At 38.2% G+C, this 144,179-nt stretch overlaps 1 protein-coding gene across 1 annotated transcript; it reads right to left on the bottom strand.

Annotated features, from left to right (window-relative positions):
• Positions 1–70,045: 70,045 nt before the first annotated feature.
• Positions 70,046–136,118, bottom strand: AGTPBP1 (ATP/GTP binding carboxypeptidase 1). The gene is made up of 27 exons (XM_066568805.1): positions 136,009–136,118; positions 127,411–127,541; positions 126,304–126,374; positions 119,043–119,173; positions 118,470–118,537; positions 117,984–118,047; positions 117,472–117,618; positions 117,085–117,216; positions 115,128–115,221; positions 113,467–113,504; positions 111,736–111,944; positions 111,155–111,332; positions 109,639–109,736; positions 108,510–108,626; positions 107,200–107,912; positions 103,695–103,778; positions 103,350–103,436; positions 103,115–103,263; positions 101,599–101,686; positions 100,745–100,889; positions 97,906–98,059; positions 96,956–97,136; positions 95,464–95,593; positions 94,975–95,106; positions 93,146–93,322; positions 87,790–87,950; positions 70,046–73,578 (listed from the first exon to the last, which is right to left on the bottom strand). The coding sequence occupies exons 3-27, from the start codon at positions 126,333–126,335 to the stop codon at positions 73,425–73,427; spliced, it is 3,663 nt and encodes a 1,220-aa protein (XP_066424902.1). The 5' UTR covers positions 126,336–126,374; positions 127,411–127,541; positions 136,009–136,118; the 3' UTR covers positions 70,046–73,424.
• Between the last annotated feature and the right edge of the window lie 8,061 nt (positions 136,119–144,179).

Raw genomic sequence — 144,179 nt, 5'->3', positions numbered from 1 at the left:
CTCTTTAATTAATGAGTCACAATTCACAATAAATCTGAGATCTGCCATTAAAGGACCTTGGGAATAATTTTCTTTTTTTTGTGTTGTCTGAAAGGTATCGATCCATGGAGATGTGGGAAGAATGAAGATGCTGCAGATAAGTCCATAATGGCTCAGAGTTTGGAGAAATTATAAATAGCAGGAAAGATATTGCTAAAGATACTGCAAATGGTACTGGGAAACAAGTCCACCATCTAAAGAAAAATGAAGAATTTATATCCAACAATTAAAAATCTAAGTTTGTATTAATGGCCAAAACCTGTATACTGGGAAATTTGGAATATGTTTTAGATAACCTCACAGCAATCTCTTTTTATCAAGATTTGGTATTTGTTTAAAAGGCTTCATTCCACCTTTACCCATTAGGCATAATTAGGCATAATGAAGGAATGACTGAATGAAATTTTAGGATAATTAGAAAAGGTCTGATCAGGGAACAATTAGTCCCTTCTAACTCCAAAAATTGATGATATTACATAAATTAAATACTCTGCATAAAAAGCTTGATTGTTTCAAAACAGTGTATTTAGTTAAGAAAGTCTGTTACAGGAGTCACACAGTAATTACATCTTTTTGGAGTGTCCAGCTGTGAGGCAAACAAAATTACTGCAAGTAGATTCTCCTACAAAAGCAAACAAACCCACCAAACTTAGGTCCAAAACATAGTGAGAGAGGTAATGAAGACAGTTTTACCAAAAAAGCTCGGTAAACATACTTCAAAAAAACCATACTGACTACAGATATCATTTTATTCTGCAGAAGAAAAACAACCAAAGATTAGGCCTTATTCTGCAAGCTTGAATCAATCAATTTGATTTCAAATGCCATTAAATCTTTTAGTATTAAATATGTTCCATTTTAACATTAAGAAATCATAATATTTCAACATTTTTCAAGATTCTACTCTCTCCCAGTTATCTTCAATTGAAAGAATGTAACCAAATACTACAGAAAAAGCCACTGCTTCCCTGCAGTCAAATCAAATTGTGCTTTGTGGCAGCAGAAAATAAACAAATTGCCATTTATTTACTGCAGAGCCTATTTGAAATTGATTGGCCAACCAAGTTGTCACTCTTCTTTCAATCAACAGTAACTCCTTGAATCATATGGTTTGCCTAAATGGCAAAGCAGAAGCTTTTGAAGTGGCTAAGTAGAGCTGAAAAGGTGTCATCCATTGCTTGCTCAGCCATTTTAGACCTTTGATCACCAAGAGGCAATGAATTCAAGATGAGGGTCACCTACATGTCCCAAGTGCACTGTCTCAAAACTTTCCCCCTGTCTCCAGCAGGGCTAGAGGCAGCAGAGTCCATTCCTTCAGGCAGTGCAGGCAGCATCATTTCTTTATACAGAGCATACCATGTCTCCTTGACAAGTCAGTATGTTGCAACACACAGGCCCTACAGTCTTGTTTCTGACGGTTCCCAAAAAGTGACTGAGATAATCATAAGGAAGACAGAGCATTACATAGAATTACAAAATACTTTTATCAATGTATTTTTCTAAGAGAATGGTCTATCCTTTGGAAAAAAACTATAAACAAATGATAAAAAATGTAACCACAAAAAAAACCCCAACAGAGCAGCCAAGCCATCTGCCTGTAAAGAGGTTGGGAAGAGAAAAGGAGTTTGTTTCCATCTTCTTCCATTATACTAGCAATAAGAAAGTTCTTGTTTATCAGATGAAGATTCTTAATTTTATCCTTTCACCAAAGCATTATAGCGCAGCAAGGTTGTAGAAAAAGCAGATATTGTTGCTTTTAGTTAACCTGAAGTCAGGGAAATCATCATTGCAGCTTGGAGGATGGTAAAAGAGTGACATTAATTTGCATTGGAATACAGTTTTATAGTCGCTATCAACCACCGGAGTGAATTGAGGTCTTTGATCTTGGTTCCTCTTCTAATTGAGAGAGTTGACCAGGAAATCAGTTCTGTTGTGCTCCCTGAAAATCAGAGAGAACATGGCTTGACAATTCAGCCAAAGGCATAATGGGCACACTACTCTAGTGGACTTCGCTGAATGTGGAGATAGGTTCTGGCAAAAACGACTCCTGATTTAGGCCCCTAATTTGGTGCCCAACACCAGCTATAAGTAATCTTGACCTTACATCCTGAATCATGCATATTCTGTACTTAATTTTGTTTAGGGACTCCTATATCTCACCCAGGATGGACTCAATTAACTCGTGTCTTAGTTTCTAAAGCCATAAAATGTTGTCCTATAATTCTGTAAGTTCAGAAAATACCAGAGAAAAGAGAGTTACAGATGGATATGCTAAATTATTACAGGTGGAGGGCTAAATAAATGTTTCATTTTTAATTAATTATTGCATTTCTTATTTTGCAAAGTCTTTTTCTGTTTAAATCACACTATTGCTTCTTTTCTTACACCAAGCTCACTTAAATTAGAAATAGTTTGTTGCCATAGCAATGTTTTTGTCTTTGTAGTTCCGTTATTTCAGGTTCATTGCAAGCTACACTGCATAGCAGGAATTCAGACATGGAAAAATGTTTCAAATCATCTCCATCATTTGGACACCATACAGCTGGTGTTTAAACTGTGTATCAGAGTTCATAGTTCATTCAAGATGTTATCCAGTGTGATCAGAAGTGATTAGAATTGCAACAAATTTAATAAAGTGTTAAATAATACAGTTGAATATTTTTGTCACTACCCAAGCTGATTTTCAATTTTCCAGTTTTCCCTTTCAGCACAGATAAACAGTCTGCCCTAAAGAAATCCTACCCCACTTCAGTGTATTTATAGAAAACTAGTATGCTAAAAATGAGCTATATAACTCTCCATCAGCTTACAGGATTTCTGTGACTGCTATCAGATATTGTTCTTTGTTATCACCTCTGGTCTGCTCACTTGACTCATGCCACTGGAAGGCCGAGTGAAGGTCTGGGCAAAACTTTTACATCTGGTTCAAATACGGGGTTTTTTTCATGTTTGCAAGAGGCAACTAGTATATAAATAAAAAGGCCAGAACAGTCTTAAACCTCCATTATAGAGAACAAAAAGGTGGAAATCAAATGAACTAATATATAAACAATAATAGGTGGGAGTAGCAATGACAGTAGTTATACTGCTTGCAGTCATTGTCCATTCTACAATGAGCAGTAGGAGTTTTTTCTAATTAAATGCATTTTCTCCACTTTTGTATTCCTACCCAAAGACACTTCGGGTGTTATGTAAATAACATAATGTTATTTACTGTGCAGTAAGAAGCATGAAACATAACATGATTGTCATTGCAGGAGCCAAAATCCACTAAGAGCTTTCTCCTCAGGGGAACAGGAGAGTGCCTCACACAACAGACAGGCTGATTTGTTTTTCAGTCCTCAGAAGCTCAACTACCCCCTTCTTGTTTCTACTTTCTGTTCAAAAAGTACCTATTGAAACACAGTGTCAAACACACCAGCAAGGCTATTTCTACCAGAACAGGATGTCTGCATCTGAATCATAAATCACAAACAAAAACACAGTCTGGGGGCCTTGCAACATTTACCTCAGTTACTATTTTTCTCCCTTGGCTTCAGAAATTGAGAAATCTCTAATAATAACCTTACAAACAGCTTGGGCTTTAGAATGTCAGGGAGCTTGGCTGGCATAACACCGAGAAGACATTAGCTTTGTGAGTAGTGTGCTACTCAGCTCATAGAGGGCACTTAAATCTCCCTGTTCTTTCTGTCACACCATGTTTTGAGCTACTTTGTTTAAAATAACAGTTTACTGTAACTCTCAAATACCATAATTCACATACATCGAAACACTGTTTTCCCTGTCACTTTTGTCTCCATATTTAACACAAAATCTGTAGGTAGGAAAGGAATTACAGATGTTTGACACAGTGGGCTCAGGCTGCTTAGCATGAAGAGAAGGACACAGTTCCCAGGGCTTAACTCTCCTAAGAAAGTCCAAAAGACGTCACTGGATAATTTGCAAGAATTCACCTGATGTGGTCAAAATATGGTTTTCTGATTGTTTAGTGCTCCCATGTTAAAATATTGTCTCTTCTAAAAAGGAAGAAATCTTTGAATAAAATCTGAAAAATAAGTGCAGTGGCAGTACTCTGGAAGAACATCATTATCATCACAGCTGAGCAACAGCCCCCAGTTCTGTATCAACACTGAAATCAAAGGATTCCATGCTGGCACAAACATCAAGTACTGCAATATCAGCTGAGGCTTTGCAGGCAATGATTGTAAAAACCTAATTTTTCCTATGAATTTCACCTTGAAGGGGAACTGAGACCCACACTTTAGTGTGAGTGCTTTGTAGGACCTTCATCTTTCCCACTCATGGTTAACTGGTTACTTTGGAGGGTTCATCTCAACCTACTATTTTCTTCCTGTCACCATCATGTTCATCATGAAAACACACCCTTTTCTCCTAAAACTTAAGTCTAAAATTCCTTTTTTTATGTGAAGAAGATACTGAAAGATGATGACTTCTGAGTGTGAATAAAACAGCTAAGTTTTGGAAACCCATCAAATTCAAGCACATGCTTGAACTGTGCCTCCTTTCCTTGTATGCATGCTGCCTGACTACAAGGCACAGGTCCTGGCAGAAGCACACTTCCCAAGGGAAACAAAGACATTAAAAACAAAATATTCCCACAGACCACCCATCAATATTTAAATCTTGCTTGAAGAGTGATTTTCAGAAAAAGATTAATTGTGCAGATTATTACCATCCTCTTAGCGAAAACATTGAATCACAAAAATCAATGGTGTATGTGTAACATACTCCCACTCTGTGTTAAGATAAATGTTTTTTGCAACACATACTCATTTTCCCTCCTGTTGGCTCATGGTGAAAGATGTTGACTGGTCAAGTTCTACCCTCAGAAATGTGTATACTTACAGAAATCATACACAAGCATGTAAGAATACAATTTGACTTAAAGGTGAAAAATTGTAATTGCTTAAAGCTCTTCTGAACTGTGGCAGGAGGAGGGACAAAACTGCTTTCTGTTTATCAAAACAAGGAATAAGGATGAATGACTTTGCAGGTAGTTGAACAATGCAAAACCATCTGATGTTCAAGTATGGTGTATGTGTAGGAAGAGGTGCAGGAGCAGGTATAAACTTGCGCTTGATTATACCTAGGAAACAAAAGTGGAAAAGTTGATGAAAGATTACATAGTGAACCAGGCTCTTAAACAAGTATTTTGTCAGGAGAAATATTACATTCTTTCTAATGCAAAAAAAATTCTGTGGATCTCCTTTCCTAATTTTCCTGAAGTCCAGGAGAATGAGGGCAGATTGCTGCTGTTATGTTCTTTGGGACAGAACTTACAAAAGGGCAGCAAAAACACAACTGAAAGAATTTTCAAATGCCACTGAGACACGTGCATGGTAAACTTGTACTGACTGGTGTGCGTATACTTGACAAATCCTGCTAAGCCACGTGCTTGCAAGGCAATTCAAGGTGCTCTCACAGCACCTTGGGGCATGCAGCAGCACCTGGCAGCATCTCATTCCACTGTGCATGGAAAAAGGCTTTCTCCTGTGTTGCTCCCAGAACCATCCACATGACAGCACCTTAATATACCCTGGAGGAACCTCAAAATCTCATCTTATAGCTCATCTGGCTACCTGGGTTATCCCTGGCTTGGTGGCTAATTGTTGCTCCCTGGTAAAGAGATATATTCTCCAAATACTTTTGGAGCCTCAGCTAAAGCAAAAAGGCCTATTACTTCTTTTCTTACTTTGTTTCTCCAATTCTCTGACATATTTTTATAATTTGGCTGTCCTGCTGTGCTGTCCATGGATACTGTCCAGCTAGATATTGTACTACTGTACAACAATTGATTTCCATCCTTCCATACGCATCTATTCAGGGCCCAATTTAAGTCATGACACAATAGATAGAAGGTGGATGTAATGAGGAGATGAGAAGAGCAGAACATTCTGGCAAGCCAACACAGCTAAGCACAATAAAGCACAGTGGTTACCCCATACTGACCATTTGCTTAGTTCTGTCATGTCTTTTATAGGGGTCACAATGAAGAGGAGTCTTAAGGAGGGGCCTTGGCAGAATGTAGCATGGGGTGGGGTTGTCTTTGAAGGATCATGCTCCGTGCATGAAGTGCCTGGGGTAAAGCCTAGGGTGGTGTCTGCTGATGCTTATGTTAGTGTTCTGCTACTTGGTTGCTTAGTGTGAATGGCAGTCAAATGTGTCTTTGCATATTTTTTTTCAACATCTAGAAAATTTCACATGTATGAGTCTTTATTAAGGATTGTTTATCTTTGGTTTTCCCTGCAGAGAACACCTAGGTAAATAAATGCACACAGACACACACAAATGTGCAGATGTACATCCCCTTCAAACAATAGCAAAGACAACAGTATATGCAGAGTTAAAGCAGCACAAAAGTCAATATGTGCCTCGGTGAAGTCCACATAGGCTTATTCCCTTGAAAACACATACTTAAGTAGCCACAAGCAGCTGTTGAAAAACAAGGATTTCGAAGAAATCAAATTGTCTTCAAGCACGTTGTCCTTTTATTCAACTAGATAATCTTTTCAAGGCTCTTCAGCCTCACTAGAAACCTGCTGTTGTGCTCTACTGTACAGGACATACTTGTTTCACTTCTAGTGGGAGATGACTCAGATTTTAAGTGCCTGCTTGTAGGTTGTACAAAAAAAAATGCCTGATGTCTAATGATTTAATATTAAGCAGTATTTTCAAGATGAATGCTGGAAACTGGAGAAATCCCTCTTTGGTATTTATGTGGTTTAAAGACTAAGTGAACCGCATATTTCTCTTTAGTAAATCTGTGGTCAACTTGATAATTTTAATATGGCAGCTAAGGTGGTTGGAGAGGAAGTGGTGTATTGAAAAACCATCAGCCTAAATACGTATCAAACCACAGAAAGTCCCCAAAGATTACTTCCAAAGTCCCCACAGACCACTTTTTCTGGCCATGGAGGTATTTTTTTGGGTTGTTGTTTCTTTTTCTTTCTCTTTTTTTTGTAACAAGTCTCCCTTAAATGATAAATAGTAAGTGAACAGCCAGCTGGTTCCCACAGAAAAGAAAGTGACTGACACAGCAGCTGCCATCCTGCTTTCTCTCACTGCCCTTGTCAGAGCTTCAAAGTTCCTCTTTTATGTGGTACATTAACAGCACTGTTATGACTACAAGGCCTCAAATCCTCACAAGGAACTCTGCTGAGGAGAGATTTGAATGTGCTTTTTCAATGGAGTCATCAGCCAGTTTTCATCAGAGCCATAGAGAGTGTTCCTGTGTCAGAAATTCATGATGTGACCTGCAGGGCATGCTTTTCTGCTACTAATATGCACTTTCCAAAGTCTTAGCTGGTCACAGCTGAGAGTGTTTTCAGACCTCCCTGCACAGCACCCCTGCATGACACATCGTGAGAAACCTCTGTGCAATTCAGAAAATCTGGTCCAAGTTTTGCAGAAAAGTTCTTCTGGAAGCTGGAAAAAAACAGTATTGGTTGATGTTGCTTTCACTGACATTGCATTTGGGGATTGTTTTCTTAATAAAATCAATTTGAATGTTAAGGATTTGGGCACAGTTTCCACTAGTTTTCCTGGAAATTCTATACTGAAAATCCATGCATTGAAGAAAATACAGGGATTTCTAATTATTTTATTCAGGCAGCTCCTGCATGACTGACATCAACAGAATATTTACTACTAGCTGGGATGAGGTTCTAAAGTAGAAACTTACATTTTCTAAGTATAAATTAATGTGATTTTCCCCATACCGTGTTCTTATAGACGTTGTTTATTTGGGTTTTCCCCCAAGCTTTCTTTCTTTCTGACTTCTCCAAAAATATCATCATCACACTTGTGATCATTGCAGCCTTTTAAGAGGCAGGATTCTATGAAGGAAAGAGACCTAGGAGAAGAAGCACAGAAGACTTATGCAATCCCTAAAGCTGTCTCTGCTGGCACTTAGAGTTGGTGCAAGAAGCAAGTAAGCAGTTGCAGAGTATGCAAAATTTCCTTACGGATGTGCAAGGAGTGGGAGCATGGCTTCATTTCTGGATTCACTCTGTAAATGTAACTCACAAGTGGGACTGAAGATCAGAAAGGGCTGCAGTGTGGAGGATTAGGATTTCCCCTGAGAGTTCCACAGAGAGGAGTGCCAAGAGCCTTCCTTACGTAACAATAATAACTTACTTATACTTACCTCCCCAGAGTGTTCTGAGGCTTAATTAGTTAATGTTTGTAAAGTGCTTTGCAGATGCGAAGAGTAATATATGTACCAAGTCTTATTAGCTGGCAGAAGACCTACATGTGTGAAGTCCTTACAGCCTATTAAGACTAAATTATTCAGCAAGTTCCCTAAAAATATGAAACAAGGGACAAAGAGCTTTCCCTCAAAAACACTAGAAACCCACTTCCACACCTTCCCCATGTTCCACGCCCCAGGACCATGGAATAAATATTGCCTTTGTTCCCTTGCCACTACACCCCAGGACAAGGTCCATGAGAGCCCTGGACCAAAGTGACATGAACAGAGTTGCCTCTGCGCCACTGGGTTAAAGACAAATTTTTCATTTGTGACATGGGTTACAATTTGAACTGTAGACCTTTTGTGACTGTCTTCTTCTGAGTGAGATGCATGGGACACCTGCTTCCAAGAGGGCCTGGAGCTGATTTTCCTAGGAAGCCCAGAGTTTGCTACCCCAGACAACTGCAATTGCCAAAATGGAGCAATAAACTGCAATATGAATTACAGAATAATTGCTGTGCTTTAATAGTAATACATAGGTGGGATACTATTTACATGACTGACAAGCTGAAAATCTTCACTCAACAAAGAAAACCAAATAAAGCAACAGAAATGTTCCAGATATGGTTCTCCAAACACAATAGGGACAAGAGATCATGTGATATATCACTGTTTAGCTGTTTAATTTCTGGCACAATGAGAATTGCTTGCACAATTCTTGGCTACAATTAATTAATTTTTTTTTATTCCTGCATTTTCCTGTCTTTCTTTTTTCCACATGCATACCAACTTTCCTGTTCAATTTTCAAGTTGACCATGTCCAGTAGTATTTCATAATACCTTTAGACGAAAACAGAAGTGTATTTTCTGGCATCAGAAAAATGCAGTGATTTAAAGATAGCTAAGAGAGTATTTTTCCTATCTTGTAGTCATCACGAACAATGTGTGTGTCATTCAGTGCTCCTGTTGCAGTTCAGCTCAATCCTGAGGTTACACTCAGAGGTACCCAAACTTTCCTGGTTCGCACTTGTGCCACAGACACTCTAGTTGGCTTCAGACTCTCTCCTTCCTCGCATCCCTTGGGAAGAGAATATACTAGTTCTGTCTCTCTCTAGGCATGGAAAATACCAACATAAACCTCACCTGCTGTTGCAAGTCCTTCAACATGGAAGGTAGAAAAGTGTATACGGCCTGACTGTCGATGAATAACACTGCTGCGTATCGGGCACCTAACTCAGCCAGGTGCCCACAAACTATACATAAATAAAATAAAGGCAAGTTTTAGGATGTTTACCCAAAACTGTGCTTAGTAATTCAATGTTTCTAGTATCACATACATAGAAAAAAAGTACTTATCTTGTACTCCTGCAGACTTAATAGCAAAAATCTGCTTGAATTTTTTAAATAGTTGACTGATGACTGAAGAAACTATGCAATAATCATAAACTGGAACCAAAATCTGAAGGAATTTCAGAGACAAGTGTATTACAAAGTAGATATGCAATGATTAAGATTTTATTTGCCATGGCTGACAAAAAATAAAAAGAGCAACAGGTTCCAAGAGCACAGTATTTTTCTCCTGTCAACAAAGACTAGGAGAGAGGTGTTGTGATCTTACCACAGGATCTGCATTAGCAATACATTCAGAAGTACTTACAAGAGACACAGAAAACAGCATGTGTAAGGTATTTATTAGGTGGACTTTCTTCCTCAAACAGCTGTACACACTTCTGTCAAAAACCTATTGCTTGAAAACCACAATCTGAAAAGCTGCCACATTTCCCTTCAAGCACAAAGTTGTTTCTTGTGGTTTTCTCCATTCCATCTCACCACAGATCAGCTGATGAAGGCTCGTCTTGTAACTAAAATAAATACAACCAACATAAACACATTTTCCATGACACACTAAGATCATCTGTTATTACCAGGCCATGTGGTAACAAACCCTTTTATGATGCATTTATTCAAGGTTTGTCATTCCCAAACTGTGGGGAATACTTAATTTGTTTTCTAAGCTGTACTTTGTGTGACTAAATAATTAATCGCATTGATATTCTATCAATACATCTTTCTTTAATGGTTAAACATATGTTAATAATTCAAATATCTAGGGGTGATCTCTTTGCACTCCTGTGATTTTCAAAAACCCCAGTGCTCTTTGAAGGCGCTCTATCATTATCATATGCGGCACAAGTTAAAAGCCTTTTGCTCTTTCTTTTCTTCTCTTTTTTTTTTCCTCTTTCACTAGTCGGTATCTTGCAAGGAGGGGTCCTTTGGACAAACTGGGGTTGGTCTTAGGTGGAACAGGAAAGTTCAAGTGTTTGGAATTGCTGATTCAGGTACAATACTTGAACACAGATTAACTATATTGAGTGGGAAGAAGGGTGTTACACAGCACAGTCCTTTTTGTACTCATCTGACAAAGATTTTAAATTGTAATTAAATTCATCAACAGAGTCTGAAAACCTCTGGATGTTTTCCTAATTCACAGGTTATGTAATTATAAGTTATTAGAGTCTAGCAGTCTAATGCTGTCAAATCCCAAAAGAATCTAACTGCCCTAAAATACAGCCTCTCTTGAAAAATTTTAGCATGTGCTGCCTACAGTGACAGCAGTGATGTTTCCAGGCAAACTGGAAATGTATTTAAAGGAGCCAAGAAACAGCAAATACAGAAGTCTCCTCTTATGTCCTGAAAGGCATTCATGGGCAAACACTTCCCTATATTCCATATATAGGGAAAAGGTGCCTTACTGTCAAGTTTCCTACATTTTAAGGTGAAGAATAGAGCTAACTTCCCAAAAGTTACAGTGGAATCTTATAGCAGAGACCATAAACTCCAACAGATAGTCTCTTCATTCCTGTCTACTGTTTTAACATGAAAACACAGTTCCTTGTCAAAGCTAAGCTGACATACAGTAAGAATTTCTAATCACCCAGTGAATCTTCATGTGTGCTTTTGCAGTGGTTTCCTCTCAAATGGGATGTCAAAAATCTTGCTGGTTCATTGTACTGGTTTTGGTCCAGATAGCTGTGAGGGAGCAGAGCCTGGAGCTGTCTGGGTGTGGCTATGATGACATTCCTTAGCATTTACCTTATTGCTAGGAGCTGGGGAAAGGGACTTTCTTTCACATCTGAGAACAAAGGGTGTTCGTCTTCCAGCAGAGCAAGACTGGCAGATGGCGTGGCAAGGTGACATTAGTTCTGACCAGAGGGATCAGTTTGGGTGGTGCAGCTGCTGTTGGCTTGAGCTCTCCACCTTTTTTTTCCTTTATTATTAATATTATTGCTGTACTGTTTGTTTTATCTTATTGCAGTTTCCTGTAAATCATTCTTGTCTCAGGCTGTGGTTTTTGCTTTTGTGTCTCCAGTTCTCCTCTCTGACCATCTTCAGGTGAAAGTGGGAGAAGGGGAAGCCAGTGAGCAGTAAAGTGGTTTTGGAGTCTCAGTGTGGCAGGAGAAGGCACCAAATTGGGGAACAGCATTACTAAGCCATGACACTCAGGGCTTCTGATTCACACAGAATGGAAAATAAAGCAGGTTTCTTAGGTAAACAAAGTTTGGAAACTAATTATGGGAATTACGGGAGACTTTTCTTGGCCAGCAAAATTGCGAAGTGTTCCTACCTTTTTCTCTCTTGCAAACTTGTGTGTAAAACAAAAGCAGAGACTGGCTTAGAATGGACACAGCATGTGGAGTGGATACTGGAACAGACTTAGTTATCTTTGTGTGTGAGGAATTATAGTAAATAAATAAATACTTATAGAGGTGAGTGGGAAGTATATTTTTAAATAACACCACTCATGATGTCAGAATCAGTCCTACTAGACATACAGTAAGAACACAGGGTGTTTTTCCTCTGGAATCACCTCTTCCTAAAAGTATGGGGAGTGGAATAATCTACAAAGTAATATAGGAACTTTTTGTGAATTACTTTTGTCTTCAGCTCTGTCTGGAAAAAGAAAAATGCAACTGTTTGTAAAGAGCGCATACCAATTTAGCCCATGTAGGCTACTACGTAGCATCCATATACTGGTACACACTACTGTACCTTCAATTTCATGACAACACTGAGAAAAATAGGTAGCTTTTCCAAATCCAAATTAAAACATTCATGTTTAAGAAAGCTATAAAACTGACATTTTATCCTTATGCTACAGGTACCTGGTCTTATAACCAAGTACTTTCCCCCAGAATGGCTGGGCCTTAAGCCATGCTTGAACACCAAGAGTCCTGTTGCAGGTCATCCCACAGGAAAAAAAACAGCAGAGGCATTCCCACTGAAGAGGTCCTGGCAAGTAGCACAATGGTTACCTGTTGGAACTTCCCCTGTGCAAACCAAGAAAAGGCTTTGAAAAACCAGCACAGTATCAGGATAAGATTTGCTTGACAGCGCCAGATTCATCACAACAGCAATTCAGGACAAACAAATACACACACACACACGCACACACACACACACACACACACACAGAGGCAAAGCCCATGTGTTTTTCTGACATTTCCTCAAAGCGGCACACATCTGCAAGTCTGTTAAATCATGACCCTGTGCTCAAATGTCAGTCAGCCCATCACTTCTTTGCAACAGAAATCATCCCAGGATTTACAGAGCTTAGTTCTTCTGAAACAACTGAAGTCTGTGTCAGAGAGAGAGGGAAACCTTTTCTGAGAGCGCAGTGTGGGCAAGCATTTCAACAGCGTACTCTGTGAAGTACTCCTGGTTTTCAGTCCCAAGCGAAAGTCTTATATCTCTAAATCCACACATGCTGGAAGAATGTATTCCAAAACAAAGGATAATTCAAAGTTCAGTTTTGAATGTTTATTGTTTTATCTATGCCTGCTTTTAATATTTATACCTATCTCCATGGCAAAACAAAACCATTTTTCTTTTTTAAATGTTATACAAGGAAACAAAGCCATATGTAGCATCCATGGAGGTCAATGCAAAAACAAAACCAGACCCTTTGCGTGCAAAAGTCTGGCCCAAAGGCACAAGCAATCCCAAAGTGTTGTTGAGGTTAGAAAAGATTTATGTCTATGAGGATGGCAGGGGTCCTTGAAGAGTAAGGGACAGTGCTAACAATCCTTCAATGAACTTTCACATAGTAATGACCAAGAATAATAACTCTTCAACTGCTGTTTTAAGTTGTTTATGGCTTTGTAAAGCCCCTCAGAACAGCTGGCCACAGATTTAGAATTATATCTCCATGGACAGAACAAACTCTACCCTTTTTGTTGAACATTACGGTCAGCCTGCTCCTTAAATATCATTCAATACAGGCATCAAATATAAGTAATCTACCATAATCTTCAGCTATACAAATACATACCCCAACGACTATAACCAACAGCTGTCAACTTGCAACTAATTTAAAACCATACCTCACAAAGTCACTAGGAGCTATATTTCCTAACTAGCCATGATCACAATCCTTTACATAGCTACTGCATCATTAAAATAAGCATATTTTTCTCCTTTGTGTTTACTCTTTTTCATTGTTAATAATCTACATATTTAGGAACATGGTTTTATTCCCTGATCATTACTTCTATGGGGACACTGCTGTTGCTCTGACTTGCTGATGAACCATCTGAGGCACTGAAACATGAATTAGCCAGCTGGAAACCGTGCAAGGTAGTGAAAGAGCCAAAATTTTAACTAAGCATTTCCAGACCCGATGCTCTGAGCTCTTTAGATGCCCCAAGTCCTTTTTTGCAGGAATCTTGTTGGAAGAACCTGGTTGGATGAATCAACAGAGCTAAAATAGGAACAATCTGATCCTTAATTTAATATGGGGGTGGAGTTTTGTTTGTTTGTGTGTTTGTTTGGTTTGGGGTTGTGGGTTGTTGTGGTTTTTTTTTTCCTTACTGTGTGATCTCTGACTTGCCCAGGATCAAAAGTACTATCACACCATGACAACCACAGGAAAACACTTTTCTTCCCAGCTCTAAGCCAGTTTGTGGTAGCATCCTTTCTCCAGAGGTTGAGGTGGCTTTCTACCTTGGCTCAGAATGTTTTGGGTCCTTACAGTGTCCCTTCCCCTCCTATTGTGGCTGCACTGACAGAAGCCATCCAGAGCATAACTGGTGCCTGTTCTCAGACCTGGTTGTCCCTGCACTGTCTGGCCAATGATGGTGGCTCTCCTGCATGGTAAGCCTCTTTCCAATTTGTAGAACATACAGCAAATATCTTCTCATGGCTTGGCAACCTTGTGTAGATGAATGGGAATTTTGCAAAAGAAGAGGACACAGCTAAGCTCCATTCCTTGAAGTGCCAAGGAAACTCTCACTGCTTATCAAACAGTCTACGTGTTGGGTTCTGCTATAGAAAACATCAATTAGTTCTGGCTTTGTCCTTTGACAATATAATAAATATTTGATAGTCATAAGCTGCATAATGCCAGGCAAGTTTCTAGGGAGGAGACACGATCAAATCAGCTGTGCACATACCTCACATCTTTGCAGTGGCATGGAGTCAGCACCAATCACTTGGGCCTGTTTGAGAAAAGAATTTGGCAGCTTGGATGTAGCTCATGGCCAACCAGCAGTTGAACTGAAAAAAATCAGTGCTGGGTTGGCACAGATCTGAAACTTCTGTGTGATATATCCATTCCACATGCAAAAGGTCAGGCTTCCCCATTAGATTGCAGAACCTCAGCAGATTCTGGATGTTTTTCCATTTTCAATTTTCTATGCACACAACAGAAGCAAGAACTGTGGTGTCTCTACCCTGCGATGAAAAAAATTACATAATGAAGAAAAATTTCCTCTTCTGGCAACTAATAAAGAATTAAAGCCAATAGGAAGGATTTTTTAATGAACTCTGACAGTGGCTAATATTTTCCACTGTAACAGTTTCCTAGTGATAATGAGATCACACAGGCATTTTGTATTTTGGGGTACAGTGCTGGTATTTTCTGAGGTTACTGTTCTGATTTTTGTGATGGTAGATAAAACGTTTAAGGAAAAAAAAATGTGTTGAATCAACATATGGAAGTAAACCTTGTGTTTCAAATTGTTATCTCAGCATTTCAGGATGATAAAATATAAAAATGCCATTACTTCAAAACATGTCTTTTCGGTGCAATTTCCACATAGGCTTTTCAAAAACCATATATTCTGAAACATCCTGCTCCATAAAAGAGGAGAGAAAATGGCTAAACAAATGCATTTGGACATGTTTTTATTAAAATAACTATTGAAATAGACCAGTCTTTGTGGCAAGAAAATCCCTCCTCTAAAGAACTACAAAGCATTATATTTCATAACAAATAACAATCATCAGGGATTTCAGTTCTTGCCCTGCCCATGTTCCAGGAAATATTTTCTTCACAGTGCATAGAAAAAGTAATTTGTTCCATGAAGACTCACTTTCCTGGTCATCATTCAAATAATCTAAGTGACTTATCAAAGAAAAATCTGCTTATTTTAGAGCTAGGCATGATATAATTGGGATTGTGGTGTTGCTTTACAAGCCTGCTTTGTGGTTTACTGCTTTGCTCTGTCTGAAATGTATTCATCTGAAGCACAGTTCAAAGTTAGTCAAGCAGTTCTTCCAGTAAATATATTTGCAAAATGTGTGGGGTGTTTTTTATTTTTTTTGAAATGCAAAGTCCTGTTAATATTTAAGAATTTGCAGACATCATACCCTCCTACCAAAGCTGACTTTTATTAATAGTACAAAATCTACAATGCTGCTTATTCATCCTGTGCAAGAAAATGGAATCCATTACAGATATTGTAGGACATGTTGTGAAACTCACTAGTCTTGGCCCTCCAGAATTATTCTCTTCTTGGCAGGATTACTCCAGCACCACAAAACAGACAGACCTTCAGTAAACCATGACCCATTACAGGGTTGGGTGGGAAAGTGGAAATTTATTGCTATTGAGGATGTTGTTCAACTTGAAAAGCTAGAGGTCTAATGGGAGGGCTTCTTAAGCATGTCTTACTTACCAGACCAGCAGTATGAATGCCAGATTACCTTTTTTTTAAATGTACATGGATGGGACCAAGGTAGCACTGCAACAATTCTCAAAGTAGATCTAGCACAAACCTGGTCCTGTTTGGAAAGGCTCTGGAAGGTTTCTGCAAATTCATCACTAGCTGCTAACAAACATAAAGAAGTTCTTATGGCACTGAATGCTGCCTTTTATCTTGAGTCTACCATTTTGCAATACAGCACAGCTGAGAATAAAGCAAAAGCCCTGGAACAGAGAAGCTACTTTTCTTTTGAAAACAATGTCCATCTTGCCATGACAGTTGTGCTTTTTCTTTCTATCATTTTGCTTTGTTGCTTTTACTGTAAACCTGGGACTTGCTGAGAAACAATTGTCAAGGTTTGCTTGAAGATCAGGATTCCTGTAGAACCCAATGCAACAAAAATTATGGTCCTACCTGCTGGGGGACAGTGTTTGGTTTTCTGGACAATAGAATGTAACATATTTGTTTCACTTTTCAGACCAAGAGATATTAATTGGTATACTTGCACATGGTGTATGTATTTCCCATAGTAAGGTCTGATCCCTGCTCATTGTACAGAGACCTTTCTGAATTACAGCTAAGGGGTATGTACATTTCTACCAGTAGTTTGGTATACTTTCATTTTTGCTGCCTTGTGCTCAGAAGGCCTTTGAGTAGGAAATCCACAGTGAAAAGTCAGCATCCAAGCAAAGAACAGTTTTGCCTGTTTATGCTTCCCATCAGAATCCTGGGAAGGGCACTTCTGAACAGCCCTCCTTTACCTACCCAGTGAATCTCGGGCTTGCTGACGCTTTCCTGCTACTGCTCTTGTCATCCAGTACTTGCTGAATGCCACAGATGGGGTTTTGTTGGCTGTTTTGGGGAAAGGAACAGGTGAGAGTGAGAAATACCTGGCTGGAAGTCCTTGCAAAGGAAAGATGAACCCTTCCTTTGTCCTTGCTGAAATGCATATGCAGTTCATGCCAGCTAAGGCCTATAGAAACCATTTAAATCATGGAGACAGACTGACTTCCACCTGCTGAAGATCCCAGCCTGTATCCTGTTGGTACATTTTGGCATGGCCTTAGCCTCACAACTTTTTTTTGTGCAGATGGAGATACTTCATAGAGAATCTCTAAAGGATCAATTGAAAGAGAAAGACTGAGTTACATAAAGGTATATTCCTACTTGTATTATGCAATGATCTGACTCAAAGACATTAACAGTAAATTCTTGTGTCATCTATGAGAAGTTCTTGTAGAAAAATTATTCTGTCATTAGAGTCATGGGCCTTCTTCCTTTTTTTTTTTCTTTTCAGCAAATTATCTCAAAAATTAATGTTTTGAGTGGCCAGACTTCTCAGCAGATTCACATGGGACATGCAGAGGATTTTCAGCTGAAAAAAAATGACACAATAGTTTGTGAATACTTAAGGTACCTCTTTGAGGGAAAAAAAGAATAGACACATTCCCAAATGCATTTTTAGGCACACAAAACATAAAGGAACTGTTCCACCTTCACCTGCCAGGACAAAGTTGTCAGTGAAGCCCAGGCTTAAACCCTTCTCTCACCTGTGCTCTTTCGCTTCCAGCACAGCTCTGCTCACCCTTGACTGATTATTTTCCCTTTGTCATGGACAAAATCTTTCAACCGAGGAGGAAGAAAACATACCAAGGATTTGTACAAAGACCTCTAGACACCCTGGAAGCTGGACATTGCACATCACACTACCCTATTAACTGAGATGTACTATTAATGCTGATGAGTATTGCTAGAGCAATACCACAACTTCAATACTTCCATGAACTCTCAAACAATAGCGTCATTTCATTAGCTCACTGAACCAGTGGAACTGAAAGGGACTTCATGCAGCTTCCTTCTTCATCGTCTGCCCACATGCCTGTTAATGCTATGATTCTGAAGAATTGTCTGTGCCAAAGTCATGTTGGACAGAAATTGCACTCTGACATTTTTCCAGCATCTCAGAGATGGATACTCAACAATCAGAACATCTATGTCTTTGCTGTTCTGAACCTTAGAAAATTTTGTCTCTGACTTTGTTCTTGTTATGGAGTGGGGTTCTTTTCTCTTTCCTGTAAACTTTCATCTTTCTAGGGGCTATTATCTTTCACTATATATGGGACTAACAATTTTCAGTTCAGCCTCTCCAGGATTCATAACTATAACATGGGAGTGCATTGACACTGGCCAGATGCCAGGCACCCAGCAAAGCCACTCTCTTACTTCCCTACAGAGCTGGACTGGGGATTAATTAAAAAAATAACTAAGGGTTCATGAGTTGAGGTAAGGACTGGGAGAGATCATGCATCAAATGCCATCGGGGGCAAAACATGCCCAACTTAGAGATGCAAAGTGAATTTATTGCTGACAAAATCAGAGCAGTACAATGAAAGTAAAATAAGCTCTTAAAACCACCTTCCTCCTCCACCCCCCCACCCCCCCCACCCCCGGCCTCCTTCCCAGCTGTATCTCCTACTGCAGCAGCACAGGGAGACAGGGAATGGGGTTATGGCCAGTTCATCACCCAAGGCTTTTCCCACTGCTCAGGAAGAGGAGTCACTCCCCTGCTGCACCATGGGGTCCATCCCATAGGAGACAGTTCTCCATGAACTTCTCCAACATGGGTCCATCTCGTGAGCAGCAGCTCTCAGTGACCTGCTGCCATGAGAGTCCCTCCCATGGACACACAGTCCTCCCAAAACTGCTGCAGCCTGGGTCACTCTTCCACAGGATGCAGTCCTCAAAGGACAGGCTGCTCCAGCATGGGAACAGGGCCCCTCTCTCCACAGGTCTTTCACAGGCTCACAACCTTCTCTAGGCATACATCTGCTCCAGCATGCAGGTGGATCTCTGCATTCCCATGGACCTCCATGGACCTCCATGGGCTGCAGTGCTCAGGGCTGCTTCACCATGGTCTGCACCATGGTCTGCGGGGGAACCTCAGCTCCTGCACCTGGCACACTTCCTGCCCCTCCTTCTCCACTGACCCTGGTGTCTGCAAGGTTGTTTCTCTCACATGTTCTCACCCTATCCTTCTTTGGCCACAATTACATCTGCACAATAACTTTTTTTTCTTTCTTCTTAAATCTGTTATCACAGAGGCACTGTTTCTAATTGGCCCAGCCTTGGTCAGCAGAACATGTCTTTGGAGCTAACAGGGATTGGATCTGCCCCATTGGACATGGAGGAAGCTTCAGCAGCTTCTCACAGAAGCCCTGTAGTCCCTCTGCTACCAAAACCGGGCCATGCATACCTAGTTCAAACATTTTGATGGATCAGACACCGTCTTTGCAAATGTGATTTTGATATGAAGATTACACATGTACAGGAGAGTTCTAGCCACATGGCTTTAGGCAATTGTGAAGAGAAAGCCTTTTTACAATATGCAGAAGCCCTGTTATGAAATATATGATATCATTTCACTTTTGTGGAAAAATTAATTTAGAAAAATGCAAATTTAAAATTCAATTATATAACACCTGTATCCCATTCCATTCTAAGTACTGATGAAAGAGCTGACCTGTTGTTTCCTGAGATGAAAATCATATGTGCTACTTTGGGAAAACAGATTTTATGGTCAAGCTCAAACAAAATGTTTGCACTCTTGTTTTAGGACAAAACCCAGTATCCCGTAATCTCTCTGATCACTGCAGGTTTGGGACATTATTGTTCAGCACCTCAATCAGAAAAACACAGGGCCCTTCTTATCATATTCAGACATATTAACATCTCTGAAAACTCTTTAAGTTTTAAAAAGACCAGGAAAAAGTAATTTCAATTATGAAAGCTAAAATCATTTTAGTCCTTATTTACAAATTTCTAAAATATTCTTCAAAGAAAAAACTTAACTAAATCTGTTTTTCCAGAGGAACATTCACAATGATGGGCTACATTCTTATTTTTTCTCTGTCATGGCATACTATTCTTAAATTTAGAGGAGAACCACTCTGAATGACTCCTGAAAGAGAGATTCATATATTTTAAACAGACTTTCTATACACAAGCAACACTGAAACACTATCTTTACCTCCATAAAGATTTGACTTCATTATACCAAATGCTAATGACTGTCTCACTAGGCAATCTTACACTTTGAGCTCATTTCCTAAAAAGTGTTTTGATTTCCTAGTAGTGTAGCAGGCACCAGAAAAAGATATGCACTGTATTTTTCCTGTGTTTATTATTTTCTCTTCCTACAGGAGCTTTCTTTTTGCCTCATTACATTTTTCCCATTGCAAGTTTTGGTCAGAGTCCAGGGGATTGCGGTCAGGTTCTGCAGGGATTTTTTTCCTGGTTCTTTCTCTCCATGCATATTTCATGTGCCCATTACTTTAGGTGCCATAAACACAAATTAAAACCAGCATCATTTCTGTCAGAAAGGGCCATATTTCTCTACTCATTCATTATTTATATTGGTTCCTTAAGTGGTATTCTTGCTTGTTTGTTCCTAATAGAGGATACAAATTATTTCACAGCCTTTGTTCATTACTGAAATTAGGCTGATCAGGAGCTCTACTGAACTTTAAAAGCAAAGAGGCTCATCTCTGCTGATAGATAAATCCATGAACAATGTTTGCTGCTGAACAATCTGCCCCAGGCAGCCACAGAAACCACATTAGCCTCACCTTTCACTGTGTGTCATGGTAGAGATGATTCCTGTGCTTTGGGCCCATTTGACCATCAAGTATTTAACCTTTGCACCTAGAATGGTCTATGAACTTACATGGTGCATAACCAGCCTCTGAACTGGAGTAAATACAGAGGTCTGCTGTACAGAGGTCACTGTGTCTGGTCTAGCGAACTTCACCTTCTTCTCAGGGACAAGTTCATTTAAAAATCCATATGATTTCCTTCTCCTGCTGCTTTGATAAGGACATCTCCAGATTCTCTGTAATTTGTTCAAAGCTTTGTATTTCATCCTGTATGGTCAGATCTGGTTCACCTTTTCTTTTTTTGATGCCAGCGATATTACTTTCTGATTATGCAATTCTTTCCACCACAGTGCATTACCAACCAATGTACCTTGAGGGAACAGCTGCAGAGTCTCAGACATTTCATTTTGTTATGCAAAAATGGGTCTGTAAAGCTGAAGCAGAGAACACTCCACTAATCTTGACTACTGGTCATCTAAGGCTTGCAAAAATCATGACACTAAACTGCCTTGTATTTTCCTGGGCAAATGGAGGGAGTTTGCTTCCTGTAATCAAAGCCTCTGCTCTTCACATTTTTGATCTGTTCCACACAAAGAGGAAAACCACACAATTCCCTTAAAAAGAAGAGAAATAAGCTTCTCTGCATGTCACGTGAATGAAGACTGAAGCACTGAGAAGCACATCTAATCCTATGAAATTCAGAATAAAATTGTGAGACTTGACCACACCACATTAATTCTACTTTATTTGATCAGAGTGGTCAGTAGGTCTGTGTCATCACGTGCTGCAAGATCATCAGTTAGCCCACCCTAAAGAGGTTCTAGAGGACTCTCATCTGTTACCAGCAGAGTCAGTCAGGACACTAAATAAATTCCCATTACACAGGCAGAGGGCATTTGAAAGCCATTTTATTTCCCCCTCAACACCTGTGGTGCTATGGATATCTTGTTGAAGGAGAGGCAACAGATCACATCTAGTACAATCCTCATAATTTTGTGAATCCCAGAAGGACCAGAGCTTCATTTGAGAGCAATCTGTGGTTTCTGGTACTGTCACTGACAGCTAACCTTGCAATTAACCTGTCTTTGAGCACCAGTTCTGCTGTCCTCTTGGAGAACTGAAGGACAGTGGGTGTCCAAATGCCTTGGCAGTGGGTGTTTGCTGTAGGCTAGTTGGTTTCCTTACTTTCAACATGTGCCAGCTGAGAGTGGGGAAGGTACAGCACTTCCCTTACAGCCTGCTTGGGAAGAAGGAAGGAGAAAGGAAAGGAAAGAAGTAAAACAAAAGAGAAAGAAAGGGGAAGAAGAGAGCAAAAAATAGGGCCAGTCCATGAAGGTCAGTGCTTTCCCAGGCAAAAATTAAATACCAAATATGCCCCTAAGACCTAACAACTGTTTTCCTTCTGCCCTATCTTTACTCTTAAGGGACTCTTGATAACAGAGATAACTATTCCTACAATATTTACAAACATTTTCACCCATTTCCAGAAATTTCTTTCCTCCCTTTCTTTTTAGGGAGTCCTTTAGACAGCAAAGAAAGCTCTAAAGCAGGAGAGCTCTATCAGAGTAAAGGAATAGTATTTAAAATTAATTAATAAAACAATATTAGGCAGGTTATGAGCCCTGGGTTGTGGCGAAACCTCACTCTCTCTCCATGTCTTCTGCAGGCAGCAGCACAGCATGGGCATCAGGGTTGCTGACAGGGCAGGAGAGCACTGCCACCAAGTGCAAATCCGGGTCCTCCACATCCTCCTGCCCGGAAAATGTTTTTTAAAAGCCCCTGTTCACACCCTCTCTTCAGCCCTTCACCTTAATAAAACTGTTACAAGTCCTGCAGCTGGTCATATTAGTTTTTTTTATTTTGCAGGCTGTAATTAGTCCATCATTTCATTTTTAGTCTGTGAACTATTATCTTAGCCTGTTCTTTCACACCTTCTTTTTAATCATCAGTTTTTTTAAGTAACTCTGTATCAAAAAACTGTTAATACCATTGACCTTTTAAAGAGCTGGTTATATTAACTGTGTGATGGCAGGGCAGGGAGCAATCTGGGAAGTGCAGAATTAAGAAATCTCCCAGCTGCACTGAGAAGAGATGGTAGAACTTGGCTTCAAGTCTTAGAAGACAAGATTAGGTCCTTCCTACATGGGGAATACAGCTTCAAGATTTAGAAAACAAAATTAGGTCCTGGCTATGTGGGGATGCTGGGGAAAGGTAAGCTGAGCTAATTTAAGGTGTAGATTTAAATTGGACCAGGCAAACCACATTATATTGCAAAGAGAATTAAAAGAAACAGAATTAAGGCCTATTCTAATTTTTTTATAGTTACCTGAGCGAGGTAATGCAATTTTACCAATACATTTAAAATAAATTTTTTTTAACTTTACTGCAAGTCCTGTCCAGGCACAGACTAGCCCCAGATCACAACGCAAGTGTAAACAGAAGTGGCTGGAAAACTGTATATTCCCTCCTGTCATGCTCTCTGGCACTGGTTTTCTGAAATGAATTTCATTCTTCTCCCCATCAGTATCAGAGAAAGCAGCCTGGCTCCTGCTTCCACTCTCTGAATGCTAGGCAAAAATGCAATGATTCTGTCTCTGGTTCAGCCACCTGCAGAATGGGGAGGCTACTTTTCTTTAGAAAGGGTAAATGATGAGGAAAACATTTATAAAATACTCCTGTTTGTTTGGCACTAAAAAATACAATAATAAACAGAAAAAAAACCCATGCTCAATTGTCTAAGTAAGGACAGATGGGCCAGTTCTTTTACTTTCCTTTCCTCCTTATACAATTAATAACAATATAAATGTTTGTGCTTAGCATTTAAATACTTGTACTACCAATGAAATTTAGCAAAATTCCCTATAAATATAAGCAATGGAAACTTTCAGCTTCAGAAACTTGTTTTCAGAATCAGGCAATATTTAGGAACTTCAGCTCAACTCTGCTCCATCACAGTCTTCAAAACCAGCCTGTCCCTTGCTCCATCCTCTGGACGCCAGTAAAATTTTTCACAATTGCCATGAACAATACATTTAGCAAGGCTAATAAGCAGCTCCTTCCTGGCTCAGTCTCACGTCACAGTTAAAGGTTAAGGAAATGTCCTTTACCTAAATGGTTTAGGGCAAATTTGGGAGAAAACCTCCAAAAGGAGCCCCTCCAGAAAGCAAACCCACACAGCCCCTCCCTCCAAGTGGTCAGAGGGATTCCTCAGAGAGAAGTGGAAAGAACCTGTTTATTTAACAGGCCAAGCACTCCCCAGCACACAAAATGAACAATACCGGATGACAAAACTCTTTCACTGCTGTGAAGAGACTACAAATTCAGAAAGTCTCTCCAGTGAGTGGTCGCTCTGTTATCAGTCCCTCCAGTGCTGGGAAAGGCTGCAGAGTGGGCCCCAGCACGCTGCAAAGTGCAAGCTCGGTGTTTCCCCGGATCCCAGTCTGGAGCAGGTTTGAATGGTTACAAGAAGAGGGAAAGGAAAACAGTCCAGGGAAAGCTTGGACTGCCTCAGCTAGCTAAACTAACTAACTAAAAAGCAAAAGGAGCGCAGTGTTCTGTTGTCTGTGCCCAGACAACGACAGTGTGCAAGCAAACTGTGGAGTGATCCAGTCCTTGATAACAAATTCTGTCCTGCTTCTTCTCCCTGCCTTCGCCCTCAGCCAGTCTTGAAGGCACAGAATATAATACCCAGCTTAAACCGAACACACAACTGGGGAAACAAGCATCATAACGTCACCCTAGGACAGGAAATAAAATTCAGGAAATGTTAAGGGCTGTCACTAAATAATGCATTTTATTCCCAACTTCATAACAGTAGAGTGGACTCTACTATTGATGCCCTATCATCTCTTCCTTGATGATTGGCTGTCATACTACTACTTACTCTTAATAACTATATTCCTGCTAGCATTCTTCATCATTTACATATCATACATCAATGAAAATAAAAGTTCTGAAAAATCTTTCTCTGCTTCTTCCTTCTATTTTCCTGCCCAGCCTTGGGGAAAATTAAATGTAGGCTGGAAAAAACACTGAGAACACTGAGAGCCAGCTGACAAATCCCTTGCTTATTGAGAAACAAGTGACCTGGACAAGTGGTAACACATCAAAATGGGCAAGGCAGGAAGTTTCTCAGAGTCTTGCTCTGACATGGCCACATGTGACTGCTATGCTTGAGCTTTGCTGAGCATCTGTACCTCACTCAGAGCATGTAAACCCTGGCACCAGCCTGTTGTGGAGACCCTGCTAGCATTAATCATAACCAAGTTCTGTCTTGTGTGCTTCATGGGAAGAACCAAGGCCAGGCAGGAGCAATGCTGCTTGGGCTGAGGAGGCATGGTGGAGAAAGTTGGTTTGGGTCTTTAGATGCCCTATCCTGGGGAGAGACTGGAAAGGTAAATAGTCTACATGTTATTTTCAGAGCAAAACACATGCACCCAAGGCACATGCTTTCAGGTCAAGTCATCCAAAGGGCTTTCAAATCCAGCCAGGATCTTCAAGCTGCAAATAAGAACAGGAAGAGATGGACAGTGACTGACCTTAAATCACTTTCAGAATAAACCTTGGCTGGATTTTGACACTAAGCCTTTCAGTGCTGTGAAGTGAAGGAGCCCAGCCAGGCAGACAAATGAAGACATGGCATTCTCAAGCAGGTGGCAAAACACAACAATGCAATGGGAAAGTGGGTGTAAAGGACCCCTCCCAAATGTGAGGTCAAAGGCTGGGCAGTCCTTCCAGGACAATACTTCCAGACATCAGCTTTTGGGACGGAAAATACAGTGAAGAACATTGTGCAGCTGCAGGGAGTACTTTTTTAAGTACAAAATTAATGAAGTCAGGGAAAAGATCTTGATTAAATCTATTTTTTAATATATTCTGAGGATGAAAAATAATGCAGTAGTAAAGCAAAGATAAAGAAAAAGCCAGGTAATACAGGACATTTACATTAGGTGGGATAAGCCCTTGCAAATGTGCAGCAGGGATTAATTGCGCTATGGCAGACATGGTCTAGATGACTTACTGTAACAGTTCTGGAGGTAGCTAACAGCCAGAATAAGTCATCTTGAAAATGCAGCAAGGAAGCTTAGTGCTGCAAAGATTCACAGCAGAAATGGCACAGTTCTTCTGCATGATAATAAGGAAAAGCATAAAGGGGTGAATTAAGGACAGAGGGTTGGTTTTGCATTTTAATTTCATGATTTTGTCAGGTTATATTATAACTTAAACATTCCTAAGAGGTATGGCAATTTTGTTGACTGTAAAATTTGGATCTGTTTTATTTTTGCTTTTCCTTTTCTCCTAAGTAGGAGGGGGAAATATCTTGTGACAGATTATTAAATCTTAAGTGGCTGATGCAGCTTGGCAATAAGCCCTTTTACAGGGATGAATGCTGGAAATAAGTCTGTTTAGTGTGTGCACTACATGGTTATATCACAATTTTTTTTCAGGTAATCACCTTCTAAACAATACCTCAGCCTTTATATAAGAATGACTTTTTTACCCTAGAGACTCAAAAAGCTCTCAGGGAAATGTATATTTAGACATCTCCAAAAAGTGACTTATTTACCTTGTTCAATACACTAAATCTGGAGATTAGATGATTCACCTGACAGACATCAGGGCCTCCCCAGGAACTGTTTTGTTCTGATAAGCAAATGTGCATTTCATGCCTGCTTAACAGAGAAAAATAACTGTATTTGCACAATATCTTGTAATGACTCTAAAGAGGTGTTTAAACATCACTAGCATTTTCAACCCCCTACACAAAAAGCAAACAAACACAAAGACAGTCAATATTGTCCCTATGCAGTGGGATATTCAGCTATGCTGGGGCTTTGATTCAGGGTTGGTGAACATTTACATCTCTGAGACATCTGCTGTCTTCAGACAGGCAGTCATTTTGTCTTTAGTCTGGAGCAGGCAGTGGAGAGTCTACAAAGAAAATGTGCTTCTTAAAAATGTAATTGAGTCCTCTCTCACTTAGGGTATTCTGACTGAGAGCACATGGCAGCTATTCATGTAAAGGAAAGCAACATTTCTACAAAAAAGAGTTGTTTATATAGGAAGAATACTATTCCAGACTGTCTTTTCAAGGTGGCTTGAAAAAATAATGTGAAATGCAATAACTAAAAAGAAACGAAAAATCAATGTCTTTGTTTAGCATGGGAGGCTAGATCAATCCTACAGCAAGAGCTTATATTTTTCCCAGATGGTTTTGTTTCCCCACAGGCAAACTCAGAATTGATTTTTTTTTCCAGTCCTCTAGAATTTAAGAAAAGGGAAAGGGAAAGGGAGAATATAAGAATTCAGACAAGCCACCTAGATTCTCTTTGTTTCTCTTCATGTGCAAAGGGACAGTATCAAGAACAGTTTCCCAGCTGATGACTGTTCAATACCATTTAAATTATTAAGATCTACTCTAGCCAGCAGCAAGGTGACAGTCAGTGGTTTGGGCATCTCCAGAAGAAGGGTCAGGAGTTCCAGAGAATCTGACTGGATTAACTCAGAGCCTAGTTTTAGAGATATATGAGATACTTTGGTGAGTAGCAACAGGGTGACAATTTGCATAAGAGACTGACAATAATATTGATACTGTCACTTTCTGGAAATGGCAAACCATTTTTAGAATTCTAAGTGAAAACTATTCAATTTTTATTGAGCACATTATGAGATATTCAGTGCAGAGGCTGGAAACTCTAAAAGCTGCAGGAAAATCAGAGGAGTACAAAGAGACAGGATCAAACCCAAAAAGCTAAGTAAAGATGCAAAGGATACTTTGCTATCAAATTTTCAACTGAACAAGTCTTCTCCTTTGGGACTGCAGAAGGGAGAATTTCACACATTGGGTAAACAGAGGCACTGGTATGGGAAAAGACAGATTTTCAAACTGCGTTGAAATACAATGAAAAGAGGATAAAATAAAATCTTATGGTTTCCTTGGCTTTATGACTACAATAGGTACAAGCTTTTCTCTGCAAGAGGTACTCTGAATTATTCTGCTCATACAGGCTTAAATGTCCTTCCACTACAGTGCACCTTCTCTCTTCCTTTTTTTCCTCTGCTTCAATCTCAGTAAAGACCACCAACTTATGACAGTGTCAATGTCCCCTTTCAGACTTCTCAGTGCTGAGGGTTCCAGTTTTGCCACCATAGTTATAATGGATATCCAAACACCAAATGTGGAGAAGAAAATTCCCTACATTGAATTATGTTTTTCAGTCATCCAATCATAGTATTTGCTCTTATAAAATATAATGCTTTTCATTCAAAGACCTCTGAGCTTCTAATTGATTATTTAATTAAGTCACAAAATGTTCCTGTGATCTAGGAAAGTATTGAAAGGAGTGAGTAAACTAGTATAGATGAGTAAAGTCATTAGTCAAGATGACTAACAGATGAGAAATGTACTAATAAAGAGTAATTGCGGTAAAAGAAAATTAGCTAGAAACAGGTTAGAAGAGCGATTTTTAGAGAATAGTTCTGAACACCTACACTCTTTCATATCCAGCAGAAGCTGTGATAGTTCAGAAGTGTCTAAAAACCAGACTAGGTCTGATTTACCTAGGTACATTGACATGGACAGAAGAGACACTTTTGAAACAAAAGTGTGTATGTGGCACCGGAGCACAGTGCTGAACATACCTCTTGAACAACAGGCTGAACTGAGTCCTCCTTCACCTACATGGACCACCACAGAAAATGGGCTTAGCCTGGGAGCCCCTACAGACCACACACTACTCACCACCCATCTCCAATGTCAGTCGTCATTTTAGATGATACTGGCCCAGAAGTCTGCCCTGTGTAGATCTCACTGTTTCTTCCCTCCAATGGTTGATATGTGATCCCCTTCCTGCATAGATATCTTTACCATAACTGCATGACCAAGACAACCCGGGTTTTATTCAGTCATCCATGTTCAGTTTCCCTGCACTCTGTGGCTCACCAGCACCTTCTCCAGAAGTAACAGGAGAGAGGAGCAGAGAGACAGTATCATTTATTTCCCCTGTTGAGTAGTGAGGGTATCAAAGGGCTGATGGATGTGGAGTAATGCTTAGGTAAGATTGACAACTATTTCCTCCTGCTTCATACACATAACCAGCACCCACCTGTTTTCCTCCCACCCAGAGATATTTTTGAAAGCTTCTTCTAGCAAATTTCTGCACCAAAATTAAACCCATATAGCAGTCAGCCTTATTGCCGTGTTCCCACGTCAGCTGTGTGTCATGACAACAGATGATAGAAATGCTGCTATTCAGGCTTCAGGGTACGTGTTTCTCTTTTTTCTTTTTTTTTTTTTTCTTTTCTTTTCTTTTCTTTTCTTTTCTTTTCTTTTCTTTTCTTTTCTTTTCTTTTCTTTTCTTTTCTTTTCTTTTCTTTTCTTTTCTTTTCTTTTCTTTTCTTTTCTTTTCTTTTTCTTTTTTTTTTCTTTTAATAGCTTTAAAAAGAGCTCTGAACAAAAGTGCTTGCTCCGTGATGCAGCGCTGAGCTAAAGCACACAGGGCAGGTATACCTGCCCACATGCCAACAGGCAAAAATAAGTAGAGTGGGTGAGGTTTCCTGTGGCGCTGTGGGGGCTGAGGGAGAAACACTTCGAGGAGAAAAGAAGATGACAAAATAAGGGAAAATGGAGAGGGAGAAGCAGAAGTGCTTCCCTTCCCTGCACCCCTCCCCTGTGGGCCTTCAGCAGTGGGGCAGCTCCGTGCACCACACATGGATGTCTCCGTACTGCTCCATGTTCTAAAACTAGTCAAACCTCCCTGCTCTGGGGTGCTCCTTGGCAGACTCCAGCCTAATCCACCACAAAGGGCCCTGTTTGTCTCACTCTGGTCTGGTGTGAAGGAAGGGAGTTTTGAATTTCCAGGCAAGAAAATCTTGCTCTGCAAACATCCTCTGAGTTATTTCATGGGAGTAAAGCACTAACAAATAAAAGCCTCCTCACACAAAACATTCCCACAAGACATAATTTCTCCCAGGTCAGACATGCAGACACTCCTTTCTACTCAAGAACTCAAAATTTGTATGTATATATGGCCTTGGTTTTGGTTGTGAGCTTTTTGTTTGGTTTTGGTTTGGTCTTGGTTTTTTATGTACAGCTAGATCCTGAAGGAAGAAAAAGAAATGAACCTAGTAAAATCACAGTCCCAGTTACTTTAGGATCAGGCTATGCAAGGGCAGTCAGAATCTTGGAGTCAGAGAGGAGGGCTCTCCAGCTGGAACTGCTGTTGTTCACAGCTCATACTTGAGTAATCGTCACATTTGTTTCTGCTTCACAGCATCATAAAAGACAGCAAGCAATCCCTGAGCCAAGCAAGAATTTAAATACATCTTTGAGGCCTTTCCCATTTAGAAAATCGCTTGTGTCTGTGTTTGATACTCAGGGCTGCTCCTGAATATAAATGCTTCCCTGAATCAGGGCTACACAAGTATCAGAAGCTTAGATCAAGGAGCTGATCTGTCCAAATCAGACATTAGAGGCATGATGAAATGCTGCAGATCTTCCCTTTAATGAAACTTAGTTTATGAAAACCCTTTAATAAAGCTGCAGTGAGTATATTTACATTCCCAAAAGAGAAGAGCTCTCTCTCAAAACAAAAAAAAATTACCACAATTAATAATATACTGATATTCTTCATAATGCCAGTAGATTGCAAGTTTTTGTTGAGCTGTTCATCATTTTGAATTTCCATGCATCTCTTTATTCCACAATCACATCTACACCCTCTTGGGCACTTTAGGGACTAAAATTGATTGCTGCATATTAAAAATAGCAAATGAATCTCATTATTTCTTTTGTACCTCCCCAGTTTATTCAGCATACAAAAGACAAAATCAATAGCATCCTGCCTGAGGAATAGGGTTATTTTTGTATTTTTTTAATACTGCTGCAGATTTTTGGCTTTACTCTTGAAACTGTGATGCGTTGCACGAATTTATTTTCACTCTTTGAGCTTTCAGATCATCTGCATTTTGCTGTGCTAATCCCGGATGTTTAATATCAAGGAAAATAGTATTTATATCCCATTCATCTCTTTCTCCAGCATCTCCTGTGTATCTGCATGTTCATTTTCCATTGCCAACAGTCTGAATATTCAGAAATATTCAGAAATTTGCTTCTCAGTGGTGCAGATCCAAGTAAGCATTTACACTTAAACTTATGTACAATTTAAGATAAATTTGGGCTTGAGGAGCTGAAGTGCACCCTTGAGCTGAGAGATATAATAGGATAAAGAAGGGAGGGGATGTTCCTATGGGGTCTAACTTTTGGGGAGAGCTGGGACTTGTATATCTGGGCAGAACTCTGGAATTGGTCTGCTTCTTGTTTTAGAAAAGAAATGTGATATTTCCTTTCTGTCCATATTTCAGCACTTCCACAGTTGCCCACTGTTTCCAAATAGATGTAAGTGGAAGAAAATTATTCAGGAAATGGTATCTTTAACACCTAAGGATGCATGTAATCCAGATGATCTTTATATGTCTAGATAATTTTTTTCCATCCACTTTGTATATTTTTTTCAGATGAAAACAAAGGAAGTTCACTGTTTCAACCATGCTAAGTCCTTTTTAATGTAATCTCCCTCCTGATTTATTAACAGATGGACTTCCTACCAATAGTTGTCTTTCCCCAGCACACTGATAAAAGGCTTTCTATTTGTTCTCATGTATCTGAGAGAGGCAATCCACTTTGCCCTAACTGTCCTCTTTTCTCTGAAACATCAGCTGCAGAATTACCCTATACACATGGATTCCTGTACTGCCCCAAACCATTCACTGGTTCAGGGTATTTGATTTTATTATTCTTGATCCTGAAACACAAGACTCAAGACTTTCCATTTTATGACAAAATTATTTCTAGTGTAACTTTTTGGATATGTTTTACTAATCTCTTTAGTTTTAAGGCAGAATGGAAAACACAAAAAAATACACGTTTTCCTTCTTTCACTATTTCTTCTGGGACTTTTCCCTGAAATGTGAACAGGCTTTTCTAGTAAAGCAAAGCAGATGTTTTGCAACAATTTTCACAACTGTAAGTCCCTGACAAGCTATATATCATAGATATGTCCTCTGCAGCAACCATTATATGAGTATCTTTACATATAACGAATCGTAATAAAATTAATGTGAATATGTATCCCAGTAAACTAATCTTCTTCCTATTTGGAAAAAATTAACTTCTCTTTGTATTTTCATATATATATTTCTCCCCTCGGTAAACTGATTTCAAGGGAATCATATACATACTTACAGTGATGTGAATTTGTGATAGAATTTGCAAATATTTTAGTTTTATTTCTTTGATTTCTGCCTAATTTATGTCTGACTCAGGTGTGACATGATGTGTCTAAACTCTGAGTAAATGCTTACAAATTTGGAAAAAAATTGAGGTCTGATATGAACTTATATTAAATTTATCTTGAGTGCACTTCAGATGCACTAACTGATTGCATTTCAACCAATGTACCCAAAGAGGAGTCATCCTTGAAAGATATCTTGACTTTTTTCCTTTAGAAACTACAATCATTATCAGCTTGCTTCTGTTTCCTTTTTCCTTTCACTGAGGCAATGTTTGTTCTCTCTAAAAAATGGAACCAAACAATGCTATTATGTGAGTCATCAGAAAAGAGCAGCAGCAGTCGTACATGGTTGTTGATGGTGATCAGTTTGAATTGCTTACTGCCCCCCTGCCAGTCTCCTGGAAACTTTGGCATTTGGAGGATAACTGGGATTTACTTGTTTGGGTAACTTGGTGCCTTGCTGCTCATAAGACCATAAGCAAAACCAGTTTTACTTGAGAACTAGGTTTGCATTCCCAGAACATTGCAAGTCTAGTGCTGCAGACTCTCCTTAGCTGACTGCAAAACATCAAATGCTAGTAACGAAAAGTGGAGATGGCTGCCTTCTAAGTAAAATAGAGGATACATCCCTAGGTAGTCCAGAATACACCTAATTTTGCTAGATGTCAAGAGATGTCATGCTGCCACATAAAAATGTTTCCTATTGTCCTTAAATTGATCATTCAATCCACTTGCCATCAAACAGTAAAAGTAGCCTTTCTGCTTTCATCTCACTATGAAAGGGAAAAAAGAACTGATATATGTGGCAGTCATTATTACATCCCATGGCTTTTTTTATGAAGAATAGCATACTATCAGAGCAGCAGTAGGCAAAGAGAACAAGAAAAGAAAATTCAATCTATTTCAGATTTTACTGTACAAAAATGTCTTGTTTCTCTGCAACATTTCTAATACTGCCATCTGAGTTAGAACCTCACATCCTTGTGCAGTTGGACATCTGACAATAGTTGAAATAAAAAGACTTCACACACATCATCAACATGTACATAAAAAATTACAAGGCCTAAACAATTCCAAACAATGCAAGAAAATTACTTAAATTAAAAAGGACTGAGAAACATGTTCTCCTTCTTGAATCAAATGTCAGCACAAAAGAAATTCAGCAGACCTCTACAGCTTACGCTACAGAAAAATTGTCATTCACGGATGCGTTCTGCAGATTCCACTAGTCAGCAATAAAGATTTATTTGTTCTGTATTAAAGCAGAGAGAAGGGGCAATCACAGAACTGAAGAACCACTTTCAGGTTCCCAAACGGAAATTAAACACAGCAGTAGAGGCAAATTAATATTTAAGACATCTAACAAGTCGTAACAGAGCAATTGGCTGAGCCCGTTACCGGCCGGGCGCAGCCGGCACCGCCGCTGTGGCGGGGCTGGCCGGGAGCGGGACCCGCGGCCGCGGGCGGCGGAGCCCGGGACGCCGCGCGGCCGCGCCCCGCCACAGGCGGCGGCGGAGCGCCCTCTGACGGCGAGCGGCGGCGCGGCGAGGGCTGCGGCGAGGCTGCGGCACGGGCTGAGGGCCCTGCTGCTGAGGGACACTCCCCTGTGCTGAGAGACACTCCTCTGTGCTGAGGGACACTCCTCTGTGCTGAGGGACACTCCTCTGTGCTGAGGGAAGCTCCCCTGTACTGAGGGACACTTTGTGCTGAGGGACACTCCCCTATGCTGAGGAACACTGCCCTGCTCCTCTCTGCCTCCCCACCCCCGCCGGCAGGAGACCCCTCGAGGCCTGTTCCTGCCCCAGCCTTCTCCAAGCCGTGCTTGTTTATCCTCTCGTACAGGGAGGGAGGGTGGGAAAGTGCCACTGAACGGGAAGATTTAGCAGCATGCTGTGGTCTCCCAGGGATTTTTGGCAGGTTCTCATTTCCTCAGGGAGCCAAGAACATTTTGTCTCTGCATCTCACATACTTCTCTCTTGCCTTCAATGCTGTGCGGTCTCGGTGGGCAGCGCTGCCTGGAGACATCTCAGAGGGGCTGGCGTCTTCTACAGAGCTTGGGTCACAACCCAAGCGAGTGTAAGGACAAAAGTCCAGGGCATGAGGGTATAGGCAGCAGGGATGGATAAGGGTGACTCCCAATGTTCAAGACTTTGGCCCAGGTCAGCCTCTAGGCCTTATGAAAGAGACTTAAGAGACATACTTGGCAATTCCTCTACAGTAAGAGACAAAAGTTTCAGTGCAGAATTATCAAGCATAGGGTAGAAGGCCTGGCCAGATGTTTTAGGAGAAATTTGTAACTCTGGCAGTCAAAACAATACCTTCTGGGTCAATAAAGAGAAACGAAGTGACCTTCACCAACTGGCACAGGCCAACACCCCTTATCAATGCAGGCACCTACAGAGGCCAGAGGTTGCCTCCATGGCCAGCCAGGGCTCAGGAATGCTTCACACTATTTGTCAACTTCTTTCTGCCAGCAGACATAAGCCTTTCATCCATCCTAGTAATGCACCATCATCATTGCTGGAAATCCCAAGCCTGTTGTGGCACCTCTGCCACATCAAGCTGTATTCTCAGTCCTTAACACACATCTCCTGGAGACAAAGCAAGCATCCTCAATGGGTTCACCCACACCAAGAGGAGAGACCAAGGAGGTGAGATGTGAGACCAGATCTATATCTCACTGTATCAGCTGGATTCAGCATTCTTATCTGCAGGGGCCAGCAAGGGGAAAGGGGAAGAGAGGTTGGTGCCATGCACACCTTCCCGTGCTCATCCACAACCCACAGCTCCCGCTCTCTAGGAGTGGTCACACTCTGGTGGCCACCAGCAGTCTAGGAAAAACAACTTTCACCCCATTTTATGGGTAAAAATGGAAGAGCCTGGAGAACAAAGGCTATTATTAATTCCCATCTGTTGAAAGGAGGCTGCAGCTGTTTTGAGAGGTTTTCCTGCAAGCTATGCAGATCTGCTCAGAATCTTAATGGTTGTTTACCAACCAAAGCATGCCATTGAAAGAGCAAGATGTTTCCAAGTAAACATGGTGTGAATACCATTTCAGCCTAGAAATAAATATCTTTTTTCTTGCAAATATTTTTCTAGGTGAGAAAAGATGGTTTTGTATTTGATTCTTTCACTTTTCAGCTATTCATTTTTTGACTCGTCCTTTGCAATCTAAGAAGCATACAGGAGAAGAGATACCTTGAAATATGCAATGCAATTTTACACACACAAAAAAAACCTTGTTGACCCCAAACATTCAGTGTGGTCACTGTAGGTAGCCCCACAAAACCCTGGTGTGCAGTTAAAGTGGTATGTGCTAGTAAAACTGGTATCTGTCCAAAGAACCTGGCAAGCCCTGAAGAAAAACACTGCATACAAAAGATGAAAAAAGGAAAAGGCTTTGTTATATTCTGGCAAGTGAAAATACATGTGACAGGCTTTTTACCTTATATTTTCTGCCATGATCATATTTTCAAGGGGATTGTTATTGCTGAGAAATTAACATGCCTTTAGCCAGAATCTCTAATGTGTGTTATTTATATCAGAAATTAAATCCCTGCAACCATGCCTGTGTTTTATGGATGGGTATAACTAAAAGGCCTGCTTCTGTGGTATTAATACATGCAGTTTCTCTGTGACATGTATCATGTACATAGCAGAAAGAAGCACTGCAGAAATGCCTCAGATAGATACAAAAAAATCCAAAGCTTTTTTGCTATAGTGCACTAGAAATCCAAGCTCTTTTTATTTATTCCAGTAGTCTTTGAACTGCCTGACTTGAAGAAGGTATTTACAGCTGAAATGACAGTCCCTGAACACAGCCTAGCATTCCTGATATCACTGCTGTAATTGGGGGATGGGAAAGATCCACTATCACCCACCATTTAACCAAAAAAGTTATGACTATCCTGCATTTAAAAAATACCATGCATGAGAAACTGGAAGGACAAGAGAGTTAAGTGACATAGTAAATGGTCACCAGGAAATGACCAGGAAATTAATATAACAAAGAGGCAGTGCTAAGGGGAGAGTTGGACAGCCTGCTGCTATTTCATCAGGTCATGCAACTGAAAATATTAGTGAGAAAACTAAACGATTTATCTTTCACTAAGACAGAAGTGAAAAGCGATCTGGGCAGTCTGACCTTCTAATCTGAGTTAAGTCAACACATAAACAATAAAAATGGACTAATATTTCAAGGTATTTTGTTTTAATGACTGTGAGGGTTCAAGTTACCATGGGGTGTTTTCCTGTAATATGATAGAATCCCACTAAATGGTCATTATTTGACTTCTGGTAATGGAGACATGAAAGCTCTCTGTGTGTCCTATGGTTCTGTTACAGGGGTCCAAAGGCTATTGAGATGAGTTTCACCCATATTGTTTTGAATTTATTTTCTCTTAATAAATGGTAACCCACAGTTTTATATAATGGCAGTCCAAAATGGATTTCTGCTTTGTGATAGCTAATTCATGGCAACTAGCTTCTAAGACAGTATGTGAAAGTGAACAGCTGTGAACTGATAAATATTAGGAATTATTAAATACACTTTTTTTACAAATGTAGCACTTGCCCATCCCTTACAAATATTTTTTCTGTTTTGAAGTTCAGTCTTCAGCAGAGCGCAAACAATTACTGAAATAAGTGTTATAAAAGAAACACAAACAGATGGGAAAACAGGGAAGTGATAAACACAATAAAATAAGTGGCATGATCTAAATTCACCAGAGATATCAACTGAGTAAGCCAAGATTAAGAAATCACCTCTCACTGCCCAGTGCTTTCCTTATTAAGAGTGTTGATGCCTCTGCCTTGGTCTGAAAGAAAGATGCCATTTAAGGAAAGCAGGAACCTCCCTTGGAATGAAAAATTTGACCCACTTTCCTCCAAATTATTATAGCTTTGAAATTAAGGGGCTTTCAGGCAAAGATATGGGGAAAGAAATACCAGTTCTTTGTTAGTGTGTGTCTACTAGTGTGTGTACTAGTGTGTGTCTGTATAACCAGGCAAGCAAACAGCGGCACTGCTGGCACAACCAGTGAGAGCAGAAATCCCAGGGAAGTCTCTTCCCGCTCTCGGAGCGCTTTGGTGCGGTTCCGGTGGTGGCCGGCAGGGGGCGCTGCTGGCTCCCGGCGGGCCGGGCGGGTGCGGTGATTCCCCCACGCCTGCAGGGGGCGCTGTGCGCGGCCCGGACAAGGCTCCCTCATGCTGTCATGGTGGCCGGGCTGGCAGAAACGGGGCCCAGCAGGAACCTCGGAGCAGCTGCTGGAACGCCAGCATGGGCTCACCTGGGGCAGCAAGCAACAGGCAGCAGACACTCTGCAGCTGTAGCTGGAACCGCGTGGTGTCCCGGCAGGCAGGAGATGCAAAGCTACAGTCTGGCAAAAAGCCAGAGCTGTGGCAGAGGAACGACGTGGTTGGACGGTGGCAGCCCGGCTCCCAAACACAGCCAGGAGAGGGTCCCTTGGAGGGGGAAGGGGCTCAGGGTCCCAGGGTTTTCCCTGAGGCACCTGAGCAGATGATGAAAGTTCTTTTTTTAGTGAGGTGGTCTATTAATAAGGTCCCAGTGTAATGGCAGCTCTTACAAGAAGAGCTCCACTCATGGTAGAAGAAAGCAGGAGATGGAACCTCACAGTGGTGCTGAATTCTCCCCAGAGCAAATGCAGGCTGTCTCCCCCTCTGAAGCTGACAGGGAAGAGAGCTAGGAGCTGTACCCAACCCCTTCCTCCAGCCCAAACCTCCAGGTATCTCTGCTGCTCCAAGAGAAACCCCTCAGAAGAGAGAAGTGCAGCCAGGTGCCCTCCTGTGCTTGGCAGCTTCTTTTGTCTCTCCTAAATACCAGTCATTATTGTTTCTTAGTCACAGATGGGACAAAATTCCATGACAGAAAGAAACAAAAGGAAAAATCCTAAATCCCAACATCCTCCCATCTTTTAGAAATGTTAAATAGGATTTGGGGTTATGATCCAGCCACTCCCAATCTTTTTTAATGCATGCTGGCATCAATGGATATGATCTCAACAAATCTAGGCACTTTGATTTACTATGGCATAATATCAAGAAAGCACATTACCTGAAAATAACCTGACTTAATATACCCTTGATTTTACCAATGCACTGTCCGCATGTATCTATAGGTAGACAGATAAATCACAGAATCATACTGTTGTTTATGTTGGAATGGACCTCCAGAGATCACCAAGTCCAACACTTCTACAGTTAGCAGGGACATTTTCAACTAGATCAGGTTGGTCAGGGGTCTGACCTTGAATATTGCCAGGCATGGAGTATCTACTAGCTCTCTGGATAACCTGTGCCAGTGTTTCATCATCCTCATTGTAAAAACTTATATCTAACTGTGAGAAACTACCCCTCACTTTTTCAAATTTTAAGGTTTATTAAACCTTAACAAAAATACAACAAAAGTACTAAATAAGGAAAAATTACAGCGCTGGGAGACCCCCCACTGCCCTATGGCTGTCAGCCACATGGCTCCTCTTCAAGATGGATGCTTCACCTTTTATATCTGTAGCCCCTCCTAGAGCTTTGTCAGTCAACTCCTTCCTTGCTGTCCACTGGTGGAAGTTACTTTCTTACATACATTGTGATTGGAGGTCAGGTGTTACCATAGTAACAAGCCAACCTTCCCAAATGCCTGGATTACCAAGACCACCCCGTGATAACAATACTGGGGGGGAACACATTGCAGTAACATAACTATACATTTATAAAACTTCTCTTAACATACATATAATGTTCACGCCTTATTTGTGAGAGTCAACCATCTCATTACTCATCAATAACATAACGTAAATTGACCCTCTTTCAGTTTAAAACTATCACCCCTTGTCCTATCACAACAGATTCTGCTAAAAATTTCATCCCCATATTACTTGTAGACCTCTTTCAGTTATTGACAGGCTGCAACAATGTCTCCCTGGAGTTGTCTCTTCCCCTGGCTGAACAACCCAAGCTCTCTCAGTCTGTCTTCACAGGAGAGGTGCTCCAGCCCTCAATCCTCTTGGTAGCTCTGCAATGGAGCAGTTCCAATAGGTTCATGTCTTTCCTGTGCTGAGGACCCCAGAGCTGGAAAAGCACTCAGGATGGGTCTCATCACAGTGGATCAGAAAGACTGAAAGCTCAGCTTGCTGGCCACTCCTCTTTTGATGCAGCCCAGGACATTCTTGGATTTCTAGGCTGAAGGTGCACATTATCAGGTCATGACCAGATTTTCACTCACCAGCACGCCCATGTCCTTTTTTGCAGAGCTCCTCTCAAGGACTTCTTCTCCCAGTCTGTATTTATGTCTGATGTTGCTCCAACCCAGGTGTAGCACCTTACACTTGGCCCTGATAAATCTCAAAAGAGTCTTGTGGGCTCACCTTTTGAGCTTGGCCAAGTCCCTCTGGATGGCATCCTGTCCCCAGGAATGTCAACTGCACCACTCTGTTTGATGTCATCTGCAAATTTGCTAAGAGTGCACTTGATCCCTTTGCCTATGTCATTAATGAAGATGTTAAACATTTTCCCAGTACAAACCCCTGAGGGACCCCACTTTATCACTGATCTCCATCCATTGAGTCACTGACCTCTAGATGCAACCATCCAACCAATTCTTCATTCACTGAATAGGCTACCCATCAAATCCATACCTCCTCAATTTAAGGAGAAGGGTATTATGAAAACTATGTCAAAGGCCATACAGAAATCCAGATTGATGATGTTCTTGGCTTTTCCCTTGCCCACTGATGTAGTCACTCCATAATAGGTTTGTTCTCCACAAGGAAGTTTCCCTTTCAGTTTCCCACAGCCAGTGCACTGCACCCCAGTGCAGAAGTGTTAGATTTCTAGTGCTGTGGGAATGGGCAGGTAGCAAGTGAGCCACTAATCTATGTTATCCCACTGCACGAGGTCCTCTTTCTTACACAAAACTTGCCCAGAAAAGGATAGTTTTCTAAAATGTGTGAATCACAGGAACAGTAGAAAATGTCCTTATTTCAGGATGCAAGAGCTCATTGTCGGACTGTTGCAATGCCCTGGGAAATACCTTCTCTCACACTGTTTCTGCATCTGCCTTCTCTACCTCAAAAAGCTTAGCACTCACTGAATTCCTTCATCCTTATACCTCAAAACCATGCCATCTAATCTGTGCATGCCATGTAAAACACAGCTCATGTACCTTGTCACTGCTGCCACCTGGAACAAAACAATACACAGTGCTAGTGACAGCTATAGGGCTTGGACACACAGCATGGGTCATGACATGGAGAACCAGGGAGTCCCAGCAAGTGCTCTGGCAGTTTCACATGGGGAGCAAAGATACCAGCTGAGATGTAGGAGACTAGCATCCTTTGGATATGAAGAGAAATTCTCATGTCAACTCAAGGAATTTTATACTCAAGGAGGATTATGGCTCTTCACTGCTACAGCAAACACAAACAAAGGAAGAGCCTCTTTACAAAATGAGCTATGCTAAAGTGCTGCCAGGGGTTGGCAGCAGGGAATTCAAGGGTGGTTTCCATGAGGAGAGCTCAGGGACTGTCCCATGCCCAACATGGATTGTTCCAGTCAATGCTCAAATGGCACCCCCACTGGACAGAGGTGAGCAGTCCATCAGTCAACTAGTAGTGCCTTTGGAAAAATATATGTAAGAAGGGGTGAAAAACATCTCGTACTAGTTTTGAGAGAGGAGAGTGATAAATATGTGACAGCAACAGCCCGGCAGACACCAAGGTCAGTGCAGAAGGAGAGGGAGGAAGTGGTCCAGATGGTAGAGCAGGATCAAGACCATGGAGAAGCAGATGTCAACTCATCAGAGCAAATATTTACTCCTTGCCTGAACCATCAGAAAAATATGTTGGTGTTTAGATACAGGGCGGGTGAAACACCTGTTTTCTTTGTTCAGGGAAGTCCTTGGACATCTTCCAACTGTCTTTGAGAAATATCTTGCAAAAGTGGCAGCTTGGAAAGATTCTAAGTTGGCTAAACCTGAAATGTTTTGTACTAACCTCTAGATTTGTTTTTACAAAGAATCATCTAAAATAATTTCCTACTTTTTCCTATGTAGAGTAATTTCTCACCCAGATTAATTTCCTACTTCTTTTGTCATAGCAGGAATCCAGGACCATATTACATTGAAAGAATGTGGATTTTATGTTATACAGTGATGAATGTCAAATGCTTCTGTTTTTCTACTGCTCATCTGAACATCAAGATAGACCACTTAAGTGGTCAGCATAAATTTGATTTTAGAGTAAATAGGCCTTTTCTTCTAAAAACACTAGAAAGTGTCCTTAGTGGGAGCAGTTTATATCCATTTTTTTTAAAGAAAGCTGCACTGAAATTACTACTGCAGTTGTCTCAGTAAGTTGTCTCAGCACTACATAATCAGCATCAGGCAGTGTGACACAATTAGTTCAGACACTAGCCCTCTGTTTCCAGTGTATTCTGCAAGCCCACAGTGTATTCAGTGTACATGCTGCTGTAGAAATGCAGAAGTCCTGCTAATGCCAAGAATATTTACCTCATCCTGTTTTTATTTGGACACTTACTCACACTCTCAGACACTTGTGCAGATGCTTATGGGGTAGATGTGTTGTATCATTGACCACATGAGTTGTGGCTTACTAGATTCTCCCAGAGATCCTTATGGGCCAGATTGCATTTCTCATGAAGTCTGCAGTCAGACAGCAGTGGGCTGTTAGCTGAGGGAAGGACAACGCTGCATCAGGAGAGCTGAACAGAGCAATATTCCCTAGCAGCAGCTTGCCACAGTAGGGGGATTCATCCTAATTTACTTAATAGGACCAGAAATATTTGGGGCTGTTTGAACAAAACAAAATACTTCAAAGACAATTGGGCTGACGTTATGTGAAATATTAATATGTCGTATCTGAGATAAATGGCAAACTTCATGATGCAATGTAATTTTTTAGAAACAACACTTCATATTGTAAAACCATTTAAAAATCCTGACTAGCTTTTTTGGGTAGAAGAATCTGTCCTTTTCTTGCTCTTGACTATATTTCAAATGCTATAAACATCAACTTTTACTGGAAAGATAACATCACGTTAAAATTCTAATTAAAGCAAACAAGAGCTGAGAGTGCTTAGCATAGGCCTTTTTATTCAAGATTAGCCAAGTCATCAATTTAAAACAGGAACAAGCCAAATAAATATGACAAAGTAGAAATGAAAAATTGTCTTTCAGATACATTGTGCTATTTATTCAAAACAGACCAAGCAGAACACCTGGCTCCTTAATATAGAACAGTAGTTGGGTCAGCTCCATTAAGGGAAATTGATTTCAGCAGAGATGATCTTGGAAAAAAAAGTAATTTCCAAAAGAAAGTCATATGGAATCACTTGTCATTCCCTGCTCTTCCTTTTCAAATCTGCTTCAGGGAAAATTTTTCAGGAGCATTCAAACATAGTTTTAAACATGTCTTTCTTGTGTCTACTTCCAACAGAATTCTTCATGCTCTACTTCTGATTAAAGGATCTGTTCCCATCAGATTTATACAAACACCACATTTTATGGCTTCTGGATTCCAGTTCTTATTCCTTCAGCTACTGTTGGTTTCCTGGTTATTCTTCATCTACTGTAAAAGAAATTACCACTTCACATGAATCACTTATTTAATGCCCAAATTCAGCTAAAAAAATTACAACAGAAGAAATGAAAAATGGAGATCCCAAAGTTATTTGATTTTATTATTAATTAGTTATTTGGTTTTAGTCATGGAGTCTGATTCTGTGAGACAGTTAAGAACCTTTCCTCATTCATTAATGTTCACACCAGTGCTGAATTCAGTTTCAGTTTCAGTGGCTGGTAAAGAGTCCAGCATCTTGTGAGGTCAAATATTTTCTTGGTCACATAGGCAGAAAGGAATTTGGGTAGGAAACCAAAACTGCAAGTTGGGTGGTAAAACTTCTGCTTTGACAGAAGACAAAATTTCCAGCTAAGGAAAACATAATCGGACTGATCTCTGTCATGACATTTCAAGAAATCCAAGTTCAACATCTTAGAATTTCTTGCGTGTTGAATAGTCACCTTAAATGAGTCATTATTCTGTAAACATTATTCTTTCTCCATGTTTTTTCTGCCTTGCCTTCTTCTCTGTCTTGCTTCTGTGTATCATATGCTTCTTAGGAAGGACAAATCTAATTCCCTTTCTCAGAAAGTTTCAGAGAATCACAAGATGGTTAAAGTTGGAAAGAACCGCTGGAGGTCCAGCCTTGATACTCAAACAGGGCTATCTACAGCAGGTTTCCAGGTCCATATACAGAGAGCTTCTGAAGATCTCCAAGGAGGAAGATTCTACCACCTTTCTGGGAAACATATTACAGTGAGAAGTCAGTGTATATCCAAATTTTAGGAATGCTTTTTAAGCTTCCTAAGTAAGCTTATAGAAGATTTATACATTGCCTAGCACAAAGAGCCATCTCCTTGTCTGGTGGACAAATGATGGCTACCTAAAATAAATAACAAGAAGAGCACTAGGGTTTGCAGTCATGGCAGTGTTTGGGATCTAGAAACAAGTAACATCAGTATAAGATTATGCATATAATTGTATTGTCACACAGGAGGATTTATTGTGTTTATCTGCTTAACAGTATTTGAACCACTTCAGTTGCTCTTCAACAGCTGGTCAGCAGTTGGATGGAGGGTTCAGTGCATACCTAATGAAGAAGGGCTTGAGAAACACTATGCTAACACTGTGCAAGAAAACATATACATTACTGATATGAGATGGCGCATACTAAGTTTTACTGCTGTAAAACATACAGATTGTGTGTTGCCTGAGACATATCCATTCTACCTTCAAATTTGGCAGAAAATTAAGGTGGTTTTTGGCCAGGCTGAGGTCAGCAGGAATATAACTCTTCTATTGGAAGTCTGGCAGCTAGGGCTTTGCTCCAACCATCAGTGGAAAAGTCACTTTTCCTTTCTAAGCTTGCTTCCTTCACACAGTTGTCTATTTGGATTGCAGTTTGCAATCCAAACATGGAGCTAGGTTTGCATCACAGTTCAGGTGGTAGCTTTCAATAATAGTTTTGGCTGCAGTCTTTTCCTTCTAATTCAAAGAAGGTTTTTGCATTAAACTATTCACAAAGAGCAAAGTTTTTCTAAAGCTGAGACTTTTAGTTTTGGAGAATTACAGAATGGGTAAGGGAAGGGAAGGGACCAGAGTATGTCATCTGGTCCAACCTCCCTACTAAAGCCAGGGTCATATGAGACATGGCACAAAATTGTGTCCACACAAATCTTGAATTTCTCCAGTGAAGGAAACTTCCCAAACTCTCTGGACAATCTGTTCCAGTGCTCCATCCCTCACATAGTAAAGTTCTTCCTTGTATTCAGGTGGAACTTCCTGCGCATCAGTTTCTGCCTATTCCTCATGTCCTATTGCTCAGCACCACAAAGAAGAGCCTGGCTCCATCCTCTTGACACCCTCCCTTCAGATACTTCCAGATATTGATGAAGTCTTCTTTCAGCCATCTCTGCTCAAGGCTCAACAAGCCCAGCTCTCTCAGCCTTTCCTTACAAGAAAGTTATTCCAGTCTTTCAATCATCTTTGTCCACTGAACTCTTTTCAGGAGCTTTGTCTCACTCTTGTACTGAGGAGCCCAGAACTGGACACAGCACTCCAGATGTGCCTCACCTGGGCTGAGTAGAGGGGCAGGATCACCCCCCTCACCCTGCTGGCACTACTCTTCCCAATGCACCCCATTGTGTCCTGGTGACCTTTCTTGGTCACCAGGACACACTGCTGGCTCATGGACATCTTGCTGTCCACCAGGACCCCAAGGTCCTTCTCCACAGAGCTGCTTTCCAGCAGATCAGCCTCAGCCTGTGCTGGTGCCTGGGGTTATTCCTCCCCAGTTCTGGACCCTGCATTTGCCTTTACCAAATTTCAGAAGGTTCCTCACTGCCCATCTCTCCGCCCTGTCAAGGCCCTTCTGAAGGGCTGCACAGCACTCTGGGGTATTAGCCACTGCTCCCAGCTTTGCATATGAGTGGCCTGCTGGGGAAGCATCTGTCTCTTTGTCCAAATCACTGATGAAAAAGTTAAACAACATGGAGCCCAGTACTGACCCCTGGGAACATCACTAGTGACAGGCCTCCAACCAGACTCTGTCTCACTCATCACAACCTTCTGGAATCTGCTGCTCAGCCCATTCTCAGTCCATCTCTTTGTCCAGTCATTTAACTCACACTTCATGAGTTTGTCTATGAGAATGTTGTGAGAGACACCATCTAAAGCACTGCTGAAGTCAAAGTAAATAATATCTACTGGTCTCTCTTCAGCCATACTGGTTTCATTATATAAAACAATCAGGTTGTTCTAGCATATTTTATCTTTAGTGAATCCATGCTGGCTACTCCTTCTTGCGATCTTTTTTGTGTTCTATGTTTTGCCTCAACAAAAACAATCAATAGACAAATAAATATTCTTCAATCCCTACTTTTTGTGTAGTGGGAAGAAAACCTGATATAAATTTAAAGATTGCATTCATTTAGCCAGTGTGGGGTTAACTTGCTGTGGACAGCCCCTCTCCAGCTGTCAATAATATCTAAGTATCCGTATCTTTTCCTCTGTGTATATGCCACTGAACAGCTGCAAAAAACACAAGTGTCATGTTAAATGCCAATAATTTAATCAGTTTGTATGCCCATAATGGCTAGAATTAGTATGATTAGAAGCATTATTGCAGGCAGTGGAAAACTTTTGCTGTGCAGTGGTTTTTTGCCACTAACAAAACTCCTGAAAACTAGTGTTGAAAGAACATTTGTGTGTTGACTTTTTTGGGCCTTGTTTTTTGGAGATTTTGGGTCGGATTGTTGTTTTTTTTGGATTGGGTGGCTTTTGTTGGTTTTTTTTCCCTGCATATTATCTTGATCCTAAGCTGCTGAATATGAAATAAATTCAATAGATCATATAAAATTATGCCCTATAAATACTTGGGAGGTAGGATATCTACTGGAGAAGCACATTGGCAAAAGTGAAGTTCTCAATTCCGGAACTTTGCCCATGAGTGATGAATTCTGAACTAAAATGTGGCCTTCTGACACCATTTACTAAGAAACTCTGTAATTCTGTCCAAATTGTTTCCAAGACAACCATATTTACCACACTGTGTCAAATAAACATGCCTCAAATACACATTCAATACTTAAGAAACTCTCACCTTTTGTTAAACCAGTATAAATCCACTGAATAAGTCAATCAGTGAAGCTACTTACTTACTCATTTTACTCATATATCAGATTATCCATATGCTACCCATTGTTAGTATATATATCCCATGAGTGTTTTTAACTGTATTGTTATAAAGCTAAAAGAAAAATTTTGAAAAATGAACCTTTCTCCTACTGCAATATATTTTATATATATTGCCTTCCAACTACATTGCCAGTGCACATATGCAAAAAAAAAAAAAAAAAAAGAAAAAGAAAGTAGAATATTTTATATCCTTGGAGCTCTATTTTGCAGTCATAGAAAAGCTATAGAAGGCAGAAAATGTTTTAAGAAGGAAACAACACTGGAGTCTACATTTTTATTTCAGAAAAATGTTGGCAACATACTCAGCAGAGTTCTCTGGAAACATTTAACTCTGCCCAGCATAAGCACCAAAAAGAAAGGTACCTTTTAATATTTTGTTTTGGCTTATTTGTTCTTTATTTGAAAACTGTCCTGACACAAAATGGATAATCATCAAAAGAACTGATGGCAGGTATCAATCCAGATAGATAGGTTCAAATTAAGGAGGCATAATTTATGTTGACATTTTGCAGGATGAGTGCATAGACAGGGAAAAACCACAAAGACACAGCTTTTAGAGTGTCCAGCTAATCTGTTTATATTAGTACTAATGTAATAATTTTCTCTGTACTTCTCTAACCAGAGAAGCATTTCCTATTAAATATGTTGAAACTAGCACAAGATGTACCTTCTTTCAAGTTTGATTTACTAAGTCCAAATCTACTGTACTGCTCAGAATACACAGTTTTCCATATAAATTTAGGGTGGAGGGGGTGGGGTTGGTTTCGGCCTTTTAAATCAGTGCTGAGGAAGAAGATCATCACTGGTTTAACCTATGAGAGCACCTTAGTATGCAGCATAGCAATGCTGAATTTTAACCCAAACTGGGGGCTATATTCTATGAGATACAGGCATACTTGTCCATATGACTTCAGGAGTTGTGTTTGCATGCAAAGGCAGGTTTTGACTTTTAGACATTTTTTGTTTTCATTTTAAGTCTAAATCGGATAATGTGGTTTGAAGGGAGAGAAAGTATTACATCACCTTTATGCTAAAATGAGACATTTGTTGTAAATCATAGGTAGAGAGTGAACTCTCTGTCATTAAGTAATCAGTAATTAGCTAGTAATTGAATAACCAATTAAAGATCCAAACCTTGCAGTAAACCTACAAACACCTTCTTACCCTTATTCAGGTAATTTTAATATAAGTGACCTTGTCTTTATGTTTTGGTAAAGGTCAGGGGCAAAGTTAAAATAGCAGCAAGAGGCTTTGTGGAACCATTGGCAGAAGTTTTAGCTTTGTGTATTTTTAATAAGGAGACTAATCAGCCATCCAGATGAGAACAAAGCATACAAACTTCTGCTGGAAAATTGGCAAATCATGATTGAAAACATTGCTACAGTCAGAACTACTAAAATTATGACTTTCAAATGTTCATTTTTGCTAAATCTCAGCAATCTTTCATTGAAACTATCAGTAGTGCTTATTATATTCATTAAGTCCTTTCTTAGAATCAGAAATTCAGCCTTTGGCCTCCTGTGGCTTTGGTACTACCAGATGTTCACATAAAAACCTCAGGACTCATTCCCTCATTTTTGTTTGTTTAGGGCTCTTCCTCCTTCCTCTCATCTCACATTTCAGCACAGAGTAGCTGAATTTTTTTTTCCTCAACCAGTTCATAAACAATTCAACCTCAGGCAAAACCCACGCACACAGCTTTGCTTAAGACTGGTAGAAGAAGGACAAAGCTAGGAGTGAGTCATGCCAGAAACATGTGGATGACTGGCGGGAGGGCTCTGAATAGGGTTATAGATCAAGCTTCCCTAGTGCTTTTCCACTGTAGATCTCATAGAAGTTCACAGATGTTAAAAACAATTATTCATGCTGAAGAACTTGACACACATCAAATGTACATTAGATGTCTTTCCCAAGACCTCATAGTAAGCTTTACAAAGAGTTGAAGTCAGGCCATGTGATTTCCAGTGCCAGGCATTTTTCTCCAGTATGTCATAGCCCTTCAAAACACTGTTGGTTATTGTTTTTGAGCAGGATAAATTTTGTGTATCAAGGACCGAGACTTCCAATTCTCCTGAAATCAGGCTCGGAAATCCATGCAATGCCATGCTTAAATAAATAGCAACATTTGTGAATACTCTAGAGCAAGCAAATGTCACCACGGACATCATCTTCCCACTCTCTCTGCCTGGATCTGTTCTGTTGCCCCTAAGAATTACATGCAGCCAAGGTCTGTGACAGCAGTCCTCAAAAAGTGCTCTTTGTGTATAGTAAGAGAGACACAGTGAGGATGAGATAGTACAGAGCCCTTTACAGGTGTTCTTCCTATTGGCAGCTCCTTCCACACCAGCAGTTTACCCAGGCATTGCATCCTGCAGATTGTCATTTTCATGACCTTGTTACCCTGAAAAAAGGAAAAAAAAAAGAAAAAGTGTCTTTTCATGTTTTCTTTCTTAGTACTGGGTCCAGGCTCTCCCCTGTGTTAAAGGAAAAGTTATAATAATAAGGTCTTGCAGGGCAGACATGGAAGATGCAAACAAAACATGAAGCAGTTTTTTGTTTATAAAGCAGGTTTTCCTGAAGGGCTTGAAAGTCCTTGTTATATACAAAGAAGGAAAATTTATTGGTTAAAACTATTAACATAAAAAAGATTCATTTCCTGCACAGCTTTTCACACTTATCTAAAGCAGATACTGCTTTCCGTAGCAACATCTTCTGAAATAAAAGTGAGAAGAACTCACTCCTTCCTGTTTTCAACAATATTGTAATATCTTGGCTGCTCTGTAAACATCATTTATTCATGTCAGGAAAAGAAAAAGAGGAAAAGACATCTTTTTGTCAGCCACTAAGGTATCAATCAAAGTGAGAGTATCACATTTGTGTATATATCACTAATAAAAATCAGACATATCTAGCCACATGTTTTATCTAAAGGTTTGGACATAGAGAGGTTAACACCATTCTACTACTCCAGTAACTTTTACAAGGGAAAAATCTGAAATGCAAAGATACCCATTTCACTCTTCCTTGCAGAAGTCAGAGGAAGTGCCTCAATATGCTGGAAGTGTCATGTTTTTCCATCCTCATGAGACTTGACAAACTGTATTTTGGATCTTTGTCAGATGTTTTGATCTACTTTTTTGTGTTCATCTTTGAGGAAAAAGACAAAGAAGGTGAGGTAAGTGGTAAGGCCTAGATTAGTTAGCTCTCTGTGCATAAATATGTCTCAGTAGTAGGAGAAACTTCAGACAGAGAAGGAGCAGGGGGAAATGGAAGCATTAACTCAGAAATTAGAGATCTAGTGGATCTTTATTCAATGCAAAAAAATAAATTAAATATTGTAATATAAGAGTAACTTTTCTGTGCTACACAAGTGTAATTTTAGCTTCAGAAGTGCTGAGCAGAGAGCTCTTGTTCCCCTTGGTCAGCTGAAGACACTCATGTTATTAAGAAAGAGTGTCAGGAAACGGGTGTTATTGTGAGAGGAAACCTGTTTCAACTCCCATGATTGCAGTTTAGCACAGCTGCACCCCAAGAGAACAATAGCAAGATTTATTTCTTTTATAAGTCTCAATTTTACAAAGAATAAAACAGTCCTGTTAAAGAAAGCTGTGAGCACAAGAACTGTCTGGGAGGATGTAAACACAAACGAGAGAGAGGAAGAGAGAGCACAAGAGAGCAGGGATGTTCATGTACTGACAAAAAGGAAAATAAACATCTTTTTGTCTAATATTTAACTGATTTATTTTGAGTACTTAAAGAAGAATACTAATGATAAAAACCCCAATATTCTAAGTAAAAAACAAAAATTAGTAAGAAGTAAGGCTTGTTTTACACTTGTGTTATAAGCACCACTACCTGCATGCAAAGCACAAAAACTAGGCACCCAGGCAGACAGCCCACCTGTGTTTGGGCATCTCACAGTCCATCTGCAAAACCAGGTCCCAGGGGGTGATTTTCTTGCCTTCCAGTGGCCTGCCGCTTCTGCCTTACATCTTATATTTTTGTTTTGCTCTTGCCATGGTACGAGCAAATTGGATTTATAAGCAACACTTATGTTTCACTGTCTATATGCACGTGAGGCAGGTGCATGTGCATTGGCGCCTCATCTCACCCCAGAGGCACAGACATACACTCAGATCTGCAGTCAAGGATGTGAAAGGGGGGGATAAGGAATGCTGGGATATGTTTTGTGTCTTGCCAGTCACGACCTGGGAAACGATCAGCAATTCTCTTTGTCCCTTCTGCCTTTTGTGGAAAACCTTCTGTATTGTATAAAGGCTTTCCAAATAGATGGACTTTCTGTTACTGCAGGTGTCTTCCCAAAATGGGCCTCCTTCCTGTTTGTGACTGCTGGTGCTGCAGGGCTGGTTGTGAAGGCCTGTTGTTCCCTACCACTGACCCAGCACTCGGACCCCTGCCACTCATCAACATTCTGTCTTTGCAGCCAGCCCAGAGAGATTCCCATGCCTGGGGAGAAGATCAGCCAACAGGAAATCACATTCAATGCAGTAACCATGTTAAGTCTGCAAGAAGCGTCCTACCCCCCGTTTGCTGTTTTGCAGTTGAGACAAGCAAGTCTGCTTCTCAGCTGAGAAAACAGAGCAGCTATTCTTGTGATTATGAAGAATAAAAGTTGAGGAAACAGACACAATAAAAGAAAATGCCCAGCCATCAGAAAAAACACTAAGCAGACAACATATCCTACCAAGAGAGATCATCTCTGCATTTATTTTACTAATGAATAACTAAAGCTGATATATGTATACTTAAATGTGAAATACTGCTCCCATTGGTCTGAGAAGTTATTGTTTGGGTGTGGAGGAGACTACAAGTAGGTTATTTTGTGAGAAATACATAAAAAGAACTGCTCAGATGCATTCCCAAATTCTGCATTAGAAGCCAAAATTCATTCCAGTTGCTTTTATTTGGTGAATCTTTTTTTCAAAAGGGCATGGCCTTCCCCACTGACCCTGATCTATGTATTACAGTGTTCTCTGATGGTGATTTTGACATTTCAGTTCAGAAACATCAGCATTCAAAAATGGGAGAAGTTATACATTTTAGTTATAACAGAGTACTTAGTCAGGAAGTATTTTGTTTTCTGATCTGCTGTGGATAGAAATCCCTCTGACAAATCCTTCAGTTCTCCTGTGTTTCTGTTTCCTTGTCCCTGTATACAGAGGATCAGCTATTTTTAAATTGCTGTGAGACATAAGATATATTTTTTTGTGTACAGAGCCACGAATACTGGTTTTTGAAATGCCATCACCTATCTCCCTCTGTTGTTAGAGAAAAATATATTGTGATCTGAAGGACATAAATATCTGTCTGCTATTGTTTGGATGCAAAGTCAGAAGTATTATAACTCAATGTTATTTTTTATATGAGGTATCTGAACAGAAATTCATATTTCAGAAGGAAGGTAGAGCATGGGAAAACATGTGGTAGTCATGCCATACCACCTAAGACTTCCTCCTATTTCTCCTTCTACTCCTACATGTATATTGAAAATAGAATGAAACAACAGGAGCAAAAAAACCCAAGAGGATCACATTAAATAAGTCAGTACACAATTAAAATCAAGAAAGCTTCCAACTGATTTCAACAATTTTTAAATTTAAATTTTTAAATTAAAATTAATTAAATTTAAATTTAATTTTTAAATTTAATAATTTTAAGATAATTGCTTTGCTCTACAAGCCAAAAGATAAAATCACAGTTAAAAATTTCAGAACCCGTTTTATCTTCTTAAGCAAAGAAGTGATTGATCATGCATTTATTACAAAAACTAATCTTACTGTTAAAGCAATTTTGAAAAGAGAATAATCTGACTTATTTTTACCTTATTTTCATTGTCAACTTTTCCTTTTAGATAGGCAGGTTATATTCCAATTTATGTCACTACTCACAGACATCCAGCAATGTGCTGAAGCCCATGTTTCCAAATGCAGAAAAACATGTAACATAATTTAAATTTATTGTCTCTATATTTGTCTGTCACTGATTTTCAGAGAGTGAAAAGAAGAGATTATCACAGTGTTGATTTTGTTTCTATAAACATCTGTTCTCAGATGCTAGGCCTCTGATGTTTTAATGTATGCAGTAATAAGGCACTTGCCCCAAAAAGCAGGAAATTGTTAAAAATCTTTGGGAAAATGATATGTCTCTAACTTGCCCCTAACAATACTATCATGAAATATTACAGAATGAACTTGTATCTGTCATCATTCAAAGAGATATCAATTTAAGTTAAATTATGAAGGGGTCTGGCTCCAGAATTTCAACCTTGTCGGTGCTCAGGAATCCTGTAGCAAACACAGTATCCAGATTTTCTTGTTTGGAGCAGATGTTTTCTATTCCTTTGCATATAGGGGCACCAATAAATATGAAGAAATTTTTTAGACTGTCTCTAATAGCAACACTTATATGAGCTAAGTATTCATTACTAACCCTTACTATTAAATGTTCACATCTGTTTTAAGACATCATTGCGAGAATCACACACTTACCCAGTGAAAGCGGTCGGCTCTGCTATCCCCATAAGAACATGCTTCTCGTTTTCCTGGGACATGACTGTCCCTCAGACTTTAAGTGAAAGACAAGAGGGAGACTTTTCCTCCACTCCAGTCAAGCCACATGTAGCCAAGCAGAATTTCCCTTCCATGTAGCTCTTATGAAGCAATTATCAAGGACATGCACTATCTCTTTCTCCCAAAGAACATGTCAGAGAGGGCGTCAGGAGCAATACCTCTAGCTGCTTCTCAGTCAGAAAGACGACAGCTTTAGGTGGAAAAATATGGGGTATTTTCTACAAGGGAATGGTCTCTCTCCTGAGAAAGACACTTCTTCAGCTACCAGGCATTCATAGTTTTTACTAAGTGAGAAACCTCCCACCACTTATTCTGTAGAATTTGCAAAACCAAAATGAAATTCAGACTTTAAACAACCAAAAGGGTCAAAAACTTCTTTAAAATAGCAAAATTCAGAGCAGAAAGCCAGAAGTTGATACAGAACTCTCTTACCAGCAGATGTCAGACCTCTGCTGTTTCCAGAGCACTCAGAGGAACACCTTTTTTCCCTCATCTCCAGTCTTTCCAATCTAGATATCTAGGTATTTTCCAATCTAGAAATCACCTCTAAAAGAAAAAGGAAGGAGCAGAGAAGGAAATTTCTTACACACTACACACACTGCAACCAGAAACCTACTTTCCCTTTCCAGTAGTTCCCATTTTGCCTCACTCCCCTTAGTTTATAACTACCACCATAACTTTAAATATTTTGCTAATTTACAAATTTAGAATCTGAAATTGCCCTATCTTCTCCTTCTGTGATTGCTGTTACCATGTCCAAGAACAGGATTGCTGGTAGGAACAACCACAACTTGGCTGCCAGCAGCCAGCCTTTGGAGGGATCAATAAACATCAGGTGGGAAGGACTACTTCAGTTCTCTGCAGTCAGAGGGAAAAACAGACCTGGTACCATATGAGCCATCATCCTCCTACATGCTGGAAGAAATAATCTGAGGGGTTGCCAGTTATAATTTTTTTTTCCAACAGAAATGTTGCCTGATATTTTAATATTTGGTGTCCTTTCTATATTAAGCATGCAAAATCAGTTGTTTTATTAACTAGTTATTAAAAAGTTCAGTGATAGACACCCCTTACCCACAACACAGAGTAGAAAAGACATTAGGAAAAAGACACTCAGCTTGCCATGGTGCAATTTTGACAGTGAGGCATGCAGAGGACAAGTATCCTACTTGCAGAGAAGGGCCAAGTACTATACCAGGAGAAGCTGTGGTGGGAAAAGGAGAAAGTGAAAGATAGATGATGATGCAGAAGAGGGAGGGAAGGAGGGAAATCATGATCCTTGCTCGGCAGAAAATCCCAGAGGGCCAAACCAATAGAAACTAGTATTTTCTGAGGAGTAATCTGATCTGTCTTGTTCAGCTGGCTCTCTGTGGGAATCAACATGGTATAAAAAACATGTCCTCTAAAATACAGGTTTCCTGCTGATCCCACACAAGGAACACTATGGTCAAGAGAAACATATTCTGATTTCATCTAGGGGGAAATCTCTTAGGAACTATTTCCAGTCAGCTCAGCTGTGTTGCTCCACACATCATAAGTGACTCAGAGTCATAATAGCTTAAACAAATAAGCAAGTAACAGTTGAGAAGAGAAATCAAAGGCACAAGGCAGTAATGAAAGTCATGTTTCAAATTGCTTTTCATACAAATCATGAGAAGCTAAATCAATCAGTCTATAAAAAAGGGATGAAACTTTGTTCTCCATGTCTTGGATTGCCTTTTGTATGATTTGCTAATTTAGCTTCTTTTGTTTTTCTTTGCCTTTAAAGTAGTTTTCTATAAGCAGAAAGCAAAGAAAACATCTTGATTTTGCAAGATATTTTCATTTGAAGGCAAATGAACTAGTGGCATTTTGCAGTAAGTTTTTTAATTATATTTTCTTTTTAGGACCTTTCTCTTTAACTCAGCAGTGATGCACTGCTTTCTTTCGCAAAGGTTCTATTTCTCTCTGTGGGTGGTTTTGAGATTACAGTGGCCTAAGAAACCCTTTCTTCAAAGAATCATTTGGCAAGAAACATGAAAGTACATTTTTTCCATGTACTATTTTCCATGTCTTTTTGAATTTGGGGTGCAAGTAAACAAAGAAAACGTCAATTTCTCCTAAAGCAGGTACAGCTTGTTCATCTGGCCTTCTAGAAACATCAAGTCTTGGCAAATCAACAGGTTAAAAAAGCAAGCACAGCTTCCTTGCATTCCTTCTTCCAACAGGTACACAGGGATTTTTACTCCAGTATCGCTAGCAGGAATACAAAAACCAGTTTTTTGGTATATGAAATACTTTTTTGATATATGAAAATTTTGATAGATATGAAATACTGTCATATTTCTCCTAGAAAATTAGCCACACAATTAGCATAGAAAATTAAATAGGACATTCTCATGCATAGCACTAGAGAAATACAGCTTGAGGTATTAGTTTGCAAATAACAACTTTTTCAAAAAACCTAAAAATATACAAGTTGTATTAGGGAATTTGGGTCCAATTATGCCCCATTAATCAATACAAACTACAGGATGTATGGATAAGGATGTAGGATTCACTTTGATGGACAGTTTTCAGTGAAAACTGATTTATCGTCAATATTTCTATTCATGGCTGGAACAACTTAAATAATGGGGTTTTTGACAGAAGAAAAGAGTCAAACATTTGGAAAACTATAGTGCATCTTGTTCAGGACAAAAACAAAAGTAATTTTATCTCCATTGTGGAGAAAAGCACTCACAGAATCCACTACAAACTACTCACTCACCTCTAGGTTAATAAAGGGTGGAGTTAAGTGTTGCAGCCATAGGTTCAGATATATTACAGTTAATCAGTCCAAGAAGTTTATTGCATGTTTTGTGAAGGTGAGTTCATTGAGTACACTCAATGCTGCAAACTTCATTAAAGCTCCAATTTCTGAATAAAATAATTTTGCCTGGCAACAAGATCTTTAAAATGCTTTTTTTTCTTGAATGTCTGTTTTAGATCCAGATCCCAGGCTTTTCCCTTAAGGCATCTGAAACCAGGCTGCAACTCGTCTTCCAAACACATAGCCCATAAACAAGAGGGATCATGCACAGGTTTCTGTGGCAGACACAAGGATCCCATTCTCCTTCTGCCATGTGAAGATAACACCCACACTGCACTCAGAGTGCAGTGGATGATAAACAGGAGGATAAACTAAGTGCTTAAGAACATGCAACTTCCAGCGGAGATGGAGATGAGAACTAATTACCTTGTTTAATTCCCAGTCATAATCCTAGGGATTAATTTGTGGCTGTTTTATGTGAGATATACAGACAACTGTAACATTGTATCTATGATTTCTTCTCCATGTTGCCCAGGAGTGGGATGGAGTACTACAAGAGGACTGCATTACTGCTGAACCTCCAAGGACCACAACATAAAGAATTAAGCTTATTGAACTGTTTTTGTAATAAACCCTTGATGTCAGTTATACAAGGCATTCTACAGTTTTTACCTTTCAGTCAGAAATTTTCCAAGCTAACCTTTTGAGTAGTACAACATACTTAGAAAGTTTGTTGGAGGACATGAATTCAAAAAATCCTCCTACATGCTTTAGAACAAAAGGGAAGTAGAAAGCTATGCATTTTCCTCAATGCAATAGTCATAGATTCATTTTGCAACACTTCTGACTGAGAAGGTTAAAAAAAAAATAAACGAAAACCAAAATAGTTTAAATGGGCAAAAGTCAACATTTAGCAGGGAAGAAGTTAAATAAATTGCACCAAGTTTGGGTGAACATTAGTTTAGTTTATGGAAAAAACAAACCCTCAAACTTCCACTGGAACCTCATATTTCAGACATGGGATGTTTCTCTGCCTCTGCTAACAATTTTTTGTGAGAGCAAGGCAGAGCAGCTCCCAAACCTTTCAGCTTCCTACACCATCCAAGTTGACCCCAGGGGTACTTCACTAACTCTCCCTCAATTTCCTGGGGGTCACAGCACCTTCTTGGAAGACTCATGGACTTTGTTTTTCTTTCCTACAGACAGCCCTGTTATGGCAGTGCTGCTGTGCACTCCCTTAGCTGCAGGTGCCAGGGTATTGCTGTTTGTCTGGTGGATTTTGTTACTGCAGCCCTTCAAACTGGCCTTTGACTTGAGACCACCAGTTTGCTTCCCAGAAGGGGATTACAAACAAGTCAGTGTGTCATATCAGTTTATTATATATAATTTGTGGAAAGAGCCAGCTGTCCAAATCAATGAACTATGTAAAAAGGGTTTAGTCCATTAACAAATCCTTGAACTACCCATACAGCTTCTTCTGGTGTGCTGGAGCTTGTGGAAAGGTGACACAGCTCACACAGCAATGTGACATTGTTGATTTGTAATGAAGGATGTTGTAATGCTTCCCTGCACTGATACAGCTCACTTGCATAGGAAAAACTGTAACTGTTCTATGGCAATTTCCTTGGCCTAAAAAGCTGCTCTGTATTACAGTGGAGAAGACTGAGTAGAAAATCAACATAAATTAATTAGCAATTAAATAAAATAATTAGTAAAATAAAATCTGGACCAAATCTTCTCTTCAAACCACACCTGAACCAAAATTCTTCTTTTAGCTGATATAGATTTACATTGTACCCCACAAGCTGCTACTCCTCATGTGCAAATCCAGCTATTCAGAGAAGATCAGACATTTACCAACTGTGTTTCTCCACCCTGAAGATATCAATTATTAAAACAACAACATTTTACAGTATGGACACCACAGTCAGTTCTCATGAAGAAAGGGAAAGAATTTCCATTAACCTGTTGAACAAGTCAACAATGGGATCATTTAGTTTTAGCCTTACTTTAATTTTTTTTTCCATATTTTTAGCATCTCATTTTGATTATCACAAAAATTTTTACATGAGTTATTTTCGGCATTTACTGTTAAATTTGTAACATTTGCTGCCAATTAGAAAATCTGGTTCCTGTACACTGTCACCAAAGTCCATTTTCTGCTGTTCAAGGTATCTGTCCTGTGAAGGAATGAACTGCATTTCAATCCATGGCTGGAAACACATAGATAAAGGAACATAAGTATCCTACAAACACTGTGTTAATATGATAACATGACTACTTTTATGTGAGATGCAAACATCTGTGATTTTAATTTTTTCTACTTTATTTATAAAATTCTTCAAAGATATTATTTGTGGCCATATCTCATCAAATCAAATTAGCATGTTAGTATGTTAGTCTAGGCCTGTGAGCCATCCCAGTGAGTTAAAATGCTGCTTCTTGTGAATATGCTTGAAGAACAGAATAATAGGAGCCTGCAGAGAAACTGGATATCTATAAAATTTGTGAAGTCAAAAAGATGTACTGCTTGACATATCTTAAGATACTTCTCAGCTACTTTTTAAAGCGGAGTACTTGCACAGAAGGATGGTTTTTGTTCATTGATTTAGTAAAACAGACAAAATAATATCTGAAGAATATGATGAAGAAAGTCACACAGCTGCAGTTAAAGGGATGTCAGCTTCTCTTTGCAGTTATAACCTAATTTTCTTTCTGCTTTCTCTTGTATATACAGTTGTAAGTCTTAAAACTAGATTAATTTCTATTCCTAAGTAAATACATGCTCCACTACTTGCTTCTATTTATTTAAAATAGGCAGTGATGAATGCATGACATTAACTAAAAGGAGAGAAAAATGGAGGGATGTCTAACAGAAAAGGTTATATGACAAGAGCTCATGATTTTGTGCTGGTGAGTGTGTCAGGTAGATTGATAGCTAGCTGCACCTGGGATATCAAACTTCCAAATTTGTTTTATTGGCGGATGCCCTTTTTATTGTCTCCTCTCACACCTGTGCATGTCCAAACTCACCTACACAAAAGATGCTGAAGACATTTTTCAAGCTTTCTTTGTTGCCAAGATCGAGAGTCCTGAGGCAGAGCAAGGTTAATATTGGCATTTGAAGCCAAGAATTATCAACACTACTGATTCTTTGGTTTGGAGAACAGTGTCAGAATCATATCCACAGCAAAAGATCAAGGCTGCAGACTCCTGACTTGCCTTTGTGAACATGGGGAGAGGGAACAGCTTCTATTGGTCTCTGAAGAGGTGGTTAATCATCACATATATGTGAACCATAGGCACTTTTTTCCCAAGCATTTGAGAGAATGTTTAGCTTTCATTTGCTGTAAAATAAACAAAGTAGTTCAAGGGATAAATTTTGACTCACAGGCTATAGCTATCATCACACAAATTTTAACCTGCCCCTCAGTCTTGCAGTTTTTTCAGTTGGATTTGCATAGCTAAGAAGAGTGAATCATTGGGTTCAGTTAATGAGCTGACAGAGAAACATCAAAAAGGGATAGTGATTTGCCTGAATGTCAGATGGTAATGAACACTGTAATTGCAGAGCCAGTTTTAGTCAGAATGGATTCTTTATTGATATGTACTGCACCTATGTACTTAAATCCTGCAAGTGGTTGGGTGCAAAAGCCAGTCTCTGCTTCAAAACTACTTTATGAGTGTCTCCTTCCTGGCATCAGGATGTAGTTTGGTGATGTAGTTTGTTCTGGAATCCCCTATCCCAAGGCTGTATTCAAGTAGTTGCTAAGTGAGGGACAAAGTCTTTTCATCCACTCACATTATACTGCAGACAATTACAATGTAGTCTGCAAATGAATGAGATTTTTCTCTTTTTCATTTTTCATCAAAATGCATTACAGCTGCAATGTCTCAGCCTGCATCTGTGACTTTCCTATATTTAGGCACCAGTCAGTCAGAAGGAGAAACAGTGTTAAAGAGATTATTAAACACATGCTGCCAGAATTATAAGAAAGTGAAGACAGAGAAGTTAATGAAAAGATACATGACCTCAGTGTTCCAAACTATATTTACTGCTTACAAATGTTTGTGAAATAGAGGAAATAAGATTCCATAGACCTACAAAAGCTGTGGGAACCTTGATAATCTTTTTAAAATGAAAAATACTTTCAGCAAGTCCTGAAAAAAATATTTTTTTAGTGATTGAAGCAAAATGAAGCAATTCTCTATTTGCAGTACATTGCAAGTAACTGATGCTGGTTTCCTTGCTGTAAGGAGTTGTTTCATGAATTGTTACTGAGGTGGTACAATGCCTGTTAATTCATATTAAAATAAGTTTTGCTTCCATGACAAAGCTTAATGTAACACAGTAGGGTTACAGGATATTGCTAAGGCCCAGGGCATCTTCTGCTATGCAATATGATCATCTTCAAACCCCTGAATTTTCTTCTTCTTTCTCTATTATCAAGCATTTGGAAAAGGGCTTATTTCTCGGTTAGTAGACCTGGCAGTTTACTACATTAACCAAAATCTTTCAACAGTGCCCTTTCTGGTCAATTATAGACACTGAAATATTTATAATCTGCCTTTGTAACTGATCATGGTATTGTTCAGGCATTAGCTGAGCACAGGTTTCACTGTGCTTTTCTCCCCATCGCAATGCTAAGTCCAGCTGTTGTCCTGAATCAAGTACTAAAGGAACATGTATATTTTTAAAAAAAAAGCACTTAAGTAATATTTAACACACAGGTTGTTACTTAGCAAGTAATATATAACACATAGTAATATTTAACAGGTTAGCTGTTACATTTCCTTGTATTTCATCTGTAGTGTAGTATGACAGAATTCTGTCATGCTTCTCTTCTCCTGCAATTGCAATAAAATCTGCAGTTAAAAAATTGGAAGAGATTGTATAAACTCTGATTATAAGACTTCAAAATTAAAGACTACAGCAATGATACAAAATAGAATCAGTAATTATTAAAAATTACTTCTTTAAGTGTTTATGCCATAATTCATAGATTTCAAAGAAATAAGCATATCTCATGTCACAGGACAGAATGGATTATACAGCCTGTTTTTCAGCCAAGTCTAGCCTGAATTTTTAACTCTCACAACATGCAATCACATCGTGATACTCTTTCTTACAAAGTTATTATAAGAGGAATAATTTGTAAGAACAGCTCAAAGCAAAGACAAAATATTTTTCATATGCTTAATCTAATTCCAAGATAAAATTGCTCCAGTAAACTATATTCTCCCCAACAGATTAAAATTCTAGGTCTTATCAAGGAGTTTGAAATTATATCTATTTTCCTGCCAGCTCCTTAGCACCAAGAGCTAAGCACAACAGACCTTGAAGCAAGCAGGTGTGCAATCTCTTAGTTCAGCTCATGGTTTTGAAACATAAGCACAAAACTGAAATAGAAGCTTGTTCTTTTTTGAGGACAGCAGTGTCTGCTAGACTACTACAGAAACAAATTTAAAAGTTCAGACCTTGCCCCTTCTAGGGGAAGTTTCTTGTGGCAAATCAGAATCATCAGTGGGGTTATGCTCCCAAACCATAGCATCATTCTTGACTTCTCTCAGATGAAGTTCAGTTAATTTGTTTAATGAGAATCATCAAGAATTCTCATTAAACAAATTTTAAAAAGAATGAAAGAAACAGAAAAAGTAACAGAAAAAGAAACATAGAGCTAAACATCATGAGAACTTTAAATCTTATCCCTCTTCCCCTATAGTACTAAGCCAAATGAGAACAGAGCAAACAAAGAGAGAACAAAGTTTAAAAATATTTGTTCCAGGCCTAGAATATGCCTCAATCTGCTTCTCTCTTCTCCCCATACTTCTCTACAATAAGGTCTCAAAACTCAGTACTTTTGTAAAGGTGTGCATGTGTCAGGGAATATTGTCTTCTCATATTACACAAGCATAAAGGACAGAGAAGGCACACTGATCCCTCCAGACAGGTAATTTTTTGTGTCAGAATGCTGAAGCAGGTTGCGTGAGAGTGAATATGAATTCTTCCTGAGCCTGAAGAGCATGGTATGAACTTGTGAGATCCGCAGAGTGAGGCTGTTCTCATGCATTGTGGAGTCTCCAGAAAGATCCTGTGCCTTGTGAACTCTCCTTCAGTTCCTCTGTGCAGCCCCAGAGTGGTTGTGCCTGGCCTGCCCTTGCAGCTTTCTGCCTGCCCACAGAGACTCACATGATTCTGCTCTCCCACCCATTCCAGCTGCACACCTGGGGCCATCTGGGACCATCTCTGACCTTGGCGTGGGAATCTTGCTATCTCCAAAGTTCCTATTCTGTCCCAGCCCCTAGAATATGGTTCCCCGATACTTCTCTTTCTCTCCACACATCCAGTTTGCTGTGCATTGGACCTGTCTGTGGGCAGACAGCATTTGCCTGCTGTGCTGTGCCCCTGCACATCACAGCCCACAGCTGGTGTGCCCTCTCCCAGGAGGGATGGCCTGGTGCAGAGTGTGTCTTCAAGGTCTGCAGAGGAGAGAAAGGCTGTGAAAACAAGCTCAGTGTGTGACTGCCATCTTTCAACCAAGGCAATCTCCATTCTTTTTTTCTTTTTTTCTTTTTTTCTTTTTTTCTTTTTTTCTTTTTTTCTTTTTTATAAAAGGAAAACTTAATGAAATATCCTAAAGGAGGGAATTTGATCAAGTGAACATCTACTCTCTGAAACACAGGCTGGTAGTTTCACAAATTCCATTATTTCAATTCTCACATTGTATATTAGGTTGTTGGTATTATCATTGCATGTTTTGAGTAGGAAAAGGCCTTAAAGATGATATAATTCCAAGCCCCCCACCATGGGGAGGTTCACCTCCCACTACAACAGCTTGCACAAAGCTGCATCCAGCCTAGCCTTGAACAATTCAAGGGATGGGGATGCTCTCTGAGCATCCTGTTCCAGTGCCTCACCACCATCACAGTAAAGATTTTCTTCCTATCATCTATTCTAAATCTTCCTTTTTTAGTTTAATGCCCATATTAAAATCCATTAGGTCTTGGAACACAGCATAAGTAAAGCAAGAGCAACTTTTTAAAACAGAATTTTTAATGTCTGGCCAGGACCTAAACTTAGGGCAAACAGTTTATTCTGTTTCCACTCAGAACACATTTAACAGGATGTTGAACCCCATGCAAAACCGAGGAAAGTTGAAGACAGCAATTATTGTGACTTTTTCTTATAAAGCTACTAATGAATCCAGTCTTTTATTTAAGCTTTTTTTTTTTTTTCTGAATCACCAAAATGCTGCATTTCATAATCGTATATATTCTGTAATTCTCTGGTAATTTTTAGCAATTACTATAGGGAAAAACTAAATGGCAGATAGGAATTTTCTTTTGCATGTTTACATCAAAAACATCTCAAAATTAATTCTTTCTTTGGTCCACTTCTAGGCTAATGAGGAGGACATGAATGATATCTTTTTTTAATCTCTTTGTAGCATTAAAGAGAGTTACTTTCATAATTTCAATTATGATCCCAAACATCACAGACTTTGCAATCCTCCTTCTGCTTTTTGGAACTTTGTTTCTCCCAAGGTCTGTAGAATGAAAAAGCAATTATCCCTTTTTGCCTTAACATAAAGAGCAAACAAAAGCATGAATAACAGACCTTTTAAAAAACTTAAAACCAATTTATATCCTGAAGAATGGAGGATCTAACAATGGAGATAAGTCTGTTTTTTTCAAGTTACTATTTCTCATTCTGCTAGAAACATGATTTCTTTGCATTCTTTCCTATCAAAATAAGTACTTAAGATGAAAAAAAAAAAGATAAGATAAAATAGATAAAATAGATGAATAAGATTAAAAAAAGAAGTTTGAATTCTTGTATGAGGATATCTTACAGAATTTTGAGCTTTCTTATTATGTAAATAAATTAATAGTATTACAGTTACCTTGTAAAAATATCTGTGTATGCTCTACATATGTTAGTACAGAGATTAAAAAGCTCTTGTCAGATTTTTTCTTCTATTTTCAACACATATAACTTGATGAAATAACTTGAAGATAGTGAGACTTAAACAGTATTTACTGGTCCCTGGAGTGTGGTGAAAGATCTAGCTGTGTGCTCCATAAAAAATTGCATTAGTGTAAAGCTGCATTTAACAACTTGAAAGTTGCCTGTACTCTCTGCAGGCCTCATATTCTTATAAAGTGTGATGCAATCTTTAGGTATAAACTTTTTTTCCCTTAAATCTGTGCCTTGTTCACTGCATGAAAGAGACTCTGTACACTGAATGAGTGTATTTGGTATGCTGTTTTGTACTCTTGTTCAGTGCCTTAACTTCACGCTATTCAAGTTATTCTGAAACCAGAATCCTCCAGGTCTCTTAGAAACTTTTTTTTTTTTTTAATACAGTGATGTTTATCACTGTATTTTTAATTACCAAGGTCAAAGTAATGGAGGGCTTCTGTCCTGCCTTTCCTTTGTTTAGATTGTTAATCTTTACCTGTTAATGTCGATCTCACAATAATAGTGACATCATTAGCAGTCCTAACAGGCATCGTGGGTTTTCACTGGCTTGTGTCTGTAACCCTTTCTGCCTAAAAATACAAGAGGATTGTGGCCCCATATAATCTCAGACACAGCAAAAAGAGAATATTTAATAGGACAGAAAGACTGTAGCACAGGACTTTCACTGAGATAAAACTGCCACAGCGCTTCATTTAACTGAAGATATTAAACAATACTGAAAACAGGAACATCTGCATACACAGACTAAATATGTCAATTAATGAAGAGAAACAAAACAAGCTTATTTTGCTGCAGGGTTTTAAACAATCTGTTTCTGCTAGGGGCAGTAATGTTGTGGCTAGATTAAGCAGCTCCTCATATCTTTCTTAGATCTGTCAACAATTGCTAAGTGAAGTTACAAACTCTTTCCCTGTTTCAATAGCACAGGTCCTATACCTTTCCCAGGCTGTGAGAATAGAAATATATTAACATGGAAATTGTGTCAGTATAAAGAAACACACCGGATATTTTTGCTATCATATAGATACCTCTGGTATCACCTCATTTATGGGTTAATTGCTGACTGTTCAATACAACAGAGTAAATTAAAACAAACCAGAGAAAGAAGGTTAAGTATTATTTGATGATTCCTGCTGACATTTCATGGTCAATACTTGTTGAAAGACACCTCCTTCTCCACTCCATTAGGCCAAGGCTTGCCTCATCATTAAAGACACCCTTTCAAAAGGAGAGCCGCCAGGGAAACACAACATAAATATGATCTTTAGTTGCCACTCAGTGCTGCTTGGAAAGTCTACTGTCCACAAAAATGGCTTTCTCCTCCAGCATTTCCACAGCACTGGTGGGCATCCTTCTGCTGTCTATTTTATTATAACATATTTACTGGCAGCCAGGTGTATGGCAAAAATAATGATATTTCAGATGCATAAACAGGAACTCTGTATAAAAATAAGACACAGATTCTCCTCAGAACAGTCTTGCATCTTTGAAACATACTACACTCCACAGAAAGCCACGTGGGCTGCTTTTTCAGTTTTATAATTCCTAAGGGGATTGTTTTAATAACTGGCATCATGTGGGCATGTGACTATTTTACATATATAATACTATCAGGCAATGCATTCTAAGTATACTGCTAGTCATCATAGCTTTTATTATAGCAATCAATACTTTGTATCCTTAAAGGATGTAATATAAATGCCCATCCCATCTTACAAACCTCGGTCTGCAAAGTGCATTGACCTACATTGTGAAAGAAGATTTCAAGGATGTCACTAAAAAGAAGAAAACAGAACAAGCTAGGTTTCGTGCTGTACATGGCTGTAGCCTTGAAGTGCTAAACGGTCTTTTGCAGGAAACAGTATTGTACTACTTCTTCTTCCTGCATACCAGGAAATTTCTTTATTCCAATCAAGACAATACCAAAATTTAATTAGCTTAAAAATTCTGAGTAACTGAATTTAGAAACAGAGTTTTAGTGATCGCAGAAATTATACTGAATTTGTTTTACCTGAACTGTGTCATGTCACCATCTCCCTTTTGTTTTTATGCATTAAAAATAAGTACATATAAGCTTCTGAAACCCCATTTCCATATCTTTACTTTGCCATACCATAACCTCTTCTCTTCCTCCTTTGGAATAATTTACATCCTTAGAACTTAGAGACATATAAAACCTTTCAGCTGGGAATGAGAAAATGTCTTCTCAAATTTCCTGAGAGTTAATAAGTCTCCAGCAGACACATTTGGCTTGAATGTCTCTTCTTGCAAACCCCAGAGCTCCATCAACACATAAGGCTTCCCACACATAAAGCTGGGATCTCAGACACATTCTTTCCACCCTCAAATTGGAAAATACTTCTAAAATTTTGTTGCTGGACTCCAATTATGTTATTCCATTTGTATGAGCACCTGCTAAGGGTGAACATAAATCCTTGGGACATGGATCACTAAATTTCACAAGGATGATGTTGTAGTTAGATCCTGGTTTCAAATACCTGAAAGGAGGTTGTAGTCAGGTGGGGGTCAACGTCTTTTCATAAGTAACAAGTGACAAGACAAGAGGAGATGACCTCAAGTTGCACCAGGGGAGTTTTTAGATAGGATACTCAGAAAGATTTTTTCACTGAGAGCATTATCGAGTATTGGAACGGTCTGCCCAGGAAGGTGCTTGAGTCATTGTCCTGGGAGCAATTTAAAAAGTGTTCATATGTGGTGCAGGACACGGTCTAGTTGTGGACTTGGCTCTGTTCGGTTAATGGCTAGACTCAAAGATCTTAGATATCTTTTACCAGTGAAACAATACTATGATTCTGCGTTTTTACTCACTGCCTATCATGGACAAAAGGCACCTGGGATGTTGTGATCTGCTGTTCAAAGTCCAAGTCTGCTGATCGCTCCACAGAGGCTCTGGTCCTACATGCAGGGTGGGCTTCCATGCAATGTTCAGCCCGACAGAGCAACACCTCCCACCCACTGGCACACATTGGCACCAATGGCCCAGCCAGTGACTCCTATCCAGCTGCTCCCTGGTCTTCCCTAAGATTTCTATGCTGGTATTTTCTTTCTTGAATCCTTGCTTGGTGAACGATCCCATCTTTGACAACCCTACTCATACCTCCAGCATTACCTTTCATACTGCTTTGGGGATGTTCCCACAGCTGTGCCAGGTCAGCAAGCAGTGTCCCATCAGGGCCTCCTGCTATGGCGTGGTGGGAAGCTCATCCAAAGATTGTGAAAAGGGAGTTTCACAGGTGGTCATTACTCAGGACCCATATGCCTTTACTATTCACATCTACAAACCAAAAGGTACTGTGTTTAGCTGATTACATTTTCTTCCATTGACTATCTTCAATATGGGGTACTTCACCCCATAGCCACCTTGCCCTGGTGGACAAGTCATGGAGGAGCATGGATCTTCTTAAGCACTTGTCAATGTGACCCTTAACAATCACTAATTGTAGTTTATCTTTCTGTCCCTCTCACTCTACCATAGAGCACAGCTGAGAGGCAAATGAAAATGTGTCCACCAATCTCTAGAGCTTGTGAGGCAGACACAGTAAGGTGAACAATGAGGACCTCTTCCTCTGCTGTGACTGACAGCATTTTCTCCTCAATACAGGAAGCTGCGTGAAAAGGAATGCCAAGTGACTTGGATTCCTGATAGAATTAGCTGACCAGGAGGCCCCCTGCATGAGTACATCAGATTTGATCCACCTCCCTATTAGATTTTGGGGTCAGGTGCTTAGCATGAAGGGATTTTTAGAGTTAATATGCCTCTGAATTCACTCATAGATCTGAAATATTATTCTTCTGAAATAGCATCTACTTATGTTCTAAACATTTTGTTTTTGGACAAAAGGAACAAGTACCTGACATACTGACAAATGAGCTACTGTACTTAAACAGATGATTTGGGGAGTCTCCTTTCATTCTGGAACACAATCAGGTGTACATTTGATAACAGAAGCATTTTCAAGCAATACTGACTGATGGGATTCCTAACAGAAAGCTTTTGTCAACAGTGACATCAGACCCAAAAGAAGAGGACGACATCACTGGCTCATCATCAAGCTAAAGGACTGACTTGACTAGACTGGGTGCTTTGGAAGAGGAAAGTAACCTAGAGCAGACATGGATTAAACTGAGAGGGTGTAAAAGTGTACACAAGCACAATGTGCTTTCAAATTGGACTTGTGTCTTTTGTGATTACACAAAAGCCAGAACAGGAGGACGATTGTTGCAGAGAATCTGAAAATTTTGCAACATTCTTCACAGAACAAAGACCCAAATAATTTATTATTTTGGAATACTGTCTGACCCAGTTTAGGACTTTTCATTTGGCAGTATAAAGTACTAAATTGTGTGGGATGATGATCAAGGCCAAATAGTAAGGCAGCCTGTTGGCTGAAGGTTTCCGCAGCACATCTCAGTTTGACTTCATAAAACGTACTACCAAACCATTTTAATCTGAGGGGTCAGCTGAACTATTGTTAAGGTTTATGTAAATACAGTACCATAAAGCAAATACTATACTAAGTATTAAGGATCATTTGTCTTCCTTAGTCTGTGCTTCATGTCTTGTTTGTACTGAAATCTTCACATGTCCATTTTCTTTTGGGAACAAAATGAGCATGAATGCAATGCTATCAGCTAAGAGCATTTTATGCTATCACAGTAATTCATTATCTTTATATGTCTGGAGGGACAGTGTAAAGAAAAGTCCTATTTCAGGTCATTTAAAGTGAATATCCTCTCTCTATGTTATCAGCAGCATTTCATGTATGGAAGTACTATTATGGAATTTTGTTGGTCAGATTCTTTTATTTGTTAGCATTCAGCCCAGTGAAAATTGACAGTAGTTACACAATAATGAGGTGCTGCTAGTATATATTCTTCCAATCTACCATGGAAAAAGCTGCATGAGAAATAGCCCCATGCCAGAAATAAGGGCATGCTCTAAGCACAAACATCTTGTGGTAAGAATGTTGCAAGGACAAGAGGCAGAATCTGGTTGACATTTCATAACCTCATAATTTGGATCAGGCAATCCTACAGTGTGTCATTTCCTTTGATGATAAACCCATATTTTGTACCAATGACTCTTTCCAAACTGCTTCAAAAGCTGTACAAGAGCTCTAATAAGAGCTGTACTGAGTGTACTAACACTACTGTATTTTGGTGGGGTTTTTTTGTTTCTTTGTTTTTTTAGGGTTTGTTTGTTTGTTTGTTTTAAAAAAGGCAAAAAGAAATACAGCACCTAGCTTTTTCTAATAACAAGAAATAAGGGAAGGTCTTTCATAGTTATGAAGTATTGTTTAGGGATTGGATGAGTTCTTTATATAATATTGTTAAAAAAAACCAAGACAATGTATTCTTTACTAGGTGTCACAGCTGTTTGGCATTTTGTATTTAAAGCCTATCTTTAAAAGCAACCTAGATTTAGTTTACTTAAGCAAACAAGATGTGAGCTCACATCTCAAATGACTTGCACCCTGATGCCCTTAGAAACACTGATAAAAGAGAAATATCCTAAGACTAATTTGACACTCTGACTATTGTAGATCTTAAAAATTATTTAGACAACAAAATTTGTGAAGCCGTTCAACTTAAAGTAACATGACAGGTGTAGTTGAATAACCTGCAAATGTATTTACAAAAGTTACATTGATGACTCCCAGTAATCACTTTCTCTTTTCAGACAGCTGCATGAAACTAATTATCTCATTTTATCTTGAGCTTTCCCTCAAAAAATTACTGAAATCTCAAAATTGCTGCTACAAAAACATATATAGTAAAAATAACTCTACAGCAGTCTGACTTGAATTGTAAAGGGATGACTTATTGAGGAATAATCTTATGCCTTTCCTAGATCAGATTAATATCCTATTAACTGTGTGGGAGGGAAAGAGTCTCACCAGAAGGCTCTTCTGTGTGCTCTGCAAAGATCTTCATTGTGTTTCATCCAGTCATCATAAGTTTTACAAACATTGCTGAATCTCAAAAATTTTTAGATACTTATAATTCAGTCAATTAATATGCAAATGTGCAAATGTTACTCTAAGCCTGTAGCACACTGAGTTTAATTTCACAGAAAACAAAATATGTTTTTTAAAATGCTATGCACACTGCTGTCCTTGCAGGTAAGAACATTCCTGCAAGTGCTAGGATGGGGAATCCTTAATTATCACTAACCAATAATAGGAAAGCAAAAGATTGTAAGTAATCCTTTATTACGCATTTTTATTCGTAAGTATTGGTATTTGGGGCATGCACACTAACACTGCAACAATTATATCTATCATAGCATTACAACAGAAATTATCTGAAACCTTGTATTTTTGCATTTTGTGAACAGTGTTTACTGCTTCTGCAGTCTTATTTGAGATTCAAACCAAACTCCCTGGTAAGTCAGGCTGATAAAGATATCCACCTCAAAAAATGACCAGGCAAGATTTTGGCACAAATTGCTATAATTTATATTACACAAGGGGATGTCACCAGTGAAGACGAAGTACCAAAATTTGTGATTCAACTTGAATTATTTCTGGAAAGGGAATGAAGTGATTCATTGTCCAGCAATTACTTAGAAGCAAGACAGTAAATAACCCAGATGTAATTATTTTTTATAGTCTTATTTGTTGTTATTACTGGAGGAAGATCTAGGGATATCTTTGCATATTCAGAACCAGTCATGCTTATAGCACACACCATCATTTAAAACCAAAGCCACATTGAAATGCCAATGCATAGAATAAAGACAGTCAATTGTCTGGGACAGACCACACTCCATGTGCATGAGATTTGTGACAGTCCAAGATGCTGCCATTCTTTGCTATCATTCTGCCCATTTCTTCAGGGCAAATGCCACAGTAACAGAATGGAATGTGTGCTCAAAGTGTTAGCTCTTCCTTTTTCAGCCAAACACCAGACTTCCCACCAAAACACATAAATGGGGGCACCACCATGTCTGTCAACACCGCTGCAACAATGGCAACAGGTACTGGAGAAGGAATAAACAGTATGGAGCAGTTCTCACTGCAGCAGTTCTTCCCATGAACTGGCATCCCCGTGAGCACAAATGGAGACTTTACCTTTCAAAAGGCAAGTACTGGAAAATGTCTGAGGTAACTATCTTTGTTTTTTGCATTTTTAACAATGTGTAAGATAGGGACAAAGTTTCATCTCCTGCATTAGAATTACACTGGCAGAAACTCAGCCCAACAGCTGCCAGAGTGACATCTAACACCTAAGTGACATCTAATGCATAACTGCATTACAATCTAATGTATAAACATGTTATCCTGAGACATTATATAGCTGATAACTCTTTTCTTGCACAGATTAAAAGCGGTAGGAGTCATGAGAAAAACAAATATACATACATACTCAGGAGAAAAGGACAATTTTGTACTACTAAGCCACAATTCTTTCTAAATAGATGAAGTATATTTCTAGTCTTGCCAGTAGTATAAAAATAGTTTTCCACGATTAATACAAATTCAAATGAAACCTAAGAAGACATGCACAATGCAGTTAACAAACGTGGCATCCTGCATTCTCTGAAATTGAAGTGAAATTGTTTATGAATAATTTTATTTATGAAAACTACTCCCACTGAAGTAGGAGCCCTTATGGATGAAAATCTATTTATGCAGATAACTAGTATAGGACTGACAGGGCAATATGAGCATTTTGAACTGCTGTCATTGGACAGAAAAATAATTCAAATTCTGTGGCAAGGTTAATTCTTCCATTTGACAGGTTCCCAAATTCCTCTACTTTCAATGCAGAGGACTCCTCTTCAACAGGGTAATAAATAAATTTTCTTATTTACAGTATGTAGTTCACAGAACACAAGGAAAGATAACTTCCACAGAGAAAAACTTATCAAGGAACAAGACTCTAAATGTTTCCAACTTTTCCATGTTTTCCATCCCTACCTCTCTCCATATCTTTATTAATATAAATTTAAATCATTAAACAAAAATACAGTTGCATATAACAAGGAATCAAAACCCCTTCCCCAGTTTCAGAATCAGGATAATATGGACAGGCATTACCGAACAATGCTGAATTTGAAAGAACAGATCCTGGTGCATATCCAACCCCTGGCTGAAAAACACTGATACAGTTAATTCTCATAAATTCTATTCTTTTTAAATCCCTCTACAGAAGATGTCCTTCCCCTCTGAAATACAGTTTTATTTGGAACAACAAACAGAGAAAATCCTAATCAGTTAAAATCCTAGTATAAGTTAGAAATGTTATTCTTCATGTTCTTAAAGCCCTTGCAGATAGAGAAGAAAATGAATGCCACAACTGGGTCATATCAAGTAAAAATAATTTTTGAAAAGTATTTTTCATTGCAGAACATTTCAATTCTGTAAACCACAGACTATAACTCTCCTCATTTCTCTATTAGATCTTATTTTAAGCAGAGGCAAGAGGCAATAATAATTAGAAGACGACAGTAGAAGAAGTGTAAATCCCATACCTGACAGCTTGACTTTAAACATGAAGAATACAGAACCACAGAATAATTATTCAGCCTGGAGTAGACCTCAGGAAGTTACAGTCCAATCTTCTTATCAGAGCAGACTTAGCACTAGGTTGCAATCAGGCAAAAAGGTTTAAACCGAAATGCACTATCCCCCTTAGAGCAGTTAGATTGGGTATATAGTTAATGTGCCTCCGGTAAAGTGAACAGTTTTTAACTACGTGCATATTCAACAAGAAAAATGGAGCAGCCGTGTAGCTGAATATACATAGAGTGTACATACCCGACCTCTTCCTGGAGACAAGTACACTAAACAAGAAAACTTCTTCAAATCAAACCATGCCTATCTTATGGGTGAGTTTTATACAACAGTCTAGTTCTTCTAAGCACAGGCTGCATTGGTCACTGTGCAAAATTCCTGAACTCTGAACAGACATTAGTAAGAATTTTCACCTAATACTGTGGCAAAACCACATAATCATAAGAAGCAAGAAACAAGTGCAAAAATTCATACATCATTTTCTCATTTTTAATTTAGTAATTACTGAATTGTTTCAGAGCAGGCACTGCATTGCTTCAAACACAATCAAGTATCATTGAAATAATGTCAAAAAATAACCTCTTCACCTCAGTATACACACGCGCATATACACAGACATACACAAATTAATTTAGAAAATCTGTACATATGTATTTTTCAGGAAGCAAGTCAAAGAACTGTACCACAAAAAATTATTTTCTGTACTCTGACGCACTAAAAATTATAATCCATTTCTCTGGATTATAACCCAATCTTCCCGGGAAGATAGGGTTTAAGGACACAAAATGCCATGCAGTACTATTTAGTAGAAAATGAACTGGTAAATAAATGTATCTATTTAGGGCTTAAAGAATACACAGAACTCCTTAAATAAAACAAATGCAAATTTATCAGAAATATTTACTGTCCTTGAGCTATGCAGGCCCCAGTCATTTGTGTTAACTGAAGCTTATCCCCTTTGTAGAAAACAGAAAGGAAGTATATGACTGGAAATTCAGGATACTTTATTTTCTGTTACTGGCAGCAAAGCTGGTTCAAGAAAGGTGTATTCTTGTTTAATCTGGGTCTGAAAGTCCATCATCTTGATTAGTTGCCTCATAATCACCCGCATTATCACCTAATTCAACGTCTTCCTCATTGCTCTCTGCGCTGTAATCAACTTCTTCAAGGAAGCGAGGCTCATCTTCATCCAAAACATATGTAGTGGGGCTATAACAACAAGAAGCTCCATGAATCACATTAAAAGTATTATTTGGATTAACACGTTCAGACTATGTGCCCTGTCTCTTTCCCAACATGCAGTAATCCAAAAATCACCTCAGGAAAGGGGCAGATTACCTGAAATGGGACTGGCTTTTTAGGATGAGTGTAAAACAACTAAGAGACAAACCCATGTTTGTAATGCCTTGAACTAATTACTTAGTCATATACAACTCATTATCCAAATGTGCCATGACAAATCCGCTACACCAATGGCCCATAAGAATTTAATGTAAATACAGCAGTATCAGAAATTGCTGAAGAAGAATCCAACTACCTAAGGACACAGCCATTGTGGTAGGGAATAAACAAACCCCTGTATTTTATTGAAACACACACTTTACTGAAAAGCACTGTAACCAATTACTTTACCCATATCAGAGATGACAGAACAAGGGATCATGGTTACACCTACAAATAAGTTCCCACACAAATCACTTAACTCCCATCAGATTCTCACACATTTGTATCCTCGTAAAACTTAAGATTTGTCAAGCATTGCAACTCTGAGGCAATGAACTTAGTGAACTGATGCTCTGACTACAGAACAGTCTATGCCCTTAACTAATAGCATTGAAGAACTTTAGTGCTAACTGGAAAAAGGTTAAAATACAACTTTCTGATCCTCTCACCTCCCTAGAACAGAGAAAGGGATGACGGGGGATGCAGAAATTTGTTTTCCAGACCCACTTTTACTTGGGAGATAAAAAGCTATCTGCTTATAAGTGCTAAGTTCTCCTAAATATTTCATAAGTATTTTTACATTAATTTTAAGGCCAACAAAGGTTTTGTAATGCATTTTACCTAATAATCAAATTACACATAACTCATACAAAACAGTGAGAATGTTCTTATTGAGAAACACCATAAAGAACTTGTATAAATATTTGCATATTAATTTTAATTAATTTTCTCTGAAGATACACAAAACCTAGCTTGTCTGTGGCTTTATAATTAAAAGGACTAATCACTGCTTCTTTCTGAAGACCTTTTAGGAGCTCAGCTGCACCACTTCAAATCTAAAATGCTATCTCTATTCAATATAAATCAATTTCACTATATTCTTCCTCTACCTATAACCTCAATGACATTCCACATTGTAGCATTTTGTACTGTTGACAGTTAATTCAAATACTGTGAGAAAAACTGTTCCCTAGCTTAGGGGGAAAAAAAAAATATTTGCATTCAAAACTATCTGTATCATTGTTCACTAAACAAACCTGTCTATTAGCTATGGGAAACAGAAAGCTCCACAAATCAAAATACTTTAGGATTTATTTAAGCTGTAATTAGGGCAATAACCCACTGATGGTTAATGAACTGGGTGTTTGTAACAAAATTGTTTCCATTTTAGGAGAGACAAAGAGTGAAGAAAATAATCAGGATCTTTGCTAAGAAGTCTCTATCATTTCACATATGGTGAACCCAACATACAATAAGGATACATGTTTTGCATGAAGCACCTGTGGGAGAGCCAGCAAAGGAATACAAATTTTTTGTTCTTTCATCCTGTAATGCTTTCTGCCCTAGGAAGTCACTACACACCAACAATTCCCTTCCTTTAAGAAAAGAAGTCGGGGAAAGAAAAAGTTTAAATGTTTCATTTATTTAAAGAAACAAATCAAAGGGACTTCAGATGTATCACATTCTGACAAGTCCACAGATTTTTTTCAATTTGTGCTTCTCATCACTTAACACAGGTACCAATTAATTAATTTTCATATGCAAGGAACCCACGCCTCAGTTAAATCCACACAGAATAAACTGTGTAATTCATAGGAAATGGAGCCATTAGATCTGAACGTTGACCCAATATTATGTCAAAATTCTGAACACTGACAGAAAACTACAATGAGCCATGTCAAGGAGAAATATTCAACCAGTGACAGTGGGATGTTTTAGGCATTAGAGTAATCACTTATAAAAATTCATCTTAGTGAGGTACATAGAACAGTAAAGCTCTGAAAAATTCTATTCCCTTTTTTTAGTTAATGTCATCATTTAGATACTAAACTAACACAGTTCATCCTGTTAAGTGAAAGGAACCAACAAAGCCCACCTTATGGAAAAAAAACCACAGAACTGGACACACAAGGAAATCACATAGTTCAGCTCTTCAAAGTGCCTTCTCATTTCATATAATATGTCCTGTGTTATATCGTCTTGAAAAACACACAAATATACTTATTCAATATACTTTTTTAATAGTTGTATCCATTTATTTTACCTACTCATGTATGTGTAAACTTGTAGGCATGCCCCTAACTTGTGAAAATTCAGGCACTGTGAGCAGTCATTAAAAGCCAACCTGTCTGCTCTAACACATTTTAGACATTTGCTCTGGCACATGTACATCCAGAACTGAGGGACACGTCTCACATTTAATAAAGCAAAAATCAACATTACATGTTATTTTCTCTATTCAAGAGAAGTACCATTAGAATAGATCAAAGATTAGAACAGATGTTACTTAGAAAGCTACATAAAACTTTAAAATAAAAAACTGTCTCTGAAATCTACTGCACAATAGTCTTTGCTTTCTAATACCATCCAGAGCAGCACACCACAATTTCTCAATTCTGTATTACTCGAATAATACTATAATATTTACTAAGGTTATTTTTTCCACTTTCCTTTTGTAAGTTTTCATTCCTCATAAAACTGTATCCAAACTGTGTCACATACTGCTTGTATATTTGCTTTCCCATGAGATGTTGTCTTTTGATGTAGCAAATGTTAGCCTTGAATATTTAACTTTTCAGTAATCTCTGTTCTAAAGGTTAGCATGAATCTGAGAAGTGTAATTATTATTCCACTGTTTTACTGAGGCTGGATCAGAAGAAATATAGAAATCAAATAGCTGAAAAAATGTCTTACTGTTTAATCAAATTCTTTATTTGCTTCCCTGCTGCTCCCCACCCTCAGCATATCTTGTAGCGATATATTTTTAGCTGCTGTCATGCTGATTCTATGGGTTTTAATTTCCTAACTTTTCCCTTGGGCTCTTTTTAATTAACTTGCTCAATAATCCTTCTTCCTCTACTCCTACACCTCCTGCTTTTCCTTTTAAAGGAAACTATTATTTTGCTCAGGTTAGCAGAGGTTGTTTATCCCACACCTACAGTACTGTAATGCAAAGGATGCCATGATTTGTGTATTTTCTTTGAAGTCATGGCTGTTGAAAGAGAATACTATATGAAATTCTGAAGTTCTGCACATCTTACCTAAACATTTTATGGGTAAAAAGATGAATTCCTAAATGCCTGATTAATACACCTGATATAATACTACGCTCTTCGAGTTTATGAAGAACTTCAAGAATATCTCTTTCATTTAAAAGAGTATTTTCTTCATCATCTGCCACTAAATACACTGAATTTAGGAATTAATACAATGTTTTTCTAAAATGTATTTTAATTATTAATTAAAACATACTTTAATTATTAAGGTCAGCCAGGGACACACAGCAGTGATATCAGCAACAGCACTGGCAGCCAGGGGCTGACCACTAGAACAAGCAGGGCAGGGCCTCCAATGTCAGAGAAACATGAGTAAGAGCTGAGAGACCCACCAGGAACCATCAGCTCTCATGAGTGAGGCTGACATGGCGTGAGTGTTGCCAGCAGATTTAAATGGCCCCGGAAAGTGCGAGTGACCAGGGCGTGGTGCCATGGTCAGGACGTGGCACAGCAGTTCTCCAGGAAGGGCATGCAGAAAAGGCCACTTAATTCTCCCTGGGGAGGAAAAGGAAGCAGTCTCCTTCTGTAACAAAAATGGCACCTACACATCACAGCTGTCAGACTAAAACCAAGAGAGACCACAGCCACCTTATGTCTAGACCCAAATAGACTTGCTGAAGACTAAAAGAACCACCTGGACCCTCAGCTGCAGGAAACTCCACAATCTGAAAGACCCCCCGGGCCCTGAAGGCAGAGGTAGTTGTCATGGGTGCAACCGTGCCCAGATGGATAACCTGCCTTCTGCAGGTTGCCATGTTGTGTGAGAAGCTCATCAGGTAGTATATGATCTGGGAATCCAAGCAGGAGACTGAGGTATGGGATTATGCACTGACAGAGGCAGAGAGGCAGCTGCTGCCTTGGAAGACCTTGGAAACAGAAGGTACATTAGCATCCAGCCCTGAGATAGGCTTGATTGATTTGTAAGGCAAGGGAGACTGGACCTCATCTCTGCTTGGAGTAAAAGAAAGAGTCTCCCCCTTGCTACTAAATCGCCCCTACATAACAAATACGACAGTATGAGGTTCGGAGGAGAAAACTCCACAATATGTAGTCAAGAACAAGAAGAGGAGAATGCTACAAAACTGGTACAATCAACCATTCATACGAGAATGAGTGCCACCAAAAGTGCATGAAGCATGGCAATTACTGGAGAATTCTCACTGAGACACAGGGAAGCAGCCATTTACCCTCCAGCCTCTCTAGCAAGATTTCCTGCCTATCAGGGCCACTATCATCATGTCACAAAGAGGTTACCAAGACTGGTAAAACCAGAGGAGTATCAACCACTCCTATGCTTTCATGCAGGGTTGAATAAGGTTGTAACTATGAGACTGTGAAATATCAAAAGGGATTTCATGTCTCTTGGAAAGACGTTGGAGGGATCAGGAATACAGTGTTCTCTCCACAACTGGAGACTAAGAGCAAATCATGCCTTACCCATCTGATGGCCTTCTGTGATGGGATGACTACAACAGTCAACACAGGAAGATCAGCATACGTCACCAACCTACACTTCTCTAAGGTCTTCAGTGTCCCATGTGACATGCTTATCTCCAAATCTGAGAGACATGGATTTGATGAGTGGACTGTTTGATAGGCAAGGAATTGCCTGAATGGGTGCAGCCAGAGAGTTTTGGTCAAAGGCTCCATGTCCACATGGGGGCTGATAACAAGTGGGATTTCTCAGGGCTCTGTCATGGGACCAGTGCCCTGTAAGACCTTCCTCAATGACACTGACAGTGAAATCAAGTGCTCCTGCAGCAAGTTCGTAGATGACACAAAGGTGAGCAGTGCAGTTGACACAACAGAAGGACAGGATGCCATCCAAATGGACAAGCTTAAGAACTGGGCCCAAGAGAACCTCATGAAGTCCAACAAGTTCAAGTGCAAGGTTCTGTAACTGGATCACGGCAATCCCAGACATAAGCACAGACTGGGAAAAGAAGTCATTGAGAGCAGCCCTGCAAAGCCTCGTGGATGAAAAGCTGGACATGAGCCACTGGTGTGAGCTTGCAGCCCAGAAAGCCAACCATGTCCTGAGCTGCATCCAAAGCAGCATGGTCAGCAAAGTAAGGGAGGGGAGTCTGCCCCTCTGCTCTGCTCTGCTCTGGGGAGATCCCAACAGGAGTGCTGCATCCAGCTCTGAGGTCCCCAGCACAAGAAAGATATGGACCTCTTGGAGTGAGTTTTGAGGAGGCCACTAAGCTGCTCAGAGGGCTGGAGCATCTCTCCTACAAAGACAGGCTGAGAGAGCTAGAGTTCTTCAGCCTTAAGAACAGAAGGCTCCAGTGATACCTCACTGTGGTTTTCCATTACCTGAACAGGACTTACAAGACAGAGGAAGGATGACTTTTTACACAGTCAGAAAGGGATATGACAAGAAGTAATGTTAATAAACCTAAAAGAGAAGAGATTTAGATTAGATACTATGAAGAAATTATTTACTGTGAGGGTGGTGAGGCACTGGAACAGATGACCAAAGAACGTGTGGATGCCCCATCCCTGGAAGTGTTCAAGACCAGGTTGGATGGGGCTGCAAGAAATCTAATCTAGTGGGTTGCATCCTTGTCCATGCCGGGGGGGTTGGAACTAGATGATCTTTAATGTCCCTTCCCATCCAAGCCATGTTATGACTCTATTATTTTTTAAAACTATATTACCTCACCATGTGTTTTTCATTTACATTAATGCTCAAAACATATTTTTTTCAAAATAATATGTTTATTGTCCCATAAAAGATATACTTGGGATTTTTCATTATCCACAAGACTCAATTACAGAAAAATTAATCCACAAGGTAGACGTAACCATTACCAATTTGAACCCCATGGAGATGAGCAGTTTTTTGACACTCCAGGGGATGTGTATACATTTTACAACTTTGGAACAAAAAATTAAGAAATATTCCCTGTCAAAGTATGGAGAGTTGCAGCTACGTGGGGAGTTGGGAAAGGAAGGAGAGGGAATTCTGAAGTACTAATGATTTCTTTTAAAACTGCTTTGTCATGGGCGGAAAAAAAAAATCTTCAATGAGAAAGACACTTACAAAGTATCACAAAGGAATTGTTTCTTCATACTTTCCCTTCTAATTTCTCTTTAGTGTCTATATTCTCTTCTGGAGATTAGCAATCCTGCTGCAGGAGGCAACATCACACAAGTAACTACAAGTGCAGTCCACTTCAGCTGCTCTTAACCTATGTAGTTTTTGTAAGTAATAAGGAAATTTTCTCAAGGGAATTTCCAAGGTTCAACAGGATGTATCCAATGCTTTTCCAAGCCATAAGAAGCTGGACATACAAATCCTCTTTAATTATTTTTTTTAGGTATCTTCACATTTAGAGTTACAAAATTTTACTCCACAGCTTAATCACAAGTAACATCGACATGTTCAATGTGTTCTCACCCTGAAATACATTTTATGAAATTCAAAACTGAATCAAATCAGCTGGGATTCATCAATCATTTACTGTGGGCCATAGCAGTATTTGGGTCATACCATCAATAGTAGAAGAAAACTTAAAAGAATGGTATGAAGAACATATAAGCAGTTATCACACTTACTGGTTTTTTGTTTGTTCAGGGTTTTTTCCCTTGATTACTAGTTTCCTCATTTTGCCCTAGAGAAGAAAAACAGTGCTCTGAATACTACAGTCTACACAGAATTAAAAGCAATCACTTTCACTGAGGCCAGAGCAGGGGCCTGGTGCATGGGCACTGCTACCAAGCCCACAAGTGGAATTCTGAATCTGATTTTTAATAGCTTTTTCTTCCAACATTCAGAATGGGACAGACTGGACAAAAGCTGCAGTATAAGATGCCTTCTTTTCAACACAGCCGTACTCCTAAGGTACTGGAAGAAAGGCCAAGAAAAGCTTCAACGCTGCAGGAGATTAAGAAGGAAAAAACCTTTAGTCCCAGGTGAAGAAGATTCGGAATATCCAAATGTCTGGGCAAAGTTTAAGAGTTATTAAGAGGGAGGGAAAAAATAGGGCAAAACCAAATTTTATCTGAACAGCCTCTACGGAAATCCCTTGTAAGACTTTGTACACACTCCCACTGCATATACCACTCACTCCTTGCCTAACTAGTCTGATGTTTTTTTCTCAAGTGGAAAACTAAGTGCAGGAAATGGATTTTTTCATCAAGTTTTCCCCTTCCCACAGCTCCTTTTGGCTGTCTGCTTTTTCTACCATTTTCTAAACATGCTGGATCCCAAAGCTCAGTCTGCTTCTCTGCTATAATTAAATCAAAATTAACAAACACAACTACACCATGTTCTAGAACACATCAATGAGCCTCAAAAGAATAACTGAAGTGAACTAGAATTTCCAAAAAATGGTCAAATTTTTGAGCAGAGCATAAGTCTAGTAAGTCATAACAGTTATGAATGTGGTCATATGTTTTTTTTCATTGCATATAGACCCTATCAAACCTGTCAGCACAACAACTACAATTCTCAATACAAGACCAGTATTACATTTAGTCTAATCTTTTCCATTTGGAACTGGGATGAAAACACTGTCAAATGGGTTGGAAATAATTAAAGAAAAACTAAGTGTTTTATTCATCACATAAAAGGTTGAAGTTCACTGCCAGAGGGAAATAAATCTACTTATTGCTTTATTTTTCTTGTTTCAGACATGGTTCAAAATGAACTCATGCAAATTCAGCCTATGTGTAATGAAATACTGGCAATATGTTCTAAAATATTAACATGTACTTAGTCATTATAATTGCAACCTGGAAAACCAAAAAGAATTTGAGAAACCCTCAAAATCATTTGCAAAAGATAAAATCAGGGCTTCTGTGTTTAAACTTGCCTGCTTAGTCTTGAAAACATTAAAACTGTGCTTTGGTAAAAAGTAATACTAGTAATATCCAAAAATAAAGGAAGTAACTATAATCTTAGTAATTGCTCTACTGTAACCCTACAGGAATGCTACAGCTGTGTAAAAATATTCTGTTTTATACTTCCTATTGACAAACTTTTTTACCTGCTTTTCCTGTAAGTAAATTTGTCTCTAATCACAAATAAAAATCAGCAAATCATAAAGAAAATATAAGCAGTTCTTTGTTGTCCTAGAAAAGTGAGACTTGAAGTTTGGACATATAAAACAAGAAGCTGTCTGTATTCTGACCCATGACTGTCTCTGAAGAGGAAGAGAAAAAAGCTTTATAAACTTTGCTTGAGGTTCTTTGTATATTTCTACCACTGCAGTGAACAATAAATGCACACCTTGGCTGAAAAGATTTTTTAAAATATGGCCTAAGGTATACAGCAGAACTCTGCTTCTCAGCCTCTGGCAACAAAAGAATGAGACCACCTCTTGACTTCACCTATGCCAGTATTGATCCCTTTGGCAAAGAATAAAAGAAGATAATGTGCAAACTTGAATAATATATGGCACTTTTATTGCTAATATTGGAGGTCCTGTGAACAAAATTGTAGTTTCTTATTTATCATAGAATGGCTTGGGTTGGAATGGACCTTAACAATCATCTAGTTCCAGCTCCCCTGCTGTGGTCAGGGACATCAGATTGCTCAGAAACCCAGGTACAAATGCACGACTCATTTCAGTCTTAATGCCATATTTTAAATTAAATAGTTTGAATCCACACATTCAGTTTTTCCATCACAGATTATCACCAAATTATACAGTATTGCTAGGTGAACACTGAGAGCAGTGTACCTATTTCTCACTTCATGCTGTGCACTTTTCTGGTTTATGTTTTAGTGTTCTTAGATTTACATTTAATGACTTTAAGAAATAAAGCCATCAGGACTTAAACAGTTGTTAACAGATTCCTCCAATAAACTTCAACATTTCTTATGTCAGTGTTCCATATAGATTAAAAATATTAACTCTTACATGCACAGAATCTGATTTTTTCCCACTCTCCTAATTTCTTTAGTGCAGAAGCACTTGGTTATCACCTTTCACCATTGTTAGCTGTGTAACACCCAAAAGTCATGTTAGGGGAAACCATTTTATAAAAAAAATTTCTAGGTATAAATTCAGTTTTAATACATTGAATGAAGTTATTTAATCATCTCTCTCCAATTTAAAATTTCATCTTGCAGTACAATTATTTTTGTGATTTTCATGATCTAGTCTTTTGGATGGAACTGAACCTGCTAGGTTTTTTTAAGTTCTGGAGTACTGGTTCCTTTTTTCGCAGTTCAGGATTATAAATATTTCCACATATAGTCTCAGTAATAGTAAGCTTATTATGAGCCTAAAGTTACATTTTACCTGTGCTCATATGTAGCCCACAACATTATGTTTATGTAGGACTAAGTTTTTCATCAGTGCTTTCTGAAAACCAGGCTAGAACAGTCCCTGTGCCACTCATTTCCCAGCAATGAAATGTAAACCAAGTCAGAGGCAGTTTTCCCCTGTCCCCAGCATGGCTGTACTTCATGTGCAATTAGTTTTCACACATAATAATTTTTTAGAGATAGCTGGATCAATGAAGTATTTTAGCTGGTAAAGGAAGTTCAAACTGTGTGCATCTATTAATATACCACGATTTGCTGTATTTCATAACATTAAAACAAGCTATGTGTTTACATTTGTTCCTCTTGTCATCTAGCATTAGTGAAGTTTGCTATCAAAGAGAAAGCAAACATGCCATCTCACCCTTTTTTATTCCATTCTGATACTAAAGTGGTTTTGATGTGTCCTTAGCTTCCTAGCAGATACTAAGTACTAAGGGAGGGTGACTTGTGTATGATATGACTTTCCTCAATTCAACAGGTGCACTCATATGAAAAATCCTCTGTAAGTAACATTAACAAACAGAAACCCAGCAGATAATGGCTAATTCACAGATAATGGCTAGTTTTTTCCAGAAAACTTTTTTCCAGACAATAGCCATTATCTGTGAACTAGGATGCTCACTTAAACCCAAGACGCAATAGAAAATTGAGATCCCATGCCTGAGGCAGCCAGTAATATAAAGTTACATGGGAATCTGGAGCTGTTTTTCAATGCCACTCTCATGGATTAATTGCTCACAACCACACATCTTGATTCAAAATACTGTAAGTGAAATTTAGTATTTCAAAGAGACACATTTATGCTGCAGTTTTAGTTCCAATAAAATTGACAGTGATATAACATAAATGGGAAAAATATCACATTCTTATTAACATCTAATTGTAGTGGCAATTGAAAAAAAAAAAGTATGATAAATAGGTACAACATGTAGGCACAATTTCCAAGTTAAACATGCTGCACATGAGGAACTCGAGAAACATATGTGCTGGCTGAAAGGCTATCATTTAGATGCCATCCACAATAGCTGTCAAGTGAAAATGCTCAACAGCCAGCCTGTATTTATGGAAGAATTACTATTAAAAAGTTATTAAAGCATATGTTGTGGTCTAAGAACAGTATTCTCCAATTCAGTACTCCCGTAAAACCATGTGCCACTTCCCCTCCCTGCCAGCTGGAGGGACAAAATACAGAGATCACAAAAGGTTGAGATCAGAACAATTTACTGGAAACAGCAATGGGATAAGAAAGTGAAGGGTAACAGCAACAATATTAATAACAAAAAATCTAAAAAAAGAAATGATCCACAGAATACCAGACTGCTCCATCTGCCATGTTTTCTCCACTGTGAGGAACCCCTTATTCCCTGAAGAGAGTCCCTTCCCCCTGTGCCTGACAACAATGTGAGGTGGTATAGAATAACATCCCTCCTAGGTACTGCAAAAATTAAACTTGTCCCGGATGGAACCAGGATGGCCTATATGACAGAAATGCCAAGGGAACAGGATCTTGGCTGCTTAAGTTCTGAGTGAGACAAATGCAACTAATCTGTGATTTTTAGAACCCTGTATTCTAATTATCTACACTAGCACTTAAATTTGAAGTTCCCAGATCACCAGCATTCAGTACCTTTTGAGAAAAGACTTGTAGGATTCTCCCCCTTTTCACAAAGCAGGGGGAAAAGATTTTCTTTTTTGGAAGAAAACTCAGCAGGCCATTCTGCCAAACGTCCTTGCTCTAATGGGCCACCCAGTTTGCTGAGAATTACATCAAGACAGCTTTCAAATATCCCCTGGGATAAGACTATCCTACACAGCAAGCTTGTTCCACTATTTGAGCATCCTCACAATGACCATATGTGTGTGTGTATATATATATATATATATATATATATATATATATATATATATATGCATAAATCTGTCATGGCCCAGTGCCCCCACCAAGATTCTCCCGAACCAGATGCTGCTCACTTTTTCCACCCCCTTCCCCTTCTCCTTCCCCTCTCTGGAAATGGTGTCAAGAACTGGAGGAGCAAAGGTAAAAATTAAAAGATGAGATAACAACAATTTACTGGAAGCATCAATGAGAGAAGGAAGGAAGCAACAACGACATTAATAACAAAAGGTAAAACACAATGGAATAATTTACATAGAAAGTGCAATACCAGACTCTTCACCTGCCACAGTTTTTCTCCTCCCAGCCTGACAAGAAATGAGGGAGCCTCTTACTCCCGCCCCTGACAAGTGATGAGATGGTATCAAGTAACAGAAGGGTTTGGTCAGGCCCCCTTCTGTTTATGGTAAAAAATTAACCCTATTCTGGCCAAACCTAGGGCACCTTTACATGTATTAAATGGTTAATGCAATTTCCTCTATAGTTTGTTCTCTTAGCCTGTCAGCAGATACCACTGGAAAGAGCCTGGCTTTACCTTCTTTACAACCTCCCTTCAGGTATTTGTATACATTGATACTGCAGGCCTTTTGAGCCTCTTCTACTCCAGACTCACAGTCCTTGCTCTCCCATCATTACCTCCTGTGAGAGGAACATCAGACCCTTCAACAACTTAGGAGCTCCTCACTGGACTATCTCTGGAAGGTCCATGACACTCCTGTACTGAACAACACGGTCCTCCAGGTGTGCAGGCCTTGCCAGTGCTGAGGAAAGGGAAAGGATCCCATGCTGACTACTCATGAACACCCCCTCTTCAAATAGCCAGAAATACTTTCCAGGATTGGTTGTTTGATCACCTTATCAGGGATCACAGTGAGACTGACCAGCCTGTAATTCCCTGGATGCTCCTCCTTGTTCTTCCTGAAGACAGGCAGGACATCTGATTTTCTTCAAAAACACCTGTCCCAATCACTATGATCCTTCAAAAATTATTGAGTGGCTTCACAGTGACATCAGTGAACTCCCTTAATACTTGTGGGTGCATCTTATGAGGATCTCTGGACCTAGGTAAGAATAGCTTGCTTAGGCATTCTCCAACCCATTCCTCTCCCACCACAGGCAGGCCTTCCTTGCTCCAATCCTTCCCCAGTGTCTGGGTCCTTAGCACACCAAGAGCTGATCTTTCTAGTAAACACTAAGATGAAGTCAGTACCTCAGCCTTTCACATGGTACCTCAGCCTTTCACATGTCCTGTGTCACCAGGGCTCCTGTCCCATTTATCTGTAGGCCCATATTTCCCCTAAAATTTCTTTTACTACTTACACACTTACAGAAGTTCTTTGATTACCCCAAACCCACTTTCTGACACTATCTTTTCCAGGAATCACTAACTCAGCTTTAACCCAGCATGAAACTTGTTTTGACAGTAAAATTTTAGTCACTACAAACATCTGACATTCAGCTAGTAAGCAAATGATATTGCGGAGATGCAACTATCCGTGGAGCCAGCATATCACTCCTACTATTCATACACTTTTAACCACTTTCCTAACACATCCTCCTATTGTTACTCCTATCATTTTTACCACCTTTTAGCTTATGCTTCGCTTTTCATTATTATCTGTAAATGGTAAGCATGAACAAGCTCCTATTTCTGTCAATACTCAACATTCCAGGAACACAGATGGGTCTGAATGAGGAAAACAAACATTATTTCCCTGTCATAGGGATAGATGCCCTCCCATAGCTCTGGTAGGTTCCCATGTTCTACAAATTGCTTATTAATCTTACATCCAATATAAGTCTTACTGTCAAGTACTTCCTTGTTTCAGCTGTCCAAAGCAGTAACAAATTTCATTTTTCCCCAAATTTCCACTCCATTGCCTTAGGTAAACTGGAGCTACAGAAAACAATTCATAGAAATAATATATCATGTAAATCTTACTCCTTTCCAATGATTTTTTTTTCCAAGTCTGGAATTCAGCTTTATTAGTCTGTCAACAACATTTTCAGAAAAATATGTTTGTACATTCAAAATCACTTATTGGCTGTCCATCCTTATTTACCATGTACATGGGGATACTTCAGTGATGAATTACATGAATGGCAAAATGCAACATATGCATACATTTTCAAGCCTATCTACAGCTTTAAGAACCGGCAACTTAGTAACCTGGTTACTGAGCATACAAATTTCTTTAGTGACCCAAACTATTTCATGTATTTTAAATTCTTCAAGTCTCATTATATGTCTCCACCAGAGGAGAAATAAGAAAAATAAAGTTAGGAAAAAATACTTACCATTCTTACTGCTTTACTTCACATACTTTAGGTCTGTTTAAACACATTTTTAATACCACAGCAAATCAAAAAACAAAACAAACAAAACAAAACAAAAAAAACCAAACAAAAACAAACCCACTTTGAAAGAGACAATTGAGACCTAAGACCTACTACTGAATTTTATGGCCTGCAATAACTACCAAATGACATTAAAATTGCTAGTGTTTATCCCATCTGCAAATGTGAAATATAGTCTAACTGTCTGTATTGTTTTCTTTCAAACATTGAAGCAACTGAATTAACACAATAGGTCTCCAACACATTCAGATTATTGTAAAAGTAACGTCACAACACATCCGCATTGTTTTTGATAAGTGGAAGAATAGGGTGGAAAGAATCTTTACACCACTTGAGAAACAGCATTTTTTTTCCCAAAAGAAAAAGAGAATATAATAAAAGTGTACTACCTTGTCACTTTACAGCTTGACTCAATTAGCTCATTTTCAATATCCAACAGATTAGAAGGCAGGTTGTATTCCAAAGGTGAGGACATTCTTTTTAAACGCAGCAAGCCAACACAGAACTTTGCTCCCATCTCCTCCAGTTCTCTTGTACCTATTTGCAATCCCTAATTTGAAAATAAGATTTAAAAATACAAAATAGGTACAGGCAGATTGACGCACACATACTGCAGAATAGCTCTTTAGGTTAATATTTTCTTACTTTATTTAATATATTCTCTTGCTTTTAAAGACAGAACAAATCAAATTTGTAGAATAAACACTTAGAGTATCAGAAAAGACTCAGGAACACCTACATGATTCCTTCAAGGCTGAACAGACACATTTTTGGGAGCTTCCTAGTCTACACTTCTAGCACCCCAAAATTAACAAATCTTTTCCCAGTAGTATTGGAAAAGAGGCAGAGATAATGTCTAGGTTCATAAGTATAAATTATTTTAAAATAAGAATTTGAAATACAAGATTCCTCAATATAAATTTCATCAAACAGAATTTTAAAAAGGAGAGAATTAATATCATAGCTGTGATCAAATTCATTGCTATGTTTTGACACATAGGTAAGAGTACCTAAGGCAGCAGTTACTCCATGAGACAGATGTCTCTTTCCCGCCTATAAGTTAGAGGCTACATGTGTTAATTCTGAAAGCATTTATTCACGTATTTAGTAATTAAAACTAACAAACAAGTTCTCAAAAGCTATAGCTCTTTTCTAACTTGAATTATATAGCCAGGCATTTTCCTCTGCAAAGACTATTTAGATGGTAGAATTTATGTAATGCTCTCCAAGTTTACATATCTAATAAATCCTCCCATCAGGTAATTCTACATTTTTAATTTAGCCAGAAGTGCAGTATATAGGGACATAACCTCTGACCTCAACTACTTTATAAAAGGAGTGTAATCTAGACTGAGCCTCAAGAGTTATGTAATTGGCTAGTACTAACTGTATATACACTAACAAATTCAGTGGCACAACTCCACTCAATTTCCCCCTTTGCAATTTCTGTATCTCTGGAGAATCTAAAAAGACTTTAGCTTGGATCTTCTCAACCCCTTAACATACAGAATAGTTAAAAAGAAGCTTTGACAATACAAAAGGGAAACAAAGGAGTCAGGAATTGGTGGTAAGCTAAGTCATCAAGTATGAAAGAAGCAAAAAGAATGAAGCAGGAATCTTTTTACCAAAAGCCAGGGAAAAAACACACAAGCTTTGTATATGTTGCCACACTGACACTGCATTTTAAAATGCAAGGTTTAAAAGAAAGTATGTTGCTCCAGAAATGGTACAGCCCATACATTCTCCATGTGCTGTTTTGAACATACTTAATAGAAGAAAAGTTTGATTTTTCTTCTGAGTTTTTTTTTGCCTTGATAGTACTCATAAACAAGGTGCTTTTTAGTAACAAGAAGATAAATCTATATCCATGATTCTGAACAGTGCCATCCTCCGGCCAAATGGTACTGAAACCTGTTAGCAGTGAACAAGAGTTGAATAGTTGAGTATTATTCTTAATAGTAATACTACTTACCTCTTTTATAATGCTTTTGTGCTGTAGGTTTCAAAGCACTTATTAATAAAGGAAGAATTATCCTCACTGTACTGATGGAGAAATGGAGGCAGAGAGGGTTGAAGCGATTTGCACAGTGTCTCACAGCATGTCACTGACCCCGCTGGGAACAGAAATCAGTTCTCCTCACTCAGTGCAGTACCTTATCCACAGAGACCAATTTTTTGGCTTTGTTTTGTATTTGTTTGCACATCATTAACTTTCGAAGACCCCAATCATAGCTGGGGCTCCACTACGCTAATCACAGGAAGACTCAGTCCCTGCCCCAAAGAGATTAAAATAACATTAAGGTCAAGAGGCAACAAAGTATGTAGAAGAGGAAGGGGAAAGGTAACAGTAATCTCACTGTTACACAGGTTACTAATGTGCACAACTTGATGGTTCAGAAACTTTTCCAGTTATTGACTGCATTTGTTGCTGAAGAATTTATCATTAGTTGGCAGATTCCTTATAGACAAGGTATGTCTAACAGAGTGTCTCTAAGTTGAAAAAGGACAAGAGTACAGCATGAAGAAAAGTGCAAAGACAATTGTTATAAAGATAAATAGCGTGTGCATGTTCTGTGGCTGCTATTTTTAGCACAGCAGAAAGAGGATGTAACTAAAGAGAAACCTAAATGGAGCAGATTGGAGGTGGATAACTGGGCAACACCAGAAGGAAAAATTTTGAACTTATTACACTGAAGGGTCTACACAATTGTAGTAAAAGCCTCATGCCAAATCTTGCTTTGCTTCTTTCATTTCTTTTAATCATAAGGGAGAATGTAATATCACACAAATGCCAAATACCAAATTTCCTAATTGATTCTTCCATCAGCCAAACCTCTTCATTTCCCTGAAACAAGATCCAAAGTCTGGTTCAGGAAGTCACCATGACCACCATCAGTTGTCCTTGCTAAGGGACCTGAGGTCAACTTCGTTTTCACTGATGCCTTGATTGCACTGTTTTCTTTATCTTCTAATGATCTTCAACTGTTGTTCTAGTACCTTTAACTGAGGCTAAGCTACTTATGCGCTACAGGCATTGCTTTTAAGCTCAAGCCACCGCACCATAGCTTCTTTTTTTTAAACTAAATTTAATTTCTTTTTTCTCTAAATCTTATACAACTATCTTTCTTCTAGACAGGAAAATTTTAGAAGGAGGGTTGAAGTCTTCCTTACTAAGCATGTCATGAAGGTACCTTCAGATTAATAGAGTATCTCAGTGATTAAATTTTGCCACTTGAAAGCAAAGATAAAAAACAAAGGCACAGCAGACTATGACCTCAATGGAGAAGAATATTCCTATAATACCTACTTAACAAAAGGAAAACAGACATATAAAGATTCGTATAAGTCAACTGGTCAGTAAAATATCATGTAGATCTTCTGATTTCTTATTCAGCAGAGGTTACAAAGACATAATCATTTCTGAGAACTCAAATTCTAAAGACTGAAAAATCTTAGTTACTGAGAAATTTGTTAACCAAATCCTTATTTCCTGAAGTCTTCTCTTTATGAGCGTTTTAAGATTGCCAGATAACAAAATCTTTTCACTTAACTTAAAAGTCAAGCAATACTTTCAAATGTATTAATCTTCAATCAGCAAAGTGGCTTGAATCATTGAAGACATTGTTCTTTTGTCTGGCATCTAAATTATGCTCCATAGTAGATCCTGGAGAATTCTTTCACCTGAAAGTTTATTTTTCCATATCCTGAATCACAGATGACTGACCTATATTTGCAGCACTTACTGTCAACAGACTACAAAGATTCCATATGATCAGCTCAAAAAAATTTACTTCCAGAGCCAATTCTAACACCAGAGATCCTAAATAGATGTAAGACTAGCTAACTTCAGCTCAACAGCTTCCTGGCTGGAAATAGTCTAGATTCATCATTGTCCAAATAAAATAAATTAGAATAAAAAGAAAAATTATGTTCATCTTGGCAAAGACTCAGTATTTCTTCCACAAAGAACCAAATTATTAAGCAATCCTTTTCATGCTTTGAACAAAATTCAGCAAGGATGCCAAACCAGAATAAGACTGCAAAGCGTTTCAGACCTTTATGTTTCCATCCCTCAGATCTGAACTCTCTCATGTCCTTTAGGATGGGAAGTAGGACGGAAGGGAATTTCTATAGTTCAACTTCTCTCTGTTTTGAAATAACATATTTTGACATATGTAATCTAATTTATACTGTAAGCGTATTGACAGACTTACTGGCCCTACTCCTTCCACAAAATAAATCTCAAATAAACCTAAAAAAAACCAAACAACACAAAAAAAGCCCCCACAAAAACCTTGGGCTTAAGCCTTTTCACCTTTTTATCTTCTTACTGGAGAAATGCAGCTCTTTGATAAGTCCAGTCACCTTGACTTTTCAGATATATTTTCTTAATAAGTCTGAGCATTATCATAGTGAAGAAAAAATTAAGAATCTTCCTGTATATTCAGAGTATGACTAAGAGCTCACTCCATTTTATGGAGTTGCTTTACTCCATAAAATGAATGGCAGAAGAGTAATTTAGTCTCATCAGTAAGTTTTATGACATAAAAGAATGCTCTTCTCTTGAGTAAATGATTCTTCCACAAAATTCAGCCATTTTTTCTTTCCTTACTGATGAATAGCTTTGGAGGTTTAAGCATCTTGAAAGTTTGTCCACAAAGCATCTTCAATTCACTTTTCTTAAGTACTTCCTGTAGCAACACTGCTAAAGCTATGCGGGTCCATGTCTAAGAATATTTTCAAAATTTCAAAATAAGCAAGTTGGGTGGGTGAGTTATCTTTTTTTAAAGCTCTATAATGAGCTTTCTCATCTGAGGAATATTCTGACAACAGCAGGAATGCATCTGTTGTTAATTGACAAAAAGTAGTGCTCACAGGCCTACTGAAATTCTCAACAAAACATCTGCCTTCCTACTCTATAGGGATATAAGCACAGATGTTGGAGCATACATTAACATACTAAATATATCTTGTTCAACTCTTTTTTTTGTTTCTGTCCCACTCAGCCTTCTGATCCTCTTTCTGTCAAGCACCTTATTTGAGGCTTGTAGTCATTTTCTTGATTAGCATGCCTAAACTCAACTTTCAAGCAGAGGAAATCCACTCCTTCCATGCATGGGGTCTTGTAGTGAGACACTACCAACAGAGTCACCTTTTGTTTTCAGGTATGCAGCCCTGTTAACACTTTTCAAGAAGAGAAAATTAAAACAAATTTTACATCAAGAAGCCACACAACTATGTGAGTTCAGAGATGATGTGTAATTTGTAGTGCTAGTAAGCCTGTATGAAAGTGTTTTGATTTGTAAGCCTGTTTTCCTAGCTATATGGGAAAATTCTGTAAGGGTCACTGCTAAATATCTGTTGAAAAACCATGATCTGCCATGGTGAAGTCTGAAATTGCCATATGTAAAGGAAATTTTTATTATAGTATTGGCATATACTACTACCCAATCCTAATAATCTGTTGCGCAGAATAGTCTAGTTTTTTTTAACTGCATGCATACACATGTGCTACAAGCAATGATTAATAATAATCTTGTTAAAACAGCCCATAAGCATAACTGCTATGAAACCTACAAAGCTGAAAATTGTATCATTTCATCCTAACATTAGCCTACCCAGAACTTGAAAGGTTTCAAAAGCCTAAAGCAAGCAAGAATTGAGCAAGCAGGGTTACAGAAGAAGATGCCAATGCAAAGGGAAGAAATTAAAAAGTAAGAAATATTAACTGATGTATCCTCTTACTTTATACTTGCCCTGGTCACATCCACATAATGTGCTTTCCATTGTGTAGCTCCTTTGTACCCCTATCTCTCTCCAGACAACAACTCGTGCTGTAGATTCCTTGGACTTTTCCACTACAAAGCTGCAGCTGCCCATGCAGAATGCGGGGGCAGTGTGACTCAGGATCTTGGGGAGTGCCTGCAGGACAGCAATTTGAAAAAAAACCAGTGATTCTTTTATTTCCCTTATGGATGGAGGTGAAAAGGGACCATGTAATCACAAACCATTACCAGAAAATTTGGTGCAGTTTGCATTAAAAAAATAAGAAAGCAACAATTCTCCATCTTGAGTTTTCAAAACTCAGTGTGTTCAAGTAATAGTGTCTTCAGGCCTTTTCCTATTTTTTAAAATCCCTTTTTTCAGGTTCAGTCACCAAAATTGTTAGTCATGTGAATAAGGATCAGGATACAGGATACATTAAATACAGAATTCTCCAGCTAATCACCATCCCTCCTAACTCACCAAGCTAAGTTTGCTCAAATTAAGTGTAGCACATAGTCCACATTAAGTATTTAATTCAGTTGCAGATTGTTTCAGAAATCTCATTTACAGACCTAACAAAAGCAGTATTTTATTAACACATAAAATTCATTCATATTAGCAAAGCAATAGGTGCATATTTCACTTCAAGCATGTGAATCAAAGTTCAGTTCCATTTACATGACAGTTTCAGTGAAAAGGTCACACAAATATACATGTTTGACTATTTCTAAATGACTGTTCTTTCCAGGTTTTATTTATGTCAGTTAAGACAAAACACATGACTGCTTCAAATTTATTATTTCAGTAGTAATACATAACCCATTAGTGCAAGCTTGCCCAAATGTTTTAGTCCACCTTTTTGAAAATGAAATGCTTTTTCCAACAGCCCTTATTGACTACTGTCTTTTGTGCACTACAGTAGTGCACATTGAAGTGACAAGACCCCCCATACATGTGTTAGAGTAGCAGATATGATTGGCATCTGGCTCAACATCCAGGAAATCACACAAGAAAATCAAGAAGCCATAGATTTTTTTTTTTGGTGAGGGAGATTTAAAGAGAAAAAAAAATAACCAGAAAGCGTCTATACTCAAGGATGCATAACAAGTGTTTTAACATGCATTCACATGCTTTTGAAGTTTAACTCTGAATCTTTAAAAAAACCCAGAGCCTGCACACCTATAGGTAACACAGGTTTGCAGTTCCTATGAGGCAGCAATGGAGGGAGACACACAGAATAAATAGGTAACACTCCAAGAACCACATAATTCTCTAAATTTTTTGCCTTTTTGAAAGCTTATACAATACAGAGGATGTGTTTGTGCAAGTTTATTATATATCCCTAATTAGGGGCACATGTCTTAACTACACATCTTTATATAAAGGAATAAATAAAATGGTATCTTGCATATTTCCATATACAAAAATAAGTATCTCTCAGAACAATCCAGTTTTTTTGCCTTGTTGCTAGAATATTGTTTGCCATGCCTCAATAACTTGGTTTTTAATCTAGCAATTATAAATGCACAGAAGCAAATTTTCCATCTATTTTCTATAAAAGTAATATTAAACACAAAGAAAGGTAAATATTGGTGTAAAGAAACAAAAAAATAAAGGATTCTATGTATAATATTTAAAGCTTCATGAAGTGTACCTTGAAGTACACTCACAAACTAAAAAGAGGTGCTTTTAAGTAAGTCTGCTTATGCTACAGAGTCATTATTTGGATAGGATAGGATCAGGATACTATTTGAAAAGGATGTTCCAAACCCATGCCAAATAAAAGGTACAAAAAAGGTTAAACTCACCCTGTAAGCAGGGTCTTCCATCAGGTCACAAGAGGCAGCATTAACACTTGTATGCCACATTGTCTCTTTGATGCTGCAGCCATACATAAATACATTCTTTTTACGAGAATGACCATGATAATCACAGTAGACCTATAATAAATAATTTGGCAAAATAAACTCAAGGCATATGGAATCAAAATTTTAAGAAAGTAATAGAAAGACAATTTTTATTAGTACTGTTGAATATTCCAAAGAATTAGGCAACACAATCCCTTATATATTTAACTCTCATTAAGACAAAAAGTGTGTGATTCATCTAAGGAAGGTTTAACCTTCTAGCCTAGCCAATGTAACAGATTTACATCTACAGGTTTGCAGAAGACCAGTTCTCCAAGTCAAATTTAAGTGTGACATGGTTTACAAGACCATATCAAAATGTTTAATTTATAGACTAGCTACATAGACAAAGTTAAAAAAATTCAGAATTGCTTACACACACATACTTACCAAAGGCAAACGTTTTATAGCAGCCAGATATTGCAGTAACCCTTTAGCATGGTAAATAGTGGGATGCAGATCTGGATTTGGATTTTGCCACTGTCTGTTTAAATCTTCTCCACTTAAAGAGCAACGGTGGCTATTGTGGGGGGGTGGAAAAACGCATGTTGTAGTCTGTATTATCATACTTTTAAATAAGCCTCCCCCCCACCTCAAGTTTTCCTCATCAACACTGCTTCTTTGGAAGGAGTCTGGCAAGAAATAAACTTCAATTTTCTAACATGCCAAATAATGGAAATGTTGGGGTGTTTTAAGCTATGTTACAGAAACTCTAAAAATAAATTAGAAGTAGCCTCTTAGGTGAAGCCAAATGTAATTACTTATTTGCTGTTGAAACTGAAAGCTTACAATTCTATCCGAATTCTAGTTCAAAATCAGTAATTTCATACATATGGTATCTTTACAATTTGGTGTCTTCAGTAATTTAGAGACTAGTGTCAACTAGAAATCTAATACTTGAAATGTGAAGTTGTTAGGAGACAAGGAGCTGTGAGAAAAACAAGGACAAAAAAACCTGAAACAACCCAGGAAACAAAAAGATCATCTCTGTATTCAGTCAGCTATCAGCAAGAACTTTTAAACTTGCAGGATTTCATGATCATGCAGTCATCTTCACTACATTTGCCTTTAGACTGTGTCTGCTGGGACAGCCTTCTTAATTGTCCCTGTATCCTGAATTATTTAATTACAAGTATTCTAATATATACGTTCTTTCACATATATAAAGACAAGATTCTACTGAAATCTACAATTAGTTTTACTTTTATTATTTTGTTCACAAAACCTTTTAAAATACTACCTATAGTAGATGAATGGAAACTGTAATTTCACCACAGCAAAATTTCCATTTCACAAGAACTCCCTGCAACCAAGTAAATGTAAACTGCTCAATGTTTACTCATAGCAGTTTCAACAAGTTCTGAAATACCCCTTAAATTTATTGAGAAAAGTGTTGAAATAACTACTATTAATAACTTCAATCAAACCAGGATACTCTATTACCCTCTCTCTTGCACACGTATTAACTTCCCAGCTTTTAAAAAAAAATATGTAAAAGACTTTCTTAAATATAAGGCACTTCCTTTATTTATGTGCACCATGAACTTGTTTAGCTTTTTCTAAATGCAGGTGTGATCTCATATAAAACTCCTACAGAAATCCAAGACAGAGAGACAACAAAAATTTCATGTCAAATTGCATAGGAATGATTATCATCCATGAACAACTGGAAATATTTTTGTAAAATTGAAATTTGTCAAGGAATGTAACTGCCTTTTAAGAAGCCAAAAATCCTAGCAATATTGCAAGTGTCTGTTGCTTTTTTATCACATTACATATTGTATTTGCACTTTTGCAGGATCAGCTTAGATTATTTATTTTTAAATATTGATGTAAAGAATTAGAGTACAGGTTAAATATTTGTGATTAAATATATGCTTACTTTCCATTGATGACACCATCTGGATTGAGCATGGGAATAATTTTGAAAATATAAGATTCCCGTAAAGACTGTGCATTCGGACTATTGCTCATAAGGTATTCCAGTGTTCCCTTCATAACCCAGCTTGCATTAGTCTCTCCAGGATGCACACGAGCAGACAGGAATATATAAGGACGATTCCCTAATAGAGATATCCACAGAAATTGCAAAATATTATTTAAGCTAAGTAAACAGTTCATTGGTTAGAAAAAGAGCCAATAGCCCACTGTATTTATAACAACACAAAAACCATTTGTAAGTTGAGTGTTACTGGGTATGAGTATTATTGATAGAGCTTGCCACAACATTTTTGAAAGGACTGCTAATTACAAAACTACACAATGGAGCTTTAAATTTGATCTGACAATTACACAACTAATTTGAGCTGGCAGTTATGATTCAACTTTCATTACCTTTTTCCCAATAGCCAAGAAAAATACTGAGGTGGACAAATAAATCAGGAAATGGCAAAAGCTCACTTCAAATCACAACAGCTAGATATTAGCTTTATGAAAGATTTTTTTGACAAGCTAAAAACCTCAGCATTTTAAGAAAAAAGTTACTTGTCCGGTATTCTTTTCCAAGAAGTGCTGTCTGCAAAATGGAATATACAAACCTAGCAGCAAAAATTTAAAATACATATATACTCTACACATATACTCTTACATATATACACACTATATATACTCTTACTCTTACAGATATTTACATCTTTATTTCACTACCACAAATAAGTATTATTAAATACAAAACAAATCCTGAGTGCTGATGCCTCTCAGCTTTACGAAATGTATTAACATTATTTTAGATTGCTATTTTTACACTGCATAGTGGTTAAGACTAATTTTTTTTCTACAAAATACCTAGTTTTACATTATTTTCAGTTGATAAGAAAGAAGAGTTATACTTACTGAACTGATAGATATGTTCATAGTAATTGGACTCTGGCATGGCTGTAATAGTGACTAATGGACAGCTGTTGCCAGCCAGGGTCTTACAGAGAACATCATGCCGAAAATATATCTGTTGAGGGTTGTGCATAGATTCCAGCTTCCTAAGATGCATCTTCGTACCAAAAATAATGAAAAAATACTTCAAATTCTTTGCAGTCACATATGACAGCGTATGTCAAAGGTACTATTTATCTTTCTTTTAGATATTCTAAACAATACAGAAATTTCCAGGATAATTTTGACCATGAAATACCATTTTCTACATCTCTGACTGATTGAATACTTCTCTTTACAGAGTCTGGTTTTCCAACTGCTTTGAGAAAGAGGAAGGAAAAGAGGGTAAATTATTGTACACAGATGGTACTATAAGGGTATATGGAAGGTAAGAACCTCTGCTTCATTAAGGTTATCTGATCAGGGACCTTTTCACTGCAAAAAGAGGTCATAAGTAAAGGAAGAATCAATACATGGGAACAGAGAGCTGAGATGTAATGGAAACCATAGCAAAGACCAAAGTCACCGGTCTCTCTTTGAACAGGTCTTTAAGAACCTACAGACAAAGACTTGGAGAGAGTTGCCTGATAAACAAGCAGAATGGGGTAAGTTGGGACATTCAAGAGGGAGGTGTGGTACCATACAAAATTCAAGCACCTGATTCCTACAGTATACCCTTAGCCATATCTGAGCAGCCTTACTCTCTACCCTGTGCATCCAAGTGCTATGTGGACTAGTGCAACTAAAAGGACAGGTGTAAGTCAATTTGGGGTCAACAGCTGGAATGCACAAGGGTCTCACCAGCAGTAGCTGAAGAAGCCAGACTCTTGGAAGCATCTCTGTGGGTACCACAGGCTATGTGTCCCAGGTCCCAGCTACTGCTGGAATCAAAGCAGACTCCAGCAGCTAGAGCTGTAAGCACTCTTCACTCAGTGGTGTCAGTAAAGAAGCAAGGGAATGTCTCATTGTCAGTGACTGCAATGGGTAAAGGTGTTGGTATCCAGCCACTGAGGCAAGGACACTGTGTTCATCAAAACACATCTGGTGGGACAATAAGGGTTGAGTTTCTCAGTGACAACACCTGAAGCAGGAACATGAGTTACACAACCAAGTGCCTGGTAACAGTTGCTAGGGATTGGGTGGGGGGGAAGCATGAACATTTTTCCTGTAGCCGGGGTGTGTGGCGGCATATGTGAAACTTGCTAGCAAACTTCAAGGTAAACTATCCAGACAGCATGGGCCCCAGTCAAGGGAGGGGTATCTAGCAGGCAGACAGTCCATGCTGGCATCTGGGCAGGGCCACAAGTGCAGAATGCCTCTGAGATGAGTGTGCAAGTGCAAGCATCTGTTTGCTAGTGAGCATCAGGCTGGACTAGACTGCAAACTGGAGGCCTGCACAGCAGGTAAGAGAGACCTGGGACTGAGGCAGAGCTATGGCACAGATGGGCCATGCCAGCGCTCCACAAACATATTTCTAATTCTAGAGAGTAGGACAGTTTGTACTTTTTCTAGTGAACAGCAATCCACACCAACTGCAGAGGAGGATGGGGTGTCTTTACCTGCTGTGCAAGTCACTGTAGTGTTACACAGGAGTATGCCTTGTCTGTGCCAGTCCATGCAGCCAGCCCTGCCCAGCAGGAGTAGGCATGCACAAGTATGTGTGCATAAGTCTCTTTCTCTCCCTGGGATACATACTCAGACTTGCTAGTGAATATGTAAGCAAACAGGAAAGCAGGAGCCATGTCCATCAGCCTGGGACAGAGACCCCAGGTACCTTGGTTGGCCTCCACCAGCTGGGCAGGAGGAACCTCCAGGACCAGGAGCTGCTGGAAGCAGCAGTTGCTTATAACAGCTCTTAACAGGTACCTCTTTCAAAAGCTGGCATAGTTTAAAAGTGAAAAGTGAAAAGCTGCATTTAAAGCTGCTATATACTGCCCACTGAATCCTCTGCTTTACTTTTATTGCTGTAACAGAGGAAAACAAGAGACATTCTAGCCAAATGAATTTTGCTTAGTATTAAAAGGCTCAGAAGACTTATTTAGGCAATTCATAAATATAAAAAGATCTCTAATTATCTTAGTTACAGCAGCTTTAGTTATCAAAAAGTATACATAGAACAGCAGGATATAAGTCATTTAACACAAATATTCGATCAAATTAGCATGGCTTCCAGTCAATTATTACAGAATCAAAGAAAGCATAAGGTTGAAAGGGATGAGAGTGGGCCATCTGGTCCAACCTCCGTCTTTCAAGCAGGGCCAGGGCCATCTTATAGCACATTGCACAGGATTGTGTCCAGACAATCCCTTGAACTCCCCAGGCATGGAGATTCCCCAAACTCTCCTTGCAATCTGTTCCAGGGCTTGGTCACCTTCCCATGTTCAGGTGGAACTTCCTGTGCATCAGTGTGTGCCAGTTCCCTCTGGTCCCAGTTCTTAGCACCACTAAGGAGAGCCTGGCTCCATCCTCTTGACAACCCCACTTCAGATACTTCCAGAGGTCCCCTCTCAGTCATCTCTGCTCAAGGTCTTTCCTCATAAGAGAGATGCTCCAGTCATATAATCATGTTTGTGATACCCAGGAAACCCATTAAGCCTGTAAGGATCAATTTTATTTTTCCTAGGACTGTTCATTAGAACAACCTATACATTTTGTCAATCTAAATACTAATATTATGAAAATTCTCCCTTGAAAGGAGCATTTTGAACTTCAAAAAAAAGAAACAAAATTAATTCAGTCACTAATGTGATATATTATACTAATATTATAAGTATTCATTTATGTAACAGATACAGCTTCTCACCTTTAAAGTTGAGTATGTATATGGATAATGATAAGCAAAGTAGCACACATCTTCTTTGTGTTGGAAAGTCACAGTGAATGTAATTGTGTAATAGGATTTTCCTTTCTGGCCCCCAGCAGCAATTGAACTTCTTGAAAAGTGATTCCTAAATCAAAAAATGAAGGTAATACACACATTAGAGTAATTTTTTTTCATACTATTTATTATTTCTGAATACACATTCTAAGAGTCAGAAGGACTTTCAGTGACTGTATTTCTCTCCTATGTACATACAGGTTAAATACAGGTTCCCACCAGCTTTAAAGATACTTTATTATAACAGTGATACACACATTCATTTACATTGATAAAAGGTGAGCAAACAAAAACAAGCAACAAAATAAACACAAAAATCAGAAAAAGTAAGCAAGCAAAGAGCTACCAGCCAAGAAGGATTACATATTGATATGCTGCACCATCTGATCCTGTGTTTTAGAACTCCTCTAATTCCACCACAGATTACACAAGGCTCATCACAAGGACCATGAGACCAGCATTACTGGAAGTTACTAATAGGATTTCAAGTAAGCAAACATATATACATTCCCTTAAAAGCTTCTCAGAAACAGTGTCCAATTTCTAAGAAAAATATAAAATATTAACAGCTAAAATATAAGTGGTGTGGTTACAAAATGAGACCTTGTATATTTCTATCACATATATTACTCTCTGTAGTGACTTAGGAAAAAACCCCTTTTCACAACAGAGTAACAGAACTATCAAATGCAGAAAAAAGAACTTCTGCTCAAAAACTGTACCTCATGTTAATCTTCAGTGGAAGATTTGCTGTATGTTTGGTCTGTGTGTGTACTTACTTGTAGTAACAAATATCTGTCCCAACACGAGTCCAACACGGTCGACAACGTAGTGCTTCCTGAACAGAATACATGAGGGGCTGCATACCTGAAAGAAGAAATGCAACTCACTTTAATCCGTACCATTAAACAGAAACTTATTAGCAGAAACTTATTAACATCACCACTTTCACACCAGTCTAGAAATTACCTCTACTTATTCACTCACTATCTGAGTGTATTTTCATTAATGTCTGGGTATTGTACAGTGTGCTTTTTTAAACCAGTTGACAAAAGATTGCTGATTTTCAGAAAATAACAACTAAAGAAAAGAGCAAGACTTGTGAAAGACCAAAATGGAATGTTTAAATGAAAGCTGAGGTTTGCATGAAAGGTAGATTACAAGCAGTATTCAGTTCCACTCCATCCAATTCACACTATGAAAATGTTTCACAGAGTATACAAAAAATTGATGCTATTATCCATTCATGTAAATAACTGAAAAATAACTGATATTTCAGGACAATTTTTTTAACAAGTAACTCTTCAAAGTCTATTTTTGATAGTATACTTACATAGAATTCTTAATATGAAGTTAGAGGAGAAAAAATACATACTAATTGAGTATAATTTATTTATTATCTAGATTATTAACCAACCACACTGACTGATTCAATCAGTGTATTGAAAAAATCAAAAGAAATTATTAAATATGCACAACATAAAAAAAAATCTAAACTGACTGATAAGGATTAGTAAGTAACTTAAAAGCATCTTATTACTGATCAAACTACCTGGTGTTCTGTGACTTTATCAGTGTGGAGGAAAGTGTACAGCAAAGGAGAATACAATATTATTTGGTAAAAAAATTTTGAAGCTCGAGGTGGGAGGAGGAATTTCTTCCTTTTTAAAGGACAAATTTTAGAATATATATCAGGAAAAAATAAACAGTTTTTTGTGACATACACACTCCCAGACAAGAGGAAGAAAGGTATTTTCAGCCATTTGTAAATGTCTGAATGAGGCACACACTGCAAACACTACTTACTAGAGACAGTGATGTTCATTTAACAACCCCACTATTTCAAAGTAGATTTATTTTTCCTTACCATCAATAAGACAAAACTGTTTTGGAATGTCTCCACTTACATTCACATCTACCCCTATGCAAAAATGGATTAACGATGACAACTGTTGTTCTTCTTGATCTGAGTGAATGAACAAGCTTTGTTGCTGTCCTCCCCTGCCCAATGGTCCCTAAGACAATTGTCGTTGCAGCTACGAGTAAATTTCTTCTGCTTTTGACTCACTTACAACAAAACATCATTTAAAAAACTGACAGCCCTTGGTTTAAGAAGCATTTCTTCTTTTTAATCACAGCTATCAAAACATTTTCTAGCAGTACTATTAAAATAAAGAATTTAAACTGATAACATGAATACTACTAATCCTGTGGAGGAGGGAAGGAAACAGCTGAGGTAACTGCCACAGGTATTTTTTTGATATTTCTTCTCAAAGAATGGGAAACATATCTTACCATAGTTGAACTGACTGTTTGACTTTTCACAGTTGATGATGTTAAACCGGTAACCAATGCCAGTTTTCATTCCACTGACTTCAAAGTAGAACCACTGATGATAATGATTGCTATTTATATCTGAGTTCAGAATTAGATCATATTCATTTCTGAAAATTAGCAAAAACAGATCAATGATCATAAAAAGCAGAAATGAAAGGCCTAAACCATGAAAAGTAGAGTTGAAAGATCTTACTTTCTGATCTGAATAACTTTGCGCAGGTTTCCAGATTCAAACTTGGAATTAAACTTCAGAACATCTGCCTCCTCTGGTACAGAAAAACTATGAGTAGAAAAAGGGACCAAAATGAATAAAACAAACTTAGCTAAACCAAATAGCTTTATTTTAGTCCTCACTTGTCAATTCAGAAACTATTTTCATCTTTCCTCCAAATACAGCCCAGATAGCAAAAGCACTGTTATGTCAGATCAAACTTCGTACGAAATCTGCTGTAAATATTATGAGCCACATCACAGAGAAAGTAGAACTGGAGTATTAGAGTATTACTTGAATATTGTTTACAGAAAGGTAGAAACTTACCTTGAATTATCAAGGTCATACACAACTCTATCTATAATGTCATTTTGATAAATCAGCCTTTCAATATCTTGACAGATTTTTGTCCTAAAAAAAAAAGCAGAGTTCTCACTTAAATTGTCGTTTGCTGTTTCCAATCACAAACGAGGAATTGCCTCATACAGGAAAACTAATGGAATTAACATGAAGACAGGGTACAGTTCAGACAGACCTCAGCTTCACCGCCACTTATGTGTGCATAGTCAAGGTGTACTTAAGTTTAAACACCTGCATTCAGAGCTGCCTGAATCCAGTATTTGTATCTGAGGGACCTGAGTTTTCATTCACACAGCTCACTGGGTTTTATCTGAAGGAAAAATTGCAGTTTCATACTTTCTAATAGAAGCAGAAATTACTCAAACATTACTTATGTTAATGCTTTAACACATGACAACACTTGATAACATTAGTAACTTAAATGAATCCTACCATAACCAAAATTAAAGAGTTTTAGGGAGTAGCTCATACAGTGAGTGTGTTAGTGAACTAGCTTTTCACCTCTGGAGATCTAGGTTCATTTATCGACTACGTAACAAATAAGAAAGAATTTGGTGATGCCAGCCAAATGTCAGGTGTGTGCTTATCCAGATCATAAAACCATTGCACAACTGGCAGTATCTAGGTCCTGGCTTGGAAAAGCAAGAATGTGCTGCAGTTGAAGCATGAAAAATAGTGGCAGAGCTGTGTGGAAAAGCTTGCACAGCACCTGCAATAAGAAGAAAAGGAGGTAGATTAACAATGAAGAATACAGAAACAGAATGGTAAAGTACATTCAGGCTGGAAATTCTAAATTTAATTAAAATACATACTCTTAACAAATGAGAAACAGAAGATAAGTGCACAATTCTAGCACATTGTATTAAATTGAAATTAACTGAAAAAGAAAAGAAGTCACAAGTTCAAGTTCAACTGACAATATTGTGACAAGGCTGACTCACCAGAATCCATCTGAATAGGTTCAGCTCAGGACAGAATTACAGATTTTTGACCTTACACTTGATCTTAGAAAACTCGTTTGATCTTGGCATGCCTCAGCTCTAAAATACCCTAACACTTCCTAATATCACAGGAGTTTTGCCAAGACAAAATCCATCAATGAAAATCCATTGTAAGTATTTTATAAATAATAACATCACTTAAATACCATTATAATTACCAGTGTAGATGAAAGCAAAGAAGATGCTCATGAGAATGTATTCAAGATGTTCATGAGAATGAGAAGAAGTAGATGACATTTTCACGTTCCAAAAAATGAAGATAAACTATTTAAAGAAAATTCAAGGAAAAAGAAATCTAGAACCAACATTGTTGATGTGAGCCCTGTGCTTAGAGACTATTCCTTTGTGGATCCTGATGATTAGAAAACACTAAAGTGTATGGAAAAAAACCCCAACCCAACTAAATTTTTAAGGAATAGAAATGCCCAAATTTATAGAGTATTTTGCTATATAATAATTTTCTTCCTAAAAAGATAGAGTAGTATAAAACACTTCAACTATAATCAATATCATTTATCCTAACAGTAATACATGATAATTACATACTACTAAATTTAAAAGAGAAAGAAAAAGCACTCCAAAGCACAAATTCAAAACCATTTAATCTCCTGGCACATTGCAAGACTAAAAAAACCCCTAAATCTTACATTGTTCTAATAAAAATAAGAAGAAAATCCATTAGGTCACACCTTCGACCCCACACAATATTTTCTCAAATTACATGGATGGATTAAAGCAACCATTTATTTTCTAAGTAAGACATACCCAATGAGCAGTAGCTAAGTGCTTACATGACAGAGAACATAAATCACACTGAATATCAAGAGTTAGGACACAGCTTTGTAAAAGACTTTAAAGCTTTTCCATGTCCCCTACCAAACAATTTTTACAATCTGCTATAAACTATGAAAGCATGAAAAGATTATGCCCTTTTTAAACAAGGTATCAGAAGATTTTTATGTTGCAGCAACAAGATTGAGTTGTTTGTAGAAAACGGAATTCTTAAAACAGTTTTCCTTAAAAATGTGTTGCATGATTTTTGATCCAAGTTTAGCCATATTACCTGGTATTTCATTCTTGTTCCCACAAGAACTCAAAAAGTTCCTTTCAACATAAAAAATACAACAAAAATAGAACATTTCAAGTTAAAATATACCCTAAAATTATCTTCATGATCTAGAAATCACCCTTGTGGATAATCGTACAAAGGCTTATTTTTCCAGTGTTATATATCTAACAATGACACAAATTGTATCTCACTTCACTCAATTTTTTTATTCAGGGAAATTCAGAAACATACATAAGGATTTCCAAGATTTGCTTAAATGCAGTTCTTAGGTGATTCCTGACTCTAGACTATCTCCCTTCTAAATCAGCTGAACCTAGTCAATAAATAACCTGCTAGGGAAGATTCTCCTCCTTCAACACTGTATAATATGTTCATTTTGGCATTAGTGTTCCAGCCTTGTTATTTCACTACAAAGATCACTTTTTCATTACTTGTGTGAAACAGCTGAAGGATTTTCATTCAACCAGCTAAGGACACTTAATCTCTTAATCATTTTAATATCGAAATATAAATACAAAGAAACTCATTAAGTTGGTTATAGTTATGAGTATAAAGGTGAAGGCATTCAGTCCCATAATTTTTTAGGCAAGTGGCAAGGTCTCATAGCTCTATGTGTTCTGCTAGTGTACTCACATGTCTTTACAGTAACTCACTATGTAATATTAGCCAGCTTTTCACAGCACTTTTGTAAATCATTCTGAAAAATACCATCACACTTCATCATCTTCTATTATCTCTCAGTGAAGAAATAAAAGGGTGTGTTGATACATTTTTGTTGTATGTCATTCTGCAGGACCTAACACAAAGTGGATCTTCTGCATTTGTTAAGTCTAAATTCTCTTATACTCTGAATACTAAAGCAAAACACTTTAATGTATTAATTTTTTAACTATTTCCACTATGTTTCCCTGAAAGACAGATTTTTAGTTCAGCAGAGAAAAGCGGTGAGGAAACTTTTTAGTTATTAACTGCCTTATCTTTGCTAACACCTGAAAGGAGCACTCAGGTGAGGATTTTTTAGTTTGGTTTCTGGTGGGTTTTGTAGGTTGGTTTGTTATTTTGCAAACTACAAGATTCACATGGGAAATGAGGGGAAGGCAGAATGGGAAAATATAAACTGAATTTCATATTTAGAAACTGAATTCCAGAATTAGCAATTACAGAACCAGACTGTGTTCCTCTTTATGGCTCTGCACTGATCAAAGCATACTCACCTACCTTCAAACTGCTTTTCACTGGAAACAGTTTTAGATGCCCAGGTAAACAGTGTAACATTGATTGTTAATCACAGCCATAGCTAGGGCTGGGTGGGACCTCTGGAGATCATCCGGTTAATCTCATCCTAAACACTGCTTCTCAAAGGAATGAAAAAAACAACAAAAAAAGGAGTCTGGTAACTCACCTCTGCACTCCATATCGCCTTTCCAGAATAGGTTCCTTAAATGGGGGTGGAATATGGCCAAAATAATCTGGATAGGCCACTTCTGAGTATTCCGGAATAGATTTTGTGTTCTTCACCATTTCAAGATAAAGATCACAGTCATGAACTGGTGATACATCAGAAACTTGAAGTGTGGCATGTTCTCCTGATGAACTAGATCTGGAATCCTCGTCCTCCTCTGAATCCACCCCAGTGCAGCAGAGTTTTCCCAGCTGGACAGATGATCCTTCAAAGAGACTACCTCCACAGGGTGAAACATGCTCACAGGGTTTACTAGAAGCAAGTGTGGTAATGCCAGCTTTGCTTTCCTTCTCTAGTACATACCCTGTACCATAATATTGATCATTTTTTGCACTGTTCTGGAGACTGATTCTGTCCAAGCCTTTCACAATTTCTTGGCTTAGACACTGGCATGATGGAAGCATGTTTCTTTGATCATTTTGCTGATGTAAACTACCGCCTTTCATGTTATCTTTCTTTGGTAGTTCCAGAAACACAGGCCTTCTATTGTATTCCTCTGTCAATAAAGGACTGCACTCCTTTAAAGCAACTCCTTTTGTTGATGGGTTTGCTTCAGCAGAGTGCTCCTCACTGGCTGTAGGAACAACAATAGGTCCACTCAAATTTGCATCAGGTACAAAAGGCTTTGGTTCCTTGGAAACTAAGTCCCATTCCTTAAAAAACAAAGGTGAAAAAAATTTAAGAAATTATTAACAAAAAAAAATAAACAGTTCCCAAGTTTCATGTATATTAGAAACACTTGTCTTTCCTTGTTTTAAATGTAATTTAAAAGGTGACAGCTGTTATAAGGCATCAGAGCAATGAAGTTTGTCTTTTACAAAAAGGCCTTAAAGCAATAACAAGCAGTTCATTAAAAACAAAGTATAAAGTCAATGCAATTGCCTGGATATTTTAACTACTTATTTTTAGTAGGTGTACAGCATTTGAAGAGATGTCTAATACAATTAAGCACTCTCAGAAATCACACATCCTTCTTCTCTATTTTATTTTTTGCTGTATACAATAATCAGACATCAGAAAGAAAACAGTTTTCCTTTATAGCTACCCACAGTACCCCCTTCTCAGTAAGACTGAAGCAACCATAACACCTAACTAAATAACCTACGATAAAGTGCTCCCATATGTAGGTCCAGAACTGCAGACCCCTGATTCTTGGCTAGAGGAACTATCCACCCAAAAAAAGAACATCAAAGTATATTCCAGAGTCAACCTGACATGGCCAGAAATGTCCTGGGAAAAATATACTTTACCTGAAAGTTTTCTGAAAGTTCTGGGAAAAATTGCTCATACATTTTCAGTTCTTCTATGGATCTTCCCAGTTCCTGTCTAGGTTTCAGTTTATTAATATCAGTCTCAATATCATCATTCTGAAAGATCACCAGAACAAATTAATCTTGCATCCAAAATTAATGATGTTCTAAAACATTAATCCGAAACATTCACCTTTAATCTTGACAGCCATGCTTTAAAAGATAAAATACCACTATTTTAAAAGCAGCTGAACTGCAGACTTAGATGAAGATTTAGGCTGCTCAGCATTATTAGTATGCCTAAGCCTCCATTTCAACCGCAATATTACAAACATCTCAATTTTCTTGCATTCATTCAAATTTATTATACACAGATAGCAGATTTTACATGAAATCTGTGTATATTCCCAGTACAGAACTTGGAATGTGAAGATTTCATCTGATTGCAGTGACAAAGCAATACTGCTTCTATGGAAGATACTCCCTCCATCAGGGCTCATGAGATCCTTGAATTTAATATGTTTTTCCAGTTCATGTACTGACAATTCTATTAACTCCTAACTACACATAACATAAAAATACAGAATAAGGCAGTTCTGACTAAATACTCATCCATGTCCCAGATGGCAGCTAGAGAACACGACAATATCTTCCCTAAGTGGTAAAACAGTTAGAGGTATGATGTCTACCTCTACAGCTGGCTGAACTTCAGCTACCTTGCTGAAACACTGATCCAGTCAATCCCAGTCCAGAATTCTGGAAAAGGTTAGAGCAGCTCCTACATGTGGACCAGCTTATGTGAGAAAAGCAGGCTGAGAGAAGTTTAAGTTGGGAAGAGAACACTGATAAAGGAGTCTGTGGTTCTGCTCCACTGCACTGCAGATACATCACGTGTGAAGCAAACAAATTTTAACAAAAATCTTGAAGCAATCTGAACAAGAATGGTTGATATTTTTAAGCAGCACCCACCTTCTTTAAGTTTCTGAAGCTTTTTTAATTTTAGAAATTGCCCTGAAAACCTCCTCAAACTGCTTCTAACATTTAAAATGCACTTATTCATCAGATTCAAGCAACTTAAATAAAAAATTGCTATATCTGACTTTTGCCTATTAATTTTGTCTCTACCAACCTTATAATGTTGGTCCTTGTCATCATCAATTTCAGTTTCAATTTCGGATTCTGTTTCAGCATCATCGTTATCATCACTTTCATCTACTACATCATCCACTACAATACAAAAAGGTTTTGAAAGGCAGATTATACATTTAATCCAACTATACATGCTCAAAGAAGATTTTTGATGTTCTGGGTTTATTTTCTTTTTCATGTACTCCTTGAAAAAAATGTGAAAACCAACTAGTAAATTACTGCTGGGGCAGTTAAGTTTTCCTATAGCGTTTTCCATGAAGAAAATTTGCTGCTTGTCATTTAAAGGCTCATTCAGAGGTTTACAAATTATGCTGATTTTTTAGTGTACTCAGAATGACTACATGTACTGCTTTTACAATACTGACTATATAAGATTATACTTTTAACAAACCCAGACCTCTACCACCCCGCAACATTCCACATGCCTTTTAATATAGAACTTCTTCCTTTCAAAGCACTATGTATCCTATTTCCTTTAGGTTTTTCACTTCTTTTTGTAACAGGTAAAAAACCTATTAAAAAATCATATCATTACCTCCCTTTAGTAAACTAGGACATTTCTAAACAGGCATTATACAGTACCAATCTACTGTATTAAGCAGAGACTTAATTTCTGTGGGTTTTGAAACACACTTCTAAATCTATTTTCTCCTTTGAAGACAAAACATAAACAATCTTTGAACTACTGGAGTCTGACCCACATGAAACCCAATAGGATAGCTTACTTTCAGACTATGATTACATTTTGTTTCAGGAGATATCATGAATAAAAGATATTAATAAGCTGACTTTGACCCTTCATTTCAGATTAACTTTCTGATAGCAACTTTATTAGTTGCTTCCTGGGTTGGATAGTATACCTTATTGGAATATGTATTAATTACCTGAAAATAATGAAAGGTGTTCACAATGGAATGAATCAATTTTCTACAAAGAACCATATAAATGCTTTGCAGTACAGCGTTTTCCAAGAGACTGCAACAGTCCAAGAAAGCAGCTCTACTTTCTTATCATGCAATTGAAGGAATAACCACAATAACATATAAAAGCCAGTGCTTCAAATGGCAAACATTAATCTAAATTTGTCACATCCTAACTTATCAAAATAACAAAAAGAAAGGAAGGGATACAAGCTCCTGTAAGACAGGACATACACTACAACACATTCCACATAGGAGAATGTATACACTGCATGAGTTGAAAGAAAAGACCATTTAAGTTTGAATACAGCCTGTTCTTTACACTTCAGAGTTTGGTGAACATCTTTTAGTCCTTGTTTCCTCTTTTATTTTATAACCACATGTGTCTGGACAAAATGTCTATCACTTTAAACTTAACATTAGAAATTGGTGCTCCCCATCAATAGTCACAGACCCTTTGCTCATTGAGAAGTGTCTCAGAGTCCTTTTAGCAGACAACACAAGTGCAATTGATTCCACTTTCCATAAAGCAAAATTAGACATACTCAAAGACAAAGTACTACAAAATCACCATACCATCAGGAGGCAAATTGTACAACTGAGCCACAGGACCACTGGCAGGAATAACTGGGAGTTGGAAATGGAAAGCACTTTTAATAGTTGGTAAAGGAAGACGATTTTTGGGAAAACATTTTCTCATTATTAGACTGGATGTATTGACAAGAGGATCAAGAGTTCTTACAGCAAGGCACTCCTGTTAACAGGAAAATAAAGAAAAGTATTTCTCAAATTAAAAGTCAATCTGCATTTATATACTATTTACAAAAAAAATGGCTCATGTCTTCTTTAAAGGACAGAAAAACTTCTACCAACTCAAATTCATCTTCTATAAAAATCCAAACTTCACCACAGAAAGGCATTTTCACCCCTGCTTTTTTAAAAATAAATTCTACAGCCCCTCCCAGAGATAGCCACAGCAAAATGACAGCAAATACAAATTTAATTCTATACTCTTTTAATGTTTCAGTGGGGTACAGAATATAATCCTTATCCCCATAATCAGGAATGACCATCAATCTCTTAAGAGATGTGACAAACTTGAGGTCATAGCCAAAAAGGCAAAAACAACAAAAAAACCCCTATCAGGATGAATTTACCTGTGAAGTGTTGTAAAGAATTTTCATCCCATTGGCATCAAGAAATGCCTTTCTTCCCAGTTTGATGTTTGTAACACTTTTAATGCACTGTAACACTCCTTTACGTATCAGCATGTATCTGTGTCGATTGTCGTGACGGTGCCAATCAACATAAATCGTTATAAGTGCCTGCACATATCCTCTGTCTACTGCTCTCCTGGCATTTGTTTCTTTGCAAAAAAAGTTAGGAAAGAAAATTAAAATTGCCCAGTGACTTTGATATTACTTTCAAATTTTACTTTCAATGTTTAAATTATTCCTATTATCCAAGTAACTGAATTGTTTCAGTTTGAGTAGTATTTTAGCCACCCTTCGCAGAGTTTTACATCAACCTAAACAGAAATTACTGGAAAATTAAGACCAGCAGCCTAAAACTCATTCTTGGAACATTTCACATAATTTTCATGGTTCACTAGAAGAACAGCATGCATTACACTTAAAAGACAATTGTAAGATGCCTTCACCCAGTAAATTAAAAACCAAAAATATTTCTACAAAGCATATCTATCACTATCTACACACACTGTCCAGATATAAGACCTGTAACAAACTTTTTTTTGCTTGCAATCCATATAGTTTTACATCTATCACTCAAATTTCATAAGCTGAAAATAATTCTACCCCAAATACTAGGTAATCAGTATGACAGCTGGAATATATACATATAGTAGACTAATGTTGTTATGAAAATATTTAATTATATAAAGTATATGAAGTTACAAGTTACAACCACTAAGGAGAAGATATCCCTAAATAAATTAACAAGACCTCCTGTTTTAAAGACACACCTTTTGAACACCTCATTTTCCTCCTCAATATTAAAGTTTAACTGCCAATTTACAGAATGGAATACTGACAACAATTTGGAAATATTTCTTTTCCTAAGCCTCCCAAGGACAAATTGCAAAATTCATAAATACACAAACTGTAAGACTAAGGTATCACACTGAATAAACATTAACAAACTCTGTGATAGTCAGTACAGAAATTTCTCACCATTTGTGTGAAATGGTTTTCTGCAAATATCATCGCAACTCGATTCTTATTCAACTCCACTGAAACTACTACAAATGCTGTCGCTTTAACACAACTATTTGGAGAAAATGAGTTTTTAATTCCTTACTAGTTACAATGCTGGTTCAAAATCTGCAAAGATGACATTGTGAGGATCAATTGCTGCTGGCTGAGACAGTCCATGTCTGGAAACACACCATTGGTTTTGTTACCTTTAATTCCAGTTCATGTGTCACTGACAGATTTGTTATTGGGACCCAAGTCCTAATTATTCAGGAAGGTACTGAAGAATACCTGTATTTTCCCCAGGCATCCAACAGATATTTTCAGATGTATGTGTAAAAAAGAGGCACAGGAGTTCAGCTATAGACATCTATTACTGAATGGCTGAGGTGAGTGAATGTAAAAAGACATCTGTCTACCTTGGACCTAGATCAGTTCTGCAGAAGCAGTGCAGCCTTTCTGCTGCATAACTGACAAAACACTAACCAAGTATTAAACATTCATGTATATACAACATAAATAAAGCATCAGAAACTGCAGATGAAACTTATTTATAGGTTTCCTAGCCTTATTTTTGTTTTGGCTACCAACTTAATGCTTAGTTTTACTGTGTCCATATACGCACACACACACGTTATAGCTCAAGTAGACATTTTCTTGTAGTCAAACACTTACTTGATTTTAGCAATGCAGCAAGTGTGTCTAAAGCAACCCTGTCAACATAACAAGAAAAGTCAAAACAGCAACCAACCAGTAAGCTTAATCTATAACACTGTAAAACTATATAAAATATTTACTGCTTACAGCCTTATAAAGAGTCTAACTTCATGTTTTCCTGGTTGCACTGTAGCACAGATTTCACTTTTATATTACTACAAGATCATGTATTTGAAGTCTGATGACAAAACTTAAAAATATCAATGCAACAGCTATACAAGCTTCCAGCTTTTGCAAAAACACTGTGAAAATGTAATGTTTATGACCAACACTCACTGGCTGTGATACTCTGAAATTCATGTCTTTGTTAGCAGCAGAACAAGTGCTTCCACAAAGTATTGGACATTATTTTGGAAAACTGTAGGTCAATACCCGCAGGCAGTATATGAATATACTGAGAAGCAATGCCCATCAATGTGTACCACAACACAAGATGCTCAGCATGAGATTTTTCTTGTACCCAAAGATGTTCCCTCAATTCAACCATGGAACTACAAAACATATATACTTATTTTTCAACTCTTTGTGAAGATAGACTTGAAGCACCTGATCTTAGACCACAAACAAGGATATCATGATTAGTCACATCATAAAAGAGTACGTTCATATATAGAATTTTAGCTGAGCCTTAAAGGAACAGGACATGTTTTTTGGTCCCTACTCCTGTGATCACAAACACCAGATTTTGATCACATAAGGCTATTTCTTTTTGTAACAAAATTAGAATATGCACAATATGAGATTAATACTTTGCTAATCAGATGAAAAATTTAGTTTTCCACTGGTATGTACTTTGAAAAGGTGGAGGTATATAAAGAAAGGATTATCTTCAGTTACATGCACTTGGCTACTTTTTAACCCTATGTTCACCCAAAAAACCCAATCCAAATTAAAAAAACCCAACAAAGCAAAAAAGCCCAAAATCTACAACCACCACCTGAGTGAGAATCCAAAGTCACCACTTTCACCTACCCAGTGAATTTCAACTTTTTAACATAATAGCCCACAAGACAGTAATTGCTGGGGCTTCCTAATCTATGTTTTATGTTCTTGCTCCAGATGTCTATTTGCTTTGCAGAAAAATGGAAAAAAATTCTATTGTCAAACAAAAGGGACTGTGTCACACTAAAATCACAAAGCAGATGATAGAATAAGCTGAATTGGAAGAGGGACACAAGGATCATCAAGTCCAACTCCTGGCCCTGCACAGCACCACTCCCAAGAGTCACATCCTGTGCCTGAGAGCATTGACTAAATGCTCTTGAACTCTGTCAGGCTTAGTGCTGTAGAAACAAACTGAAAAATGATGGGATTGTCTTGATCTACTTGTTATGATTTAGGGTTAACCACTGTACAGTTTCCATGCAGGAATATTAGAGATAAAAAATAATGTATATTATTTTACCAGTCCTGCAACTAGACATTCAAGTATTTTGCATTACTCTACTGGGAAAAATTAACATTTCTCATATTTGTGATACTCTTTCCCATCACCCCTCACTTTAATCTTCAAATATTATTTGCATTTGATTTCTCCAATGTTGTTTTCCATTTACAAGTAACTTTTGAAAAAACATACAAGGATTTATCATATGGTATATTAAAGAAATCTTACTTACTTCATAAGGCTAGTGTTCCTTTTACTAAAAGGGCCAATAATCTTAAACATCAGTTCTACTACTCCATTCTTTCCCAGAGATACTGCATTTACAGCTGGAAGTTAAAAGCAATCCATTTTAACATAATGTAGTAAGAAAGGCAAAAGAAAAAGATCCATATACTCAAAACTAAAATTCACACAAGTTAATTTTGAAGTACAAAAAATGCTAGTCATTTTAGTCCTTTAAGACATACAGTGACAAGCAGATGGTACTCTACACATAATAAGCATGATGATCCAATCCTGTTAAAACTTGGAAAAGAAGAAAACTTATTATTACTTTACAAATAAAACCACATACTACTTCCAATGCAGGCTTCTGCTTTCTTTGTTACTAAGATACAACACAAAAGCAATTTTCTTTATAGAAATTCACAGTTTACTGAAACAGCAGGTGTTCTAAAATTTCAGGTTCTATGATTTGCTGTCATAAGATATGACTATGACCCTTCAGTATTTGGACAAACAGGTATATTCACCAGGATTTGAAATCCAAGAGTCTGCTACAAAATTTTAAAATGCCAATTGGTATAGCTTTCCTGAAGTACATGCTCTGAATACATGTTCTCAGAAAAAAAATATAAAAGTAATCTATTTGAATGGGAGCAAATGAAAAGAAATAATGCTAAGACCCATGTTAGAGAAATACGTACTTAAAGTGTATGTCAGAAGTACAACAGCCAACTGAAAATACAAACTGCTGACACACACAAAAATTCCATTCCTGACTGAGTTTAGCAATATGTTCTCCTAACAAACTAGGAAGAGAGCAGCTAAGAATTTACTTCAATATAATAAACATTGTTATCACTGTAGAACTTACTACGTGAACCCAAATGGCAATTTTATTATCCTTAGCAGCAACATCATACCAGAACCTAAGTCAAGTTAGGACTTACTCTGATAGTAACTGTACAGAAACTTGAAGAATTACTACTCATCAGAAAATTACAAATTACAAAAAATTACAGTAGTTTTTCCTTTCATAAAGGGTGAGAAATACAGAAAAACAGAACTGATCTTAGAATTCAAATTAGAGACTCAGTCCCATTTTCAGAATGAAGCAAGTTTTCAGATAAGCATTGTAACCAATGTAACTATCTGTATTAGACTTTTCATTTTAGGAGTGTTTCACCTCATTATCAGACAGCTCAACAGAAATAAAGCTTCCATGTTTTGAAAATATTAAGGCTTTATGAATTACTGCTGCTCATGTGAATGACCTGATTTGATAATCTTACAGATTATCAAATCAGTTCTCTGTGGGGGAACCTGGCCATGTTTTAAATTTCTTGCACATAAATAAGAAGATTAACAACCATTTCAAGCTTAAATGAAAAAAAATTAAGAGCATCTAACTGACAGTAGAGATACAGAAAGAACCTCACTATTTTCATCAATTTCCTACTGCCTGCCAAAACAACTAGGCTCTTGTGGAAAAATATTAGTCCAATAGTGGAGAGTGGAGCTCTTGAACAAAAGGAGTAAGGAAAAGGTTAAATTAAGAAATAATTAGGTTAAATTGAAATATTTTCTGTGTTAACCAAGTTTTAAATTGGTAATAAAGAAATAAATATAACATCAGAAATAAAAAACATGAGAATGAATAATAAAGAGAGTGATTATTTATCTCTAAGTGCTTCTGCTAGCAAACTATTAGCATTTCTGGTTTAGAGCTTTAAACATCAGCATTTATGCAAATTAGATGGCTCAAAATTCCACACACCCAATAGCACTGATCAAAAAAATATTTCTGTCTAGAATTTAAGCATTTTGAGGATATAAGGAGAAAATTTTTAGACAAAAATAGTTTAAATAACAAACATTAAACAAGCACTCAGAGTTGATATTTTAACCTTATCTAGATAAAAAGCTTTATTCATATAGGAAAGAAAATAACTTTCTGCAATACTTACAGTTGGTTGAATAAACTCTTAATACTTGAAGACATGGCAATACTAGCCTGTGGTTCTGCAAATTATGCTTCACTAAATTCAATGATATGTTTAGGACACCATTTATTCTTGCTTTCACACCAATCTTCTTGTCTGACATCAGAGAAATACAAGACCAATGACACTGATTTTGAAATTGTTAAAAAAAAAAGAAGTTAAATTACTGAACTCTCTACTGATGTCAACTCTGCTTATCTACTTTCCACCATTCTTTCCTCCCCTCTAATTTACTTCACTTTAATTTTTCTCTTCTCTACCAGTTCTGAGTATGTGGATGCTTACACAACTACAGAAAAAAAATTATTAAGTTTCAATTATAAAACTGTAATTATTAAGCCATAATATCACCTTTTGGACCAATTTTTGCAAGGAGAGTATGAAGAAGCACCATTAGTTCTTCATTTGGTGGAGAGTCTTTGCTGGCAGTCAAAAGCAGCTGTAACAAGATCTGTGTCCCTCCTTTGGTGACTAAGACGCTTGCTCTCCGACCACAACCTAGAAATTAAAACTGAACTGATACATCTAAAGCCAAAGAAAAATTAAATATCTAAGATATAGATATAAGTCTTCAGAAGTTAGTCTTTAGAACATCAGTATTTTATTTATATATGACTGCACTATGCAAGAACATGCTAGACATACAGCAACAAACTATTGTGTAGGATTATTAGAAAAGTAACTTCAGTCTTTAAATTCTTTTAATTCTGCATATGCTTCAGCAATCAACAACAAAAAACAAAATAATGATACTTTATGAAAAAACCCAACAACAATAAAAAGTAACCAGAGGAAACAAACCAAAGATATCTGAAAAAGCAAGCATAAATATAATCATATACTACTTCTTAATGAAAACTTACCAACTGAGACTATCTCAATGAGAATATTCAATATATTTAGAATAGTTTGAGGATCTCTTGTATTCTGCAATAAAAAAAAGATCTGTGTTTAGCATACAGTCTAAAAATGGTTTGGATACTTAAAGATAGGAGGAATTGCCACCACAAAATTAAATAGAACTTTGGATGCACCCACATAGCAACCATCCAACTAGGCAGCCCAAATTAACCACAAAACCAATTAAAACACATTTTGTAATATGATACATCGATTAGAAATGATAGGTGACAAGCAATTTCTTAAAATATCTAAATATAAGGGAGAGAAAGTCAAGAGGAGGTTACTTAAAGGCAGTATCTATTCATAACAAACCAACACAAGTTTTTAAGACTCCATAGGATAGCAATATATTTCATAATACAAATATAACAAAAATATATACATTTCATGATGATAAAAAGCAAAACTGCTATGAACCCACAACCAAAAAAATTAAAACATTTTACCTCTAGGGTTGACAGGATAACTTCTATTCCAGTGGAGCCCTTAGAAGTCATCTCCTTCCTGGTTTTTTCTGTCAGAGAAAAAGACCAATACTGGCTTGTAGTAAAAAATATATGTTATCATCTACAAATTGACAAGAAAATTTAATAAATAATAAAACTTATTAAAAATGCATATATGTATATAATAAGTTCTAAGTAAAAGATTTAGTCAATTTTAAAACTAATTTTTGTTTTCAATTGTTCAACAATCTTGTGATGGCCTAGAAAAAAAAGTGAAGAGAAATATTAGTAAGAAAGCTGCCTTCCAGATACTTCTACCCTTTACACATATATAACACACAGACATATATACATATGAAGCGAATTATTACTTAAATTACAGCTATTTGACAACACAAAATGGACTCAGCACTACCAATACTATAGGAGATATATTAAACATGGTCTTAAACAGACGTTTTCAACAATCAGTGACAAAGGCAGATGTATAATCAAGTTCACTAAGTCAAAATTTAAAGTCCAACAAGGGAGATACAAGAAGCACTACTAAAACCACAAAGCTTAGATAATTACCTTGACTCTGGACCAGATGAAGGATCTTTGAGGTAACATGTCTGGCACTGTCTGATTCTCCTAACACAGAGTCCGAATTTATCTTCTCCAGCTGTGACAGCAGGGTTATAGTCCGAGAATTGGCAGAAACACTACAAAAAAGATATGATTTTTCCATCTAAATCAGACACAAAAGCTCCTAATAACAGAAACTTGATGCTAGAGTAAAGGGTGTGGCTGATTCACTTCCATATTTTATCTGGATTGGAAAACAGTCTTGATTCTCAGTTCTGGCAAACTTACAGATTTTGCAAAGCCTGTACTGTAACAGACTAATTGTATGTAACAGCATCTCCAAGAGCAACTGTGAACAGGGAAATCAGTTACAGCAAGTAAAATGCAGCTATAGGTACAAATGTTCTTCATCTATGCCATCTAGAGTGACTTATATTTAATAATTTATGTTAAGTGACAGGATACCCTATCAAACCTGCCATTCAAGGAAAAACTGGCTACAAACAGACCAAAAGACAGCTTGTCTCACAGGATGGCATTTCAGAACAGGAAGAAAATAATCTCACTTGTGAAGTGAGCAAACTAGCACACACCAGCTGAATAACAAGAACACCATTTTGAAGGAAAAAAATTAGGAAGGTTTCTAAAATTATCATCCAAGTTTGGATTCATTTTGACTACAAGGGCATTTTGCCCTGCTTTTGTGGGTTTATGCTGGCCACAAGGCAGGCATCCAGCAAAGCCACCCACTCCCCTCTGCAGCTGGACAGAGGAGAGAAAATTTAATAAAGGGTCATGGGTTGAGATAAGGACTGGGAGACATCACTCACCAAATACCATCAGGGGCAAAACAGGCTCAGCTTAGAGATATGAAGTGAATTTATTACTGACAAAATCAGAGGAGGATAATGAGAAGTAAAATAACCCTTAAAAACAGCTTCCTGCCACCCCTCCTTCCTTCCAGCTCTGCTCCTACCACAGCAGCACAGGGAGACAGGGAATGGGGTTATGGCCCGTTCATCACCCAAGGCTTTTCCCACTGCTCGGGAAGAGGAGTCATTCCCCTGCTGCACCATGGGGTCCATCCCATAGGAGACAGTTCTTCATGAACTTCTCCAACATGGGTCCATCTCATGAGCAGCAGCTCTCAGTGACCTGCTGCCATGAGAGTCCCTCCCATGGACACACAGTCCTCCCAAAACTGCTGCAGCCTGGGTCACTCTTTTACAGGGTACAAGTCCTTCAAGGACAAGCTGCTCCAGCATGGGGCCTCCCTTGGATTTACAGACTCCTTTGCGCATCCACCTGCTCCAGTGTGAGTCTCCTCCACCAGCTGCAGGTGGATCTCTGCATCCCCATGGACCTCCATGGGCTGCAGGGCACAGCTGCCTCGCCATGGTTTGCACCAGGGGCTGCAGCAGAACCTCAGCTCTGGTGCCTGGAGCACCTCCCCCTCCGCCTCCTCCTCCTCCTTCTCCACTGACCCTGGTGTCTGCAGAGTTGTTCCTCTCATGTGTTCTCACCCTACTCTTCTCTGGTCGCAATTACATCTGCATAATAACTTTTTTCCCTTTCATCTTAAATCTGTTATCACAGCTGTGTTATCACCATTTCTGACTGGCCCAGCCTAGGCCAGTGACACATCTGCATTGGAGCCACCAGGGATTGGCTCTGCTGGACATGGAGGAAACTTCCAGCAGCTTCTCACAGAAACCAGTCCTGTAGCCTCCCCACTGCTATCAAAACCAGCAAACCCAATAGTCCTGCCAACAAAAAATTGCCTTGAAAATGTATTTTAGTGTAAGACACCACTTCAGTCCAAGCATTTATATAGATAAGTAGAAAGAAAGAATTGTTCCAAGTGTTTATTCTAAACAGAGTCAGTATAGAAACTGTTTTATTTGTTCTATACTTTTAGATCATAAATACTATTCAGAATAGTTTTGAGATTCACATTCCTACATGACAGTAATTTTTAAACAGATGTTTAACATTTCAATTGTAGTCATGCAATTAACTACAGGAAACTATGACTTCCATGCATTAACTAACTTGGCTTTTCATTCACAACATTAGAGTCCCCAAATAATCAACAATAATTCATTTTACACACACATTGCTTTATCTACAATAAAATTAAAGTCTATGATACTAGCTTTATGAATAGTCAGTAAGTTTTGTTTATACAGTGAGAAATTATTACTCCTTGATTTTTATCTTACATCTGTGTAAAGGTTTCACGCTTACAGTTAACTCTACTAAAATGTTAAAATTATGGGAAAAAGTTAGTTGAGAGCAAAAGTTATACTGCCATGAAGGCAAATTGATGTGAGAGCTGCACAGGAAACTGCTTCCACCACTCTCGCTTTTCCACACAGACATCTAAATGAGAAGCATAGCCAAAAATCAATTTCAGATTACGGATGATACTTACAAGCTAGTAAGAACAAGAATAAGAAATGGTTATATTAATTATAGCTCTTAAATAGGAATCATTTTATCTTGTGAAGTAAGCCTATCACCTTCTCAGGTACTTGATAGACTTTTAAAAAAAATTAATTATTAAAATTTTTAATTATCAAAATTTAATTATTTTTTAATCTAAATTAAATCTGTCTTGGGTGCTGAAACATTAATTCCCTTGAGTAAGTGAAGCATAATAACTCCAATCCTTTCTCACCATCTAACACCATGCTGAATAGCATAAAGCCATTATTATTTGCATAAGCTTTGTTTTGCTTATCTCTGCTTCTCTGTTTATCTGCTGAACTTGAAAAGCTCCAAAATTGACACAAGATTGTAATGAAATCCACAGGCTCTGTTGCTCCAATACACAAACTGACCAAATTATATAGGATGTTATCTTCACCAGCTCTACAAGCAAAAGAAGTAAGAGTCCAGCCAATCCACATGTAAGCTGATGTGTAAGAGAACTGCTGCTTCAACTGGCGTGTGTGCACATCACTTCCACTGTGGTACACCACTGGTCCCACAATGAAATTAACGTCGTTTGAAAGATGAAAAAAATCCAAGAAAGCAAAGCTGATGCTCAGGAATAATAAGTAATAATAGTAACAACAAAAATTTTTAAAAAAAGTCTTTGCAAAGATAGAATTCACCTATAGGTATTAAAATGTCAGAGAAAACCTGATTTTTGACTGCTGCAGCCTGGAAAATTCAAGCAACGCTGACATATGGAAGCAATTTACCATGTACAAGAAGCTGGCATCTAACACAATTCCTCCATAGTTAATAAAAGCTTTAAAAGGTTTAGGTAGGGCAAATAATTCTCAGTATGGGGCAGTATAACAACTTAAGTTCTAAGATTTAGAGTTATAATCTCTTCCTGGGGACAGAGTTTCTACCAACAACAATAACTGCTTATTAAAGCAGAGATATCTTTAAAATGGTTTTAGGCTATTCATCTTGTATAAAGTCTTCCAACATAAATACAGCTATCTGCATTTCATGTCTTCAGCATACACAATAAAGCATCCCTAAAAATTAACACCAGCCAACAATGAAATGCAAATAAAGTCTTGATTTCCTCTTAGTTATGGCTGAGATTTCTTCTTAAAACAAGAATTATACTCTTATTTACCAATATTCTACACTAATCTACATAGTGGTTATAAAACTATTTGACAGTTTTCAATGCCTGCACAGTACATCAAAAAGACCACAGGACAGGAACTACAGCAGCAAGACAGACATGTATCAGCAGAGTTGGTAATATTGCTGGGATCACCCATTTGACCTCAGAACAAAATGAAAGTACAAGTTGTAATGAGACTCTTTCCTATTTGTAATGTAAACACGTATGTTTTGACCAGTGAACCCTTCAGCAGCCAAATCTAGAAGACAGTTCTCCAAAATGGTGAGGCACCATGGAATTCAGTGTTTTCAATCCCACAACAAGAAACATTCAGAATGGACTTTGTCCTGTCCAAGGAACGTTTCCTCTCAAGCTGCCAACATTGCAGAACCTCAGATGAATACCCTGAAGACTGTGCCCAGACTTTTGTGGTGACCAGACAGAGACACAGCAGGAGCTAAAGACTCAGGGGAAAGAGCTGAGACTTTGCTGTTCTTGGACTGTGAATGCATAAAAGCCCAGGGGTTCCTTTGTTGGTGGTCGCTCCTGGGAGGCACCAGTTACGTTACTGCACCATGAGTAAATTGGTTTGCAGAATGAGACATTTCTAAGGGAAACCTGTGGTCAAACTGGTACAAATGCAAAGCAGACCAGTCTCAAGAATTCTGTCTGGAGTATCCAACATGAATTTGAATCATCACCCATCAAACAAGAAGACTAACTATGGTTTCTACTCAGTCAAAAGCCATTGTCAGAAAAAAATGAGATGACTCAGACTGACCTGACACACCACCATGCACCTCTCCAGAGCTCAGTGGCTGAGCTTGTCACTGATGTTGGAGGGGCACAGAAACAATAAGAGACTGGTTTTCCCACAAGGTGAGGAACCCTTCTTGCTATTAGGAGTGACTTTTTTCATCCCGTCCATTCTAAAGCCTTCTTATAATAGCACTCTGTCACTGAGGGTTACATAGAGTCTCTGTTATCTTTAATTCCTAAAAACCATGACTAAAGAGCACCAAAAGAAACTTCATAGAACCATAAAAACTATTCTCTTCAGATCTGTATAAACACCAGAGATACTCTTCATGACACATATATGCCAGACCAGTCCCTGATGACCTGCAAAAATGATTCAATAACCAAAGACAATCTCATTCTTTGTATCCCTTCATTTGAAAGGCTTTCTCCCTGAAGTTTAATATTGTCATTTTAGGCACTTCTTACTATAAATGCAACTGTCCTTTATCTCTTCCAGTGACATACCTCTCTAAGCATAGTATCCTGCACATATTTCCATTTCCAAATATTCTTAACCATTTTCTGCATTTTACAAGAGTATTTTGAAATAATTTGGTCCTCCAGCAGTTTTGCAGATCTTTCGAGCTTCAAGTTGTCCATAATTTCAACAACTTCCCTCTCTTACAGATCATTAGTAAAAAAACCAGAATGTTTGCCACCATTAGCTGAAACCAGAAAGAGACAGAGCACATCCAGAAGTAAATTGGGCACCATTTCCCTCTGACAGTCATCAGCTACCACTGATCTTGTATCCAGTCAGTGCTCAACCCTGTCCAAAGACAACCAATAGTTATTATTCTCTGATAGATTTACACTTTCTTTAAGCATTTTGAGGTGAAGTTTACCAGGCTTAGTTGACATGGTACAGTTCTTATCTCCACAGGCAGGAAACTCTTTCTTCATTCCATATTCAAATGTTACAGTTCAAAATGCCCCTCACACCACCGCTTTGCCTGGAAGGAAGCACCCCTGTCCTTATGTCAACTGTTACCAAAACCTAGAACATGACATGACTCTAGCTAACCAGGGAGCTTTGTGGATTTCCTCTTTCTCTGGTCAGGAAAGCCACAAGTATATAATAAGGAAGCATGCCCAGAACTGAGGACTTCAGGGCTTCACACTTGAAACAACATCAAGAAGGGGTTCACATTTGAAAGTGAACTTCCTCAACCAGAAGATATCTTCTCAAAGAGAGATTCCTCATTACATGGATACTTCTTTCACTCCCAAAAGATTTAAGCATTTGAACTCTTTTAATGAAGAAGTGGTAAGATTCACAATCCTCCATTACTCATTGTATGCCATTTCCACTATGCAAATGCTAAAACACATCATTGTAGCTTTCTATATGTCTACCCACAATGAGAAAGACAACTCTAAGCCATAGCTGCTCATAAAAATTCAATTGTCTTAGAATGGTTTTTAGCTATTGACCTTGGAAGAAGCCTTACAAAATGTAATAGTCAAATGAGGGATGTCATAGGTTTCTCAGTTACACCTACTTCCCCTGAAACTGCTGGTTGCAGTCAGCCAGCACACAGATGTACAAGGGAGTTCCTTCTTCCCCCACAGTAAACAGATCTGCATTTTAGCACGTTACCATGAGCCTTTAAAACAGGTAGGCTTCTCATGAGTTTGTTCAGATTTTATTCTAACAAAAAAAATTTCAAACTATGGTTTTGTTTTTTTTTCCTCAACCACTTCCACAGTTATCAAGTAATGGTTAGAGAGCTGATACTTCTGATTAGAGTTCATAGCTATCTCTGTACACAGAGTCACCATAACTTATTCATGACTTAGGGAACAACTGTTTTGAACTGCAGGGATGGAAACTTTCATTTTGTCTCTAAGTAAAGAAGAATAAACGGCACTTAAGTAGCAACCCTGCAAATATCTAATATTCTTTGTGATAAAATATTTTATGCACTATAATTTTCAAGAATACTCATTGCTGACAGAGAGCTTGCTTTGCTTATCATAATGCCTAAGGGGCTAGTCTACCACAAGAAAAAAACATAAGAGTTTTTCTACCATTTCTTTTGATCTACCCCTCACAAAAACAGGGAAAACCAGCCTGATATAAACCCTAACCCAAAGTAAGCAAAAGTAAGGATGATTCTACATGAAAGAATTTGAAGTCAAATTTTAAATAGATCCCAACATACAAGCATAATTCACAGTAGAGCATGTTCTTCATGAAAATTCACCTCCTCACATAGAAAATAACTAGTACTTCAGAAAACTAAAACTGAAGCCAGAATTCCCAATCTTGCTGACTTCACTTTTTTTTCAATCTGATTAGATTATTTGACTTAACAAGGTGCCTTAACTTAACAGCCTTCCAGAGAATCTCACACATGTCGCAAATGCTAGCTAAGACATCTACGTTCACATGAAAATAACAAACACGACTTTCCAACCTGGCATCTTCTGCATCCCACTTTGGTTCGTCCTAGCTATGTGCTGGATTGCAAGATTGTTGCAGGATGACATACATCTTACGGCAAATTCATGCCTTCTTATATAGTATTATAAACTTCTTTAATTCCTTCAGTAGAAAAAACTTTTTGTTTACCAATATGTGGATAAAATTATGAAATTAATTAAATTTTCAATTAAATTTAGTATGTATCATTAACTGAAAATTTATATTTAAGAAGTTATTTATTAAATGTGAAGATACTTTGTGTTAATCAGTATTGACTCCCTCAATGTTTCAGCACACCAACGTGCACATCCCAACTAGAGACACACAATGTGTATTTTACTTATCTTCTTAGTAAGAAGATAAAAGATATTCTTACTAAGATAGTTTTTTTTACAAATCTCAAATAGCTTGATGTTAAGATGTGACTGTAGTTTTAAATTTACCTTTTTTCAGATGATGCTTTTGCTTTGTTCATATTGGAAGTATGATTCTTCAAATCACCATCTCTGACAACCTGTAAGATATTAAAAAACTACATATTATTGACATCTTTTGCACTTTGAGAAGAAATGCTGACACGACACTGGATGTCCCTTCACTAGAAATGCTAAATTAATTCACAGTGATTGCATTTCTCCACACTTTCACAAGCTCTTCTCCCTTCACACTATTTGATCCAGCTTTCTAAAATAAACTATTGCTTTTTAAGTATGGAGTATGATTCTGCATTATAATTCAGGCCTACCAAGGTTCAAAAAGTCTGATGACAATGAAATAGAGACTTTTCAGTATCAGTCATTTACTAGACATTATTTTCCTGCCAATGACAGAATTTTAACACAAAGTTTTTGCTGAAGCCAGTAAATACATTTCTCAAACTTACTTGACAATATTATGAGATGCCACAACATGCTGATTCCTGACTCGGATTTTGTGTATCTATAGAATAACTAAGGCTAGAGGAACAGTGAGAAACATGGAGTATTTGGTGTTCTTATTTAAGCAAGACCTCAATACATTCCTTGGACAGAAACCATATCATGCCAAGGACTCAATTTTCCTATCCATCTAAGGACATAGTGTCCTCAGGGCACACCGCTTCCTCAAATGGTGCCTCCAAGCAATTAAGGTTGCAGCCTGCAGGACCATTAACTGAGCACCAGTATTTCCATCTGAGACATAATATGAATGACAGACAAATACTCCCACTGTGAAAAAAAAATTGTCCTCCAAGAGCTCAGTGGTTAATTTAAAGGTAGAAGACAGAAAGGGGGAAAATGGATGTTCCAAGATATGGGTGCTGCGAATGAGTAAGATAAAGCACTCTTCTCTTGGAAAATGTAGGCAAGAAATTCAGCCAACTACACACTAAGCTGCCCACCACTCCCTCCCCCCCATCCCCTTCTCCTCAAATAAATTTGTAAAACCTCACAAAAATCCTAATTATTCAGCACATAAAAATAAACAGGTTTTTATTACTGGTAAATTCCACTCCACTGCTAAAACCCTAAAGCAGATGAAGTATGAAACAGGCTTATTTCCAGACTTACTGAAAGCAGAATCTGTTCCCAGCAGCCAGGAAGAAAATGCTTAACTTTTCACAAGAATTCCAGCTTGACTCAAGTTAACAGGTGTCTTAGCTTTTTCCAAGCACTCTTCAGGTGTACACTGTCTTGAAATCCTTTAAACAAAACAAAAAGTTACAAAAGAAGAGCTATGTCCACCCCATTACTGACAATTTAATGAATTACAAAGTCTGGATTATTCCAACCAGGTTGCAGGTCTTAGTGGGTGGAAATCAGACCCTTGGATTCAAGTAACCAAGAGCTGTTTTGCTTCCAGCAAAAGTAGGACCCGCTTTCATGCAGATGATGAACAGTCTGCCAGTGCCAAGAGTGTCTATATATTATTGTGTACTGAACTGCTGTACAAGTGGAGCCAGCTACTGAGCTGAACCATCTTGAACTGCAAGGTCTTAGTTTGTTTGTCTAAATTCACCACAAAGTATGCCAGTAAACATTAAAGTGCTTACTGATGCTCCAGGTCAAGGGGAGAAGTCAAGTAAAGAAGAAAAAGCACAAGAACAAAACAAAAAAAAAACCCCAACAAAACTAACAGCTGAGAAGGAGCAAGGAAAAAATGAAGAGAGAAATGCACACAGCAGCAATCCAGAGATGTGGTGGGACATCTATGCATACTAAAGAAAAAAAGAATTCTCTTTAACATTTGACTAAGTAATGCAAAAAAACCCCTTCCAAATAGATTTAAAACTTTTAATATTATCCTTATTTTAAATAAACACTTAATAGAAAGCTAAAGGCAGTAGGTGAATAAATTTACATATTTTAAACAATGCCACTTGCCTTTCAGTGGTAGCAGAGCAGATGAAAAATTAGCATTAGTTCTGCTTGCAAAGGACCAACAACAGCTGGATGAAAGCACTTCAATTTGGAGGGAAGCAGGGGAGAGCAAGAAGTGATGACTAAGTAGAACTCCAACCCGATAAATGGATTCTCTGCACTCTCCCTTGCCTTTCCACCTTGCCTGTGAAATGTTACCTCATTCATTCTTCTATCCAGACAGGGGAAACAGGCAGTCTTCCCAAGATCAGAAAGCTGCACTGTAATAATTGCTACAACAATGCTATCAACAGCACAAAAAATTAAACGGCCTGCATGAAGTTACATGTAATTTTCACATTTTCCTTTCTCCTCAGAAAAGCACATATTTGCCTCACTCCTAGGTGAATTCCTTGTCACTGAGTCACCTTCTCTGCTAATCCAGATTTTCAATACCCTGAATATTTGATACTGACAAAGTTCATGCAAAAGCAAAGAGGATACCCCCTCCACTATTTACCTTTCATACAAAATTCTGGCATTTGCCAAAATCTAAAACTGAGAATAACATGAAATCCATGGAACTCCTAGTTCTTGGATAAATACTCTAACCACAAAACTAAATGGCAAGGACCACCACAAAGCAGTTTTCTTTTTCTCAAAACAATGGCTTAAGAAATGAACTCGCACTGATCATTCAGACCTCATGCTCAGATGTGTCTACTAGGCATTACTGGGACTGCCTATAGAGGACTTGTATGAACTCCATCCTCCTGAATACTAAGTTGATATATATATATATATGTGTGTGTACTAGAATAACAGCAAGATGCTCAGCCACTCTAAGGCAGCAATAATTCTGGTCAGAGGTCATAACAGGATTCAGAGGAGATTTTACTGACACAAGTGCTGGGGGTCCCAATGTAGCAAGGATGTGGACTTGCTGAAGCGAGTCCAGAAGGGGACAATAAAAACGACTGGAGGGATGGAACAATTCTTCTATAGAAAGAAAGGCTGAAAGAGTTGGGACTCTTCACCCTAGACATAAGAGAGCTCTGGGGAAACCTTAGAGCAGCCTCCCATCACCAAGAAAGAGCCTACCAGGAAGCTGGACAGGGACTTTTTTCAAGGGCGTGGAGTGATATGTCAAGAGGCAATACAATTGCTTTGAACTGAAAGAAGGAAGGTTTAGGTTGGAAACTAGGAAGAAAAAACACATAGTCACCGTTACAACAGTTTAGTCCTGAGCATTTCTGTTATTTTAATAACATCATACTCAAAAGAAATTGTCATAAAATAAACACACAATAATGTCACATCTGAGGCTCAAAATTTTTATTTTAACCTCTACTTTCATGTTAAGTTTTTCTTTCTCATTTCTCATACTACCTCTCAAAACCATGGAGAGTTTTCATGCTGAAATCCTGCTATTGAAACTTTCTCTTACAGGAAACATGGATAATCTCTCTGTTGCTGAAGGACTTTCTCAGTTTACATAAACAGAATTCACATATTCAATTCACCAAGATACTTTAATGCAGAACATGCCTGCCCTGAAAAGATAAATGTGATTTTAATAAAATTTAAAGTACCTTTGCATTTTATTTACTTAAAAAACTCTCACCCCTCAAAAAACCAGCAAGACCAAACTACCACACACAAGAAAACCACCAAATAATTTAAAAAAAGCCCAACCACAAAATCCCAACAACAATAAAAAACCCCACAACCAGAAAATAGACTACTTCAAAGAGCCAGAGATGTCTGAAATTTTCCATGGCTAATACTAGGATCTTCCTGCAAAGTGCTTTGTAATTACATTCCAAAAAACACAGTTCTCTCCAAGGGAAACCCGAAAAATCAACACCAAGTATGGATACACAAAGTTTATCAATACTACTGAATCTGTTCTACTTGCACTATATTCTATTAAGTTTTTATTTTCCAGAAACGTCTGTTCTTAATAAATATTATATAGAAATGTATATTTTTTGAGTCTGTTAAGCATATATTAAAACATGATATCTTATTATCATAAACCCAGGAGTTGCTAAAACCACATATCAAATTACACTTTTCAAGACAAAAACCAAAATTTAAGGGTTTTTTGGTCTGTCTACCACAATAGCTCTGCAAAACCTGTAAGATTGTTCATCTATACATATATATATTTCCATGTTTTTCTTTGTATCCAAAGCTTGGTGCAACCCAAAATATTTTCAAAGCTAAAGCTCACACTTCACTTTTGATCATCATGAAGCTATTGATGATTTGAAAGGTGAAAAAAAGTAACAAGTCTGCAGCAACTAAGTCATTATGCTGATGTGTACTTATCAGATAGTGCAAGTAAGTAGCTGAACAAAATCTTTGGTAAATGCTACTGTACAAAAAAAGGCAAACTAGTACACAAAAAAAGGAAGGAGTACAAAATCTCAGGTGACAGAACAGTGTCAAAATGCAATGCATTAAAAATTAAATAGAAAAACTATAGGTATGAACTGAGAAAACATGTAGTTATTTAAAAGGTCACAAATGCTAGGCAGAAGAGAACCTATATTGAAACCCTGAAGCTGGTTATATTCTGGGGTTCCAAAAGCACTTCTACCTCTCATAGAAGTACATGTGAGTACCCCCAGTCCAGTGCAGATTAAATCACAAGCAAATGCACTTTTCATATTATCTCATTTAATGTATACCAAAGTCTCAGAAGCTATTCGTGGGTCGAAATATTCTTTTTCAAAGTACTTATAAGTTTGTTTGTTTAAAGTACTTATGGTTCTGTTTGTTTAAACAGAACCATATAAAAAGATTTCTGCATTCTTTGTGCTCTAGGCAATCTTAATTCCAAAATACCACTTGTGTTTACATTTTTAAACATTGAAGTAAATTGTTTGCAAGAACAGACTATTTACCTAAGTGAATTCACACTTGTAGGAATATACTCTTTGTTAAAAATTTAGGATAACCAGCAATACATGGCAGCAAGAGTCATGGTCTCTGTAGCAACAGGAACCTACTCAAAAAGCTTGTAGAGAGCAGGTAAACACCATGATAACCAGCATTCTAAATATGGCAAAATCACACAAATATCACACCATACAGAAATGAGCAGTATGTTACCTAGCATTACACTAAAGAATTATTCACTAGGACAGCAGTATAGTCTTCCTTTGACGGCAGTAGGAAATGGCCACTGCTATTAATACAGTGGTGCTGTCTCCCCCATCTCATCCTCTTGCACCATAAGGAGGACTGAGCATTTGCAAAAGTCCCACCAATTGTACCTTAAGTAGCTCCTTCCTCAATTTAATCCTTTACTCTTTCATACCTAACACATGGTTTTCAAGTTCATGTCTCAAATGACAACTTACACAACTATCTTTTTGAAAAAATGGTTAGTTGTGGGTTGTTTTTTGGTTTTTTTTTCCAAGAATGCAGTTCACTTTTAATGTCATACAAGCTAGCAAAGGTACTGCATGTGAACCATTTCCTTAATAAAAATGTAATACTTAATGTTAGGTAAAAAATCTCACAAGCAATTTGGAGATGGCAGAGTTATTTGTACAAACTGCTTTATATTCTAAAAGCTCAATGCACAGAACAATCCATAAAAGCTGTGGTTACCTATAAACCATACTAAAAATCTGGGGAAATCCTTCAAGCCTCACAATTAAGTTTCAAGTTGGCAAACACTACATTGCACTCAATCACAATCCAGTAAACAGAATCATTTATAAAAAGAATAATAACTAATGTGGTACTGAGAATCTGTTTCCTGAAGTTGACCAGCCCAGTTCCTGAACCTTTACAAGCACTGGAAAAAAAAAAACAGAGACTCCCCCTGCATGCCGAACCTTACCCTGTGTTTCTGTTTCGTAGGAATTGAAGTCCTAGTCAATAGCCCAGAGAGAGTCAATTATCAGGACCAATTGTTTTTTTAATTGAACTGTAAAATAGGATGGAATGGCACTGAGAACACACTGAACAGCTATCTCTTCCTAAGATTTAATATATAGCAGTACAAAAGTTTTATTGCCATCAAAGTATTATAATATACCTGAAAGTACCTTAGAGGTGTTTCTTCCATGAGAGAAGGTTTGTTCAAGATAGTAGAAAAACTATTTCTTCCAGATATAATTTTAAGACTTTATGTGGAAATGGCAGAAAATAAACCTTTACCTAATGGCTACCCAAGTCCTCTAAGCAGAAAAAGAAATTAAGTTTTTGGTGGAAGAGAGCCTAACTTGTAAATCTAAAACAAAATGAAAAGGCGAACAACCTTTACTTATCAAAGAAAAAAATACTTCTGAAAATCAGTTACTGTCTTTCCCTTATGCCATTTACTATGAATATTTATAGGAGGGAATAAAAAAAATCAGCTCATTAGCTTACCCACTGCTGCATTATAGCAAAGTGCCGACTTTTTGACATGACTAGATAAACTGCAGCATATAATCAGACATTCAAAATGACGTACATAAAACTTCACAGACAACTGAAGCACCAAAGTCCTTTACAGCAAGCTGCCAGCTACATCATGCAGCCATTAGCACCAGTCCACTTGACTGCAAAAACAAAGTCTGACAAAAGTAGCCAAAAAAGATAAGCAAGCAAGCAAGAAAAGCATTTGCTGGAAAAGGAGAAGAATAAAACACCAGTACTTTATTTCTTGCCTGGAAAGAAGCTCCTAGAAAGTTACTAGCATTGCAGGCATAGGGTTACTTCAAGATATGACAAACTTGCTGTCATCAGAGTCACATAGTATCACATTCAAAGCTTACGTGATTTAAGCTGACAGAAATACTGCAAAAGTCAGCTACTTCTTGTCCAGCTGGCATAACCCTTTCATCAGGTAGAAGGTGAATGGCACAGGGAGGGAAGAGGAAGCAATAAAAATAGCCAGAAGGAAAAGGACAACCACAGCAGAAACTAGGTATTTCCCTACACCAAGAACTGAACAAGAACTGGAAACCTAGGAACTTTTGCCAGCTCTTGGAAAAGCTTAATACAGTGGTATATGTCAGAGGTGTTTTCTAGCACCTAACCCAGTGATTGCTCCTTTGGGTTATGCTGCCTTGATGGTTACGGTCAGTCTGTAAAAAAATCAACTCAAAGATCTAAACTTCCTAGTTTACTAATTTAATAAAGCAAACCTGCTATCCTGGTTTTAATCCATATTAAAAAAAAAAAATAAAAAAAAATCCATGGCTCCATGTTGCAGATTTATCTACTCAAACACTTTTGATTTATCTACCTCAAACCCTTCAAACCTCACTGGTGAGCAGAAACACAATCATAACAACCCATAATACTCCCAGCAACTGTTCTCCCTTTCAAAATCTTGATTTGTACCATTTAGCTTATGAATTACATTTGGAACAATTAAAACAGTATTACCTATCTCCAGTGTGCAACCCCTGGGCACCCTGTTTCTCAGTAATTTTAAGTTTTATAAAGGATGTAGTGGAAGTTTTTATATGCCTTGTAATATACTAAATGTTTTAGGGTGACATTTTCAGGACTGTTGCCTCTGCAGCTGTTGCAAACGAAAGGAAGGATGTTTGGGTGCTCCCTCCACTCTGCTACTTCCAGTCTTTCTATGGTTACTGCATTTCCAAATGGAAGCCATGCTGAATCATCCATGTATCCAGGACACATACTGGATAGTTCATAATCTTCTTGATGCTTAGCACAGGATATTCGACAGTTAAGCTGTGGATAGTGGCAGGGCCTGAAAACATATCCAGAGATACACTGCTGTTACAAATCTCTGCTAAGCACTCACACAAGCAGCTGCCTTGTTCAGCACTCTCACACTCACTCCAGGAAACCTTCCCCTCTAAGTTCTTTAAGGAGTTTCAACACTTCAATTTCTGCAGTTACACTCCAGAGCCAGGGCGACTTGATTAGCACTCAGTGCTTTTGAACATTAGCAATTCGTATCACGGGAGCAATCTCCTAAGAGCAAGTAGCTCACAGATAGTGGAATTCAAGGAGAGGTTTCAAATAACATACCCAGAGCCAAAAAAACAGGTGATCCCCAACTGTGTCTAGCAGAGTATCACCATGAATTTTAAAGACTGCAAAGTTTCTAATCATGTGACACACTGCTGACAAGCTGTTGAGTGAAAAGCTGAATGTCTTTCCTAAACTAAAACCTGAATGCAAGGTGAAATAGCAAACCCCTTCTGTAAGCTAAAAGGACTTCAGAGAGCCCTTCACCTTTTTCTCTTTACATGTAGCTTCTTACATGTAATTTCAGGGAAGTTGCTCCTAGCAGCAGTAAGATAACTAATACAAATCTACTCCAAGACAACTGAATATTTTTCAAGCTCAAAACCTTAATTTTGGAAAATAATCTGTGAAGTTCTTCAACATGAAAACTAAAATATGAGCACTGCCACCTCCAACACCTAAACTGAAAGTTAAGCCTGAGACCAAGTATTGCTTCACAGAAACATATATCAGGTGTCACTTCGCACACCACAACTACTCCTTGGTTTAAGATCATTTCCACCTTTTTTGAAAAAAAATACAGACAGAATCCTTTTTTTAAATGAAACTTAAAAAAAAAAAAAAAGATATTTTGCTTAATTTATACTAGCATAAAAAAATCACAGTAATGAACTGAAACATCAGAAACTACCTGTTAAAATTATCTTGACATTAAATAGGAAAGTCTTCAGGAAGGGAGATAATTTTTTCACTCCCCAGTCCAAGACATTAAAAGATATTCCAACACAGACTTGCACTCACAACACACAGCATGAGGTATAATTTCCAGAAAAACTCTTTGGTCAAAAGTATAATTTCAATGAGGGATTAACCAAAAGGTGGGGCTATTCCATCAGCAACATCCAGTCACTCAGGGTTACACAAAATACACACTGAAAGCTACCTGCAAAACAGCCTTTTCATGAAATATAACCTATAAAGGCAGTGCAGACAAGTATTTCTTTAAAGAAACATCATTCATGGGAATACACTCATTGGAGAGCTAATTTCCTAATGCTGGAAAAACTAATCCACAAAAAACAACATTCACACCACAAGGCTATACAGAAGTTTCACGGTGATTTTATACCATACAGGTACAAAGGAATTCACTTTCCACTATACACACTAGTGACAGATTATTGCTCTAAATAGCCATAGCAGTTCGTCCAGCTGAGGATTTCTAAACATGTCACACAAAGCCTGGTGCTTGAAAGCAGTTTACACAGAAGAAAAACACCACCCCACCCTGATGTGCAACCTATTTCTCAAACCTCTGTCGAGCATTTGAACCGGTACCTACAAAGAAACACTTGCTGTGCTAGATTTCCACCACTGCAAAAAGAAAACAAAAGAAAAAAAAAGAAAAAAAAAAGAAAAAAAAAAGCAGGAAAAGGAAAAAAAGAAGAAGAAAGAAAAGGAAAAACCAAACCCCAAAGGTTAACAAACTCCTACCCACGGAGCGTTAAGTCAGACAGACGTTGGGCAGGCAAAGTCGCACGGCACATGAGGCAAATGTTGTTATCCCAACCGCCGTATTTTCCACCCACTGCCCATGCTGCGTTACTCCTCTGGCGCGGCAGCGGGGGCACAGCCGCAGCGCTCGACGGCCGGCAGGGCCAGGCTCACGGCAGCCCCGGCTGGTGCAGGGCCGCCCGGCGGAGCGGGAGGCGCGCACGGGCCGGCTGTGCACCGCACGGAGCGCGGGGACAAGGGCGTCCCGCGCCCAGCGCGGGGCTCCGTGCCACCGGCGGCTCCACCCCGTGCCGCGGGCAGACCCAACCGCCAGGCCCGGACACCAAGCACCGCTCCTACCGTAGGGCCTGCGACCATCTCCGCGGGCGAGAGTGCGCAGGGCGCGGCTCCCGCAGAGACCCGCCGTGCCCGAGCGGCCCCGCACGCATCCACCGGTGCCCGCAGGGACGCGCCCGGCCGCCCCGCAGAGCCCGGCACAGAGGAGCCCCGCCTAGCCCCGCCCCAGTCCCGATCTCAATCCCGGTCTCGGCTGCGGCCCTGCCCCCGCCGCGGCCCGCTCCGCCCTGCCCAAGGTGATGCCTGCTCTCCGGGCTTCACCTTCGCGCCGGCGGCCACTCACCCCGCGGCACATAGGCGGGGGCACCGGGCGGCGGCGGCGGCTCCGTGCTGCGCCCCCGCCGTGCTCATGCGGCGGCGGCGGCAGCAGGACCTGCCCGCACCGCAGCGCGTCACCGGCCCCGCCGCGCCCCGCCCGCGCGCAAGCGCCGCCGCGGGCAGCGCCGTGCCCGGCCCGGCCGGACCGCACGGGTGGAGCAGCACCGCACGAGTGTGCGGTGTGAATCTCCCTGGCTGGCCGCCCCCGCACCAGCCACCCGCGCCTGAACTGTCCGTACTTCTGTGAGATGCGCGAGTATCTAATGGGAGGCGGGGGTAGCAAGAGCATAGAAGCAGGCTTTTCTCGTGGTTCGGGAGCAGTACGAAAAGAGGCAATGGGCACAAACTGATGCGCAGGAAGTTCCACCTTGAACACGAGGAAGAACTTCTTTGCTGTGAGGGTGACCAAGCAGTGGCACAGATTGTCCAGAAAGGTTGTGGAGTCTCCCTCACTGGAGGTACTAAAGAACCCTCTGGACACCATCCTGTGCCGTGTGGTCTAGGATGACCCGGCTCGAGCAGGGAGGTTGGACCAGATAACCCACTGTTATCTGGTCCAACCTGACCGATTCTGAGATTCTGCAATACCTTCGTGGGGCGTTCCCCCCAGCCCAACCTTTATACACAGTTTGTTGTGGCAGGTAAGTACCTGAACCCAAAGAATGCTACTGCCCAGGGCACTGGGGTGCCACAGAAGCAAGTAAGAAAATTCATATTGATTCATTAGTCAAAGACTTTGTATGCCTCCCCCCCCCCCCCCCCCCCCCGCCCCGAAAATCTTTGGAAAAGTAGTACCTCATATGCTTCACAAAACATTTTATGGCAAATTAACCTCCTTGTGCCTAGCACCTGGTTTTGAACCGTGCATTAGTATTGCTGATGACTTCTAGAAGGGGGTAATTTAATCTCTCTGACACTTGTTAAACTGGAACAACCAGGTATTTCCTTCTCATTAAATTCCTCAAATGAAGAAACTGCTAAGAATCTGTGGCCAAATCTTTATACTGAGTTTACAGATCTGACATGGGAAAAGAAACCCTTTAATAAAAGACTGGCAAACTGAAATCAAGTTCAAATCTCACACCCATTATAAAGGCACAATCCCTACTAGAACGATGCCAAGTTAATTTCCCAATAACATTGTGTATCCATGGAGTTACCCATTCTAATTCTTGTTCAGTAAAAAGCAGATTCTGGATCCTTTAAATCTATACTTTTATTCATCTTCCCTTTCAAAGTATAGATACTTGGCTACAGCTCTTGCAACTCCTGTCCTACACACATCATTCAATCTACTCACAAAGGCAAAAGTAAAGATAGCCATGACTTTTCTACTGTCTAGGAAGTAGCTGTGCATTTTGTGTGACAGTTTGCAACTCTTCAATAGGGCTGATTCACCTGAAGGGTGGTTTATAGTTACTGTTCGTTAGTCCTTTAACTTGGGTTACAGTGTTAGAAAAGTGAATTCTGCCTATCATCCATGCAATGGTACACAGATGATCTGCACAGCACACATACACATCCATACCTTATGGACACAGAACAAAGCTGCTTTACTGGCAAGGCAGCAGACACCAATGCAAGTGAGGAGCAATGAACTAATTTTGTTGAGGTGTGACAGATGGGAGATCCTGGTCCTCCTACCTCCTATTTATGCATAACTGCTCACATACATTTTAAGTCCTCATCCCACCATATTAACAAAAATGGATATCAGATGTCCATTTATTCAGTTATGCACAGGGTCTTTCTCCAGCAAATAATTGAACATTAATTACGCTTCTAGAACTTGTAAACCCATGAGCTATAATCACAAAACATACATGTATTGGAAAGGACCTTTCTCCCTCTCTTACAAGCTTCTCCAGGTATCTACCATGAACAAAAAGAGGAGGTTATCAGAATGCAGAACTTTGCCAGTGCACTGGCAAGGGGTAGGAACAGTGTCACTTGTTCCCTAACACTGGTCACACTGGGAAATGGGTAAGAGAATATGCAATGCAGAATACAGTACAGCTACAAGTTGTCTGTGAATTCTATTAATGGAATAATTTTAAATGCATAGCTCTGTCTAAAGCAAAGCAGAAGACATGGAAGTACTTGAGTATGACTCAGGCAAAGACAAAAATAGTATTGGGCAGGCTCTGGCAAGTAAAGAACAAATAAAGGGGGTGTAGATAAAAGTCTCTCAAATGTTTTGAAGTTGAAGTCAGAGTCAGCTTATTTTAGTTAGTTATGAAAATAATGTTTTAAAACAGCTCTGTATGTGTCCTGGCACATGACAAAAATAAATCAGTTAAAAATATGAGAATTTTCTACTGAAAAGAGAGGACCCAGCAGTAGCTCCATTAATTTAAGGCTGGCAAAAAGTGTGATCTCGTTTAAGAAAAAATGAATGATAGTAATGGGCATAATTAAAATACTCCAATCAGTTACTGAAATCTATTAACTTTTTTCACTCAATGTAAGCAAAAAATACAGAACATAATTGAATGCAAGTGCTACATTTATCTTATTTCCCCCAAAAGACTGTTCTGTGCAGAACTCCTATTTTTACTAGGTAACATTTGTTTATGGAAATTAAAGGTCACTGAACAATTGAATCTAAAATTGGTTTTTTTGGCAGGTAAACTGGTTCCAAGTTTAGAATTTATTTCTAAGGACAACAACTTTACTTTTGGAAAACCTGACTCTGGTGTACAAATGGAGTAGCAGGCCATTGCTGATCTTATTTACATAACAATTCTCACCAATTCAGATGCATTTTACTTATATGAGACAGCAGAAATATGCCCTAGCTTTATTTGTTTTCAAATGCAATACTGTGTGCAAAAGTGAATTGTTTATCCATTGAATTTTTTATAATAATTAATATGATTCTTCTTTTGGTTTCACAAAATTTTTAACACTTCAAGTAGAATCTTTAACAAACATACAAAACTTTTCCAAACTATCTACATTTAATTTAATCAGAGCAAATAATAAATTTGAAAATAAGGTTATGGCAAATTATAGAGCCATCAAGTAAAAGCTTGATGGGAAGCCAGGCATGCATCTCTGAAAATTGCAGCAACAGTAATACTGGATTGTGGAGCAGAATGAATTCCACCAAAATTAAGTCTCTAGGTTTGACCAAGTGACCCACCTAGCAGATTAGAGAAAGGCTGTGAATGTTGTCTACCTAAACTTCAGTAAAGCCTTGATACTCTCTCTCCCACAGCTTCTTCCTGGAAAAACTGGCTGCTTGTGACTTAGACAGGTGCAGTTTGCTGGGTTAAGAACTGGATGGATGGCTGGGCTGAAGGTGTTGGTGAATGGAGTTATCTGGCTGACAGTCAGTCACCACTGCAATTTACTAGGGCTCACTGCTGGGCTGGTCCTGTTTAATGACAATTAATCAATTAATAATGTTAATTAATTATATAAATTATTAATGTTAATTAATCAATTATTTTGAGTACCACCTCAATTTGCAGACAACACTAAGTTGGGTGGGAGTGTTGATCTGCTAGAGGGCAGGAAGGCTCTGCAGAGGGACCTGGACAGGCTGGATCGAAGAGCTGAGGCCAGTGGTATGATGTTCAATAAGGTCAGATGCTGAGTCCTGCCCTTGGGTCACAACAGTCACATTCCCTGCTATAGGCTTGGGGCAGAAAGACTGGAAAGCTACTCAGCCATAAAAGACCTAGGGGTCAACAGCAGATCCTGACCTGGGACATTGAGGGATGTGGAGTGTGTCCAGAGAAGGGCAATGGAGCTGATGAAGGGTCTGGAGCACAGGTCCTGTGAGGACAGCTGAGGGAACTGAAGTGTTTAGCCTGGAGAAAAAGGAGAAAAGGCTGTTCAGGAGTGACCTTATCCCTCTCTTAAAACTACCTGAGAGTGTAGCAGGCAAGAGGCAGAGTGTAGCCTCTTCTCCCAGGCAATTAGCAACTGGAGAACAACACATGGCCTCAAGATGGGCTAGGGAAGGTTCAGGTTGGACATGAGAAAGAATTTTGTCACTGAAAGAGTGGTTAAGCATTTAAACAAGCTAACCAGGGAGGTGGTGGTGTCACCATTCCAGGAAATGTTCAATAAAAGACTAGACATGCAATCCGGGGCTATGGTTTAGTTGACATGGTGGTGATTAGTCAGAGGTTGGACTTACAGGTCTTTTTCAATTTTAATAATTTTATTATTTGTAGGAAATTCAGTCTTAGGAATATACCTTTTAATGGGGCAATCCATGGACTTAGAGAAGGTAACAAATATATACCAATCTACACACTGTGTGGAAAGGGAAGGACATCAGAAGTGTCATAAGCTAAAAAAATAAGTTTATAAGTTTACTTAAACCATGTTGTGTTCATTTAGTATTGTTGGCAAGGCAATACAAGGAACAAACTGAGTCACAGATTACTGACATTTATGCGGACACACAAGTTTTCAAAGATAGGTTCCTCAGTCCTGCATTTTTACAGGCTACTAAAAAAGTATCTACTACTAAGTAGAGCATGACTTCCAGGATCGGACCATACAACTAAAATAATCACAAAAAAATTTAAAATATAATGGTTAGCCCCTCTGGAAGCAGGAAAGGGTTGTAAAGCATTAAACAAACTCCCCAAGAAAGTGGTGGAGTCTCCCCCTCTGGAAGTGTTCAAAAAAGTGTGTGGATATGGCACTTGAGGAGGTGGTGTAATGGTGAACATGGTGGTGGTGCTGAGTTGGTGGCTGGATTCAAAGGACTTTTCCAACCTTAAAAATTCTCTGATTTGATGATAAGAGCAAGGAGAATAAGATAAAGCTCTTCAAAATAACTTAGTGGGTAGCAACATATAAGCATCTCTGGATCATATCCTGTTCCCTGTAAGTATCAACTAGATAATTATTATTTCCTATTAAAACTTAACCTCTACTAGTTAAATCTGCCTTGCCTGTTGCTATACGTCTTTTACTGAACAGATCCAGTCAGTTCCAGATAATGAAGCTATCAACTCTCCATCACTCTTAAAAACAATCACTCCTTCATTTAGAAGCCAACACTTGCCTACCTGCGAATTGAAGAATTTGGTTTTGACTCTTTATCTCTAATGTATCATATCAGTTAGAACACTTTTTTGAGATGATCTTTTGTGCTCTGTTATGCATGTTTTCAGAGCATAAAAAAGCATTTTAGTTCAACTTCACATCTGTGCTTCATTCAGCTACTTTAGCCTTTTTAATATTACAAATGTAATAACACATCAATATTCTTCACAGAGAATTCAGAATGTATAGATTTGGTGGATATTTTCATCTAAGTTCCTGGAGACTGGGGGTGGGAAGGAGTGGGCACTTTTTCAGAGCATGAAGAGGACAAGTTTCTAAAGTGATGCACTGTTTCACAGGTTCATACCAAGTCAGCTGCTTTTTTCCATATGCCTACTGACAATCACATTTAATTTATACATGCAGAATGTTAACATAATCCCTCCTCCATGACCCTACCAATACCAAGAGTGAATATCATCTGTTTCAGTCTATCAAGAACCTCCATACTCACAGTGTAAAAAAAAAAAAATTAAATGGGTATAATTTTCAGCCTACCTGAAGGTCACCTTCTTTCTATTTATGAAGGTATTTGCATACTTTGAGATTTCTCACTTTCCCTTTTCTCCCTGCACCAATTACTTCCATTAAGAAGGACATCTAAAGCAATGGTAAGTTCCCGAAAAATTAGCAGTACTTTAAGCAAGGTAAAAGGTAAAGAATAATCTTCAGAAACAAGTATGAGATACCTCCCTCTTGGGACAAGGCTATAAAGATATCCTGCAGCAGATGACCATTTCCACAATGGACTAAAGACACCTGTTGAGGGAGAGGACAGATCTCTGCTATTTAGAAAATGATAAACAATTGTAATTTTGTACAAACAGGTCAATAGGTAATTCTACACATTTCAAATTCATTAGAGCAAACAAAACAGTTTTATCTCTTAAATCTGATTTTCATTTCACACAGTACTTGAAAGACTGGAAATGCCTTTTTGCTTATGCCAGTCAAAATTTCTTTTACAGGATTTTTTTAAAGCCAAATAGTAGAGGACAAGTTTGCTCACTTCTTCTCTTAAGTATCCCTAAAAAATTCATAATGCTTTAGTATGAGTTTTTGCAGTGTAAAAATAGACACCCTGTGCTACAAACTCATACAAAATACATCAGTACTTTCAAAATTAATGTAACATCATTTCGGAAAGACAAAAATAGCAGTCAGTCAAATGACTGCACCCTAAACTGTCACATGGTTAGCTGAAGTTTTCTTAAACAAAGCAGCCTATTTAAGTCATGTATATGCTGACACGTTCTAACTGTATTACAGGAACAAAGGTAGTCCATAATTAATACTGAAGCAAGTTCCTCACAATATTTGATCTACTCCCACTTCACCAAGACAGAAGCACAAAACATACATTGCACATAACCAGCAAGTATTATACGAAGGTTGCTTTTTTCTTCTGTCTTGCTTAACATTGTGGACTACTTTGTGGTGTAGTGGACTAAGGAAACAAGGGACACTTTTGTAATAAACTCCAAGGCATTTTAAATTACTAGGGATTTTGGTAAACTATCCCCACAAAAAATAATAATTGTGTGTGTAATCTAAAAATAAATAAAAACTGATTTTATTTCTCTGGATTTTCCCATGTGCATATCACATGTGCCAGAAGTTAGATCAGCCCTTCACAGCATTTTGTGGAGGCACTTCATTGTATCATTTCAGGTTGAAGTGCTTTGATCTCACCTTGGAGGTTATTGCAGTGAACATGTATTACCTTTTTTAACTGCTATGGTCATTTCACACACACATAACCAATCTGCTGTTCATTTTTGATGCTTGGTATTTTTGTCAAGGGAAGCGATAATTGCTTATATTTATTTAGGCTGAATCCATTGCCATATTACTTCACATGTAAAAAAGTCAGCTTATCATTTCAACCATAAAGTCTGCACAGAAACACAAACAGGTATTTGCTAATGGAATACTCTCTGACAAACTTCAAACCTTTTCAGAAAGTAATTTTTGTTAAATATTGTGGTTTTAAAAAAAGATAAGTTCATAGTAAAATTATTATTAGGGACTACAGCCCTTCTGTCCTGAAACTCAAAATAGAATTCCCCTGAAAGTCAACTACAGAAGAGAGTGGTGGTCAAGCTATCACTGTATTCTGTATTAAAGACAGGTAGGTTTCACGGACAGATGTTTTAACCAACATCAGGTTCAATAATAACGATCTGTTCTTTCTACCATAACATTGTGATCATTACAAGGTGTCTACTATATTGTTGTATATCACCCCTGGAATTCCATATAAGTACAGTGCAGCTGTGAGCCATCAGACATTTCAACAGCCATTAAACGAAAGATAATTTATTCTTTCAGATAAAGTAGGTTGCTGTCATTGGTTTAGCAGGAGCTCTCACTGAAATTTCTTTTCTTGCTTCCCACCAAGCATAAATGCTCTGTATTTTGCATGTTGAATAAAAGTGATGATAGATAAAGTTAGTGCTTTTATTTTAATCTCTTTTTCCCCAAAACCTTGGACATAAAATCTCCTTAAGATAGCCTCTACCAGGTCATTAAAGCACATTAGCCACTGTCTTTTACGTTGGTGATCTTGGCCTGAAACTGCAAGCATTCAGTCATACTAAAACCGTAGCTCCCTAGGACATCATCTCACGTCAGCTGGCTTCCCTCTCAAGAGAGATAATCAGCACATCTCCGTAGACCCTGTACAGAGCACAGAGTTACGTACTCTCTAGCACATTACGTTCATTAAAACGCAGTGCGAAAGGGAGAGAACGTCTGACACAGGACAAAAACCTGCTTCGAGT

This window comes from Molothrus aeneus, chromosome Z (assembly GCF_037042795.1).
Source record: "Molothrus aeneus isolate 106 chromosome Z, BPBGC_Maene_1.0, whole genome shotgun sequence".
Taxonomy (NCBI): domain Eukaryota; kingdom Metazoa; phylum Chordata; class Aves; order Passeriformes; family Icteridae; genus Molothrus; species Molothrus aeneus.
This window is presented reverse-complemented; position numbering and strand designations above follow the sequence as displayed.

Excerpts from the sequence above, each read along its gene's own strand:
- AGTPBP1 (XM_066568805.1), bottom strand. The coding sequence starts at position 126,335 with ATGAACAAAGCAAAAGCATCATCTGAAAAAAG. Across the intron at positions 100,890-101,598 it reads ACAGATATTTGTTACTACAA|GAATCACTTTTCAAGAAGTT; the intron begins GTAAGTACACAC and ends TTTTTGATTTAG. Across the intron at positions 73,579-87,789 it reads TCAAGCTGTAAAGTGACAAG|CCCCACTACATATGTTTTGG; the intron begins GTAGTACACTTT and ends TTGTTGTTATAG.